The sequence below is a fragment of the Mobula birostris genome, chromosome 2 (genome assembly GCF_030028105.1).
Source record: "Mobula birostris isolate sMobBir1 chromosome 2, sMobBir1.hap1, whole genome shotgun sequence".
In the NCBI taxonomy this organism is placed as follows: Eukaryota; Metazoa; Chordata; class Chondrichthyes; order Myliobatiformes; family Myliobatidae; genus Mobula; species Mobula birostris.
The window spans coordinates 102,536,338-102,680,516 of record NC_092371.1 but is presented as its reverse complement, the minus strand read 5'-3'; the positions used below and the strand labels follow the sequence as shown (position 1 = coordinate 102,680,516).

Genomic DNA, 144,179 nt, shown 5'->3' with positions numbered 1-144,179 from the left:
GGAAGGATCCAAGGAGATCAACAGTTTCTGAGATACTCAAACCACCCTGTCTGGCACCAAAAATCATTCCATGGTCAAAGTCACTTAGATCACATGTCCTCCCCATTCTGGTGTTTGGTCTGAACAACAACTGAACCTCTTGACTATGTCTACATGCTTTTATGCATTGAGTTGCTGCCAAGTGATTGGCTGATGAGACATTTGGACTAACGAGCAGGCGTACAGGTGTATCTAATTAAGAGGCCACTGAGTGTAAACTTATGTTATGTTTAAAAAATACACATAACTTTCATTTAGCTGGGTAATTTTTAAAAAAAATATACATTGTGTATAAATTTTCTACAGCATCTCAGGTCAGTGATCTGCTGGCATTCTTCCAAAGCAATACAGTCTCATGGTGGCCTGACAATTTAGTTTATTTGTTAAACGTGTTGTCAGATTCAAAATAAGTTATTGAATGGAATTATTAGAGCAAAACAAAGAAAAACTCATGTGAACTGTCATAAAACAAGAAAAAAGAATCATAAATTACAAGTCACTGGAAGGGAACAATTTTGCTTATCATACACAGGTCCAATACATGAAGGGGCGCCACAGTATCGTAATGGTTTCTCAATGCTTTTACAGCTCGCGATGTCGAAGTTCCGAATTCAATTCTGGTGTCCTCTGTAAGGAATCTCCAAACATCCTCCCCATGGAATACGTGGGTCTCCTCCGGTTTCTTCCCACAGTCCAAAGGCATACTGGGTAGGTTAATTAGTCATTGTAAATTTTCCCATGATTAGGTTAGAGGTATATCGGGGTTGTTGGGGGTTGCTGGTGCAGCACAGCTCAAAGGGCCGAAAGGACCTCTTCTGCCTTTTATCTTTAAATAAATAGACCCGTATTTACCTGTGTGTATTTACTTTGAACGTTGAATTTTGTCAGTATCTGGGTGTTGTTTAATATACACCAGTCCATGGGCTGAAGTTACTCGTTTGTGTTTTATATTTAAAAGTAGACACATTAATGAATTATAAGAAAGAAATTTGCTAATTTTAATTATTTACTTTTTCATAGATCTTCAAAAGTGACTAAATCCTGAAGCATTTTTAGAAGTGCAATAAATGTTAATAATCATTTTCTGTTTGATGACTATTGGATAAATGTTTGTTTCACTCCATAAACATATTTATTTCTGCCATTATAATGTGGTCCTTTTGCAGTCCATTGCATTTATATTAAGGTGATTTTGCATAACATACATTAGACTATTTTCTCCCCTGGAACAAATTTCTATTAAAGTGATGGGAAGTAGCATCTGTTGTGCCTGAGGCTCAGACAGAGTTCCAGCTCTCCTGCTGTGCAAGTCTCCATTTGAATAAAGGACAACCCGGGTCTTATTCTAAACCATCGCAGCAGGGTAGACACATTCTGACCAGTACCCAGCTCTGTATCAGTAATACAGCCTCGGCAAACTTACATCCTTGTTCCAGTGCCTGACTTCAACTAAAAACCCTTCCCTGCATCGTCTACCAGGTGAAAGCTTACATTCAAAGAATCTTTATCTCCATTTTAAAAAAATGCCTGATAGAAAAGCTTCCTACTAGGAAGTGGAGCTAGGCCTAGTTATATTTATTTTCAACAGTTTCTTAAAAGCCCGGTAGATACATAAGAAACCCTCTCATTGAAATATCAGAAATAGAATTCCATAAAGAGAATGACTGTAGTCCTTGTTCAGGAATCAAGATTCAAGATTGTTTAATGTCATTTCCAACACTCAAGTTTAAAGGAGAACAAAATAATTGTTACTCCAGATACAATGCAGCACAAAAAAACCCACAAAAGATAAAAAGCACTATAATAACATAAAAATTCACAACAAATATAACTACATAGGATAGCTTATGTACACATTGATTGTATGCCAACAAAGTGACGTGGGGCTGTACACAAGGTGACTGACAGGAAATAATAAAGTAGTGGCGGAGTTAATGAGTGGAGGAGTTGATCAGACTTACTGCTGGGAGAAGGTGACTGTTGCCTCTATTTAAAAAATAATTTCCCCCTTGGAAGTGAAGCTAGGCATAATTATATTAATTTTGAACAGTTTGTTAAAATTCTGGTAGATAGAAGAGAATCCTTCCCATTGATATATCAGAAATAAAATCCATGAAGGAATTTACTTTGCCTTTGTTCCCCTGCATTTGTTCAGATATAGAATATCAGCTGATTTTGACCTATTTCAAAAAGGCATGGGGTTCAATTGGTTCCTTTAAAACTCCACAAAACGTTATGTATTTGCAAACTCAGTATTTTGTTTTGGTTAATCCATTTACTTTTTCTATGTATTATTAGGAGTGCAAAATATATTGCCCATTATTTATTGGTTTAAAGGTGCTGAATCACCTTTGAGAATTAGAGCTGTCTGTGTGCTGAGGCTACTCCATTTGTGTTGTAAGGAGGAGCATCTCAGGATTTTGACTCAGAAACAATGACAGACTGGTGAAATACTTTGAAGCTGGAATTGTGTGTGACCATGAGGGATTCCGATTTATCTTGTGTACTTTGTAACATACAGTGAAATTTGTCATTTGTGTTAACAGCTAACACAGCCAAAGGATGTTCTGGGGCAGCCCACAAGGGTCGCCACACCCATCAGTGCTGACATAGCAATCCCACACTGCTCTGCAAAATCAACACAAAGTATGACCACAAGCAGCAAAACAAGCCCCATTCCTCCCTCCCAGCAATACACACACACGGACAGTCTTCCAACTTCAGAATAAGCCTTCATTCTCCAGGCCTCAGCCAATGCTTTTCAACTTCTGGACTTCTACATAAGAACATAAGAAATCGGAGCAGGAGTAGGCCATCCGGACCATCGAGCCTGTCTCACCATTCAATCTGTCCGTAAACTCAGCTCCATCAACCTGCCTTTTCCCCATAACCCTTAATTCCCTTACTACGTAAAAACCTATCTAACTGCTCCTTAAATATATTTAGTGAAGAAGCCTCAACTGCTTCCCTGGGCAGAGAATTCCACAGATTCACTACTCTCTGGGAAAAACAGTTTCTCCTCATCTCCGTCCTAAATCTTCTCCCCTGAATCTTGAGGCAATGTCCCCTAGATCTAGTCTCACTTACCAATGGAAACAACTTTCCTACTTCCATGTTATCAATCCCTTTCAAAATTTTATATGTTTCTGTAAGATCCTCCCTCATTCTTCTGAATTCCAGAGAGTATAGTCCCAGGTGACTCAATCTCTCCTCATAGGTTAACCCCTTCATCCCTGGAATCAACCTGGTGAACTTCCTCTGAATTGCCTCCAAAGCCAGTATATCCTTCCTCAAGTATGGAGAACAGATCTCCAGGTAGTACTCCAGGTGCGGCCTCACCAGTACCCTGTATATTTGCAGCATGACCTCCCTGCTCTTGAATTCAATCCCCCAGCAATAAAGGCCAACATTCTGTTTGCCTTCTTAATAACCTGTTGTACCTGCACTTGCACTAGCCAGTGATGGGACCACGAACTCCAGGCTTGCCGACGTAGGAGACTGAGGGGAGGCTTGATAAAAACATACAAAATTATGACAGGTATAGTTTGGATAAATGTAAGCAGATTTCTTCCACTGAGGCTGGATGAGACTACAACCAGAGGTCATGGGTTAAGGGTGAAAAGTGAATATGAGGGGGAATTTCTTCACTCAGAGGGTTGTGAGAGTTTTGAATGGGCTGCTCGCAGAAGAGGTGGGTGCAGGTTTGATTTCAGCATTTAAGAAAAATTGGAATAGGTACATGAATGGGAGGTGGATAGAGGGCTAGTATCTGTGAGCAGGTCTATGGACCAAGGCAGAGTAATAGTTTGGCATGGACACGTAGATCAATGGGTCTGTTTCTATGCTGTAGTGGTCTATGGCTGCCCCTCGAGCCCCCTCTTGCCTCCCACTCACATGGACATCTGATCTTAGGATCCACTGACCTGGGGCAGCCCAGCATCCATGGATGTGCTTTGTCACCAGTCCACATCGTTGACCTGTGAGCACAGAGTCCAGGTCAAGACTCCAGATACCTTTTGTTCCCATGTCTACATCGCTCCTGACCAATTTGCTGAAGAAACCTAGGTGTTGGATTACAATGTATAATGGTTAACTTCTGTGCAGTTTACCAATTTATCCCAGCTTGTACTTCATAAAACAGCCTATATACAGGTAACTGTTTCCTAGTGGTCACAGTATGTATATGCAGTTCTTCAGTGTGGGCCCTAGCAGTTATAGTTCTGTCTCTTTCTGGAAGCTCTTGGTATTGTATTATTTGAATAGGGGCTGTTTGATTGGTTAACTCACATTTATGTATTTGATTGAAATGTTTCTTATCTATGGGGTATAAGAAGGACTGAACACATGGGCCCATCATCTTTACTCCTTCTTTCCTTCCCTTACTAGGCCTTTGCTTCTCCTCATTTCCAATTCTCTGCATTCTATTAACACTGAGTAAAGCCATAGTGAAGCAAAATGTGTTATACCTCTTTCTTGAATTCCAAGAGAACCTTGGATCAAAAACATCAAATTCCAACATGAATAAGTTACATTAGCATGTCTTGCAGATAGCACATTTGTATCGAATGTGCACCTGTGGTAGATGGGGATAATCCGTATCATGTTGGAAGTGGTCAATTAGATGTGCACCTCCTGCGTCTCACAAAATCACGTTTATCTGGTCCCTTTGTGTGTGTTTTAACATTGAGTAGCTGATATAAACGATCACACAAGCTTCACTAATAGTAAGGGATGACCATGACACCAGGAGACACTGCTGCATGGTTTTTAATGCTCAGATATTACTGGGTACATGTGCAGCTGTCAGTGGGGTATACGGATACTCATTCATAGTCTAGCATAGTAGTTGGTGCAATCATTTTACAGAACCAGCGAGCAAGATTCAATTCCCACCTCTGTCTGTAAGGAGTTTGTACTTTCTCTCCAAGACACAAGTTCCCTCTGAGTGCCTCCACGTTCCAAAGACATGCAGATTTGTAAGTTGTTTGCATGCGATGTGCGGCTAGTATGCTGGAGTAGCAGTTAGCATAACATCTAAAACTTTGACCATTTCAAAGGATTTGTCTTGGGCCCAGCCTGTAAGTGCAATAATGAAGAAAGCCAGGCAGTGCCTCTAGTTCCTTAGAGGTTTGTGAAGATTCTGCATGAACATCTAAAACTCTTACAAGCTTCTATCGATGTGCAGTGGAGAGTATGCTGAGTGGTCACATAATGGCCTAATATGAAAACACCAATGCTTTAGAACAGAAAATCCTGTAAAAGTTGGTGGTTACGGCCATCAACTATTGAGCGCATCTAAATGGAGAACTGTCTCAGGAAAGCAGCATCCATCATCAGTGACCCCCACCATCCGGGACATGCTCTCTTCTCACTGCTGCCATCAGGAAGAAAGTACAGGAGCCTCGGGGCCCACACAATCAGGTTTAGGAGCAATTATTACCCCTCAACCATCAGGCTCTTGAATCAGTAGGGATAACTTCACTCAGTTTCAGTTGCCCCATCACTGAACAGTTCCCACAACCTATGGACTCACTTTTAAGGACTCTTTATCTCGTCTTTTTGATATTTATTGCTTAATTATTATCATTTTTATTATTATTTCTTTTTTTTTGTATTTACACAATTTGTTGTCTTTTGCACATGAATTGTTTATCCGTTCTGTTTAGTGCGGTCTTTCATTGATCCTGTTATGGTTCTTGGATTTACTGTTTATTCCCCACAAGAAAATGAATCTCAGCATTGCACATGGTGACATGCATGTACGTTGATAATAAATTAACTTGGAACTTTGAACTTTGATTAGCAGCACCAGTGATCAAGGTGCAATTCTGACCGCTGTCTGTAATGAATTGGCTCATACAGACCAACCATGACCATGCGGGATTCCTCCGGGTGATCTGGTTTTCTCCCACATTCCAAAGATACACGGGTTAGGGTAGTGAGTTGTGGGCATGCTATGTTGGCGCCTGAAGCATGGCGATATCTGTGGGCTGTGTCAGTCACTGACGCAAGTAACACAGTTCACTGGATGTTTCAAAGTTTCGATATAAACGTGACAAATAGAGCTAATATTTCAGATCATTATCTTTGCACTCATGAGTACACATGCAGGCTCAGTTAGCCTCCCTCCTGGATTCTCATCTACATTTTTCTAGCTATGACCCATTTGCCATTTCTCAAGCTGCTTGCCACATTCCCAATCCACAATAGTCACTCTGCATCCCCACATCACCAACTCCCAGCTCTGGCAACACGCTCTGACTGTAGATAGGTGTGTGATGAAAGAAAAATGGAGGGTAATGCGGAAGGGAAGGGTTTAGAAAGATTAGAATGATTTGCTTTCTTGGTCACATGTACAACAAAGCATACAGTCAAATGCGTCATTGGCATCAATGATGTAGACAGCCCCCATGCTTTGCCAGGCTTCCGGCGGCAACATAGCATGCCCACAATTTGCTAACCCTATTCTGTACATGTTTGGACTGTGGGAGGAAACCTGAGCACCCAGAGGAAACACACAGAGTAACAGAGAGAACGTGCAATTTCCTTACAGACCGCGGCGGGAATTGGACGTGTACCTTCCGATCACTGGTGCTGTAACGTATTATGCTAATCGCGATCCTGCTGTGTTGACTCACAGCATGGAAACAGAACTGCAAAATGTAATTGTTTGCCGAGGATTAATGAAATAAATGTAAGGTTGAAGATTCAAGATTCAAGATCGCCTAATGTCATTTTTAGTACACAAGTGTAAAGGAGAACGAAATAATGAACAGAATTGGAGGGTGTGTCAGGGGCAACCAGATACGATGCAGCACAAAAACACACAAAAGACAAAGAACACAATAATAACAAAAACACAATAAATATAAATACATAAGTGAGTTTATATACATAGATAGATAGTGTGTCTATAAAGTGACACTAAGCACAGGAGTATCTGTACATAATGTGGCTCTGACAGGAAAGTCAAAATTCAAAGTAAAATTTATTATCAGAGTACATACACGTCACCACATACAATCCTGAGATTCTTTTTCGGTGGGTATACTTGGCAAATCTATAGAACAGTAACTGTAAACAGGATCAATAGACAAAAAACTGTGCAAACGCAGAAATAAATAAGTCAGTGCAGATAAAAAGCATGAAATATCAGGATAAAGAGTCCTTAAAATGAGACCATCAGTTGTGGGAGAAACAATAGTAGAATAAGTATAGCTGTCTCCTTTTATTTAAGAGCCTGATGGTTGAGGGGTAATAAGTGTTCTTGAACCTGGTGGTGCGAGTCCTGAGGCTCTTGTATCTGCTACCTGGTCACAACAGCCAGAAGAAAGCATAGCCTGGGTGGAGGGGGTCTTTGATGATGGATGCTGCTTTTCTACGTCAACATTTCATGTAGATGTGTTCAATGTTTGAGAGGGTTTTACCTGTGATGTACTGGGCCGAATCCACTACCTTTTGTAGGATTTTCTGCTCAAAGTCATTGGTGTTCCTATACCAGGCCATTTTGCAGCCAGTCAGCACACTTGCCACCACACATCTATAGAAGTTTGCCTAGGTTTTTGAAGTCATGCCAAATCTCCGCAGAATCCTGAGGAATTAGAGGTGCTGTCTTTACAATTATATTGATATGATGGGTCCAGGTCAGGTCCCCTGAGATAGTGACACCCAGGGATTTAAAGTTACTAACCCTCTCCATCTCTGGTCTTCCGATAATCACAGGCTCATTGATCTCTAGTTTCCCTCTCCTGAAGACTACAATCAGTTCCTTGGTGTTATTGATATTGAGTGAGATGTTATTGTTATTGCACCACTCAGCCAAATTTTCAATCTGCTTCCTGTATACTGATTCATCACTACCTTTCATATGGCCCACAACAGTGCTAACATCAGCAAACTTTGTTCTAAAGACATAGAAATTCTGTATTATTTGCTGCCCTAGTCAAAAGTTTGTGACTAAATTAACAGTATGTTCGGAAATTATATAATTACAGGAATCTCCAGCATTCTAGACTTTTGCCTAGTGAAAGGGTCATGTTAATCAGCACTATAGGAACTTACTGGAGGTTTTGTTGAATAAACATGAAATAAAATTTTGATAAAGATCAGCATATTACTTCCATGTGAATTTCCTTCCTTCATGCTTAAAATTGATAATATACATTCCTTGTGCTGCTAAACTCCCAAAAGCATCCAAGGAGTTCCAGGTCACTGACTCAGAGGAACAAAGCTCTCCAGTGGAAGAAGTTCCTTTGTTCTATCCATGTTCTACAACCTAAATAAATATTCCACATTCATTTTGAGTTAAAAAAACATTCAAAGTTCAAAGTAAATTTATTATTAAAGTACATATATCTCAACGTATGCTACCCTGAGATGCATTTTCTTGAGGCATTCACAAGTAAATGCGAAGAAACACAACAGAATCAATGAAAAACTATACACAACAAGACAGACAAACAAAATCCTTCCGCTCAGGGGCCTTTCTATTTCCCTCGTTCAAATTTTATTATTATTCTCACTCCGTTTTCATCTTTTAAATTGAATTAATGTCCTCAATCCAACAATTAATTGGCATATTTCTGTTTTCTATTAACACAAATTACTTGCTTTCTGATATTGCTAGGATGTGTCTATGCATTTGGTTGGTAGGTCGTTTTTTGCGAGCTGTGCCCTCTGCCTAGCTAATGACCAGACCTCAGATAGTCAGGATGCACAACTGCTCCTTCTTCCCTATCGTTCTCAACACAGGTACCCCTCAGGGTTATGTGCTGAGCCCAATGCTGTCGTCGTCGTCGTGGCTATCCCTCGAGGTCGAGGATGATGGTCTTTGTTCTGTATAGGGCGAAGATGCCTGTGCATGTATTTGTTTAACGTGTACTTGACGTTGCACTCCAAGAAGCACAGGATACTTCACAAATCAACCAACTGGTTCAATGGCATGGGAACCATGACGATTGGAGCTGATGGATTTGTTGCAGCCTTCATCCGCCTTCACAGCCATTGAGTTCGAAGTAACTTCATTCGCCTGTTCCTTCGTTAAGGTCTTGGTTGGATTATTCTTTGTCAGGGACCTCACCCTCGACCTTACCGCCATGGGTGACACTACCAGGAGCATAGCTCCAGGCAGCATCACCCTCGGGATCTCAGGACCACACAGTCTTTTCCACCGTGACAAGGTGACAATCCACAGAGAAGCCAATGCTGTACATTCTGCTCACTAATGACTGCACAGACAAACACCCAAGCAATCACAACCTCAAGTTCATCGACAGCATAAACGTGGTAGGGCTCATCATCGGCTACGATGGAGTAACAATTATTCCATTCTCCTTTACCCTTGGCATAAAGGAAGTGACATTAAACAATCTTGAACCTAAGATCCACACAGCAGACTTTCAACAAGATGGAATGAGTGCAGAGAAAATTTACAAGGATGTTGCCAGGACTTGAGGACCTGAGTTATAGGGAAAGGCTGAATAGGTTAGGACTTTACTCCCTGGAGTGCAGGAGAATGAGGGGAGATTTGATAGAGGTATACAAAATTATGAAGGGGATAAGTGCATGGAAGCTTTTTCCACTGAGGTAGTCCCAAATGTATTAGCTTCTATCATCACTCCAGGCAGACTTTTCAACGCACCCACCATTCTCTGAAAAAGGGATCTCTGCACCAACTCTTTAGCAACATATTTGTCTGTCATATCTTCCTATTCTTTCCCACTGGCACGAAGTGTAGGCAGCAATCCGGAAGTTACTACCCTTGAGGTCCTGCTTTTACTGTCTTCACCCTTCAGGATCTCACCGCTTTTCCTACCTATGTACTACGACTTCTGGCTGCTCACCCTCCTCCTTAAGAATGTCATAGAGTCAGAAAGTCATAGAACACTACAGCACAGAAACAGGCCCTTTGGCCCATCTAGTCTGTGCTGAAGCATTAATTTTCCGAGACCCATCGACCTGCACCCGGACCATAGCCCTACATACCCATTGCATCCTTGTACCTGCCCAAATCTCTCTTAAATATTGAAATCTAACCCACAACCATCATTTGTGCTGGCAGCTCATTCCACACTCTCACTACCCTCTGAGTGAAGAGGCTCCCCCTCATGTTCCCCTTAAACATTTCACCTTTCACCCTTAACCCATGACCGCTAGCTGTAGTCTCACCCAATTTCAGTGGAAACACCTTGCTTTCATTTGCCCTCTCTATACCGCTCGTAATTTTGTATACCCCTATCAAATCTCCCATCAATCTTCTATGTTCTAGAGAACAAAGTCCTAACCTATTCAATCTTTCCCTATAACTCAGGTCCTCAAGTCCTGGCAACATCCTTGTAATTTTCTCTGTGCTCTTTCAACCTTATTTACATCTTTCCTGTAGGTAAGTGACGAAAACAGCACACATTATGCCAAATTAGGCCTTACTGATGTCTTATGCAATTTCAATCTATCACCCCAATCCTGTACTCAATCCTGAGGCCAATGTGCCAAAAACTTTCTTTATGACCCTATCCAGTTGTGACACTACTTTCAAGTAATGATAGATCTGTATTTCCAGATCCCTCTGTTCTACCACACTCCTCAGTGCCCTACTGCACACTATGTAAGTCCTCCCCTGTTGACCATCCCAAAGTGCAACATTTCACACTTGTCTGCATAAGATATTATCTGTCATTTTTCAGCCCATTTTTCCATCTGGTCCATATCCCACTGCAAGCTTCGGCAGTCTTCCTCGTTATCCACTACACCCCCAGTCTTGGAGTCTTCGCAAATGTGCTGATCCAATCATCCAGATCACAGATATACGTACCAAACAACAACAGACCCAGCACTTATAACTGCAGCATAACATGGTTACAGGCCTCCAGTCAGCCACCCCTCCTTGTTTAATCTATCTCACTCTGTCATGTCTAAAACAATGGAACCCCCAGAATATGGAGCTGCCAGTCCAGCCCCACACACAAGCAAGTCTCACTAATGGCTATAATGTCATAATTCCATGTGCTGATCTATACCCTAAGCTCATCTGCCTTTCCTACGATACTCTTTGCATTGAAATATACGCAGCTCAGAACATTGGTCCCACCATACTCAACCTTTTGTTCCCTGCCTTTGTATGCATACTTAACAACATCTTTCTCAACAACCACTAAACTATCTGTTCTGACACTTTGGTTCCCATCTCTCTGCAACTCTAGTTTAACCACCCCCTGCACCCAACCCGCCCCCCCCCCAATGCAGCATTAGCAAACCTTCCTACTAAGGCATTATCCCCCCTCCCAGTTCTGTACAGGTCCCACTTTACCTGGAAGTGAGCCCAGTGATCCAAAAATCTGAAGCCCTCCCTCCTGCACCATCTCCTTAGCCATGTGTTAAATAGTATGATCTTCCTATTTCTGGCCTCACTAGCATGTGTCAAGGATAGCAATGCCGAGATCCTTCCATTTAATTAGCACCTAGCTCCCTGAACTCACTCTGCAGGACCTCATCATACATCTACCCATGTCATGGTTGCTGACTTGGACTACGAGCTCTGTCTGCTCACCCTGTCACTTAAGAATACTGTGGACTCTGTCTGAGATATCCCTGACCCTGGCACTCTGGAGGCTAAAAACCATCCAGGATTCTCGTTCTTATCCACAGAACCTCCTTTCTGTTCCCCTAATCAACAAATCCCCTATCACTACAGCTCGCCTCTTCTACCCGCCTTCTCTTTTGAGTCACAGTGGCAGACAGTGGCATTGACTTAACCACTGTGGCTTTCCTCTCAAGGTCATTTCCCCCAACAGTAACTTTTGCTGGGCTAATTCCTACAGAGGTACTCTACACTGGCCGCCTATCCACTTTCCCCCTCTTGCCAGTCACCCAGTTACCTGTGTCCTGCACCTTGGGTGTAACTACCTCCCTTGTCTTGTCTATCCTGAACGATCCGGAGTTTATCCAGTTCCTGCTTCAGCTCTTTAGCACAGTCTGTTAGAAGCTGCAGCTGGACGCACTTCTTGCATGTGTAGCTGTCAGGGACGTTGCAGGTCTCCCTGCCTTCCCACGTCCCGCAAGAAGAGCATTTCAGTATCCTGTCTGGCATATCCATGGCTCTAAATGTGCAAGAAGAAATAAAAAATAAATAACAAGAAAATAAACCTACCTGCAGTGTGCACCTCCCCTCACTGAAGCATCAATGAGCCAAAGCCTCAACTCCTTGCTCTAAACTGGCCTACTCGCACAAGAGCCACTCTGCTTAAACCTAATTTCTTTTTATTGGTCCTTATCAAGTACCTAATCATGCACAATCTAATGTCTGCTTGGGAAGTGTGGCACGCAAAAATTGTCGACTGCCCCCACTCACTTCTTTTAAACTCTCTCTCCCTCTACACAATCCGGTGCCTCCTCAGGACTGTGGCACACAAAAAAGTTGTGAACTTGATCTGAGGGGACTCTAACCCTGGAATCTGGGAGGTAACCTACACACGGGAGTCTCATTTTCATCAACAGAATCTCCTGAATCCCCAATCACCACCTCTCCACCTCCCTGCTCTCCTTCCCACCCCTTCCCTTCTGAAGCACAGAATCAGAGACCTGGTTGCTGTGACTTTCTCCTGATCACCCACCGCCTGCCCCCCCAGTAGTATCCAAAGCAGCACACTAATTATTCAGTGGAAAGGCTACGCGGGTACTGCCTAACCCCTTTCCCTCTCCTCACAGTCACCTAGCTATCTGCATCCTGCAACCTCAGTGTGACTACCTCCCTGTAAGTTCTATCAACCCCTCAGCCTCTGAATGATCCAGAGTTTATCACCTGTAACTCCAGTTCGTAATGTGGTCTGTACAAAGCTACAGTCAGATGCACATCTTGCTGGTGTAATCATTAGGAATACCAGATATCTCCCTGCCTTCCCACATCCTGTAAGAGAAGTCCATCACTGTCCTGCTTACCAGCAGCCAATGTTCCAATACACTGAAATAAAAACCTGTTCTTGGAAAAAAAAGATTTTTGCAAAGCATTAAACAATTGATTGTTAATTATATTAAATTGAAGATAAACGGGTTATTTTTTACAAATGCTGGAATGATTCAAGATTGTTTACTTCACCTGTGAGTCAGCTGGGGTGATATACTGCACTTCACCTGCTAGTCGGCTGGGGTGATATACTGCATCCGGTGCTCCCGATGTGGCCTTCTATGTATTGGCGAACTTCACCTGTGAGTCAGCTGGGGTGATATACTGCATCCGGTGCTCCTGATGTGGCCTTCTATATATTGGCGAGACCCAACGCAGACTGGGAGATCGTTTTGCTGAACACCTACGCTCTGTCCGCCAGAGAAAGCAGGATCTCCCAGTGGCCACACATTTTAATTCCACATCCCATTCCCATTCTGATATGTCTATCCATGGCCTCCTCTACTGTAAAGATGAAGCCACACTCAGGTTGGAGGAACAATTCCTTATATTCCGTCTGGGTAGCCTCCAACCTGATGGCATGAACATTGATTTCTCTAACTTCCACTAATGCCCCACCTCCCCCTCGTACCCCATCCATTATTTATTTATATACACACATTCTTTTTCTCTCTCTCCTTTTTCTCCCTCTGTCCCTCTGACTATACCCCTTGCCCATCCTCTGGGCTTTTCCTCCCCTCCCCCTTTTCCTTCTCCCTGGGCCTCCTGTCCCATGATCCTCTCATATCCCTTTTGCCAAACACCTGTCCAGCTCTTGGCTCCATCCCTCCTCCTCCTGTCTTCTCCTATCATTTTGGATCTCCCCCTCCCCTCCCACTTTCAAATCTCTTACTAGCTCTTCCTTCAGTTAGTCCTGACAAAGGGTCTCGGCCCGAAACGTCAACTGTACCTCTTCCTAGAGATGCTGCCTGGACTGCTGCGTTCACCAGCAACTTTGATATGTGTTGCAAGATTGTTTAGTGTTGTTTTCAGTACACAACTGTAAAGGAGAATTAAATAATTATTACTTTGGATCCGATGCAGCACAAAAAACACACTAAAATAAAGAACACAATAATAAAAAACACAATAAATGTAAGTCTATAAGATAGCTTATACATATAGATTGATTGCATGTCCACAAAGTGACGCTAGGCACAGGAATGTCTGTACATAAGGGACACAGCAGTGGCGTACAGCTAGCAGGACACTATTACAGCTCATGGCCTGGAATTTGGAGTTCAGTTCCTCCGCCATCTGTAAGGAGATTGTATGTTCTCCCCGTGACAGTGTGGGTTTCCTCTGGGTGCTCTGGTTTCCTCCTACAGTCCAAACATGTACCACTTAGGAGGTTAATTGGACATTGAAAGTTGTCCTGTGGTTAGTCTAGGGTTAAATAGGTGGGTTTCTGGGCTGGAAGAGCCAGTTCTGCACAGTATCTCTAAATAAGTAAGATGACTGACAGGAAATGATAAAGTAGTGGTGGTTGGGGGTATGGTGGGGTGGGTTAGTGGCTAGAGGTGTTGATCAGCCTTACTGCTTGGTGAAAGTAACGGTTCTTGAATCTGCTGGTCCTGAAGACCAGATCTGGAGGATTCAAGTATCCCAGAGCAGAACTTAAATTCCTGTTAGGGTTGCAAATGGCAGTATAACACTTCACATGTTTAATAACCTCTGAACGAAATCATAGAAATTCAACAGATTGGGCGTGGCAGATTCAGATTTATTTATCATGCAAGTGGAAATATACGCTGAATGCGTAATTTACATTAACAACCAACACATTATGGACGTGCTAGGGAAAGCCCGCAAGTGTCACCACACCTTCCTACAGTAGCATAGTACGTCCATCATGTTCGGCAGAACAACAAGAGCAACAAGAACAAGAAAATAAGGCAACCACAGCAAAACAAGCCCCTTTCCCACCCTCACACTCACAGACATCGGACTTTTGGCCTCCAGACAAGCCTCCCCAGGGGCTTTGACTTTCAGATCTTTACCTCTGGACTCACCGAAATCAATTGTTTATCCTCCTGCACCCATTACTGGTTTCTCAGATTTCATATTCCCTCTCTTTCTTCACTGCCCGCCTTCCTCCAGCTCCTGTGTAAGCAGGAGTTGTGGGTGAGAAGTTAACTTTAAAAGAAAATACCTTTTGCAGTTCGCCTCTCCCATCTTTGCTTAATGTGCTCTGCCTGGTTGATTAGTTGATACACAGGGAGGATGATATGCCCCTAAATCTCAGAAAACCCAAAGGACATTGCAATATTTTACACTAATTCATTTTGCTTCTTTGACAGTGCAGTTAAGATATATTCTTCAGGCAGTTAAGAAGCTTTCCTCTGTATTTACTCTGGACCCAATCTGCTAGAGCTCCTGCTGACACAGAGGTGAAGAATATTTCATTTCCCAGCGTACCTAACCCCTTAAGGTATACAAAATTGATTTAAAAATCTGCTTTTAAAATTATATTCAACAAGCTGTGAGCAATTTTTAAAATAAGCATGTCTTGCATTAAACATGTCTTTCAATTATATTTATATTACATTAATTTTGCCTTTCTTGTGTATTGGCTGTAATAAGAGAGAAAGAAGGGCTTGAGTTCCTCTCATTTAAAGTTAAGAAGCAAGTGTGTTGGATCTTGATCTTTGGATGACAGCAAAGTTGGTTATTTTGCCCTTGTGGCATGATTGTAAAATGCCTTGAATTTACAGTTAATCATCTCCTGGATCTCCTGGTCACTGCCCTCGAAGGTACCTTTGTATCTTCTGGCAGAAAAGCCAAGAATCTCTTCACAAGGGCTAATTATGATACACTTAAAGTCATTGTGGGGATCTCTGTTGTTTGGGAAATATCCCAGTTGTTTGAAAGGCACTGGGGTGATTAATACTTTATTTTTAGACTTTGAATCCTTCAACACTAGTTTTCTCATGCAACAGGTTTTCTGTTGTTGGGATTCATACATAGAGTGAAATGCATCGTCTGTGTTAGCAACCAGCTCACCTAAGTATTGCCACACACTCCAACACCAACACAGCATGCCCACAATGCTGAGCAGAACAACACAGAATGCAACAAGCAACAAAACAGCAGCAGCAAAAAAAGCCTCTTTCTTATCTTCCACCTGCCCACACGCAGAGATAGTTCTCTGGCTACGGGACAGGTCTCTCCCCTTCCAGTCTCGAGACTCCAGTCATTGCTCAAGCAATGAACCATCATTGTTTCGATGAAGCTGACAGAACTGATTAGGTCATGGCTGGTTCAGTGGTGATTAGCTCCTTTCACAGCTTTGGTGGTCCTTACAGTCCCAATGATTGATGGTGGTTCCAGAAGCCTTGGTTTTGTCCTTCTAAAGTAACAACTTCTTGGTTAAAAAAAGAACTATTTTCCAAGCATTTCAGCAAGAGGAAGAACTCCATTGAAATTAACTTCCCAATTCCTTCCATGGCAGTCATAAGGTTTCAGGGATTTGTGTCCTTTTTCTGTTCTGAATTGGACATCATCAAAGTGGATCCATTAGCATCATTTTGGGGCATCAACCAAAGATCATTCAAGGTTGAAAAATTCCTCTTTGGTCTCATCATTTCTGGAAAGGTCTTAATCATGCGATCAGTAAGATGTTCTCCTAAGAAGTTGTCCTTTGGTGGGTCCTCAGGTGGCTGTAGTGGGGAGATCCGGGATTCTCATATTCTGGTGCAGTGTGGGCAAGTGGGGGCTGTGGTTAGTGGTTGAGTCAATAGATGTCCTGAAGGTGCATCTATTGAGTGTAATGTCTTCCCAGTTTTTAGATGTAATGTTGAATTTCTTCAGGGTAATTTTGATGTTATTAAAATGTTTTCTTTGCCCATTAGGGTCTTACTGACCTTCCTTCTACTGGGAGTAAAGGATCTGTCTGGGGAGACATCAGTTAGTATCTGGATGACATGACCTATCCATTGGAGTTGGTGTTGCTTTATTGTGGTGGAGGTATTGTTCATGTTGGCCTCCTCCTGTGCACTGGTGTTAGTGTGTCTGTCCTTCCAACTGATCCTCAAAATCATTTTTATGGATCTTTGGTGGGACTGTTCCAAGATTTTCAGATGCCTACAGTACATGGCCCATGATTCAGCTCCATACAGTAATGGAGAGAGACTGAGCATTTAACAATTGACATCACGGATGTAACTGTCCTTCAGGCAGACAAGAAACTCTAATTAACCCTGTGGCTCAGATAAATGTTAAAGAGAAAAGAGTCCACTTGTTCTCTGTGTCAAACTCTTCCTTCAACTGGCATCAAAGATAAACTCATTAATTATTCTCCATAACATTAAGCACAATGACTGCCGCATATTTGTACTTAACAATTAGTCTGCTGAGGTGTAAGAGACTTCTCATTAAAGAGCTTTCACATGTCTTACACCCAGCAGCCACTTTATTAGGTACATCTGTACACCTGCACTCAGCAAGCAACTGATCAGCCAATCGTGGGGCAGCAACTCAATGCACAAAGCATGCAGTCATGGTCAAGAGGCTCAAACCAAATATCAGAATGGGGAAAGAAATATGATCTAAGTGACTTAGGCAGCGGAAGGATTGTTGGCGCCCGATGGGATGGTTTGAATATTTCAGAAATTGTTGATCACCTAGGATTCTCACACACAATAGTCCATAGAGTTTATAGATAGATTAGATTATGAGGACACTCAGTCCTCATTTATTGTCATTTAGTAATGCATGCATTAAGAAATGATGCAATGTTCCTCCAGTATGATATCACAGAAACACAAGACAGACCAAGACTAAAACTGACAAAAACCGACAAAAACTACGTAATTATAACATATAGTTAACAACAGTGCAAAGCAATAACTTAATTTGATAAAGAGCAGACCATGGGCACGGTTAAAAAAAAAGTCTCAAAGTCCCGATAGCCCCATCATCTCACGCAGACGATAGAAGGAAGAAACTCTCCCTGCCATGAACCTCCAGCACCGTAAACTTGCCGATACAGCACCCTGGAAGCACCCGACCACAGCCGACTCTGAGTCCATCCGAAAACTTTGAGGCTCCAACCAGCCCTCTGACACCGAGCACTGAGCACCATCTCTGCCGAGTGCTTCGACCCCGGCTCCAGCCACCAAGCAACAAGCAAGCCGAGGATTCGGGGCCTTCCCCTCCGGAGATTCTGGATCGCACAGTAGCAGTGGTAGTGAAACGGGCATTTCAGAAGTTTCACCAGTTGTTCCTCTGTGCTTCTCACTTCCGTCTCCATCAAATCAGGATTGTGCACGGCATCCTACTTGACAAATAACAGATATTCATCACTGGAGTGGCCACCGCGCGCTGCGTCGCATCGCCATCTTCTTTTTCGGCAAAAATGCCTTATTACTGAGAGAGGTCAGAGGAGAATGGCCAGACTGGTTCAAGCTGACAAGAAGGCAGCAGTAACTCAAATAACCGTGCATTACAGCAGTGGTGTGCAGAAGAGCATCACTGAATGCACTACTCATTGAACCTTGAAGTGGATGGGCTACAGCAGCAGAAGATCATGAACATACACTCAGTGGCCACTTTATTAGGTACAAGAGGTAACTAATAAAGCAGCCATTGAGTGTATATGAAAATAAGAATAAGATAGTGAATCCAACCACTAAGCTTGTTCCAGCACCACCCAGTTCAAACGTAAATGCAGTGTACTTAATTGTCTTCAGCTTTCTTGTCTCTATACCCTGCAATGCACTTTCCCAAATAATGTATTAATGCCAGGGATGAAATTTCCCTGTAATTATGTCTGAATAGCTTTTTGAGGAAGACAATTCCAAATTCCCCTGAGTTTTGTGTAAAAAAAACACTTTCTGGCATCATTCGTAAAGGACTGACGTTGAATTTTGAAGTTGCACTCCTGGTCCTGAAGCCTCCACCAGAGGGATTAATCTCTCCCTAACTCACCAACCAAACTTCTAATCATCCTTAGACCCCGATTAAATCTTTGCTTAGTCTTCAATATTCATCCTTACAAGCTATATTCAGTTTAACTCCGTTAACCCCGATATAATATTTGTCAGTCCCTTCTCTTGTCTAATTTAGGTGGCATCATTTTAAGGTAAAGGTATAAGGACTTTTTACACAGAGAGTGGTGGGTTTGTGAAATGAGCTGCCAGGAGGAGCAGCAGGGAAAGATACATTAGGGATATTTAAGAAACTCTTAGATAGGCGTGTAGATGATAGGAAAATGAAGGGCTATGTAGGTGAGTTAGGTTGATCTTAGGGAAGGTTAAAAGTTGGTGGAACATCAATCTTTCCATGTTCTATTGTCAAGGTTTTAACTTGTGCTGCATCTTCTCTAAGACCTCCAACTATCCTCTGGGACTTCACTGGCCAGAAGGAATCAGAGCATACCTGATATATGAATGAAAGGGTTATCAGGCAAGGAATGTTTAATGGCTCTGGGTCTATACTCGCTGGAATTCAGAAGGATGAGGGAGGGTCTCATTGTAACTTTTCAAATGTTGAAAGGTTTGGACAGAGTAACTGTGGAAAGAGTGTTTCCCATAGTGGGAGAGTCTAGGACAAGAGGGCAGAGTCTCAGGATAGAGGGGCTCCCTTTTAAAACGGAAATGCGGAGAAATTTCTTTAGCCAAAGGGTGGTGAATTTGTGGAGTTTGTTGCTACATGCAGCTGTGGAGGCTGTGTCTTTGGGTGTATTTAAGGCAGAGATAGATAGGTTCTTGATTGGACATGGCATCAAAGGTTACGGGGAGAAGAAGGCCGGGAACTGGGGTTGAGGAGGAGATAGAGAAAAAGGATCAGCCATGATTAAATGGCAGAGCAGACCCGATGGACCAGATGGCCTAATTCTGTTCCTATGTCTTATGGTCTTATAGCTTCTAACAGCTGGAGGATTCCTTCTATCAGCTGATAATACAGCCATTTGGAGATTAAATATACATTTGCTCTTTAGTGCATTCTTCTCCATGCTCCCTTTCATCCATTTAATGTGTTTATCTCAAATGCAAAGATAGCTGCTAAAACTGGTTGGAGGTATTCTGGTCTGCTATGATCCAGTTCATTGCAATGTTCCCTCTGTTCATGAAATCGATTAAGTGATCGCCAAGAACAAATACCTTTCTTCGTATTAGTTAAGTCAAAGTCAAAGTAAATATATTATTGAAGTACATATATGTCACCATATACAACCCCAAGATTCTTTTTCTTGTGGGCATTCACAGTAAGTACAAAGAAACACAGTAGAATCAATGAAAAATTGCTCAAAAGATAGACTAATGACAAATGTGCAAAAGACAACAAATAGTACAATTTCAAAAAGGGAAAAGCAAACAAAATAAAAATAATAAATAAATAAAGCAACAAATATCAAGAAAATGAGGTGAAGCGTCCTTGAAAGTGATTCCATTGGTTTTGGGAATAGTTCAGTAATGCGGTGAGTGAAGTTATCCTCTCTGGTTCACTACTCTGATAGTTGAAGGGTTATAACTGTTCCTGAACCTGGTGATGTGGGTACTGAGACTCCTGTACCTCCTTCCTGATGGCAGCAGCGAGAATAGAGCATGGCCTGGATGGTGCTGTTCCTTCATGAAGGATGCCTCTTTGACATGTTGTCCTATCTAGGCCACATCCTGGTAAGTCTCTCTGCGTTGTCTCTAAAGCTTCCACATCCTTCCAATAACAAGGCAACCAGAATTGAACACAATATGCCAAGTGGGACCTAACGAGGGTTTCATAGAGCTGTTACATTACCTCAGGACTCTGGTGAGCCATCCTACCTAGAGGGAGAATTTTCCGTCTTGTCTTTGTCAGTTTATTTATTTATTTAGAGATAGAGCGCAGAACAGGCCCTCCTGGTCCAACGAGCCACATTGCCCAGTAATCCACCTACTTAACTCCAGCTTAGTCACAGGACAATTTACAATGACCTACTATCCAGTATGTCTTTGGACTGTGGGAGGAAACAGGAACACCCAGAAGAAACCCACACACTTACGGGAAGGACAGCAAACTTCATATTGAAGACGCTGCAATTGAACTCGAAGCTCTGCCACCCCAAGCTGTACAGCAGCTCACCAACTGCTGTGCCAATGTGGCACCTCTTGTTTGATATAAAAAGTAGAGAAAAGGATAGACAAAAGCAAAGTGGTACTACGTAATTGACAACTAGCTCACTGGTTGATAATTGACAAAATGGGCCAAAGCGTAGTTGCAGGTTCGACCTACTAATAGAAGATGTTGCGTGACACAAAGACCCCCGAGGTGGAAGAACAATAATGAAGATCATATACATATCTGGGAAGAAGCTGAAATAGAAATTCAGTTGTATTGTAAACAAAATCCAAAGATCGATGCAGCCTGTGCCAAATTTGTGCTTCAGATATTTTCTCAGGTGATATTCTTCAAAAAACATTTCAAGGATAAAATATACAATCACGTGCCAGCTTAACTTGACAGAGAGAAGCAACATTGGCTGCAGGACGTCGTCAGAAAATCTCAGTGAATAATAATTGACCTCCTTTTATCACATTAAATGCTGACCCTGGGCGATTGGTGCAGTTTAAAATTTTAAAATTAATATTCAGAGCGCACTGTAAGGTTTATTTTAAAGCACAGACATCCCGTAGGATTTGGATTTGCGCTGGGTTAGAATCTGTCCCGGGATTCCAGAGTCAAATTATCCCTTCAAATTCTTGCCTGCCTGTGATCAGGAGAGCTGCTTTCAGTGAACCCTTTTCCCCGGTCTCCCGCTACCGTGTTCAGCAGGGAATGCAGCAGTTCAGTCTTTTCATTAACCTTTTACTCAGATCTTCCAAAGGTTAGATAGTCCAGCATTAATCTCAACCCGCAAGAGTAAAAATCAACTTTTTTATACCAAATCATAATATTCAGTACTGTAGCTGCAAAGAATACGTCGCTTTCGTCAACACTGCGTTTTGAGTTTTGATCTATTAAATTATATCATTGAGCAATTGGCCATACTGTTTTAAAAACAAATGTAATGTTTGAATCAGAATCGGAATCGGGTTTACTATTACTGTCATACAGTATGTTGTGAAATTTGTTGTTTTACGGCAGCAGCACAGTGCAAGACATAAAAATACTATAAATTACAATAAGAAATATTATATACATGCAATTAAATAAGTAGTGCAAAAAGCAAGCACAATGAGATAGTTCATTTGTAAAAATATAATTATTACCGAGCGATTGCAATGTTTTAATTCTGCTGTGTTTCTTAGTGGTTTCTCTGCAATTAATGCACAAACTATTTAAATAAGACATAATGAGAATGAAAGACCTATCCTAATTCATTGCTTCGACTGACAAGGCCATATTCAAAATAAAATTAGCATTTAAAATACTGGGACGGGAAGCCGAAAATGGGATAAGGCAGCGTGTTGTAGAATAGGATACAGTTTGCTGAGGAAGATGGTTAAACAACGCAGTCTCCAGTTAGTTTCTTTTATTCAAATTCGTCATTTCATTTCAAACCATGCAAAGAACTACAGCCGTGGATGGTAGAGAAACTACCTTATTTTTTCTTTAAAAAGGGACAACTTGTGAGTGTTAAGGGAAAGAGGCGTTCTGAAATCTTTACAAAATTAAAGTTCTATTTAATCACTGTTGTTACCTACCTAACGTTACAATTTCAATAAATGCAACATTGTCTTTAAACCTTTGCACCTGTGTGGCAGAATAAAAGACCGAAAACATGTTAAATGCAATTAACTATTAAATCTGCCAGACATCAAGATTCTGCTTAAAAATACATTTTGTTTTGTTATGGCAAAGGGAGTCCGAGAGAAAAGCAAGACCAAATTTCTCTTCAATGGCTTTGATGGATATGAAGGAGTTCTGTTGTGTTTCTGAATTCAAGCACGTGTGTAATTGTTATTTATTCATAGACCTGTGTATATCGATGAGTGATGTTGAATAAAACAAGGCCCAATATCAAATAGCTCAATTCTCCACGCCTGACACCAACTGCTCGCATTTGTTGAGCTCTGTCAACCATTTACCCCGGTAATGACTGGGAATTGTTAAACGGTACATTAATGAAGAATGAAAGATCCAGGTTGATCAGCTCTGGCGCACGCTTGCCTCCCCTCAGGCAAAGAGCCCAAGGCAGGAATTGCATTGAGGAGCAGTTGGCTGTCTGCTGCAGTGGAGGGTTATTTTACAGCGCATTTCATGCCAGGGTGCAGAGCAGTGCCTTCATCTGTGTCCATCAAGGGTGAATTACTTCATAAATTAGATGGCAATATCCTTTTTGTGGGACTTCTATTTTTCTATTTAGCCAGCCGTCTGCCAATTATCTTCTCTGGCAATTATAGAACATAGAGCATTACAACACAGCACAGCCCCTTTGGCCAACGAATTTGTGCCGACCTTTTAACCTACTCTAAGATCAATCTAACCCTCCCTCCCCCATAGCCTTCCATTTTTCTGTCACTTATGTGATGAACTAGGAGTCTGTAAAATGCTGCTAATGTATCTGTATCTACCACCATCCCTGCCAGCACATTTAATGCTGGCGGGAGGAGAAGATGGCGACGCGACCAATATCATTCCAGTGAAAATGATATCGTATCCGTTAAATAGGGGTCGTAGACAATTCTGATTTGATGAAGACAGATGTGAAAAGGCACAGAGGAACATCTGGAGAAATTTCCGAAATGCCTGGTTCGCTGCCGCTGTTACTGTGCGATCGAGAACCTCCAGAGGGAAGGCCCCAAAATCCCTGGCTTTGCCTGCTGCTGGCGACCGAGGCTGAGGTCAAAGCGTTCGGATAGAGATGGTGCTCAGTACTCGGTATCAGATGGCTGATCAGAGCTCGAAGTTTTCAGACACTCAGAGTCGGACTGTGGTCGGGCATGGCAGGGAGAGTTTTCTTCCTTCTCCCGTCTGCATGAGATGTGGGACTTTCGAGAGACTTTGAACTTTTTTACTGTGCCCACGTCCTGTTCTTCATCAAGTTACGGTATTGTTGCACTGTTGTAGCTATATGTTATAATTATGTGGTTTTTGTTAGTTTTTCAGTCTTGGTCTGTCCTGTGTTTCTGTGATATCACACCGGAGGAATATTGTATCATTTCTTAATGCATGCATTACTAAATGACAATAAAAGAGAACTGTGTGTCCTCATAATCTAATCTAAAAAAAATACACTCACTACTGTCTGTATAAAGTACTTACCTCTGACATTGCCCCTATACTTTCCTCCAACCATCTTAAAAGTGTGGCCTTTGTAATAGAACTTATAGTTAAAAACTACTGAGAAAGAAATGGTAATCTGTAACTTGGGCAATTTTGAATTATATGGTGTCAAAGGTAGATTTGTGGTTAGCACGACACCTTTACAGCTCGGAACATCGGAGTTCAGTGATCAATTTCCCCACGTATGTAACAAGTTGGTACGTTCTTCCCATGAATGCCTGAGTTTCCTCCAGGTGCTCCAGATTCCTCCCACAGTCCAAAAACGTACCGATTAGTAGGTTAATTGGCCATTGTAAGTCATCATATGATTAAACTAGGGCTACATAGATGGGTTGCTGAGTGGTGTGGCTCATTGGCCTTATTCCACGCTGTATCGCTAAATAAATAAATAATAAATAAAATAAAGAATCAGCCACTGCCACACGATCCTTAAATATGCATCAGGATAACTAGAATGTAATGGTAACCTAACAAAGCAGGTTGCTTTAATGAACATGGCTGACTATGCAACAAGCTAAGTACAGTGGATTGTGATTAATTGGGTCATTAGTTAATTGGGCAGCTGTTTGTTTGGGCCAACTCTTAATGAACAAAATCTAGTTGAGAAAATAGCCAGGATTCCCTTTGCTTATTTGGGACACTATGCTGCTTACCTGGGGCAGGAGACTGTTGCTGAACAGTTTCTAACTAGCGTGAGACGCGTGCACTTGCTTGGCCTTTATTCACTACATTATGCTTAGAGTGAACAGTTTTTAAGTGGCATCAGTTGCGTGTGCTTGTGTTCAAAATGCAGTGATCTTTGTCACACATATTTGGCAAGAAATAAGCAGTAAGACAATTTTGCTCGCTGTGGTTTCAAGCATTCAGGCTTGGTGATGCCAGGAACGCCTGGGAGAGAAAATGAAATGATTTCACTACATCAACAAGTTAGGGCCTATGAAGATTTTGAAGGTATCGACAATCATCTTGAATGTTACAAAGAAAGTGAAGACTTGGAGGATGCAATCATTGAAAGCATTATATGAAGTCAATCCATTATTTGCACTTGGTGCTGCACTGATTTTGTTCATTTACTGTCAAAAGAAGCTGCAGCGTACACTGGATGAATTGTTCCATCAATAATTATTAGGAACTAATACACCGTTTTATAGTGTTGTAGCGATTCAAGAACTACAAAAAATTTGAAGGTATTGGCAATCCTCTTGAGTGTTATAATGAAAATGAAGACTTGCAGGACACAATCATCAACAGCATTGTATGAAGGGCTGTCCAATATCTACATGCCTGTGCTTATTTTTTTCACTTACAGTCAATCAAAAGAATGCAACAGCGTAAGCTGAATTCCCGTGTGGATACCTATTAGGAACTAATACACAGTTTTATGGAACTGTAGTAGTATTGATAGTGTTCTAATTTGTTCTGTATTTCATTGAAATATATAAATTGTAGCTCAGTTAAGCGAAAGTTTGTCTTTTTATATATCTTTTAACTATTTCCATGAAACCTGCTAACTGGGGCAGCCTCTTAATTGGGCCAAAATGTGGTCCTGATGTGTCCCAATTAAGTGGAACTGACTGCATTAATTGACTGTTTGAGGTAACCACTCAGTCAAAGCTTGCTCTATTGCAATGGAAAGGACAAATCAAAGATGCACTCACCTGAATGCACATTACGAAGATGACCCATTGACCATCCACCAGTTCTGCTCTTGAACTGGGAAGAGAATATTCCTCTGTTTTCCATATTATTTGGCAGAATGCTTGCCAAATGTTCACCCACCCAAGGAAAATCAAGTGCAGTCATCAGTCAGAATGTGCAGAGTCAGGACATTGGGAATACAATCCTCAGGCAACATAGCGACTAGGCCAACTGAAGAGCCTTTTTTCACTTGCTGTGCACCATTACAATGCACCTCATGCCCACATCTCTACTCTACTTATCTGCACTCCTTTCAGATTTTGATAGATAATTATCTTCAATTCACAAGAATTATTCCAGAAATGAAAGGGCTAACCTATGAGAAGCATTTGATGGCTCTGGGCCTGTACTCGCTGGAGTCAGAAGAATGAGAGAGGAGCTCATTGAAACGTGTCAAGTTTTGAAAGGCCTGGATAGAGCTGATGTGGAGAAAATGTTTCCTATAGTAGAAGTGTCTAGGACTAGAGAGCATAGCCTCAGAATAGAAGGACGACAATTTTGAACAGAGATGGGGAGGAGTAATTTCTTTAGCCAGAAGGTAGTGAATCTGTGGAATTCATTGCCACAGGCAGCTGTGGAGGCCGTCATTGAGGATATTTAAAGTAGAGGTTGATAGGTTCTTGATTGATCAGGGTGCCAAAGGTTACAGGGAGAAGGCAGAAGATTGGGATTGAGAGGCTTAATAAATCAGCCATGATGGAATGGCAGAGCAGAGCTGATGGGATAAATGGCCTAATTCTGCTCCTATGTCTGATGGTCTAATTAGGGAAGATATCAAAGAGAACGTTAATTTTTAAATATTACTCATTTCAGTGTGTAGTCACGAGTAAGGGATATTTGTTGAGGTGATTGAGCGATCAGCGGAAGAAATTGATTAATTATCTCATCCTTCAGTTAGGCTGTATGTCCTCAGTTCAAACCTACTCCAGTATCTACAGCACTACTTAATATCGTACAGATGTAACCCACTCCGAGCAATATTCACAGTTTTAAGTAAAAGACAATTAAACAGGTGGAGATCCAGTCCTGTGTTTTTGCTACATTCATTCATTTTGGATTTATTTAGACATGCATATATCTAATTATATACCCATCCATTATTATTTATCTTAATAGTATTAATGAATACCCAGACAGCATGCAATTAAAGCAGGGGTTTTCAACCTAGGGTCTCTGGACCCCTCGCTTAATGGTATTGGCCCATGACATAAAAAAGGTTGGGATCTCCTGGAAAGGAGATATGAGAGGTAGGTTTTTTTGCATAGAGAGTATTGGGTGCCTGAATGTGCTGCCTGGGATAATGGCAGCATGCATGTGTTTCCTCCGGGTGCTCCAGTTTCCTCCCACAGTCAAAAGACAGGCTAGTTAGTAAGTTAGTTGGTCATTGTAAATTCTCCTGTGATTAGGTTGGGGTTAAGTCGGCTGTTCAGAATGTTGGAAGGGCCTATTCCATACTGTATCTCTAAATAAAATTAAAAAAAAGGTAATAATGTACCTGTGTAGTCCTTCAGTTCATTTTTGTTAGGACGCTCTCTGAATAGAAATCGTTTCTGTACAATGCAACAGATAGTATTGGATGTGTCCAGTAGTTCCAAAGAAAATCGGAAGAATTCAGTTCTCACATACAGGCAAGATTTAAGCTAATTTTTAACAGGTATTATTTCATTGATTTACAAGTATTTTAATCAAGGAGAAAGGATCAACTTTTCTTGCTATATACAGTACACATACAAGGGGTCTGTTGAAGGGTCTCGGCCCGAAACATCGAGTGTATTTTCTTCCATAGCTGCTGCCTGGCCTGCAGAGTTCCTCCAGGATTTTGTGTGTGTTGCTTGGATTTCCAGCATCTGCACATTTTCTCTTGCTTGCTGAGTTCCTTCAGCATTTTGTGCATGTTGCTCTGGATTTCCAGCTTCTGCAGAATCTCAAGTGTTGAATGCATGTATAAGTTTCCCCCGCTATCCGAAAGTAGAGCGTTCTTATGAAACCTTTTGTAAGCCAAAATGGCGTAAAGTGAAGAAGCAATTACCATTAATTCATATGGGGAAACATTTTTGAGCGTTCTCATATCCAAAAAATAACCTACCAAATCATGCCAAATAACACATAAAACCTAAAATAACACTAGCATATAGTAAAGGTATGAATGATATAATAAATACACAGCCAATATGAAGTATAAATAATGTATGTACAGTGTAGTTTCACTTACCAGAATCGGGAAGACAGCGAGCACACAGGAAGGTTGAGAGGTGGTGGTGGTGGTGGTGAGGGTGGTGATGATGGTGTGTTAGGCTGAGTGGTCGGATGTTGGGGTGGTGGGAGGTGCAGGAGACTGGGGTGCAGGAGAGAGAGGAAGAGGGTCATCTACTAACATCGCTTCGTCGTCTGAATCCATCAGGACAGGCAGGTCACTAACATCTACACCTTCTATGTCTGCCTGCCTTGATGTTGAAGGTCAAGGTTCGTCATCTGCTGTGGCTGATGTGGAAGGCTTGCTTGACTGCTTAGCCTCGCACATTTTTCTATCATACAGTTCTTTGTAAGCCCTCAAAACATCCTGCAAACCTACCCTAAACCTACGTGCCCTTTCAAAATTAAAGTCATACTTTTCTGCAATCATTGCAGCACAGTCAATCGTAGCGAAAATCTCATGCAAGTGCTTCATGTTCAGTTCCTGGACGACTTTCAAGATTCTTTCTCTCTGCATGTAAATAGTACAAATGGTGGAAGCAGGCAAGTTGAACGCACGCACAATGTCTTTATTTCATTCACCATGATTGAAACGCTTAATTACGTCCAGTTTTACGCAAAGTGTAACACCCTTACGAGCTCTCAAAGGCTTTTCAGATACTTAGGATATATCTTGCTAACGGATGCACAAAATAAATCGAGATAAAGCACAAATGCTTACAGACACAGTTCAAGGTTATGGCAGCTTGATGGTGAGTGTAGTTCCCGGCAAAGGAGCTTGGCGGCATCGCTCCCGCTGCTCGAGGTGCACGCTGCCTCTATAACAGCTCGCTGCAAAACAAATGCTGAACGCTATTTTTGTTTTTCACCTTGAATTGTCATTCAATGATTCAATTTAAAATTGAATATTAAAATTAAAAACTCAACAATTTAAAATTGTACCTTGTTACTATTTGACGAAGGAGGGATTGTCTAAAATGTTTCCTAATGTTGATCATTATTGTGATAGATGTAAAACTGAGACAGCTACACTAACACATATGTTTTGGTCCTGTTCTATACTGGAACAGTTCTGGAAGTCAATTTTTTCTACAATTTCTAAAGCACTTAAAATTAATTTACAACCTAACAAATTAACTGTGCTTTTTGGAATAATTCCTCAAAATATCCATGATATCTCTTTGTCTGACCAACATGTTATTGACCAACCAATTTGTTACATTGGTAGCTAGGAGGGCCATTTTGTTGAAGTGGAAGGATACATCAGCTCCCATTTTGTCACAATGGTTCTCTCAAGTGATGCTGTGTCTCAGATTGGAGAAAATTAGAAGTCGAACCTATGTTTGATTTTGAGAATAGATGGGGTTCATTTGCTCGTTACTATCCTTTGAGTTAATTGACAGATTTTCTCCACAATCTAATTGTAAATTTTGGGTGTTTTTTTCTTGCTGGCGGTTTGATGTTTATCTTTAGAAGCTTTTTGTATGACGCATGGCTCCGGGGTTGAACACCTAATGTGGTTTTTTATTCTCACTTTTTCTTGCTTAGTAGGGTTTTTTTTCTTTTTTTTTGTCACCAAAATTTTTGCAATCTTTAAAACAATGTAGTTTTTTCTTGAGACATTGTAAGTGTTGCCTACTTTGATGTACTGTTGTTAATTTTGGGTAATAATAATAATATAAAGATTTGAAAAGAAAGGAATTTGCTGTGGTTGGCACAGCACAAAAAGCAACAACATTCAACAATTATAAAGAGTAAAGAATTATATAAAGATAGAAGTTAAAGAGTGGATTCAGAATAAAATATGCATCTGTACCTAAATAGCAGGTTTTCATTAATGTCACTTCCATTAACAGTTTTATTTGTATTTTGGTAGTTCTTTTTTACATGGTGAATTGTTTTAAAATCTTTCACAAATGAGCAGCTGTTACTGACAGTAAAAGAGACCTCCTAGACTTGACTGAGGTGTAAATCTTCCTCTACTTTTATCATTGTCAAAGCTGTTCGGGGTATTCCAGAGGGGAATCCTTGGCAGTGTGCTGGCTGTGGTCTGGGAACCACTGATCCCTTGTTGCACATTACTGCCTGACTCCCAGGTTTAGAGGATCATTGAAATCATCCAAAGTAAGAGCAAGAAGTGTGGGCTGAGGCAATAAGACCGACATCTGGCTGGGAATCATAGAGTCACTCTGAGTACAGAGTTTCTTAAATATCCATAATGTATCTGCCTCTATAACCATCCCTGGCAGTGTATTCCATGTAATCACCACTCTGTGTAAAAAAAACTATCTCTGACATACCCCCCCCCCCGCCCCCCGATACACTTTCCTCCAATCACCTTTAAACTAGGACCCCTTGTATTAGCTATATCTGCCCCGGGAAAAAGTCTCTGGCCATCCATACAATCTATGCATCTTATCATCTTGTCCACCTCTGTCAAATTACCTTTCATCCTCCTTTGCTCCAAGGAGAAAAGCCCTAGATCGCTCAGCCTGTCCTCTAAGACACATTCTCCAATCTAGGCTGCATCTTAGTAAATCTCCTCAAAGTTCAAAGTTCAAAGTAAAGGTACGATCAAAGTACTGTACATACCGTTATGTGTCACTATATCCTACCATGAGATTCATTTCTTGCAGGTACTCACAGTAGAACAAATAAATACAATAGAATTTATGAAAAGCTGTGCATAATCAAAGAAGGGGAAACCACCAATGTGCAAAAGAGACAAACTGTGCAAATACAAAAAATGATAAATAAATAAAAGTAATACTGAGAACGTGAGATGTTGAGTATTTGAAAGAGTGTCTGTAGACTGTAGAATCACTTCAGAGTTGAGGTGAGTGAAGATACCCGTGCCAGTTCAGGAGCATGATGATCAAAGGCTCATCATGTTCTTTAACCTGGTAGTGTGAGACCCAAAGCCCCTGTACCTCCTTCCTGATGGTAGTAATGAGTAGGGTGCATGGCCTGAAGGTAGATGCCCCGATGATGGAGACTGCTCTCTGTGACAGTGCTCCTTGTAGATGTGCTCAATGGTGGGAAGCGCTTATCCTGTGATGGACTGGGCTGCATTCACCACTTTTTGTAGACTTTTCCATTCACAGCCATTGGTGTTTCCATACTAGTCTGGATACTGTCCGCTGTAGACGTTTGCCAAAGTTTTCGGTGACTGGCCAAACCTGTGCAAACTTCTAAGAAAGAGAGCTGCTGTGCCTTCTTTGCAATATCTGCAATGTCCTCGTTCTCTGCACCCTCTTTAAACCTTCCACATTGTTCATACAACATTGCATCCAATGCATTATTAGAAACATACATAGAAAATAGGTGCAGGAGTAGGCCATTCGGCCCTTCGAGCCTGCACCGCCATTTATTATGATCATGGCTGATCATCCAACTCAGAACCCCGCCCCAGCCTTCCCTCCATACCCCCGACCCCCGTAGCCACAAGGGCCATATCTAACTCCCTCTTAAATATAGCCAATGAACTGGCCTCAACTGTTTCCTGTGGCAGAGAATTCCACAGATTCACCACTCTCTGTGTGAAGAAGTTTTTCCTAATCTCGGTCCTAAAAGGCTTCCCCTTTATCCTCAAACTGTGGCCCCTCGTTCTGGACTTCCCCAACACCGGGAACAATCTTCCTGCATCTAGCCTGTCCAATCCCTTTAGGATCTTATACGTTTCAATCAGATCCCCCCTCAATCTTCTAAATTCCAACGAGTACAAGCCCAGTTCATCCAGTCTTTCTTCATATGAAAGTCCTGCCATCCCAGGAATCAATCTGGTGAACCTTCTTTGTACTCCCTCTATGGCAAGGATGTCTTTCCTCAGATTAGGGGACCAAAACTGCACACAATACTCCAGGTGTGGTCTCACCAAGGCCTTGTACAACTGCAGTAGTACCTCCCTGCTCCTGTACTCGAATCCTCTTGCTATAAATGCCAGCATACTATTCGCCTTCTTCACCGCCTGCTGTACCTGCATGCCCACTTTCAATGACTGGTGTATAATGACACCCAGGTCTCGTTGCACCTCCCCTTTTCCTAATCGGCCACCATTCAGATAATAATCTGTTTTCCTATTTTTGCCACCAAAGTGGATAACTTCACATTTATCCACATTAAATTGCATCTGCCATGAATTTGCCCACTCACCCAACCTATCCAAGTCACCCTGCATCCTCTTAGCATCCTCCTCACAGCTAACACTGCCACCCAGCTTCGTGTCATCCGCAAACTTGGAGATGCTGCATTTAATTCCCTCATCCAAGTCATTAATATATATTGTAAACAACTGAGGTCCCAGCACTGAGCCTTGCGGTACCCCATTAGTCACCGCCTGCCATTTTGAAAAGGTCCCGTTTATTCCCACTCTTTGCTTCCTGTCTGCTAACCAACTCTCCACCCACACCAATACCTTACCCGCAATACCGTGTGCTTTAAGTTTACACACTAATCTCCTGTGTGGGACCTTGTCAAAAGCCTTCTGAAAATCCAAATATACCACATCCACTGGTTCTCCCCATCCACTCTACTAGTTACATCCTCAAAAAATTCTATGAGATTCGTCAGACATGATTTTCCTTTCACAAATCCATGCTGACTTTGTCCGATCATTTCACCGCTTTCCAAATGTGCTGTTATCACATCCTTGATAACTGACTCCAGCAGTTTCCCCACCACCGACGTTAGGCTAACCGGTCTATAATTCCCCGGTTTCTCTCTCCCTCCTTTTTTAAAAAGTGGAGTTACATTAGCCACCCTCCAATCCTCAGGAACTAGTCCAGAATCTAATGAGTTTTGAAAAATTATCACTAATGCATCCACTAATTCTTGGGCTACTTCTTTAAGCACCCTGGGATGCAGACCATCTGGCCCTGGGGATTTATCTGCCTTCAATCCCTTCAATTTACCTAACACCACTTCCCTACTAACATGTATTTCTCTCAGTTCCTCCATCTCACTGGACCCTCTGTCCCCTACTATTTCTGGAAGATTATTTATGTCCTCCTTAGTGAAGACAGAACCAAAGTAATTATTCAATTGGTCTGCCATGTCCTTGGTCCCCATAATCAATTCACCTGTTTCTGTCTGCAGGGGACCTACATTTGTCTTTACCAGTCTTTTCCTTTTTACATATCTATAAAAGCTTTTACAGTCCGTTTTTATGTTCCCTGCCAGTTTTCTCTCATAATCTTTTTTCCCCTTCCTAATTAAGCCCTTTGTCCTCCTCTGCTGAACTCTGAATTTCTCCCAGTCCTCAGGTGATCCACTTTCTCTGGTTAATTTGTATGCTTCTTCTTTGGAATTGATACTATCCCTAATTTCTCTTGTCAGCCACGGGTGCACTACCTTCCTTGATTTATTCTTTTGCCAAACTGGGATGAACAATTGTTGTAGCTCATCCATGCAATCTTTAAATGCTTGCCATTGCATATCCACCGTCAATCCTTTAAGTGTCATTTGCCACTTTTACTTTTCTCCATAGTACTTTTTGTTTCTACCCTCACTTTATACCCCTCTGTCTCTCTGCACTGGTTTCCATCCCCCTGTAGTGAACTAACCTCCTCACGCCTAGCCTCTTTAATTTGATTCCCACCCCCCAACCATTCTAGTTTAAAGTCACCTCAGTAGCCCCTGCTAATCTCTCTGCCAGGATATTGGTCCCCCTAGGATTCAGGTGCAACCCGTCCTTTTTGTACAGGTCACGCCTGCGCCAAAAGAGGTCCCAATGATCCAAAAACTTGAATCCCTGCCCCCTGCTCCAATCCCTCAGCCACGCATTTATCCTCCACCTCATCGCATTCCTACTCTCACTGTCGCGTGGCACAGGCAGTAATCCCGAGAATACTACCTTTGCGGTCCTTTTTCTCAACTCCCTTCCTAGCTCCCTATATTCTCCTTTCAGGACCTCATCCTTTTTCCTACTTATGTCATTGGTACTTATATGTACCACGACCTCTGGCTCCTCACCCTCCCACTTCAGGATATCTTGGACACGATCAGAAATATCCCGGACCCTGGCACCAGGGAGGCAAACTACCATCCGGGTCTCTGGACTGCGTACACATTATTGTGTATGGTACTCCAGTAGTACAGTGTAAAAAAAAGTGACACCACTAAGAACTTGATCTCTTTTCTCTGTTGAAGGCATTACCTTGTTTTCCAAGGTAACTTCAATGAGGGTTTGCCTTTTCACTACAGAGCAGAAACTGTGAGGAGGTTTCATTAATTTGAATGTCATTCAACAATGAGCAATCGTCTGAGATTCTGTGCAGGAGACAGGAGAAATACCTATCATATGTCATGACTTAAATGCATAAGGTCCCCAAATGTGGAAGCACACACGGATTGAGGGATTTAGCAATGAACTACACTTGGACATAAAATTAACGAATGAGGGAGAAAAAAAAAAAGAGTTGAATTCAGAATCAGGTTTAATGTCACTTTCATATGTCGTGAAATTTGTTGTTTTGTGGCAGCAGTACATTGTAATGCATGATAATAAAAACTATAGATTCCAAAGAGATACAGCATGCATAAAATAAATAAAATTAAATTAAATTAAGTAAGTCGTGCAAGGAGTGGAAAAACATATTGAGGTAGTGTTCATGGGTTCAATATCCATTCAGAAGTCTGATGGCAGGGGCGAAGAAGCTGTTCTCTGAATTGTTGAGTGTGTGTCTTCTGGCTCCTGTACCTCCTCCCTTATGGTAGTAATGAGAGAGGAGCATGTCCTGTGTGATGGGGGTGCTTAATGAAGAATGAACACCTTTTTGAGGTATTGCCTTTTGAAGGTGTCCTGGATGTTGGAGACGCTAGCATCCATGATGGAGCTGGCTGAGTTTTCCACTTTCTTCGGCTTTTTCTGACACGCAGGAGCTTAAAAATGCAATGGCCTCTCCGTATCAAAGGGTGAACCAGTTAGAATTGCTCTCCATGGTACATCTGTAGAAATTTGCCAGTCTGTTTGGTGACTTACATTTCCTCAAACATCTATTGAAATATCACCCCTCTAATACCCTCTTTGTAATTGCATCAAAGAGGTGTTGGTGCGTGGCCAAGTCGTTAATGTGTTTGTCTAGTGATCTGAAGGTCACTAGTTCGAGCCTTGGTCAAGGCAGCGTGTTGTGTCCTTGAGCAAGGCACTTAATCACACATTGCTCTGCGACGACACTGCTGCCAGGCTGTATGAGTCCTAGTGCCCTTCCCTTGGACAACATCGGTGGCGTGGAGAGGGGAGACTTGCAGCATGGGTAACTACCAGTCTTCCATACAACCTTGCCCAGGCCTGTGCCCTGGAAACCTTCCAAGGTGCAAATCCATGGTCTCATGAGACTAACGGATGCCTATAAGAATAAGAATTGCATCAATATGTTGGCCCCAGGATAGATCCTCAGAGTTGTTGACACGCAGGAGCTTAAAAATGCTCACCTTTTCCACTTCTGATCCCTTGATGAGGACTGATGTGTGTTCCCTTGACTTTCCCTTCCTCAAGTCCACAATTAATTCTCTAGTCTTACTGATGCTGAGTGCAAGGTTGTTGTTGCGATGCCACTCAACCATCTCACTCTTGTACACCTTCTTATCACCGTCTGAAATTCTGCTAGCACTAGTTGTGTCATCGGCAAATGCACAGATGACATTTGAGCTGTGCCTAGCTATACAGTCATGGGTGTAGAGAGAGAAGAGCAGTGGGCTAAGCACACATCCTTGAGGTACAATAGTGTTGGTTGTCGGCGAGGAGGAGATGTTATTTCCGACCTACACAGACTGTGGTGTCCTGGTGAGGAAGTCAAAAGTCCAGTTGCAGAGAGAAGTACAGAGGCCCAGGTGTTGGATCTTGTTGATTAGAAATGAAGTTTTGATTGTGTTGAGCACTGAGCTATAGTCTATAAACAGTAGCCTGATGTAGGTATTGCTATTGTCCAGGCGAAACAAGGCCAATTGGAGAGCCAATGAGATTGCATCCACTGCAGACCTATTGTGGTGATAGACAAATTGCAGGGGGCCCAGGTCCTTGCATAGGTAGGGGTTGATTCTAGCAATGACTAGCTTCTGAGGCAGTTCATCACAGTAGATGTGAGTGCCACAGAGTGATGGTCACTGAGGCAGCTCACTCTCTTGTTCTTGGGCACTGGGATGACCGTTGCACTTTTGAAGCTGGTGGGAAACTCCAACTGCAGAGGTGAGAGATTGAAGGTGTCTTTCCAAACCCCTGCCAGCTGGTTGGCACAGATTTTCAGAGCCTGGTCAGATACACCGCCAGGTCCTGGCACCTTGCGAGGGTTCGCCCCCTTGAAAGATGTTCTGACTTCAGTCTTCAAGACACTAACCATAGGGTCAGCAGATGCTGTAGAGCTGACGCACATCTGATTCCGTCTCTAACCTCAATCAGAAAAGTTTTCTCGCCCTTAAGATAGTCATCTGTCAGTCATACCTGGACTTCTTGTGTACTCTGGATCACTGCTCTTGACCTGGAAGATGGTCATCTGACCCAGCAGATCTGGTCTGGTTCTATGCAACAGCATGTCAGTTAGTCCCATAACTTCTCCCTCACCTTGCATCCTTGCAGTTTTTGTTTTTTTTCCTTCAAGAAATTATTTATCATAAGACCATAAGACATAGGAGTGGAATCAGGCCACTCGGCCCATCGTGTCTGCTTCACCATTCCATCATGGCTGATTTATTATCCCTCTCAACCCCATTCTCCTGCTTTCTCCCCATAATCTTTGATGTCCTGACTAATTAGGAACCTATCAACCTCTGCTCTAAATATACCCAGTGACTTGGCCTCCACAACCATCTGTGGCAATGAATGCCACTGATTCACCATCCTCTGGTTAAAAAATGCCATATTAGAATCTGCCTCCACTCCCTACCTAGGGAATGGAATCCAGATTCCAATCTACCTGGCACTCTCAACAATCTGTACGCATTTCCCTTCTATGCCGGTCTGTGCGACGAGAAGGCTACAGAATCCACAGCCTCCCGCAACTTCCTGTCGTTGATCACACAGGTCTTAGACGACGGCAAGCGGGAGAGTCTGGATCAGCCACTGACCCTGGACGAGCTGAAAGGCTTCATCCGTTCCTTTGAGTCGAGTAAGACTCCCGGAAGCGACGGCTTACCGGCTGAGTTGTATCCGGCTCTGTGGAACTGGCTGGGCCCAGACCTGCTCGAAGTGTACAACGCTATGCTTCTGGCCGGCAGCATGTCAGAATCCATGGGGAAGGGCATCATCACCCTCATCTACAAGCAGAAGGGGGAAAGAGAGGACATTAGGAATTGGAGGCCAATCTCTCTCCTGAATGTGGATTACAAGATCCTGTCCAAGGCTATCGCCAACAGGGTCAAGTCTGCTCTGGGACAGGTGTCTGGCCAAACCTGTGCTGTATCAGGCAGGAAGATCTCAGACAGTCTCGCGCTGCTGAGGGACACCATCGCCTACGTGCAGGACAGGGGGGTGAACGCCTGCCTGGTCAGCTTGGACCGGGAGAAAGCCTTTGACAGGATATCACACACGTACTTGGTGGACGTGCTCTCCAAAATGGGATTTGGGGAAGGAATCAGGAATTGGATCAGACTTTTCTACACAGACGTCCGTAGTGCAGTCCAGGTCAACGGGTGGGAAACAAACAGCTTCCCCATCAGGTTTGGAGTCAGGCAGAGCTGCCCTCTCTCCCCTGTCTTGTTGTGTGCTGCATAGAGCCCTTTGATGAAGCCATCAGAAGGGATGAGGGCATAAGAGGGGTGATGCCACCAGGCAGTGGAGGGACAGTGAAAACCTCCCTGTACATGAACGATGTCACCGTCTTCTGCTCTGATCCGAGGTCAGTTCGCAGGCTGATCAGCATCTGCAAACAGTTTGAGCTAGCGTCGGGGACCAGGGTCAACTGCACGAAGACCGAAGCCATGCTCTTCGGCAATTGGCCCAACTGATCCAGTGTCCCCTTCACCATCAGGTCTGATCACGTGAAAGTGTTGGGGATGTGGTTCGGAGGGGCAGAGGCGTGCAACAAGAACTGGCAGGAGCAGACTGCCAAGGTGAAAAAGAAACTGGGACTGTGGGGAGGGCACTTCCTATCAATAACGGGCAAGAACCTGGTCATCAGGTGTGAGGTGCTCTCAGGGCTGCTGTACTTGGCACAGGTGTGGCCCATCCCCCACTCCTACAGCTCGGAAATCACCCGGGCTGTCTTCAGATTCATCTGGGGATCCAAGATGGAGCGGATGAGACGGACTGTCATGCACTAGTCCCTGGACAATGGGGGCAAGAACGTCCCCAATGTCACCCTCACCCTGATGGCCAGCTTCATGTGTGGCTGCATCAGATTGTGTATAGAACACAGATATGTGGGCACCAAGTACCACTATGTGCCCAGGTTCTACCTGTAGCCCTGGCTACGAAGGATGGGTCTGGCCCCACTCCCGCGCAAGGCCCCAGTCAGATGGTCGTTGCCACCATACCTGCCCTTCGTAGAAAAGTTCTTCCAGGTCAACTTCTTTGACCACAGGGCTATCAGGCAGTGGTTGGCATGTAATGTCCTGCAGGCACTGCAGGAGAAGGACGAGATGGGCACAGTGGGGTGGTTCCCTGAGCAGACCGTCCAGTTCATCTGGCAAAATGCCTCATCGCCAGATCGCACCAACAGGCACCAGGACCTCACCTGGCTGGCGGTAAGAGGGGCCCTCCCATCAGATCCCTCCTGTACGCCCGGAACATCGCCTCCACACCCCACTGCCCATTGCCCACGAGAGGACTGCAGTGAGGAGGAGTCTGTGACCCACCTCTTTGCACACTGTCAGTTCACGGAGAAGGTGTGGAGGAGGATGGACGGGCTAGTGTCATGTTTCATCCCCAGCAGCTGCATAACAGAGGACTCTCTGATCTACGGGCTGTTCCCGGGGACTCACATGGAGACCAACATCCGGTGCTGCTGGCAGATCATCAACTCGGTGAAAGACGCTCTTTGGTCAGCCCGAAACTTGATGATCTACCAGCACATGGAGATGTCCATGGGAGAATGCTGCTGACTGGCACATTCTTGGCTACAGGAGTACGTGCTGAGGGACGCGCTGAAACTCGGTGCAGCCACCGCAAGGGCCCGGTGGGGAAGGACCACGGTATAGGTCTCTTTACGGGCGGGAGTGGGAGGGGCCGGGTGGCAGGGTGTATACCCCTCAACAATAGTGAGTAAAGATGAACCAACAGAGTGCCACGTGGGTGGCTAAGAGTGTGGAAATGTATAGACTGTAATGGAAGCATCTGTAAAGGATTGAGAGTCATTGAGTGGTTTATTGTACATAATTTTATTTTTGAATGAAGTATATTTTGTTTAAAAAAACTGACACATTCCACTGTATGTTTCAATGTTTCAATATACATGTAACAAATAAAGATCATATTTAATAGGGCTATCTGGAGTTGAGGACTAGAGGGACCATGGTCTACAAGTTCAAGGATCTCTTTAGGTGATTTCACCGTTAGATAACGGAGGGATAAAATATACCGGATACATGGCTTCATTAGGCAGGGCACCAGATATAAGAGCAGGGATGTTATGAACACTTTTCCAAAGCATTAGACATGGAGAGGATGTTTCCTATAGTTGGAGAGCATCAGACCAGGGGGCACAGCTTCGGGTTAGAAGAACGTTTCAAAGGGGGCGTGGCCTGGGTGGTGGTGGTCCTGCTGATGGATGCTGCTTTCCTGCAACAGTGCTCCATGTAAATATGCTTAATGTTGGGGAGGATTTTATCTGTGCTGGACTGGGCCATATCCACTTTTTTTTTGTAGGATTTTCTATTCAAGGGTGTTAGAGTTTTCATCAGGCCATAATGAAACCAGTCAATAACTCTCTACAGCACATCTATAGAGATTTTCATAATTTTAGATATCATGCCGAATCTCCACAAACTTCTAAGGAAATGGAGGCGCTGCCGAGTTTTCTTCATAATTGCCCTTATAGGCTGGGACTAGGACAGATATTCTGAAATGGTAACACCAAGAAATTTAAAGTTGCTGACCCTTAATTTAACACCCAATGTACCATCTTCACCCAATACATGCCCTCCTCCAACTTCCCGTCATCCTCGGAAACACCTCTAGTTTTCTAGGCTTCTGCAGGGCTAAGCTCTTGGTCTCTGCAATAAACGTGAGAAAATCTGCAGATGCTGGAAATTCAAGCAACACACACAAAATGCTGGAGGAACTCAGCAGGCCAGGCAGCATCTATGGAAAAGAGTAAACAGTCAGTGTTTCAGGCTGAGACCCTTTATCAGGACTGGAGAAAAAAGAGAAGTAAGAAGGTGGGGGGAGGGGAGGAAGAAATACAAGGCGATAGGTGAAACTGGGAGGGGCTGAGAGCTATGACTTTGATTGGTGGAAGAGATAAAGGGCTAGAGAAGGGGAATCTGATAGGAGAGAGGACGGATGACCACGGAAGAAACGGAAGGGGGAGAAGAATCAAAGGGAGGTGATGGCCAAGTAAGGAGATAAGGTGAGAGAGGGAAATGGAAATGGGGAATAGTGAAGGACAGGGGGTGGGGGACATTACTGGAAGTTCAAGAAATCGATGTTCATGCCATCAGGTTGGAGGCTACCCACATGGAATACAAGGCGTTGCTCCTCCAACCTGAGTGTTGCCTCATTGCGGCAGTAGAGGAGGCCATTGACTGAAATGTCGGAATAGGAATGGGAATTGGAATTAAAATGGGTGGCCACTGGGAAATCCTATTTTTTCTGGAGGTCCCTCCAGCATTTTGTGTGCATTGTCTGTAATAAACTTCCTTTTTCCAGTTTATCCTGCCTCACAACTTCCTCTATATTCAAAGGGGTTATAAATAGGTTCTCCCTTTACTCATTTAATGAGAAAATAATTGGGCCAAATCAGAATCAGAATCAGGTTTATTATCACCAGCATATGTCATGAAATTTGTTAACTTAGCAGCAACAGTACAATGCAATATATAATATAGAAAAAGAAGGGGGGAAGAAAATAAATAAATAAATACAAATATTTGTAAATAAATAAATTACAGTATATGTATATTGAATAGATAAAAAATAGTGCAAAAACCTGAAATAAAATATATTAAAAAAGTGAGGTCGTGTTCATGGGTTCAATGTCCATTTAGGAATTGGATGGCAGAGGAGAAGAAGCTGTTCCTGAATCGCTGAGTGTGTTCCTTCAGGCTTCTGTACCTCTTTCCTGATGGTAACAGTGAGAAAAGGGGTATGCCCTGGGTGCTGGAGGTCCTTAATAATGGATGCTGCCTTTCTGAGACACCACTCTTTGAAGATGTCCTGGGTACTTTGTAGGCTGGCATCCAAGATAGAGAATAGGAAATAGAAGTCATAGAACATTACAACACTGAAACTTTGGACTGTCTAGTCCATGCTGAACAATTATTCTGCCCGGTCTCAGCTACTGGCACCTCGACCATAGCCCTCCATACCCTTCCCATTCATGTACCTATCCAAACTTCTTATTTGTTGAAATCTAGCCCACATCCAGCACTTCTGCTGGCAGTCCATTCCACACTCTCACCACTCTCTGAGTGAAGAAGTTCCCTTTAAACATTTCTCCTTTTACCCTTCACCCATGACCTCTAGTTGCAGTCCCACCCAACCTCAGTGGAGGAAAAAGTGCACTTGCACTTATGCTATCTATACCCCTCAAATTTTAGTACACCTCTATCATCCCTCTCAGTCTTTTACATTCCAAGGAATAAAGTGTTAACCTATCCAATCTTTCCTGATAACTCAGGTCCTCCAGTCCCGGCAACTTTCTTCTAGATTTTCTCTGTACTCTTTCAACCTTATTTACATCTTTCATGTAGGTAGGTGACCAAAACTGCACAGAATACTCCAAATTAGGCTTCAACAACGTCTTATGCAACTTCAACATAGCATCACATCTCTTGTGTTCAGTACTTCAATTTATGAAGGCCAATATGCCAAAAGCTTTCTTTACAACCCTACCTATCTGTGCTGCAACTTTCAATAAATTATGGACTCACCACCCTCTGAGTGAAGAAGTTATCTTTCATGTTCCCCTTAAATATTTCACCTTTCACTCTTAATCCATGACCTCTAGTTGTCTCATCAAAACTCAGTGGAAAAGAATGGCTTGCATTGACCCTATCTATGCCCCTTATAATCTTGTATACCTCTATCAAATCTCCCCTCATTCTCCTGCACTCCAGGGAATAAAGTTCTAACCTATTCAGTCTTTCCCTATAACTCAGGCCCTCAAGTCCTGGCAACGTCCTTGTAAAGTTTCTCTGCACATGTAGCCCCCTGGCCACCCTCAGGGTCGCTCGGCTCACTGTCGTCTAGGGAAACAGCCTCAGCCCCGCCAAACTGGGTAATTAGTTTGTGTGGATGCTTGTGTGATGTACCTCACCCTGCCCAAATAACAGACAATACACCAGATATGATTAAATGATTTACAGTTTATAGATATTACTGGAACTATATAATTAATAGAGAATAAAATATAAAAGGAAAATAAAAGGCACCACAGTTATCAAAGTTCAATCTCTTCGTGCACAAACAGTTGGAGCTCAAGACTCTTCTTCTTCACCCTGCGACCCCTCAGACCACCTCGACCAGCCGCCTGGGACCAACAACAGTGGTCAACCAGACGCTCCACACGAGTCCATCTCCGTCTCCTCGCCGAACACCCTCTCGGGGTCCAACCCCGTTAGCGGACATCACAGCACCGGGTCCATCCTCTGTCTCGATCTCCCGCCTCCTACCCCCAAACCCTGTGCATACAGTATCTTCAAATACACCAAAACCATAACAACTATCCCAATTGGTTCATAACATCTTCTTATCAGTAACGTGATTCAACAAGTGCTAGCGGGAAGAACTTTCTCAGTGTTTAACATAACAAAGAAGCATTCCTAAGTATAACATAACAAAGAAGCCATTTTAATTAGCCTCCGCAGTAACCTAAAAGACGAAACCCGTTTACACACATATTTAAACATATTGATATCTGTCCTGTATATAGATGCCTAGAACTCAAATAATACTCCAAATTAGGCCTCACCATTGTCTTACACAACTTCAACATAACATCTGTTGGATTGGACTTTATAATTGTTATTTTCATTGTAGTTTAATTTTCTTGAGCTTGTTAGTAATTTTATATAATTACCTATGTACACATAATCGTTCAGTGTATTCTAGTGATTGTTGACACCTTGGTATCCTCTGGAAATCCTCATTTCAGTGGCAAGTATCACGTTACTTGAGTAGTTTGTTTGTTATATGACGTAAGCGATCATGGTCTTTCCATGACCGTGATTGTTCTTGGCAAATCTTTCCACAGAAATGGTTTGCCATTGTCTTCTTCTGGGCAGTGTCTTCACAAGGCAGGTGATCCCAATCATTATCAATACTCTTCAGAGACCGTCTGCCCGGAAACCAGGAATTGTGATATGCACCAGTTGCTCACATGCCCATCCACCCATCCACCACCTGCTCCCATGGTTTCACGTGACCCTGATTGGTGGAGGGGAGGTGGTTGCTAAGCAGGATCTCCACACCGCCACCTGGATTTGAATACGGACTATCTTATTGGTTTATCCAACCAATCAAATTTGAATGGAATGTGTGCTATCAAGTCATCTAGTGTAAGAGAACCAGACCATGATGATTCATTCTCTTTTGTCTTCTTTCTTCCCCTGCCACGAGGCTTTGATTTTGCTCTCTGTTGCTAGAGGAAAACCTTTGTTCATGTAGCACTTAATTAACAATCATAAGCAACAGGTTTTATGCCTCATTCTTGACATCTGACGAAACTGTGATTGCAAAAACATCAGAATCCAACACATAAACACAAGAGATTCTGCAGATGTTGGAAATCCAGAGCACCACACACACACAAAAATGCTGGAGGAACTCAGCAGGTTAGGCAGCATCTATGGAAATGAATAAATAGTCGATGTTTCCAGCCAAGACCCTTCATCAGGACTAGGAAAGAAAGGGGGAAAATGCCAGAATAGAAAGGAGAAGGGGTGAAAAGAGGACAAGCTAGAAGGTGTTAGGTAAGGCCAGGTGGGTGGGAAAGGTAAAGAGCTGGAGAGGAAGGAATCAGACAGGAATGGACCATAGGAGAAAGGAGAAACAGAAGGAAGAGGGGCACCGCTGGGAGGTGATAGGCAAGTGAGAAATAGAACTAAGAGGCCAGAGTGAGGAATAGAATAAAAAGGAAGGTGGGGGGGGGGGGGTTGGGGGGGTAAAGAAAAAAATTACCAGGAGGAGAAATCGATGTTCATGGCAACGGATTGGAGGCCACCTAGATGAAATTTGAGATGTTGCTTTTCCATTCTAAGAGTGGACTTGTTGTGGCAGAAAAGGAGCCAACACATCAGATCTCCTATACTCAGTACTTAGTTTTATGAAGGCCAATGTGCCAAAAACTCTGTTTATGACCTTTTCTACCTGTGACACTACTTTCAAGGAATTTCTCAGTATCTCTTCCTTGAATTTCTCCCACTGCTCCAATACCAATTTATCTGTTTCAATCCAGGCAAGGCAAACCATATTCTGTGTCATTCCTCAACCACATAGAATTCTGTCATTAAATTGCAGCCTGATGCAAGTCTGAATTTTGCAGTTGTTTCTGCAAAGTTATTGTTCTCGTCTGCTAAATGTAATTTTAGCTTGTTCCATTTTGGGGTTCCCCCGTCACAATTGAATCTAATCATGCTAAACTGTTGAAATTAGCTCTGCCTTAAACAAGAGCCTATAGTGGAGAACACTCAAGGTCAAGTGTGAAATGTACTGTATGCCAGGATTTGTTTTTTGGAATAGGTGAGCAGTAACCCAGATTGGAATATTAATAGTCATTAGAGTTAAATCCGTTTACATCAGATCTGATCTTAATCTACCAAGTAACCACAGTGGCGAAGAGGTTAGCGCGACACTATTACACCTCGGAGAGTCAGAGTTCAGAGATCAATCCCAGTGTCCTCTTTTAGGAGTTTGGACATCCTCCCCAAGGAATGTGTGGATTTCCTCCGGATGCTCCGGTTTCCTCCCACAGTCCAAAGGCGTACCAGTTAGTAGGTTAATTTTTCATTGTAAATTGTCCTTTGATCAGGCTGGGGTTAAATCAATGGGTTGCTGGTGATACGGCGTGAATGCCCAGAAGGGTCTTTTCTGCACTGCATCTCTAAACGAATAGGATTTCAATCAAATTGATATCGAGATAAAATAATATACAGACTTTAGACATTTGTGTTTTGATTTGGAACAGTTGTGGGTGTGTAATAAATCAGAATTTAAAGCCATGACGATAATGCAGCTGGGGTGGGCTATTATTTTTCTCTGGCACAGAGCCAGACTACACTGCTGTTAGTTACAATGCACACAGGGCTCTGCACTTCTCTGTCAAAAAACACTTCGTACAGAAAACATGCCTTTGTGCTAATCCACAAACAGCAGTTTGTAGAACAGTTGTGTTATGCCTTTTAGTACTGGTATTCCTGTAATTGTTTGGTTTTCACACAAGTACAGAAGGGTGTCGTTATGCACTTGCTGGTGCTGGTTGTGAAAAACCTCTCCGACCTAATTCTATCTGCCAAAGCTGTCACAGTCCTTCACATTCTACTAATTACTTTTCTTCTTCTTCGTCTTCTGTGAAGGCAATAGACTGAAAACTGGTAGCTACTCAGTAGGCTGAATGCCCTTCAGTGTCATCAGGAAATATAGGAATGGAAAGGGTGCAGGGAGGTTCATGAGAATGATTCCAAACTGAAACATATGAGGAGTGCTTGCTGGATGAGGGAGATCTCATTGAAGCCTACTGAATGTTGAAAAGCCTGGATAGAGTGGATGTGGAGAGGATGTTTCCTATAGCGGTGGAGTCTAGGACCAGAGGGCACAGCCTCAGAATAGAAGGATGTCCATTTAGAACAGAGATGAGGACGAATTTCTTTAGGCCGTGGGTAGTGAATCTGTACAATTCATTGCCATGGACAGCAGTGGAAGCCAAGGTATTTAAAGCAGAGGTTGATATATTCTTAATTAACAAAGGTGTTAAAAGTCACAGAGACAATGGGATAGAGAGGGATAATAAATCAGCCATGATAAAATAGTGGAGCAGACTCAATAGACAAAATGGTCTACTCCTGCTCCAGTGTCTTTTAGTCTTTTGTAAACAAGGAATCATTTCCTTCTGTTCTGCTATACCTACTCAGATCCAAATTTCCCAGCAACACAGCAATAACATGCTGTTATCTGAACACGTGATCGAAGAGGCAGGGTACTGAAATGGAAGATCAGTCGTGATTGCTTGAATGATACATTGTAAGAGTATTCAACGCTCCCCTGGTCTGATAAAATGTACTCTTAGCTTCACAATCTACTTTGCTGTGATCTCCAGCTTTACTGACTATCTACACTGCACTTTCTCCGTAACTAGAACACTTTATTCTGCACTTTGTTATTATTTTACCTCCTGCTGATGGACTGTTTCTGCCATTCCACTCAGGGAGGAGGCTACCAGCATCAAGACCAGTATCACCAGGATCTAAAACAGTTACTTTCCCCAAGCAGTAAGGCTGATCAACACTTTCATCTACTAACACACCCCTCCACACCCCCAACCACCACTACTTTATCATTTCCTGTTGGTCACCTTACGTACAGACACTCCTGTGCCTAACGTCACTTTATGGACATACAATCAATCTATGTATATAAGCTATCTTATGTATTTACGTTTATTGTGTTCTTTATCTTACTGCATTTTTTGTGCTGCAGCAGATTCAGAGTAACAATTATTTTGTTGTCCTTTCCACTTGTGTACTGGAAATGACATTAAACAATCCTGACATCTTGAATCTTGAATCTGGAATCTACTACCAGACAAAACTTGTCTGCCGTAAGACAGGTTTTTCACTGTACCTCTGTACGTGTGACAATAATAAAGCAATTTACCAATTTAGAAACTAAAATGATTGACTCATCGACCCATAACTCATAGAGAGAGACAGCAAGGAAACAGGGACTGTGTTCACCAAATCCACGTTGGTCAGCCATTTGCAGATGGAAGCAGGTCCTTTGATGTTCCACAACGACCATCAACCACCTATTTAAAGTTCAGCTTCACTTGCCATGTGCCCATCAAAACACGTGGTGAAATGCATCGCTTGCATCAACAACCATCACAGTCCGAGGATGTGCTGGGGGCAGCCCGCAAGTGTCGACATACTTCCGGCGCAAAGATCCCATGCCCACAGCTCACTACCCAGGGTGTCTCTGGCCTGTGGGAGGAAGCTGGAGAACCTGAAGAAAATGTATGTGGTCTCATGGAGATCTGTAAGAAGTTTGTATATTCTCCCTATGACTGTGTGAGTTTCCTCCAGATACTCCAGTTTCTCCCACAGTCAATAGACCTACTGGCTAGTAGGTTAACTGCTCATTGTAAATAGTCCTGTGATTAGAGTAAGGTTAAGTCAGGGGTTGGTGGACAAAGCAGCTCGAAAGGCCAGTAGGGCCTATTCTGTGCTGCATCCCAATAAATAAATAAATAAATGTACAAACTCTTACAAACAGTGGCAGGAACTGAACCCCAGTCAATGGTGCTGTACAATATTGCACTAACCACCATGCTTCCACCTCCCCTTTTTTACTCTCCTCATTCCTGTTCCAGCTCCCATCATCCATCATCCTTCGTCAGGGGCCCCCACCATCCAGGACAAGCTCTTTTCTTGCTGCTGTCCTCAGGAAGAAAGTAGAAGGGCCTCAGGACTCACATCACCAGGTTCTCGACCAAAGGGGATAACTTCACTCAACTTCACACACCACCACCGAAATGTTCTCACAACCAATGGACTCACTTTCAAGGACTCTTCACCTCATGTTCTCGATATTCATTACATATTTATTAATTGTTATTATTTCTTTTTGTATTTGTGCAATTTGTTGTCTTTTGCACTCTGGTTGAACACCCTAGTTGGGTGTTCTTTCATTGTTTCTGTTATAGTTATTAATCTATAGATTTATTGATTATGCCCAGAAGAAAATGAATCTCAGTATTGTATATAGTGACATACAGTATATGTACTTTGATAATAAATTTACTTTACCATGTTTCAATATTAAAAATTGTCCCTGTGAACAGGGAATCAGCAATTCCTTTAAGCTGCAACCTCATTTTTCTGTCATTAGTTCTGCCTTTGCCTTCCTGGGCATTGGATCTTTCTCCTGAGACATCTCTGTCAGGAGGAAGATCCAAAGCCCAAGAACACAGTGGCCCAGCAAGCCTTCTAACCCCACCTGTAAGTATACTCCATCGCTTGGAAAATGTGTAAATTACTTGAGCAGTAAACAGCAAAGGATTAATCCCAATACATTACTAAATTGGAATATGTTTATGGTTTTCTTTCAGTCAAAAGACAGAAAAGTTAGATGGATGTATTTCTAATTAGCACTTCTTCAAACAAGAAACGTTTTACCATGACTTTTTTAACTAAAGACCTTAACATCAAATTAAAAATCACAGTCAGAATCAGGTTTAATATCATTGGTTTATGTCCTGAAATTTGTTGTTTTGCAGCAGCAGTACAGAGCAATACTTAATAATAAAAGACTATAAATTACAAGAAGTATATACTGTATATAAAAATAAATTGATAAGTGATGCAAAGAGAGAGGATAAATAAAACTGAGGTAGAGTACACAGGTTTAATGTCTTCTCAGAAGTCTGATGATGGAGGGAAAGAAGCTGTTCCTGAAATGTTGAGTGTGTGTCCTCAGGGTCCTGTACCTCCTCCTTAATGGTAGCAGTAGGAAGAGGGCATGTTCTGGGTGATGAGGGTCCTGAACGATAGAAGCTGCCTTTCTCAGGCATCGCCTTTTGAAAATGTCCGCATATCTGGGGAGGAGAGTGCTCATGATAGAGCTGGCTGAGCTAACAGCTTTCTGCAGCTTTTTATGATCTTGTGCCGCGGCCTCTCTGCACCAGACATATTTGAAAAGAATTCAGAGGCATGAACCCAGATATCAAAATAAACGGAGCTATCATTCCTTGCTGTCTGATCCTCTGCACCTGTTTCACGGGCATGTTGAGTTTCTTACTGACGCATCCTCACATCAGATTTGAGAGAGGTTCTTGGAGAGGGCAGGCAAGCACAAGGGAGCTAAATCTGTTGTCAGCAAACTTAACATTTTTTTTCATGAAGAATTCCAATGATACCTTAGAAGACGGCTGTCTAAATCATATATTTCTGAAGCTCCCTCAGCCAGTGATGTTGGATGCATCTTTATCCACTTTGTTGCCAGGAGCAGCACTTCCATAAAACAAAGGAGCAGAATTAGGCTATTCAGCCCATCAGTTTTCTCCGCCATTCAATCATGGCTGATTTATTATCCTTCTCAATTCCATTCTCCTATCTTCTTCTTTTAACCTTTGACACCCTAACTAAACAGGAACCTATTAATCTCCATATTAAATAGAGCCAATGACTTGGCCTCCACAACCATCTGTGCAAATGAATTCCACAAATTCATTGCCCTCTGGTTAAAGAAATTCCTCCTCATCTCTTTTCTAACTGGACATCTTTCTATTCTGAGGTTGTGCCCTCTGGTCCTAGACTCATTCAGTATAGGAAGCATCCTCTCCACATCCACTCTATTTAGGCCTTTCAGTCCAGGATGGAATGATTGCCTCAATACACCTTGGTGTCCAGTTTGTACCTATAAGATGTGTGGTATAAGCCATTTTTCTAGGTTGAGTTTTTTAAAACTGTGATTTTAAGTTAAAGTATACCTTTCGCTGCATCCATAATCAAGGACTCCCACCATCCAGGCCATGCTCTCTCCTCACTGCTGCTGTTGGGAAGGATGTACAGGAGCCTTGGGTCCTACACCACCAGTTATCACCCCTCAACCAGCAGGCTCTAGAACCAACGCGGATAACTTCACTGAGCTGATTCCGCAACCTACAAACTCACTTTCAAGGACTTTGCAAGTCATGTTTCAGTATTTTTTTATTATTTGCCCACTTTTGCCTTCTTTTGCATATTGGTTGTTTGTCCATCTTTGTTTATGCATTGTTCATTTTTGTAAATTCTACAGCTTTTCTTTATTTTTTGTGAGTGCCTGCAAGAAAATGAATCTCAAGACAACATACTTCAATAATAAATTTACTTTGACTTTGACTTTTTATTTACATGGGTGGATTAGAAAACAAGTAGAATTTCAAATGTTAGCATTGAAGCAACGTCTCTGGAGAGTTACATGAATGCAGCACCAGTTATTACCATGTTAGATTGGTGTTTGTATGCAAGGGTGATAGGAAGAAAAACAGTCAACTTTAGGCTATGTCACAACTGTAAGAAATCAGTTCCTATGCATAGAATATAGAACATAGAAATCTACAGCTCTTTACAGGCACTTCGGCCCACAATGTTGTGCCAACCATGTCTTTTAAGGGAGAAAAATCAAATTCAGGTCTAATGGTCCATTTTCCTTTTATTCTACCCACTTGATTGATTGTAACAGCCAGATATTATTTTGTTCTTCTCACTGGGAAGGATGCCCACCAACTATGGTATGAAAGTGGGAATATACAGTACTGTGCAAAAGTCTTAGCATGTGTAAAATGTTCTGTGAAACAAAGATGGGTACAAAAATAATGGAATGAAAAGTTCCTAAAATTTACCATAAAGAGCAGGAAACAGTAAAAAAACTAAATCAATTCAATATTTGGTGTGACTACCCTTTGCCTTTAAAAGTGCATCAATTCTCATAGGTGCACTGTTGTGCAGTTTTATACGAAAATCAGCTGGTAGGTTGTTCCAAACATCTTGCAGAACTTGCCCCAGTTCTTCTGCAGACACTGGCTGTTTCTCTTGCTTCTGCTCCCTAGGCAATCCCAGACAGCCCTGATGACGTTGAGGTCAAAGATAGTGTCCCTATGACTTTTGCACAGTACACTATGCCTGAGACTGTGTGTGGAACTCTTTGCCACAGACAACAGTGGAGGCCAATTCACTGGGGATATTTAAAATGGAGGTTGATAGGTTCTTGAATAGTAAGGATGTCAAAGGTTACAGATAGAAGGCAGGAGAAACAGCCACGATGGAAAGGCAGAGCAGACTCGATGAGCCAAGTGACCTAATTCTCCTTCTATGTCTTATGGTATTGCTGGTGGGTGAAGATGCTAACAGCTGATCTATTGACATATCATGACCTTTGTGTCCAAAACCATGAGACGTTTCCAATGGATTTAAACTTGTTTTAGAGCAATTAATATGTTTTCATTGCATTACTGATTGTACCAATGCAGTCGCCTGTAACCTCCTCTTATTATGTGATGCAGTAACATCATGAAAGGGTTACGGTAAGACCATACACCATAAGACATAGGAACAGAATCTGGCCGTTCGGCTCATCAATTCAGAGTTGTCATCTTGATGGATTATATGCATGTTACAGAATTTTCACTTGTTTGGTTTAGTTATTTATCAGAATTAATTTTCAATACATTTAAATGTTAAATCCCACTTTTTCTCACTGCAGACCTCATCCACCCAGTTGGCCAGAGCTGAGTTCGCATACTAGGTCACCGAGGTACGAGGCTGCCAGCTACCCTCACCTGGTTTAGCCCGCCTGTTGAAGCAGTGTACCGGGGCGTGGCCGCTGTCGCACGCAAACAGCTACTTGGAGCCATAGGTGAGAGCTGAGTGTCCATAGACGAACAAAACGTAGTAGACGTAAAAAGTTAATGTACAGAACTGAAATGACGTGACATTGAATAGAATCAGATTCAGTTTCCATGATTCAGCTAAAGAAGCAGATTTAGTCAGTAGAACTTTTCCAGATTCAAGTTTCAAGATTGTTTATTGTTATTCTCCAGTACACGAGTTTAAACAAAAACAAAGTGATTGTTACTCTGGATCCAATGCAGCATTAAAAAAACATAATAATATAGAGAACACAATAAAAACACAGTAAATATAACCATAAACACAATCCTATCAAACACAAACTTTTATATACATAGATTGATAGAAAGTACATGAAGGGACACTAGTTCAGGGATTCTAAACTCGACCACAGTATAAAAAAAAGACTACCAACTCCTGAACTAGGTGGATGTGGTTGTAGTGGTGGTGGACAATGGTGGGGTGGGCTAGTAGGCGGAGGTGTTGATCAGCTTGACGTCTTGGGGAAGTAACCCCATAATAATAAGCACATGGTTAGATATCTAAATAAATATTTAAATATTTAGATATCAATGTTGGAAATTGTATGGTTATGCACTTTGGCAAAAGAAATAAATGGGCAGACTATTATTTAAATAGGGAGAGAATTCAAAGTTCTGAGATGCAACAGGACTTGGGAGTCCTCGTACAGGATACCCTTAAGGTTAACCTCCAGGTTGAGTCGGTGGTGAAGAAGGCCAATGCAATGTTGGCATTCATTTCTAGAGGAATAGTGTATAGGAGCAGGGATGATGTTCAGGCTCTATAAGGCACTGGTGAGACCTCACTTGGAGTACTGTGGGCAGTTTTGGACTCCTTATTTAAGAAAGGATGTGCTGACGTTGGAGAGGGTACAGAGAAGATTCACTAGAATGATTCTGGGAATGAGAGGGTTAACATATGAGGAACGTTTGTCCACTCTTGGACTGTATTCCTTGGAGTTTAGAATAATGAGGGGAGCCCTCACAGAAACATTTTGAATGTTGAAAGGCATGGACAGAGTGGATGTGGCAAAGTTGTTTCCCATGATGGGGGAGTCTAGTACGAGAGGGCATGACTTGGGGCGCCCATTCAGAACAGAAATGTGAAGAAATTTTTTTAGCCAGAGGGTGGTGAATCTATGGAATTTGTTGCCACGGGCGGCAGTGGAGGCCAAGTCATTGGGTGTACTTAAGGCAGAGATTGATAGGTATCTGAGTAGCCAGGACATCAAAATTTATGGTGAGAAGGCGGGGGAGTGGGACTAAATGGGAGAATGGATCAGCTCATGATAAAATGGCGGAGCAGACTCGATGGGCCGAATGGCCAACTTCTGCTCCTTTGTCTTATGGTCTTAAATCACATACTTCAATGAAGAAAAAAAGGAAATATCAAAATTAGCTTCAGTAACCCACCGTTGGAGGTTGCATGGTGGAGATACTGAATTTCTCTACCAAAGGAGGTGTAAGGCACTCCTTCCCTCTGATAGCCTGCAGGTCACCCTTGGGCAAGGTGTGGCACCTGCTTAGCCTCCCCACCCAATCAGGATCAGGATCACATGAAGTCGTGGGAGCAGATGATGGATGGTCAGGTGAGCAGCTGGTGCAGATCAGAAGTCCTGGTTATGTGGCCACTGACGCCAGGCAAATAATCTCTGAAGAGTGTTGATAATGGCTGGGATCACCCGTCATGTGAAGACACTGCCCAGAAGAACACAATGGCAAATCACTTCTGTAGAAAGATTTGCCAAGAACAATCATGGTCATGGAAAGACTGTGATCGGTTACGTCATAAGGCACAACACATAACGAACAAACTATTCAAGTAACGTGATACTTGCCACTGAACTGAGAATTTCCAGTGGATACAAAGGCATCAACAATCAGTAAAAACTACTGAACAATTACACGTACATAGATAATTATATAAAAATACAAACAGGCTCAAGGAAGTTATTTACAATGAAAATAACAATTATAAAGTCAAATCCAACAGATGTTATGTTGAAGTTGTGTAAGACAATGGGGAGACCTAACATGGAGTATTGTTTGAGTTCTGGGCACCTATGTATAGGAAAGATATCAATATTTGAAAATATGTAGAGAAAAATTTACAAGGATGATGCCAGGACTTGAGGACCTGAGTTACAAGGAAAGGACAAATAGGTTAGAACTTTATCCCCTGGAGTGTAGGAGAAAGAGGGGAGATTTAATAGAGGTTTATAAGATTGTAAGGGGTATAGATAGGGTCAAAGTAAGCAGGGTTTTTTCTACTGATGTTGGATGAGACAAGTAGAGGCAATGGGTTAAGGGTGAAAGGAGAAATATTTAAGGGGAACATGAGGCAGAACTTCTTCACTCAGAGTGTGGTGGCAGTGTGGAATGACCTGTCAGTGGAAGTGATGGATGGAGGTTCGACTTCAACAGTTAAGAGAAGCTTGGATAGGTACATGGATGGGAGAGGTATGGAGGGCTATAGTCCTGGTGCAGGTCAATGGCATTAGGCAGATTTATTGTTCAGCATAGACTAGATAGCCCGAGGGGCCTGTTTCAGTGTTGTAATGTTCTATGGCTTCTATTTGGACCAATTATTTTCTCATTAAATGAGTAAGGCGACCTCCTATTTATAACCCCTTTGGATATAGAGGAAGGTGTGGGGCAGGATAAACTGAAACAAGGAAGTTTATTGCAGACAACACACACCAAGGCCAGAGTGACCTCCAGAAAAACCTGGATCTCCCAGTGGCCACCCATTTTAATTTCAATTCCCATTCCTATTCCAACATTTCAGTCCATGGCCTCCTCTACTGTGATGATGAGGCCACATTCAGGTTGGAGGAGCAACACCTTACATCCCGTCTGGGTAGCCTCCAACCTGATGGCATGAACATCAATTTCTTGAACTTCTGGTAATGACCTCCACCCCTCTCCTTCACTATTCCCCATTCCCATTTCCCTCTCTCACTTTATCTCCTTACCTGGCCATCTCCCCCTTCCATTTCTTCCATGGTCTTCTGTCCTCTCTCCTATCAGAATCCGCTTCTCCAGCCCTTTATCTCTTCCACCAATCAACGTCACAGCTCTCACTCCCTCCCAGTTTCACCTATCACCTACTACCTTGTATTTCTTCCTCCCCTCCCCCCCACCTTCTTACGCTGACTTCTCATCTTTTTTCTCCAGTCCTGATGAAGGGTCTCAGCCCGAAACATCGACTGTTCACTCTTTTCCATGGCACATAATGAATGAATGAACCCACTGATAGAGAGGGGACAAAATGAGGTTCGGTTTCTGCTCCTGATACCCATCCAATGACCTCTGTTAGGAACGTGTGTGACTAGTGAGAACTGAGCTGGCCTCAGCTGTGGCCTAACTTCATTGTTGAAAAGCCTGCCAGAGTTCACAGTTGAAAAAAAAATGATCAACAGTGTGAAGCCACGGGCTGCTGGGACTTTTGAAACTTCCCCACTTCAACTCTGGTGTACAGGGTTAAAGGGGTGGGGGGGAGCACAGTGGGAAACAAAACTATCGTAAGCAAACCATTGGAAAGTGAATCCCTAGACCAGAACCCAGCAATAGTTTATTGCCAGTAAACATTCCCACATATATTATTCCAGATTCTGGATTCAAGATTGTTTAATGTCATTTCCAGTACACAAGTGTAAAGGAGAATGAAATAATTGTTCCTCCAGATCTGATACAGCATGAAAAGAAACACAAGATAAACAACACAATAATAAAAACACAATCAATATATATATATATAAAATAACTTATATACATAGATTGATTGTACGTCCATAAAGTGGAGCTAGGCACAGGAATGTGACTCTGACAGGAAATGATGAAGTAGTGCTGGTTGGGGATGTGGAGGGGTGGGTTAGTGGGTGGAGGTGTTGCTCAGCCTTACTGCTCAGGGAAAGTAACTGGTCTAAAGTCTGGTCGTCCTGGGGTGGATGCTACGTAGCCTCCTCCCTGATGGGAGTCCATAAACAGGGAGTGTGGGATCCTTCATGATGTTGCTGTAATATTCAATGTATTCAATGGTGTCATTGGAAGGAACCTCTGTCTGCTCAGACTGCACCAATGAAGTATGTACATTGTTCAGAGTGGAAGTGGAATGGATATTCACGGTCTTGCTACCTAGTACAGCTCGTAGTGTCAATGCTCGGAGTTCAACTCCAGGGTCTTCTGTAAGAAGTCTCTATACATCCTCCCCGTGGAACAGGCGGGTTTTCCGCAGGTGCTCCAGTTTCAAAAATGTACCGCTTAGTAGGTTAATTGGTCATTGTAAGTTGTCCTGTGATTAGGATAGGGTTAAACCAAGGTTGTCGTGGATTGCTGGGTGGTGAGGCTCAAAGGGCTCGAAGGGCCTATTGTATCTCACCGCACTGTATCTCAATAATCTATCAAAAAATGAAATACTGTATATTGTGAATTCTCTAAAAGTATGCATCTGTTGTCTTAAATTTAATCACTATTATGCTCACTAATTGGACAATTACCCTCAAGAGTAATTATTGGGAACAGCTGATGGTAAATAAGCAGGTTGCAATGTGGAAATTTGTTTAAAGCATGTTGATTAGACAAAGTGGTTTTCCCTGCCTCTGATTCCTGACACCAGGACCCATACCGCCAGGTTCAGGAATAGTTACTACCGCTCAACTATCAAGCTCTTAAACCAGTGCGATAACTTCATTCAACATCACTTGCCCCGTCACTAAACTATGGATTCAATTTCAAGGGCTCTTCATCTCATGTTCTGGATATTTATTGCTTATTGATTAATGATTATTATTTCTTTGCTGTTCTCTGGTATTTGCACAGTATGTTGTCTTTTGCACATTGATTGTTTGTCTATCCTGTTGGGTGCAGTCTTTCACTGATTCTATTGTGTGTCTTGGACTTACTAAGTATGTTCACAAGAAACCGATTCTCAAGGTTGTATACGGTGATGTATATGCACTTTGATATGTTAACTTTGAACTTTGTACTTGGTCACATTTGAACTAAAGATTACAATGCCTGGCTGAGAACTCATGCTAAAAACTAACTGCATTTACCAGGAGTGTTGGTGTTTACAACAATGCATATACAACAGCTTTGAATATTGCAATGTGGTCATTAAGATATGGCCAGATTTTAGTGAAAGCGATAAATACCTCAAGACACAACTTTAACTAGTTACTTTTATTTATTTAGAGATACATTGTGGAACATACCCTTCAGGCCCAACTAGCCACTCCTCCCAGCAGCCCACCTATTTAACCCTAGCCAAATCACAGGAGAATTTATAATGACTGATTAACCGACTAATCGGTACGTCTTTGGACTGCGGGAGGACACCAGACCACCCAGAAAAAAGCCACGTGGTCATGGGAAGAACATACAAGCTCCTTACAGGCAGACCTGGAATTCAACTTTGAGTTCCAATGGCCCGAACTTTAATAGCATCATGCTAACTAATAGGAACTTTGGTGGCATTGTAAGAATATGTTTCAATTGACATTAGGAGGTAGGTGATGAGCCAATAATTGCAGGTGCCTACATAAATATTTTAATAGCAAAATGGGTAAAAAAAACATTGCTTTCATAACATCTGACTGCATTACAATTTTATATTGTTCTGGCCATATTTTATTCTAAAAGAAAATTGTAAATATAGCAAATATGAATTAAAGAAATTGCAGGAATTTTTTGGCAGGTTTTTTTTTTCACTGTTTCCCTCCTCATTTCCCAACAGCATTATCTCCTTTCCTGAGAATTATCCTCTTTGCTGTGGCCACCTTTTGGTTCCTCAGTGAAACAGATTGCTGTGCATTGCCAAAAGAAAAGAATATGTGAATTGATTGCACTCAGAAGGAAGTTGATTTCAAAAATTATATTCAGTTTTAGGGTGTTTGAAAAGGGATCTAATTGTCATGGAGTCATAGAACACTACAGCACAGAAACAGGCCCTTCGTCCCATCTAGTCCATGTTGAACCATTAACCTGCCTAGTCCCATCGACCTGCACCCAGACCATAGTCTTCCAAAACGCTCCCATTGATGTACATACCCAAATTTCAATAGGCTCATTCCACACTCTCACCACCCTCTGAATGAGGAAGTTCCCCCTCAGGCTCCCTTTAAATATTTCACCTTTCACCTTTAACCCATGACTTCTTGTTCGAGTCTCACCCAAACTCAGTGAAAAAATACTTGCTTGCATTTACCCCATCCATATTCGTCATAATTTTGTACACCCCTATCAAATCTCCCCTCATTCTTCTAAACCCTAGCCTATTCAATCTTTCCCTATAACTCAGGTACAGACAGGGAATGTAACTCATTAGGATCCTTGGTATGAAATGGCTGAGCTGTAGTAAGACATTATACTTGCATAATGGCCTTTGAATATGATAAAATTATTTACTACTTTTTTGATATTGATTTATTATTGTCACATGTACAAGATACAGAGAAAAGATTGTCATGCGTACTGACAGTTTTCCAGTCTTCCTGTAGTTTTCCAAGTCCCAGGACATTTGAAAAGTTGCAACCACTGCATCCACTAATGTTGATGTCATTTCTATTACCTGCCGAGTATCGAACGGCCTAGAAAGAGGATGTTTCCAATAGCGAGGAACACTAGGTCCAAAGGCACAGACTCAGATTACGAGAATGCTCCTTTAGAACAGAGATGAAGAGGAATTTCTTTAGCCAGAGGGTGGTGAATCTGTGGAATTTATTGCCACTGTCAGTTGTGGAGGCCAAATCATTCAATATATTTAAAACAGAGTTGATAAGTTCTTGATTATTAAGAGTGCCAAAGGTTACAGGGAGAAGACAGAAAAGTGGAGTTGAGAGGGAAAATAAATCACCCATGATTGAATGGCAGAGCAGACTCAGTGGACAGAATGACCTACTCCAGCTCCTGAGTCTTATGGTCTTATTATGATCCTAGAATGGTAACCATCAGGTCCTGGAGGCACCTTAGGCTTTTGATTGGTGAATACTAAATCTCTAGTGGTAGTGGGAACACTTATTCCCTTCTCTGTTGTTTTTCATGGAATTGATGGAAGGTTCATTGGATACTATGCCATAAAGACTGATGGAAAATATCTGCTGAAGCCCTGATGAAGGAAACATGGATGGCTATGTGGGAGGGAAGGGCAAACTTGTTTTTAGAATGGGTTAAAAGGTTGACACAACATTGTGGGCCGTAGGGCCTATACTGTACTGTGCTGTACTGTTCTATGTGCTCTGTCCTTTGCAAATCCTTTGTACTGAATTTTGAACCTCCATTATCTTTGGTCTAATTACTGTCTTTTTCCCTGTTATGTTTTCCCTGTCAAATGAATTTCCACCTTCACTTCCTCATTTCACCCTGCTTAGTTCTTTGTCCCATTAGAATTCTGATTTGGAGTACACTTTTATGAGGAGTTATGAATTATTTCTTAAACGTCTAAATGTCGAAAACTGCTTGTCTGCTGTCTTACTTGCTAATCTATTTTTCCCATTCCACTTTAGACAATCGTTCCTTTATAATTCCTCTTGTTTAAGTTTAACACAGTTGTTTCATACCCAAGTTTCCACTCTCAAGCTGAAAGCTAAAATTCTATCATACTATAATCACTATTTCCTAGGGGATCTTGCAGTCTGAAATCATTTATTCTACCTCTGTCTTGTTATAGATTATCACTTTCAAAATAGCCTATTCCCTGGCTTGGCTCCATAACAGATGGCTCCAGGTAACTATCGCATATGCACAATAGGTTCATTCTCCTGGCTATCATTTCTAATTTGATTATCCCAAGCACCCATTATTTCTTGACTTATACTCTTTCCTACAATGTGGTTGCTGGTTTGGTCTACACTCAGTGGCCACTTTATTAGGTACACCTGTACACTCGCTCATTAATGCAAATATCTAATCAGCCAATCACATGGCAGCAACTCAATGCATAAAAGCATGCAGACATGGTCAAGGGGTTCAGTTGTTGTTCAGATCAACCATCAGAAGGGGGAAGAAATGTGAAACTAGAAATGTGGGTGCCAGACAGGGTGGTTTGAGTATATCAGTAACTGCTGATCTCTTGGGATTTTCACACACAACAATCTCTAGAGTTTACAGAAAATGGTGTGAAAAACAAAAATAAAACACATCCGGTGAGCAGCAGTTCTGTGAGTGAAAATGCCTTGTCAATGACAGAGGTCAGAGGAGAATGGCCAGACTGGTTCAAGCTGACTGAAAGGTGACAGTAACTCAAAGAAGCACATGTTACAACAGTAGTGTGCAGAAAAGCATCTCTAAATGCACAATATATTGAACTTTGAAGTGGATAGGCAGAAGATTACAGAGTTCCTCTCCTGCAATTAATAAACTGGCCACTGGGTGTTAAAAGTTCAATGTTCAAAGTAAATTTATTATCAAAGTACATATATGTCGTCAGAAGCATTTTATGCGGGCATACACAGTAAGTGCAAGAAAAGCAATAGAAAGAAAGTCTGCAACCAAGAAGACGGAAAACAACCAATGTGTAAAGCGCAATAAAAAACTGTGCAAATACAGAAGAAATATAACAATAGAATAATAAGTAAATAAATGAACAATAAATATCAAGAAGATGGGATAAAGAATCCTCGAAAGTGAGCCTATAGGTTGTGGGAACAGTTCAGAGATGGGATAAGTGAAGTTGAGTGAAGTTAGCCCTCTGGTTCAAGACCCTGATAGTTGAGGGGTAGTAACTGTTCCTGAACTTGGTGGTGTAGGTCCTGAGGCTCCTGTACTTTCTTTGTGATGGCTGCAGTGTGAAGACAACATGGCCCGAATCATAATGGTCCTTGATAAAGAATGCTGCTTTCCTGCAACAACTCATTAGTGAGGAGGGCTTTACCCATGATGGGCCACATCCACTATTTTTTGTAGGATTTTCTTGTCAAGGGTTTTGGTGTTTCCATACCAGGCCATGATGCATCCAATTAATATACAGTACTCTCCGCCACACATCCATAGAGTTTGTCAGAGTTTTAGGTGTCAAGCTGAATCTCACAAACTTCAAAAGAAATAGAGGTGCCACCATGCCTTATTTATAATGACACTTACATGCTGGTTCCAGGACATGTCCTCCAAAATAATCACACCTAAGAATTTAAAGTCACTGACTCTCTCCAGCTCTGATCCCCCGATGAGGACTGGTTCGTGGACCTCTGGTTTCCTCCTCCTGAAGTCAATAATCAGCTGCTTAGTCTTGCTGACTTTGAGTGAGAGGTCACTGTTATGGCACCACTCAGACAGATTCGTCAGTACCTTTGATTCAGCCTATGACAGTAGTGTCAGCAGCAGACTTGAATATGGCATTGGGTTTGTACTTAGCCACACAGTCATAAGTATAAAGTTGAGTAGAACAGGGAGGTAAGCACACAGCCTTGTGGTGCACCCATGTTGATGGAGATTATGGAGGAGATTTTGTTGCCAATTTGAACTGACTGGGGTCTGCAAGTGAGGAAATTGAGGATCCACTTACACAAGGAGGTATTGAGGCCAAGGTCTTGAAACATTGATTAGTTTTGAGAAAATGATAGTATCGTATACTGAGCTGTCGTCGATGAAAAGCATTCTGATGCAGGCATCATCGGTGTCCAGATTTTCCAGGATTGAGCAAAGAGCCAGTGAAATGGAATTTGCTATGGAGCTGTTATGACAGTTGGCAAATTGGAGTGGATCCAAGTTGCTTCTCAGTTTGGAATTGATATGTTTCAACACCAACATCTCCAAGCACTTCATCACAGTGGATGTAAGTGCTCCTGGATGATAGTCTTGAGGCAGGTTGCCATGTTCTTTTTAGGCACCAGTATAATTAAAGCCTGCTTGAAACAGGTTGCTGAAGTGAGAGGTTAAAGATACCACAGACTGCTGAAGCTACAGGTTAAAAATATCGATGAACACTCCAGTCAATTATTCAGCACAGATCTTTAGCACTTGGCCGGATACTCTATCTGGGCTGAATGATTACCATCAGATTACCTTCCTGAAGGATGCTCTCACATCAGCCTGAAGAGACTGAAATCACAGACAGAGAGTTTGCGAAGATTCCTCTATGGTTTGATGGTCAAAGCAAGCACAGAAGGCATTGAGCTCATCTGGGAGCGAAGGCTTTCCATCACTTATATCCCTTGGTTTCACTTTGTAAGAGTTAATAGTGTTCGAGCCCTGCCACACCTGTCAAGCATCCTCCAGTGATTCAAGTTTGGCCACTTCCAAAGATCATACCTGGGCCTCTGGTATCTTCCTTGGTCACCAGACATGAACACCACTGACCTGGCCCTCAGCAGATTGTGGATCTCCTGGTTCATCCAGGACTTCTGTTTGTTGAAGACTCTGAATGATTTTGTTGGAACACACTTTACTATGACTGTTTTTATAAAGTCCATAACAACCGTGGTGAATTCATTCAGATCCACAGATCAGTCCTTGAACAGCCCAGTCTACTTGAAGCATACCTGTAGCAATCTCTGCCTCTTGTGACCACCTCTTTGTTATCCTTACCATGCATATGAGCATATATGCGTGTATATGAGCATCAATCATTTCTCACTACCATATTTACTAATCTCCAATCAGCAGAGCAGCCTCAGAATCATTTCTACCCCAGCTGGCCTGTCTAAAAGTCAAATATCCCTGAATATTGAGTTCCAAGTTTTGATTTCCTCCTAACCATGCCACTATAAGCAGGTAGATATAATCCTATCTGCTTATCTCTTTTTGTGCTTCTCAATTGTTTTTTTTTGGATAGATCACAAGACCATAAGACATTGGAGCAGAATTAAGCCACCTGGCCTGTCAAGTCTTCTCCGTTGTTTCATCATGACTGATTTATTATCCCCCTCAACCCCATTCTCCTGTATTCTACTTATGACCTTTGATGCCCTTACTAATCAAGAACCTATTAACCTCCACTTTAAATATAGCCAATGACTTGGCCTCCACAGCCATCTCGAGGTGGCATGCTAGCGCCGTGGTTAACACTGCACCAGTATCTGAGTTCAATTTCAGTCGCTGCCTGTAAGGAGTTTGTACGTTCTCCCCGTGACCGCGTGGGTTTCCTCTGAGTGCTCTGGTTTCCTCCTACATTCCAAAGGTGTACCGGTTGGCAGGTTATTTAGATTGTCTCCTGATTTAGCTAGGATTAAATCGGTGGTTGCTGGGTGGTGCAGCTTGAAGGGCTGGGAGGGCCTCTTCCACGCTGTATCTCAATAAGTAATTCCACAGATTACTACTACTTGCACTTACATATGGAGATCTTCATTTAGTCCTTTTGCCTGCTTTCCTTGCATTACCCACATCTACTTGTTTTGTCAAAACCAGTAACTCTCAATTTTCATTAACATGTTGCAATCATCCATTTTTTTAAAGTAAACTTTAATTAAGATTTTTTAAAGTGTTTTAATCACCATTTCTGAGTGATATCATGCTTATACCAGAAGACCATATGATATAGGACCAGAAAATATAGGAGCCCATTGAATCTACTCTACCATTCCATCATGGCTGATTTATTCTACCCACTCAACCACATTCTCAATGTACCCTTGTAGTAGACACGTGTGAGGCCTGCACCAAATATCCTAGCCTTTGGCTTGCTTTTCAACAAACTACATCAATGCTGTTTCCACTGGGAGGTGAGATTAGAAGTATTAGAAGTAGGGAACATAGCCTCAAGACTCAGGGGAAAAGATTTAGGGTGGAGATGAGGAGAAACTGCTCTTCCCAGAGAGTAGTAAATCCATGGGATCCTCTGCCCGGGGAACCAATAAATAAATATAAGACACAGTTAGGGAGATTTTGGCATAGCGGGGTAATTAAGGGTTATGGGAAAAATGCAGATAGGTGGACCTGAGTCTAAGGCAGATCAATCATGATCTTATTGAATGGCGGGATATGCTCAAAGGACCTGATGGCTGACTCCTGCTCCTGATTTCTATGTTTTTCATGGGTTTTATGTTCTTATGAATGCCATGGACAGGTTTAGAACTAGGAAATAATAATTTAAAAAATGGTTTTAAGACTATAAGACCATAAGAGATAGGAGCAGAATTAGACCATTTGGCCCATCGAGCCTTTTCTGCCATTTCATCATTGCTGATCTATTTACCTCTAAACACTATTCTCCTGCCCTTCCCATAACCTTTCACATCCTGACTAATCAAGAAACTATCAACTCCCACCTTAAGTGCACCCAGTGACCCAGCCTCCACAGCAGCCTGTGGCAGTGAATTCCACAGATTCACCACTTTCTGGCTAAAGAAATTCTGCCTTATCATCGTTCTAAATGCACATTCCTCTATTCTGGTGCTGTGCCCTCGGGTCTTAGACTACCCCCACCAAAGGACCCATTCTCTTCACATCCACACTTTCAACATTTTATAGGTTTTAATGAGATCCCCTCCCTTCCCCATTCTTCTAAGTTCCAGCGAGTACAGGCCCAAAGCCATCAAATGCTCCTCATATGATAAGACTTCCATTCCCAGAATCATTTTTGTAAACCTCCAATATTAGCACATTCTTTCGTAAATAAGGAGCCCAAAATTGCTCAAAAACTGTCTTATTAAAAACTGCGTAGGCACACAGGAGTTGAAAATTAAATTTAGCTCTGCTCTGTCTCTTTCCTACTTCAGATGCTGACTCTACTGGCACCCCTATTCTTGTGTAAAGAAAAACTGAGCTTGGTTAGCAACACAGAGTCAATTTAGCACCACTGTCCATGTTGAATTCTATCTCAATGATCTGAAACTTCAGATAATTTTAAGATTTCTGTACTTGCTTTTCACTTTTCAAACAAAATTAGATGTTTCTTCTGTCAATTCTGCTCGACAAGCATTGAGATGTTTGTAATTAGTGCCAGCGTGCTGCAATTCTATTTGGACAGGATTTATATCTACCATCAACAAGTTTTACATTTCTTATTGTCATCTATAGGATGTTTTATGTACTGCAATGTACTGCTGCCTCAAAAAACACAGGTTTCATACATAGGTCACAAGAAACCTAATTCTGATCCTGAATTCTTCCTTCAATCATTGTTTAGAAGCTAGCCCCATTGCAATGCAACTTCAGGGTATGAAAATGATAAGCATAATGCAAAATTAATAATTGATTTCTAGTCTGAGTGAGAGGTCATAAATGGGTGTAGGGAAATGGAAAATTTGTGATAATCCTATTTGCCAATGGAGATATGGTGTTCTCTTTCAACAATGGCAAAATAAAAATGGTATAGAATTAGTAAACAACCCTGATCCTCCAGAATTGATAACCATGATTTCCATCGTTTTTGCATTTACCATGAAAGATAAAATGAAGATCTCCATATCTGAAGAAAATTGATTCCATCGCTAAAAAGTGTTTAACATTGACACAAGAAATTCTGCAGAAGCTGGATATCCAAAGCAACACATACAAAATGCTGGAGGGACTCAGCAGATCAGGTAGCATCTATGGAAAAGAACAAACAGTCAATTTTGAGGGCAAGACCCTTCATCAGGACAGGACAGGTTGGGGAAAGGTGCCAGAATGAGAAGGTGGGTGGGAGGGGAAGGAAGGCAAGCTAGAAGGTGATTGGTCAAGTCACGTGGGTGGGGAAAGTAAAGGACTGGAGATGAAGGAATCTGACAGGAGAAGAGAGTGGACCATTGGAAAAAGGGAAGAAGGAAGGGACCCAGGGGAAGGTGATAGGGGAAGAGACAAGAGGTCAGTGGAGAATAGAAAAAGAGGGAACAGAGAGTGGGAAAAAAAGAGAAAGAATTTATAATTACCACAAGGAGAAAATGGGCATTTTCTTGCTCATTGTGAGACCAAATATGGACAAAGTAGAATCCATTGGATAAGAACTAGAAAAGACATTAGGGCCAACAGGATATGTGTTGTTGGAAGAACAATTCCCCTATCAGTAATCTTGAATCAATAAAAACCCACAATTCTAACGCGCTTAGAATGATCCAGATTCCTGACTAAGAGTTCACTGTCTCATAAACTGCGTGCCGATGGTCTTTGTTAGGTGTAATTTCAGGAATCATAGTAGCGTAGCAGTTAGCGTGACTTGATTAGACCTCAGAGCAACGGAGTTTAGAGTTTAATTCTGACGTCATCTGTAAGGAGTCTTTACATCCTTCTCATGGAATGTGTGGGTTTTCTCTGGGAGCTCAGGTTTCCTCCCGCAGGCCAAGGGCATACCAGTTAATAGGTTAATCAGTCATTGCAAATTGTCCTGTAATTAGGCTAGGGTGAAATCAGTGGGTTACTGGGCAGCACAACTCAAAGGGCTAGAAGAGCTTGTCCCATGGTGTATCTCTAAAGTAAAATAAAATACCAAAATACCTTAAAATTTGTCTGCTACCTGTTCAGCCAAATGCACTCATCAATGTCCAAGTTTTGATCATAATGCTTAATATGTACAATATGCACTCAGTGGCTACACTATTAGGCACACCTGCTCGTTAATACAAATTATCTAATCAGCCAATCATGTGGCAGCAACTCAGTGCATAAAAGCATGCAGACATGGTCAAGAGGTTCAGTAGTTGTTCAGACCAAACATCAGAATGGGGAAGAAATGTGAACTAAGTGACTTTGACTGTGGAATGATTGCTGGTGCCAGATAGGGTGGTTTGAGTACCTCAGAAACTGTTGATCTCCTGGGATTTTCACACACAAGAGTCTCCAGAGTTTACAGAAAATGGTATGAAAAACAAAAAAAAAAAAAAAATCCAATAATCCAACAAGCAGCAGTTCTGTGGGCAAAAATGCCTTGCTAATGAGAGAGGTCAGTGGAGAATGACCAGACTGGTTCAAGCTGACAGGAATGTGACAATAACTCAAATAACCACGTGTTACAACAGTGTTGTGGAGAAGAGCACCTCTGAATGCACAGCACATCAAACCTTGAAGTGGATAGGCTACGGCAGCTGAAGACCATGAGGTACAGGGGGTACCTAATAAAGTGGCCACTGAATTAAAAATTTATACACACTCCCCAAAGCTGAACTGTTCAAACGGGTCATCAAAACTGCCCAATGCATCACTGGCAGCAGCTTACCAATCATCAAGGACATATATACAGAAAGGGCCAGTAAGATCATAAAGGATCCCACCCACCCACCCTGCTGATGAACTGTTTGTCCCAATCCCATCAGGGAGGAGGTTACAGAGCATCCACGCCAGGACTCGTAGGCTCAAAAACAGTTACATTCCCCAAGCAGTAAAGCTGATCTACACCTCCACCCGCTAACTCCACCACTACTTCATTGTTTCTCAACAGTCTCCTTATTAATAACTTTAGGGACATACAAACAATCTAAGTGTATAACCTAACTTATGTATTTATATTTATTCAATGTCTTCTATTGTGTTCTTTATCTTTTGTGTATTTTTGTGCTGCATCGGATCTGGAGTAACATTATTTTGTTCTTATTTACACTTATGTACAGGAAATGACATTTAAGATCTTGAATCTTGAGTCTTTGCTTTGTGGACATTTCTGTAGCTTTTGCCTGATGCCTTTGGAAATCTCCCAGGGACAAATACACACTAAAGAATCATGGTTGCTCTTTATTGCTTTACTGAAAGAGAGAGAAAAGAACAGTACATTTTGGAAGAAAGGTTTATTATGTTCTCGTTTGTTTCTTGAAGACAGATCGGTTTTCATTCATACAACCAGTAGGTGGACAGACCTAGCAACAAAATCTGTCTGAAAAGTGAAGCAGCATCACATATAAACTGAATAAAATACAACAAAATCACAAGGTACTCAACTCTTTTTTTTCTCTCTTAAAATGAGACCACAACTGGACAATAAACAAGTTCTACCCATCACCTTTACAATGTGTCTAGTGAACAGAGATCAGATAGTGGACTACCTAGTGTCAAGCATTTTCAACCCACTCACAGAGGTATGGAATCATAGATAAATACCCCACTACTGGCTCACCATATTTACAATCCCATTAAATTAACATTAAATAAATATATACAAACATGGACAATGATAACCCACCCGCCCCCTCCAAGCTGAATCCCAGTGGGGACCCAGAGGAACTAGTGTTCCAAATTGTATATTTGGAAAATGTTGCGTTCAAATCAGGTTACCTAATTCTGGAGACAAAAAGGGTTTTATTATGTAGCATATGACAAGGATGGGAACAGTCCAAACCGTACAGCCTGTTTGTACACACTTTTAGCCTATGGGCTTAAGAGTTTGTGCTTATTTTTGACAAGGAGGGATTCCTTTTCGATGGATAAGAAACTTGTGACAATATTCATGTATTTGTCAACTTAAGTATTACGTTACTCTCTGGGGCATTTATATTTAAATAACTGAGATTACAATATGAATTGTTTAAAAATAAAATTGGTGCACATTTCGAATTTGTCATATTCCTTGACACTGAAATACACAGAATCCCATGTCTTTGCAAATTATACCACCTGGGGGGATAAAAACAGTTAAAAGACTTCCAGTGGAGAGTAAACAAACTTCAAGTACTGATTGGCAACACTTTCAATAGATTGTCAATTGCTGGCAGTAGATTGGCAGTTGGTTTGCAAAACTTTACCACTAATAACAAATCACCTTTCTTCCTGCATCGATATTAGCTGGATGAACACCCAACTCTTCAGTCTAAAATATTATACGTTCCAGTTACCCTCTGGTGGTTAAAAAGATCGTTTCTGGATTAATCTTTAGGTTTCGGATTGTGCCAAGTAAGTGCACTGTTTGTATCATGTTGAATGCTTTGTGGGGCTTCCCAGAAATATAAAGTGTGCAATATCATGTTTTGTTATTTAATGAGGCTCTGGGAGCACCCCAACCCTTCTCTCAGCTCCTGACCACCTTATATCTCCTGCATTCAAAAACACCTCAGTACATACCATTACAAACTGAGTTTTATATTTCATGTGGTAATCTGGGAGAACCGGGAAGGAGGCTGGCAACTGAGGTTTGCTTTCCCTTTGAGACAAATTTACCTTTTCCATATGGTGGACTTGTATGCTTCATTACTTAGAGACGAGTTTAAAGTTGACATGGGGTGCACGTGGTTGCAATACAAAAAATGATCTATTCTGTTTAAGTTATCATCCAATCATATCTTGAATGCATGTGGTGAGAAGAAGAACAAATGCATTTGTGTGTGTGTGTGTGTGTGTGTGTGTGCGCGTGGGTGAGAGAGAGAGAGAGAGAGAGCGCATGTATGAATGTAGATTTGTGTGTGGACTGTATATGTTTGTGTGTGTCTGCTTCTGGAGTGGGAGAGCAGAGAAAATTCAGATTCCGTATAAACACAAGAAATTCTGCAGATGCAAGAAATCTTAAGCAACAAACACAAAATGCTGGAGGAACTCAGCAGGTCAGGCAGCATCTATGGAAAGGAATAAATAACAGAGGGGGTCTCGGCCCGAAACATCAACTATTTATTCCGCTTTGTAGATGTTGCCTGACCCGTTGGGTTCCTCCGTCATTTTGTGTGTGTGACTCAGTTTCCACACGTTGGTTACATTTGCCTGGCTCAGCTCCACTGCATAAAATGAGTGCAGTCATACTGAACTGTCTGCTTAATCTGGAATCCCCATGCACTCGAAACATCGTGCCTGATTAATAAGACAGTTTTGATTTTCAAAATACATATCAGCACTGAGCTCAGAGCAACCAGAAAGATGCCATCAAAAGAGGAGTGAAAATCTAATCAAGTTACATAAAAAAAATCCACAACACACAAGCATAGGTTGGAATGTTTTAACCGAGATCTTTATAAGTTCTTGTTCCTCTGTTGTGGGGGATCCAAAGACCAGAGGGCACAGTAATAAATCAGCCATGATGGAATGGTGGAGCAGACTCGATGGGCTGAATGGCCTGATTCTTCTTCTTCTCCTATGCCTTATGTTCTTAAACATATATATATATAAAATCAAAAACTTTCCTGGCAATTGAAACTGGTGGACATTTGCCATTATCGTTCCTGGCAGCAGCAGCATAGCTGCCTTGATTTAACGAAATACATACAAAATGCTGGAGGAACTGAGCAGGTCAAGCAGCATCTATGGAGATTCTTCATCAGGACTCTGATCTGTTCTGATTCAGTAAAGATAAAATGGGCAAAGGACAGACATCCTACAAATTAATGCTGTTCATTTTAAACACCACAGAATTATAACTAAATCAGCAGAATGCAATAACTCTTGCCTTTTTATTCCCCCTGAAGGACTTTAATATTAGAAATAAACATTAGAAATAAACAAGATGATTGTGCGTTCGTCAAGACCATAAGACATAGTAGCAGATTTAGGCCATTTGGCCCTCTGAGTCTGTTCTGCCACTCCACCATGGCTGATTCATTATACCTCTCAACCCCATTCTCCTGCCTTCTCCCCGTAACCTTCGATGCCCTGACTAATCAAAAACCTATCAACCTGTGCATTAAACATACCCAATGACTTGGCCTCCACGACCATCTGTGGCAATGAATTTGACAGATTCACTATCCCCTGGCTAAAGAAATTGATGCTCATCTCTGTTCGAAAGGGATGTCTTGTGTGGTGAGGAGTGCCCTCTGGTCTTCGACTCCCCCACTATAGGAAACATCCTCTCCACAAATTAATGAGCAAGTAAATTCCTTTCACACCTGTGTCCACCCCACACTCCAACTTTCCCGCTAATGTATCTAATGAGCTCAGCCAGTTCTGGCATGGCTTTGTTAGTGTCGCCACAGGGAAAACACTCCAACCGCTATCTACCACCTGTGGACTCACCGAGCAGCACAGGTTTGGCTTGTGATAAGTCCTCCATTGAAGTGCATGGCCTGGGGCGGAAAAGTGGAAAACATATGAAAAGGAAGCCGCTTCTGAAAGGAGCACTGAATTCTATGTAACTTCTCACTGATTTACTTTATTTTAAATGGTTAATTTGATAGGAAGTTAAAATCATTAGAAATAATCAGGAAATGTTATTAACATAAGAGACTCTGCAGGTGCTGCCAATCGAGAGTCACACACACAAAGTTGCTGGAGGAACTCAGCAGGTCAGGCAGCATCTATGGAGGGGAATAAACAGATGATGTTTCTGGCCGAGACGCATCATTAGAAAATACTGTACAGACAATCACAGATACAAGATGGTGGGTGTTGGGGAGGGGTTTGCCACAGTAGTTGAGTGGTTAGCACGTTGCTTTACAGCGCTGGTGACCCAGGGTCAGTTCCTGCCACTGTCTGTAAGGAGTTTGCACGTTCTCCCCATGACTGTGTGGATTTCCACTGGCTGCTCTGGTTTCCTCCCACAGTCCAAAGACATACAGATTTGTAAGTTAAGTAGTCACATGGATGTAATTGGGCAGTACGGGCTTGTTATGCCAGAAGGGCCTGTCATTCTGCTGTTTCTCTAAAAATATGGTTTATTTGTTGAACACATGACCAATGACTCAATATTGACAATACACAGTATCTTCAATAGTTATAACCATCATATGGTTTAAGTTGTTGAACTTTACGATAATGCATCCAGTATCTAAATGGATAATTATTGTAAATACCTATGCAGGACAAATGTGCCCAGCTAGGATAGCAGAACTGAAAACTAGGATTAAAAAAAGACGATAAGATTACCTACAATACGTGTCACTTAACTGCTGCGTTAACTGTGGGGAACCTGATGTCTTCACTGCGCTCACCACCATTCCTCCTCCTAACCAACACACATGTTAAAGGGCAAAAGTTTAGGGGTAACATGAGGGGGAACTTCTTTCGGTGGGACTAGGTGAGAGTAAGAGTTCGGCACGGACTAGAAGGGCCGAGATGGCCTGTTTCCATGCTGTAATCGTTATATGGTTATATGTGTGTGCATACACACCAGCACGCCAGCACACTACAAGCATATAGTTTCCCTTAAATAGATTAATTTGTTAAGAACAAACTTCAGCGTTTGGAAGAAATGATTGAGGTGAAGTTACAATAAATTAAAATAGATGGGGAGAAATTTCAAATGTGTTCACAGAATAAGTACCTTCCTAGAGCACAAACAATAAACACAGTATTAAAAATGATTTTCAAGGAAGACACTGCTCCTTTAGTTTGGAGAGTCAGGAAGAATTTCATTTTTTTCCCAATGCTTACAGTACTGAGTTTCTTCCAATCTGCAAGAACTAATCTACTCTTTTAAACATAATTCTCAAATGATTTGCAGTGTGCAGTCTGTAAGTGGTGGCTGTACACTCACTTTTGTGAACTTCAGTTGTTCACACGATTTTTTGTGTACGCTGGGGGTTTGATGGTCTTTTCCTAATGGGTTCTATTGGGTTTCTTTGCTTTGTGGCTGCCTGTAAGGAGACAGATCTCAGGATTGTATGTTTATAGTGTACTTACAGTACTTTGACAGTAAATGTACTTTGAAATGGCTTGTTAGTCAAAAATAGGCCATTGTTTTAATGTTTGACTTAAAATGCCTGACTGATAGTTATGAGTGATCTTGAGATTTTAAATTTATTCCGAAAAAGCTATCATATATTGCTAGGGCAATATATTTAGGGATTGCACATTATGAAAAGAACATATTTTCGAAAGTGTTTCAATATCTGATCTTTTCCCTCCAAAACTGATAACAAGTTATTCTGGTCGCTTTCTACTGTGTGAATTTTCTTCATGACCTTAGACCTAATTTGCAGTACAGAGTCTTGCTGGCTGCTGGAAACTCACATCTATAACTCAATAGCATCCGTCCTCCAATGGATCACTGAGTGGAGTGAGTAAGATTGGTGAACTCTGTCTAAACTTTAAAGACTTTAAATACCAGCAAATTTCTACAGATGTACTATGAAGAAAATTCTGACTGGTTACATCACCGCCTGGTATGGAGGCACTAACAGGATTGGAAAAGGCTGCAAAGGATTGTAAACTCAGCCAGCTCCATTGTGATTCCAGTTTGAGGACTCCTTCAAAAGGCGATACATCAAAAGGACAGCATCCATCATTAAGGACCTCCACCACCCAGTACACGCTCTCTTCTCAATGAGGAGGTACAGGTGCCTGAGGGTACAAACTCAACATTATAGGAACAGCATCTTCCTCTCTGCCACCATATTCCTGAATGTTGCACGAACCAATGAACACTACCTCACCATTTTGTACTCTTTTTGCACTAATCCATTATTTTTGTATTTCCTTATTGTAACTTGTAAATTTTTATGTATTGCACAGTACTACTGCTGAAAACCAACAATTTTCATGACATATGTCAGTAACATTAATCCTGATTCTGATTCTGAACTCAAAGGAAGCAAATTGCTCAATATTTGAGGTCGAAAGTGCCCTCGGTTTGGGTAGAAATCTTGTTCATGCGCCTAGACTTTAAGTTGCGTGATCTGTGTCCTTTCGGAGATAAGGTCAATTTGTTAAAAGAAAGGTATATTCAAAGCAAGACCCAGCAAAATCGGAATAGGTTTTTAACGGGAGTTGCCTGATTTATTCTGTACTTAAATATGTAGCTGCTGCTAAATACAAAATGGTTATTGACAAGGCCGTCAAATTTGCTGATGTTATTGAGAGCACCAAAAATTAAAAGTTTGGTATCACAGGTAGGATTAGAGGGCACCTGCAATAACGAAAGGGTGGAAAAACTTGGCTTATTTTCTCTGGAGCAGCAGAGGCTGTGGGAAAAATGATAAGATTAAGAGAGGCATAGATAGAGTAGACTGAGAGTATCTTTTTCCCAGGGTTGAAATGTCCAATACCAGAGGGCATGCATTTAAGGTGAGAGGGGATAAGTTCAAAGGAGATGTGAGGGGCAAGTTTTTTTTTACAGAGAGAGAGGTGGGTGCCTGGAATGCATTGCCTTGGGTTGTGGTGGAGGCAGATACATTAGGGACCTTTAAGAGATGTTTAGATAGGCACATGAATGCAATAGAGATGGAAGGATTGGACATTGTGTAGGCAGGAAAGATTAGTTTAGTTGGCCATTTGATTACTAATTCAATTGGATCAGCACAAGGTTGTGGGCTGAAGGGCCTGTTCCTGTTCTATGTTACATGTTCGGGGTAAAACGAAGATGCCATATTAAGGGAAGACTTTGCGTTTATCTCAACCAATGCTGCCACTTCATTAACCTCTGTTGAATTCCAAGTTGTCCGTTTGAAACAAACTTGCTCTCTGGCTAACTGCACTCTTTGCCCCGTCCACCTTGAACTTAATTTGACAACTGCCATCCAAGGTGAAACATTATTTAGATAGTGCTCATGTTGTATGAAAGACGATGGCCACACCACAAACTGCAAGGTCGTATTTGGAGTTAAACATGTCTTATTGTCACAGTATGTTGGAATCTGAACTCTGCCATGCACGGTCCCAAGCCAGGCTGCGAGAGGAAGAGGGTTCGGCATGGGGCTAGCAACCCCATCCCATAAAAGTTCATCGCTACAGAAATGCCAACAGAAGCTCCATCCCTCAGAGAGGAAGGATCTTCAACAGGCTACACCTTGAAAGAGTGATAGCCTGGCCCAGGACAGAGGGCTCTGGTGAGATGCAGTTGGCAGCCTAAACCCCAGTAGTGGTGATGGGCATAAGAAGAAGAAGATATTGAAATCTGTGTGTGAATCATTACATCATGAGCTCTATATTAAAGTTAATGTTTCCAAATCAGGTGTGGAGATGGGTGGGATACTATTAAGCTTTCATGTTACCTGGTAGTCATTTTCTTTTTTTTTGGTGGAATGTTTCCATCCTCATATGATGCAGAACTGTGCACAAAAATAAGATCTGGAATGAACGTGGACCAAAGAATTTTTGATAATAAAAAAAAAATCAGTTTGCAGTCACCAGGGCGGATCTTGAAATCACCTGCCATTCTGACATAAAATGGAAGTTATAGTGTCGAAAAACTGGAAAAATACCAATAAAAATGCTCTTGAAGCCTTGCATCCAGGTCCGCATTGGTTGCAAACAGTTGACCCAGTGTTGCTCCTTTATGTGTGCGTCATTGTTTCCAAGTCAATAGAAGATTCTTTTTATATAAAGCTACACAAAATAAAAAGTTTGGAGGCATGTTTCTCATTTCCTGTTCTTTTCCTCCTTGTCTCCAGTTTTGGTGCCCGCCTCCCCTCCAGATGTGTGTCTATTTGGGTTGTTGTTTAAGAACATCTTGTCCAGTCCCTTTAATGCCTCCGTCAGGTAGTTCTGGACAGCCGTGAGAGCCGCGCAAATGGCAGGAGAGCCAAAACCATGCGTAATGAGGCTAAAGTGAGTCAAACAGCTTTGGATGCCTGGGTCCAGTATTGGGTTGGGCCTGGTGTTCCCCAAAGGACTTCTATCCTGCGCCAGCAGATCTGTGAATTCTTTGCAAAGTTGCCTGGGGGTTAAGAAAATAAGACAATGAATGTTGCCGTCAGATAACACAAATCAGATGTATGGAACAGCACATTATCCGGTTGCTATGGAAATTGGTTTAACCCCCCTGAACCCGCACATTGTGATTACCGAAGAGCCGACAGCATCGCATCGAATTCCAATCTATCTGAATTTCTATTTAAGATTTCCTTTGCTTATAATAGAACTACAATAGTGAAATAGTTCCGGATGTTTTTAATGGAATCTCATATGTTCTCAATTCCTATAATGACCCACGGATGTGAGTCTTTCTTTAATTTTCTTTTAAAGAAAAAAAATGAATGGAACAGTGCAAAACCTAAATATAGATTAATCTCATTGTTAAGGAATTCCGTTAAATGCACCACGAGTTCATGAAGGTGAAAGGGTTAAGGTTAGGTTACATGTTTAGTTCGCTGATTTTTCAAGCAATAACACATGTGAGGGTTAGAGGAATATTTTGCTCCTTAAGCGAGAAAAAAATCCACCTTAGAGATATGCTCAATCAGAAATCGTTAAAAATTACACAAACTTTAAAAAATAAAATCAGATGGAAAATTTTGTAAAAACAGAAGACAGAGTGAATGAAGTACCCTGGAAAGTTAATACTGAAAAGTGCCACATTCATGGGCTCTCAGCCACTTATGAACTTCATCCAAAGCCCAAAAATGTTGGGATGTTTGGTTCATTTTCATATCATTCCTTGCAAAGAAGCGGACAACATGCACCTCATGTACCTTGTCCATTACCCTTCAACCATCAAGCTCCTGAACCAGCACAGATAATCTCACTCACTTCGACCCTAAACTGATTCAATTGCCACACACCCACTTTCAAGGACTTGTTCTCAGTATTATTTATTTGCTTGTTTGTTTATTTATTTATTATTTTTATTTGCACAACTTGTCTTCTTTTGCACATTGGAGGTACTTAGGTTCCAGACCAGCTGGTTTAGGAACAACTTACCATGCAATTGTCAGGCTTCTGAACCAGTGTGGCTAACTTCTCTCACCTCAACACTGAACTTATTCCACAACCTGTAGACTTGCTTTCAAAGACTCTACAACTCATGCTCTCAGTATGTACAGATGTACTTATTTATCTATCTATCAATTTATTATTATTATTTTTGTCTTTGTCCATTTTGTCTTCTTTTGCATGATAGTTGTCAGCTTTTAATTGCGTGGAGTTTTTCATTAATTCTATAATATTTCTTTGTTCTACATTGAATGCCTGCAAGAAAATAAATCTCTGGGTAGTATATAGTGATAGATTTGAGTTCGATGAAAAGTTTGCTTTGAACTTTGAACTTAGTTTTCAGATTCTTTTTCAGGGGGAATATTATATTTATCTAATGAAGGCTTCATGGCCAACAGGATCTACAGACTGGTAGTTGACTTAGAGCAGTTTATTTAATTCAAGAAAGATGAAAGATTACCCTGTGAACTTGTCAGAAGTTGCTTTCCCAGATTGGAGTAAGGGGGAGGGAGAAGGGTAGAAAAACATGGTGTGGTCATCTTCAGCAGTATCTACCCTGATCTGTGGAAGTTCAATAATGAATTCAGTTTTTTTAAATGTTGTATGAGTATGTGTATTATTTATTTAGAGATACAGCACATGAACAGGCCATTCGGCCCAATGAGCCCATGCCACCCATTGCACCCATGTGACCAATTAACCTAACAACCTGTCCATCTTTGGAAAGTGGGAAGAAACCAGGGCACCTGGCGCAAACCCACACAGTCATGGAGAGAACATATAAACTTCTTACAAGCAGCAGCAGGAGTTGAACCTGAGTCACCGGCACTGTGAAACGATGCATGGACCATTACGCCATCGTGCTGCCCCATGGTTTAACTGATGTCTTCACAAGTGAAGATCATAAGACCATAAAACATAGGAGAAGAATTAGACTATTTGTCCCAATGAGCCAGCTCCACCATTCCATCGTGGCTGATTTATTCCTTCTCAACACCATTCTGCAGATTTGGCTCCACAACCTTTAATGCCCTGACTAATCACAAACATAAAAACCTCCACTTTAAATATATCTAATCACTTAGGCCTTCACAGCCGTCTGTGACAATGAATCCCACAGATTCACTACTCTCTCTCTCCCTTGTCTTTTCAGACCAGCAGAAATTCACCCCTGACCGTCCCCACGTCCCACCTTACTTGGAGCAAAAGGTGAGTTACTGCAAATCTAAAAAACACTTGATCTTTAACTATAAGTTGAGAGGTAATGCACCATTAAGCTGGATTGTAACCGCCGTAAAACAAGATACAGAACTATAAGTTGACTCTGCAAGCTGGGAGTCCATCGTTATGGTATAAATCTAGTCTAAGGCAAAAATGTCTGCAAAAACTTGTAATACAACACTGCTCTTGAACCAGAGGCATACAATTTGCTCTTATGACAAGCGGCCAAATTGTTGACGTATTAGATGGAAGTAAGTCGCGTCATTAAACAGACACGGTTTTAGGGAGGTAATTCACGAGAACGAATCTGGAAGTGAAAGGGTTAACGCAGGAGGCGCGTTTGATAGCTCTGTGCTTGTATTCGCTGGAGTTTAGAAGAATGGGGGGGGGGGAGGAGATGAATCTTATTGAAACCTATCGAATATTGAAAGGCCCCAATAGAGAAGGTAGGAGAATGCTTCCAATTGTGGGAGAATCTAGGAAAAGGACGACCACTTAGAACAGAGGTGAGGAGGATTTTTTTCAGCCGGGGGATAGTGAATCTGTGGGGTTCCTTCCCACAGACGGCTGTGAAGGCCAAGTCATTGCGTATATTTAAAGAGGTGGGTGATTGGTTCTTGATTAGTCAGGGTATCAAAGGTTACGGGAAGAAGGTAGGAGAATGGAGTTGAGAGGAATAACACATCAGTCATGACAGAAAGGCGTAGCAGACTCGATGGGCCGAATGGCCTAATTCTGCTCCTATATCAGATGGTCTAAGCTAGGGGTGCAACATCAGTAGTGGAGACATTTTTCCACCTATTTTCAGCCCAGATCAAAAAGCTCCCTATCTGGAGCCCAGAACGTTCAGTTTCAGTCCTAAATGAGAAATTAGTTCCCGTTCTTCCAGCATCTGTAATAAAATGCCGGACTTCACCTCCAGCTACTGAATAATTGCGACGTAACGGTGGTATACCTGACCTGGAAGTGATTATTATTCACGTTCAGTGTTGACTTGGAAATGTGTCCCGTTTCTCATCATTATCCCCAATTATCTTGACAAAGGCACAACTTCGTTGAAGCATTTCGTTTTTTTTCCCTGGAAGCAGCCGAATTGTAAGTTCAACATTCAACCGAAACATAAGGTCAGGAGATCGGGGAACCTCAGCAAAAAAAAATGTCGATAAACAAACATCCGGTTGGAATGAACGATTTTCCCATTATTTTTATTTATTGGAATGATCGACAAGGTGCCTAGGTTTTCATTAACAATCAATTCAATTTTCTATCTAATCGAGGTTTCTTCCTAGTGTCGTTGATTATCGTGACAGATCAGTCATTCTTTGCTAAATACATGTATGAACTTAGTTTTACAAGTGATCAGAGAGCAAAAGACCTGAGAGTAATTATAAACAGAAGAGATTCTGCAGATGTTGGAAATCCAGAGCAACACACACGAAATGTTGGAGGAACTCAGCAAGTCAGACAGTCGACGTTTCGGGCCTAGACCCTTTATCAGGACTGGAGAGAGATTATAGTTTTCCGGGGATCAACGCCATCCGCGCATTTTATCTGTTGCCACGGTAAATGCGATTTTCCTGAAAAAAATTTTCTTGGCCTTGTATGGCAATACAATTAACCGTTAAATGCGTGTATCTAAGTAATGCGTTTAATCAAAAGTCTAATTTTAATCGTTAATAAGAGAAAGGCGACGTAGCCGAAAATATTTCTAATCATCATTATCAGAATCATTGATAATTAGGTGTCTGTGGGAGTCGGTCCAAGCCTGAGCCAAACAAACCGCGACATTATATTTGAGCCTCCGTTGAAGGTTCTAAAATGTCGTCGTGGGCATCTTCGGAGCAAACCCGACGACAGAATAAAGGGTGCACTTCTCTTGAAAGAGGACGGCTATCTATCTGCGCGAAGAAAAGGGTGACCAGAATTAGAGCAACAACCAGATCGCGGTAAATAGTGGCCAATTCGGAATTCAAGAATAATGAAACATATCCTTAAACTGCATTTCGTCTTTACGTAATCGCGTCCATTTGGAGTTGCTCTGTATTCACCACGTGTGTGGTAGTGCATATAGTAGAGATGCATCGGAAATTGCTTTGGGAACATTCTAAACGCCTGTATTCATCACCCTTGTATTTTTTTTCTCTCTATGCAAAGTAGGAAGCGTCCACCGTGAAGGATTAATGGCAGGGAAGTCAAGCGCTTCTTGTCTTCAAAGAAAAAGAGTCGCCTGCAAGCAATTAAACTTCTGAGATTGTAATATCTTCTGACCCGGCGGAAAGAAACAATTAAATTCAAATCACGTCTCGCGAACATCTGGACAAATTTCAGCAAATGATTTTCCAGTTTTTTTTTATCTTTGGTGGGAATTGGGAGGATTTCCTTCGATAATATTAAAGACAGATACAGACGCATTTTTAAAATCGGTGCTGTGTTTTCGCCAGATCTAGTTGAAAATGCCTGAGTTAATTACAAGTTCGGATACTTCCTTCTTCTGGAGGGAAAAAATAAATTCCTCAGCTTGGAATGCCAAGTTAAATTAAAACGTGACTTGATTATCCAAATTAGTGTCGCTCGCCTTTTTTTAAAATACAAAGAATGATTTTATAAATTCTTTGTGGATGCAATGCCAATATTGAAACGACATTTTTCTGTAATGTGCCTACTTTTATCTGTGGACTGTAGCAATATGTTAATGCACTATTTGAAATGATCGGATATCACAGATTCTGAAGTCTTCAGTCAGGCAGGGGGTAATTTATGTTGATCCAATTTAAAACATGCCATCTAATTTCAAATATTACTTTATGTTCGTCTTATTATTATAAAGCATCCGCTATTTTAACTGGTATTTAGTGTTTTTTTTCTCTTAAGGGCAAGTAGAAGTAAATTAATGACTCACTTTGTGGCCAGTATCATGTTCTTTCTGGAGTGCAGCTCGTTGGGATCAGCGTGTTGCCTGTTCAGGTAGTCAGCGGCCGCTTTGGCGGGGAATTCCGTCTCACAAATATACCCAAAGTCCCGGGCTAAATGCACGGCCTCGCCTGCAAGACAAGACCCAAATGCTTAACCGACCGCTTTCACATAGAATCACGCGAGTTTGTGTGTAACTTTTAATACTATGTATGTCAATAAGGGCATTCGTGCTCGCTCGAGAGATACAGGGAAGGCAAATTCCCTCTTCTCATTGCTACCATCACGGAGGAGATTCAGGAGCCTGAAGGCACTCACTCAATGCTTTAGGAACAGAATCTTCCCTCCGCCATCAGATTCTGAATGGACAATGAGCCAACTCATGAACACTACCTCACTATTTTTGCTGTCTTTTTACACTATATATATAGCATAAATTAAATATATATATTAAATAAGTAGTACAAAAAGATATACGTATCATATAATTTATAGTTTTTTTTAGCATCGCACTGTACCGCTGCTGCAAACCAACAATTTCACGACAATTCAGTGATACTAAACCTGATTCTGATTTCTGCCTCGGAACATTAATGACGTCATTCAGCTCTTGTTTCTCTGCCAACCATAGTCGAGAGCCTTCGCTTTTCAATATACAATCCCTGCAACATTTCCCAATATTTTGTAATGCACACCCCCTTAGAGAGTCCAAAGCCGATTCTATGTGGGAATCAGGCTGGATTTAGAGGTTAACACGCTGCTTATAAGAAAAACTCTGACATGCACTAAATGCAACGCTCAAATGAGGCATAAATTTTACGTAATCACCCTTGGCGACTCTCCGAGAGAAGAAAGGCGTTATGGGGAAAGCAAATATTACTCGACTCATTGCATACTATGCAAATTCTTCCAAATTATAAAATTACAATATTATAATATTGAGAAAAGTAGGGGTGAGTCATGGCAGTTAAAGAGTTCGTTATTTACTTCGAGTGTGGATTTAACTTCGTTTAAGTATCTAAATAAAAGGCCTATTTATTGAAAATCGGTTGCTTGCTATACGGCCAGACAATGGAATAATTATCTCTAATGTGTGCGGAAGAGGGGAGGAAATAAATGAGACTGGGCACGTTGAAAGCGAAGCCAGTATTTGCACAACCTCCATTGCTTATATACATAAAGACGAATATTCAAGATGTAAGATTGTTTAATGTAATTTCCAGTGCACAAGTGTAAAGGAGAACGGAACAATTATTACTCCGGATCCAAAAAAAAAGAAAAAGAACACAATAATAAAAAACATATATATACATAAAATAGATTATTAGCTTAGATTAATTGTCCCAGATTTAAATCGGATTTTTATCTTAGGTTTTGCAGATAAGCTCAGAGCCCAGACAAACACATACAAAAGCTGGCTGCCGAGAAAACAGTAAGTGACCAATAGCTACCGAGTAGCAACAAACCTTGCAGGAATGTAGGACGTTATTTCTAAACGTTAAAATCATTTGACGACCTTACAAAATATTAGAATTTTTATTGCTTTTTAGACCAGCATTGAGTTATTAGGCAGGACGCTAGCTAGGAAATGTCGAGTTCCAGTTTAACACGGGGGATTGTCATGTGTATATCATGATGGTTCAGTTTTAAGTCATTGCTGCAAAGAATTTAAACAAAATGATCAGTGGCGTGTATAATGCAAAAAAAAAACGATTGATCTAAAGCGGTTAGCCATGATATATTTATTCTTGAGAAAATAAATAAATACTGGAATAAAGGGCGCTTATTGCAGAAATCTGTCGTGAAAATTTATGTACTGCAATGTACTGGTTCCGTAAAAGAACAAATTTCGCGACATACTGTGTGCCAGTCATTTTAAACCTGATACTGATTCAGGCTCTCAATCTCGGAGTTTCCATTGGGGTGATAATTGCCGTAACAACAACCTGCAAAAGTTTAAACTGTGCATTGACAATTATTCTGGTTGTCATATGAAATCAAGAGAATGATTATAAAGTACCCTTTACATTCCCCACGGTGTATCACTGTGCATGTGTCTGAATGAAAGGTGCGTTTAGGTTAGAATTTATCCTCTATTGCTCATACTCAGAAATAATAAGAATTTTTCTATATTTCTCATAGCTGGTGAATTACTAAATAAATGTAATAAATATGATTTATTATTCGTATTTAAACTCGTATATAAACGACATTACCAAAAGTAACAAAATAATAGCAATTGTATTTAATAACCTTTAATACAAGGATCCAAATACTTTAGTATTGAACAATGCACTATGAAAAGTGAGTCATGTTCAAACATCATTTAAGAGAAATTTGGTTAAGTACATGAATGGATGGGCGGGTATGGAGAGCTATGCAGATCGATGGGACGAGGGAGATTAATAGTTCGGCAGGGACTAGATGGGCCGAAAGTCCTGTTTCTGTGCTGTGGTGTTCTAACCAGGAACGGCTAAAGACTAAATTGTCACGAGAACAATTACATTGCCGAAAAGTGCCATGTGTTTTTCCGACTCACCATAAACGTATATGTATGGAGGAAAGTGCAAGAGAAGGGGAGGTTTTAAAATACAGTTTAAATAGCATAAAGCAGCTGGAAAATACCTATTCCCTATATAGCTATTGTGAGTGTGTATGTGTGTTTATTGAGAACACCCTGCAGGGAGTTCCATGCCATCAACGTTCCCGCCTGATGCTGATGTTTGCGAGAGCAGCGAAGGCCGGGTAACGCTACAAAGCCAAGCTCTGGAGGGATTCAAGTAGATAATGCTTCACCCCTCCAGCACTAAATCTTTTCAAAGTACTTTGCAAGCGATAGCTTAGACGCCGCACATGAAATTAACATTAGCATTAAAGAATTCAACCAGATACTGTACCGCTAATGAGCAATCTAATTATTTTCTGTCTTTTTAAACAATTTACCACTAATAGGGGTGTTACCATTGAAATGCAATATTCACGAAGGGTAACTTCACAACTTCTATTACATTCCCCGCACCCCAATGTATAAAATAAAACCATGAAGAGATCTGAAGAACATCAAAATTAAATAATTGTAAGTGTGACCCAGGTAGGGAAGATAATAGTTTATAGACATAAGCATCAGTGGCAGATGGGTGAAGGAGAAAAAAGTGAGCAGTGAACAGGAAATAAATAATGTGAATATGTTAGTGTCCCACATAACTGTGTGACAAACGATCGAGTCGATTTACCTTTCAGCAATATCACGGACAATTTCGGTTCATTAATGAAGAATGCATATAATCCTCGAAACTGTACTTAGAATCGTAGAGCGCTACTGGCCATTCGGCCCATCTGATGGGTGCCGAACTATTATTTTGTCAGGTCACATTGACCTGCACCTGAATCACAGCCCACCACACTCCTTCCATCCAGGTAACTATCCAAAGCCCTCTGAAATGTTGCATTCGAATCGACATCCAGCACCCGCTGGCAGATCGTTCCACACTCTCACAGTGTCATGTCTAAGAAACTACATAAAATATGTTCCAATAACAAAATGTTCCGTACGTTTGTCGAAAATTTAATGGCGTATAGCATTAGAAATTAAGTATCTGCAGCATCGTATACATACAAGCGAAAGTTATTATATTAAACGTGTTTTGGGCATTATGCCATTGAAAACGTATTTTAAATTCTCTCACTATTCCTTTTTTTCCAGTCGTGTACGTATATTGCAGGTCATCCTGTGTTCAATGGATGTCTGCCTGCCTGTGATTCAGATAGAGTGATTATGAATTAGAAGTAACAGGTCCACACTGTGTACAAAACACCTCCTTGACAGTGCACAGAAACAGCTGGAGATCAATAGATGTGTGTGTGTGTTTGTGTGTGTGTGTGCGTGTGTGTGTTTGTGTGTGTGTGTGTGTGTGTGTGTGTGAGAGAGTGTGTGGTGTGTATGTGTGTGTATGTGCATGTGAGTGTTTGTCTGTGTATGTGTATGTGAGTGTGTGCGTGTGAGTGTGTGTGTGCGTGTGGTGTGTGTGTGAACATATGTGAGTGTGGTGTGTGTGTGTGTGTGTGTGTGTGTGTGTGTGTGTGTGTGTCTGTGTGTGTGTGTGTGTGTGTGTGTGTGTGTGTGTGTGTGTGTGTCTGTGTGCGTGAGAGAGAGCCCAGGCGTATTTGTTTGGTTGGTAACTAACTTAATGAAAATGTTGTTACATATGGAAATGTGAATACAATTATAAATTATTCATGAAGGTAAGCCAAGAGTCCTTACGGCTATGGGATAAATGCATTTATAATATTTAGTGTTATTATTTATGCACAAAGTACATTGGTACGTTAATTACATAATTAATGTCATTTCTCTTGAAAGTTCAAAGAAAATGGAGAATATTCGTGAAATTAGAATAATTTTGACAGTGTGGTCAGCAGTTTTTTGATCTGCTTTTACCACAATGAACGGCTACACCGTCAAGCACGACGGAATACGACGTAATGGCATCGAATCTCGTCAAGGTGATAGATTCCGAAAATTCAACACTCAAAATTTAACGTTGTTTAATGTCATTTCCAGTCCACACGTATAAAGGGGAACGAAATAATTTTCACTCCCGATGCAGCACAAAAGAACCCAATAATATAAAGAACACAATAATAAAAAAGAAAATAAATATAAATACGTAAAATAGCTTGTATACCTAGATTGATTTTATGTCTACAAAGTGACGCTAGGCACAGGAGTGGTGACTGACAGGAAATGATAAAGTAGTGGTGGTTGACGGTGTGAAGGATTATACAGACTGTATATATATATATATATATATATATATATATATATATATATGTATAACTATATTGTCAGATAGACCCCTTGTCTTCACTTCCTTCTTCCTACCAAGTTTTTAGGCAAGGTGTTCAACGCATTGAGATGATTGTGGATTTAAAGCACCAATATAATCAACAGAGCTCCCCCAAATCCTTACCTTCTACCAGTGAGGTTAGTAAAGTGACGTTCGCTGCTTTACGCCTGCCTGCGGGTAAATTTAATCCGATCTTCTCAAGCTTTTCTCTTAACGACCTTCCACCATTTTTCGATTTGGCTCTGAAACCGACAAACGAGGCATTTTTAAACGGTGACATATCCGAGTATGGGAGAGGGCGGGGGAATGGGGCTAGAGTTTATCTTCTTCCATATGAAAATATAATATTTATTATTCTATCTAAAAACATCATAAACCCATTTTCCACAAGGTTCCAACGAAAGTTTATTAAATTGTTTATGTTCTCTAGGCGTAGATAGAGTGGATGTGGAGAAAATATTTCCTATGGTGGGGGTGTCTGGAACCAGAAGGCACAACCTCACAATAGAGGGATGTCCATTTAGAACAGTAACAACGAAGAATTTCTTTAGCCAGAGGGTATTGAATCTGTGGAATTCAGTACCACAGCCGGCTGGGGAGGCCAAGTCACTGGGTATACTGAAAGCGGAAGTTGCTGGGCTCTTGGTTAGTCAGGGCGTCAAGATTACAGGGAGAAGGCGGGAGAAAGGGGTTCAGATGGATAATAAATCAGCCATGATGGATTCGCGGAACGGACTCGATAGGGTGAATAGCCTAATTCTGCCCCTATGTTTTATGGTGTAATGGTCTTATGGTCTTAAAGATGAAAGTATCTCATCGCATTCATATTAATTTGGATGCATATGTACCCCATAATCGAGGCGAGAGGTCCCATGGTAAACGAAAGCCTAGAATTATGACATCATCCATTATGACGTCAACCGCGCACGGCATTTTGCCCCCATATTTATAACTCTGAAAAAGATTAATTCTTGTTGAACTTGGGAGAGAATTTGTACGAGGCGCAGGTATATAGTTGGGAGTGAAAGCCCATTATCCCGTCCACCACAGATACCACCATGGAGCACATCTACATGGAGCGCTGTGGCAGGAAAGCAGCATCCATCATCAAGGACCCCCACCAGTCAGGCCATACTCTCTTCTCGCTGCTGCCATCAGGAAGAAGACGCAGGAGCCTCAGGACCCACACCACCAGGTTCAGGTTAATAGTTAATACCCCTCAACTATCAGGCTCTTGAACCAAAGGGGATATCTTCACTCGGCCCATCACTGAACTGTTCCCACAACTTATGGGCTCATTTTCAAGGGCTCTTCGTCTAATATTCGCTATTTTGCTTATTTACCGATTATTGATGTGGCATTGACCTCCAGTGCGTTCAACACCATCCGCCCTGCTCTTCTGGGGGAGAAGCTGACAGCGATGCAGGTGGATGCTTCCCTGCTATCACGGATTCTTGATTACCTGACTGGCAGACCACAGTACGTGTGCTTGCAACACTGTGTGTCTGACAGAGTGATCAGCAGCACTGGGGCTCCACAGGGGACTGTCTTGTCTCCCTTTCTCTTCACCATTTACACCTCGGACTTCAACTACTGCACAGAGTCTTGTCATCTTCAGAAGTTTTCGGATGACTCTGCCATAGTTGGATGCATCAGCAAGGGAGATGAGGCCGAGTACAGGGCTACGGTAGGAAACTTTGTCGCATGGTCTGAGCAGAATTATCTGCAGCTTAATGTGAAAAAGACTAAGGAGCTGGTGGTAGACCTGAGGAGAGCTAAGGTACTGGTGACCCCTGTTTCCATCCAGGGGGTCAGTGTGGACATGGTGGAGGATTACAAATACCTGGGGTTACGAAATGACAATAAACTGGACTGGTCAAAGAACACTGAGGCTGTCTACAAGAAGGGTCAGAGCCGTCTCTATTTCCTGAGGAGACTGAGGTCCTTTAGCATCTGCTGGACGATGCTGAGGATGTTCTACGAGTCTGTGGTGGCCAGTGCTATCATGTTTGTTGTTCTGTGCTGGGGCAGCAGGCTGAGGGTGGCAGACAGCAACAGAATCAACAAACTCATTCGTAAGGCCAGTGATGTGGGGATGGAACTGGACTCTCTGACGGTGGTGTCCGAAAAGAGGGTGCTGTCTAAGTTGCATGCCATCTTGGTCAATGTCTCCCTTCCACTACATAATGTACTGGGTGGGCACAGGAGTACATTCAGCCAGAGACTCATTCCACCGAGATGCAGCACTGAGCGTCATAGGAAGTCATTCCTGCCTGTGGCCATCAAACTTTACAACTCCTCCCTCGGTGGGTCAGACATCCTGAACCAATAGGCTGGTCCTGGACATTTCATATTTTACTGACATAATTTACATAGTACTATTTAACTATTTATGGTTCTATTACTATTTATTATTTATGGAGCAACTGTAACGAAAACCAATTTCCCCCAGGATTAATAAAGTATGACTATAAATATGACTATTATTATTTTGTTTTGTTTTTTTCTTTTGGATTCTCAAAGTTTCTTGTCTTTCGCACATTGCTTGTTTGACCGTCTTGTCGTGTGCGATTTTTCATTTAGTCTATAGTGTTTCTTTATATTCACTGTATTTACTGACATTGCCCGCAAGTAAATTAATCTCAGGGTAGTACATGGTAATATTTATGTACTTCTGTTAATAAATTTACTTTGAACTTTGGCCATCTCCATCCTTCTTAATATGGCGCCGCGGCAGTTATTACAGCATGACATTACAAACTGGGCGTGGGGAGACGACCTGAGATATAAACATTAAGTGGCGGGCCCCAGCGATAGATGTAGTTCCAAGTATTACTCAGCGCAGCGGCTGAGAACGCAATCTATGCGGACGAGTTATGATAAAACTATGAGCCAATAGACAAGCAAGAATGCGATCGTCATCCATTCTTGCCTACCCACTGGCTTCCATGTTTGTGGTTTAATGGTTATTAATATGCTTTGAATTCCCGCGAGACAAAATCACAGAAGGATGGATAGAGAAATATTAATTGAAAGATTGCACTGTGGAGAAGCAATCTGTGAGATTCGCTTATGGCTGTAAGTGTAGATGAATGGATGGATGGATGGGACAACTGTTAGGAGTACAGTCAATGACATACAATGCACTTTACAATATAACTATGGTCGTATTATATTGTTCAAATAGTTTCCATCAGGCTCTTGAACCAGAGGGGATAACTTCACTAAACTTCATTCAACATCACTGAACTGTTCCCACAAGCTATGGATTCACTTTCAAAGACCTTTCATCTCACGTTCTCGATAATGATTGCTTATTTATTTATTTATTATTATTATTATTATCTTTTGTATTTGCATACATTATTGACTTTTGCACGTTGGCTGTTTGTGCGACCTGTTATGCTCGATTTTTCATTGATCCCATCGTGGTTATTTGTTTTTACTCTGATTATCCAGAAGAAAATGGATCTCGAGATTGCATTCGGTGATATATATGTACTTTGACAACAGATTTACAATAAACTTTGAACTGTGTTTGGAAGGGTTCGTTTTCTACGTATAGGACCTACCTTCTCAGCACTCCCCCCAACAATGACGCGTTCAGGCATTCTGGTGGGGACAGGCGCCTTTGGACTTCCCCCACAGTCACCTTGTACTTGGACGTGGAACTGAGAAGGGACAAGCGCCCCGGCACCGAGCAGAACACTTCGTTGTGGTTAGCAATTCCACCGAGCAGATTGTCTTTGTTCATCATCAAGGATGTGATATTCTTCTGAGGGAGTGGGACTGAAAGAAAGAAGACATAGTGACACAAGTCAGTGCTGCAGTACTGTAGGTGGGGGTATGAGTCGCAGCGGAACGCAAGCATGGGTTGAAGCTCAGGCCGAAGACACGCTGTTACACATCATGTCAAGATCGTTTCCATTGCAGCACTGTGTTTCAGCAAACAGATAGATCTATTGTTTAACTTGGTCTCTGCACAGAAAAGCAATGGTAAATGATAAAGTAACCGTGTTCTGGCCTCCAGAGGTGTAGCTCATTTTGGATGAACACCACTGTTTTCATATAATTTCCTGCGCGGGTTAATTGTGATCCAATTTGAAGCGCATGGTGGAAAGACATTCATCTCCATTCACTATTTGCCCTTGAAACAGCAATATCTTTTCACAAGAAAGATCTCATTAAAAACCCCGAAGAAAGCCTCTGTCTCGGGTGATTTTTGTGAAGTTGTTTAACTCGCTGCATGGATGAGTAGGTACTGCGAAGGCAGTAGAAACTGTATTCGTAACAAATCCAAAGGCTGAAAATCTATTTAGCTGTGTATATGGGAAAATAGCGCCCTCACCTTTAAATATAAAAAGGCAACACATACAAAATGCTGGAGGACCACAGCAGGTCAGGCAGCATCTATGGAGCGCACTAAAATAAAAGGGAACTACTTTTGAGGGTAAACCACTAGCTTTTAATGCCAGGGCTTGGTGGCTTCCAATTAAATTTGAATGGGGAACAAAACTGTGAAGCAATTATAGAAATTTTAAACAAAATCTCATTTCGTTTAAATTTTAAACAAGTGTCTCGGTTGTGAAACAAATGCTAATAACTCACTAAATGTCTTCTAAATAGCAATGGGACTGAAAACAAGCACTGTAGTTTAAACTTCCTCCTTAAATTCATTGGCACTGATGGCTGCAGAGGCCAGGTCATTGAGTATATTTATTGATTCTTAGGCTAATAAGCTCAAACTTAGTAAGAGCATCAGAGTTTACCGGGAGAAGGCAGGGGAACGGGGTTGAGAGGGATAGTAAATCAGTCATGATGGAACGGCATATCAGACTCGATGGGCCCAACGGCCTTGTCCTTCTCCAATGTCTCAGGGGTTAAAAGTGTTCTGGTCAGAGTGTTCTGCGGCTGCCTGTGGAGGGCCAAGAATGTAAGAGCGAATTCATATCCTGGGCAGGTTATTAATAAATTAGAATTTTATAAAATTATTTGTGTTTTGTGCAAAAAATTTATGGTATAAAAATTTTAAAAAGCTGTTGGCGTTTTGATTAACGTATCTACACTCGGTTCCTTTTTGTTGGTTTAATAACATTAAACAGAACTGAAACAGCAACCCAAATGGAGTATGAAAGAGACATACAGAATTATGAGGGGTATAGGTAGGGTGAATGCAAGCAGGCTTTTTCCGCTGAGGTTACGTGAGACCACAACTAGAAGTCATGGGTTAAGAGTGAAAGGTGAAATGTTTAAGGGGAACATGGTGGGGGGGGGGTCTTCACTCAGAGGGCGGTGAGAGTGTGGAATGAGCAGGCAGTTCAAGTGGTGGATGCGGGTTCAATTTCACCATTTAAGAGAAATTTGGATAGGCACATGGATAGTAGGGATATGGAAGGCTATGGTCCCAGTGCAGGTCGATGGGAGAAAGCAGTATAAGTGGTTTGACACGGACTAGATGGGCTGAGATTTGTGCTTCAGTGCTGTACTATTCTATTACTCTATGACTCTAAATGATTGTTTGAACTGGCAACATAAGAGGATTGTATACTGTTTGAAAAATACGATTACTGTTAGCTGCATTGATAGAAACCTTGACATATGTTGACATTCCACGCAAATTGTTTTCATATCTTGGAAATTACCCAATTCAGAACAGATAAAGGAGAAAATGCCGAAGATCTTAACATTGCTTTAAGTCACCTAAGAAGTTATGTCTGCTACCGATGCGCAATGAAAAGCCAACACGATCTCACAAGTGGCTGCTAATGGATAATCGTCTCAAAATCATATGGCAGGCTGTAGTATTACGTGTTCAGGGACGCACTGAAGTTTGGTGTAGGGGTCAGATTGAGGCGAAGCCCATGTAGAAGTCTCTCGGCGAGTGGATGTTTATACGGTCCAAGGAGACCAAATGAGTGCCAGTGGCACTTAGACAGGTAACACTGCAACTACACATAACCGATAACACCTATAGACTGAATGACGCCGTGAATGCAAAGAACCCTATGTTTTTGTTCTGTATTTCGTATATATCTTCACGAAGAACGTTTATAACAAAAAAAATGAAAAGAAGATAGACTCCTTACGGCTGTACACCTGCCAATTTTCGGGATAGACGGTTATTGAGCAACAATAGTCATTGGTCAAGCAATAGTAATTAATATTAAAGGACGATTTGACTTTAGCCACCAAATTATAAAAAGATTTCCATAGTTTTAATTGGTGATTTCATTTTGCAAATGTACCAAATTAATTTTGTCTCTACTGCCCCGCAATCTAAGTGATGCGTATAACCTCGATTTTCCAAATTAAGGAAATGCGCCTTTTGTCCAAAATATGTTTACATCGAAAATTAGCTTAATTTATCTAACGAATAGACAGTGAAAACATAGTAGATAGTGCCAGCTGTGGCTATAGGCTTCCACTGCACCTAACGATTTATTTAAAGAAATCCCTGTTATAAACCATCCCCCGCCCCCCAACCAAACATTAGATTCAAGTAATCACGATTAGTTTCGGTGACATCAAGGACATATATCTAGAAAGGTGCTGGAAAAGGGCCAGTTACATCATGAAGGATCCCATCTGCCCTGGTCATGGACTCTTTGCCCCATTCCCATCAGGAAAGAGGTTACATAACATTCACGTCAAGACCTCCAGACTCAAAAACAGTTACTGTTTCCCCAAGCCGTAGGGGTGATCAGCACCTCCACCCGCTAACCCACCTCACCACACCCCCACCACCAGTACTTGACCATTTCCTGTCAGTTACCATATGTACAGATACTCCTGTCACTTTATGGACATACAAACAATCCATGTATATAAGCTAACTTATGTATTTATATTTATTGTGTTTTATTATTATTGTCTTCTTTATCTTATTGTGTTTATTTTTGTTGCATCAGATCTGGAATAACAATTGTTTCGTTCTCCTTTACACTCGTGTACTCGAAATGACATCACACAATCTTAAACCTTGAATCTTGTCAGACGTCCCTTTCTCGCTCTTTCCTTTTAAGGACATGCCTGGCGAGATTGCATTGAAGAATTCTTACATCCCAGCAGTAAAAAGCAAGTGTACGCAAATCCACAGTGTCAGGGGAAACGTCACTGTGATGTCATAGCAATTCAGCTTGTTCACGTTGGAAGGTTCAGTAGTACCTTACTGTGCATTTCTCCATAAACGACCAGATTAGGTATTGAGACCATTCCATAGAATTAGATAGTTTAAATCAAAAGATTTCAAAAAAAAAGTTAGTTCTAATTACTGATCTAACTTCCATCATGATATTTGCCTCATGATTCAGCAAAATTTATAAGGATTTTGCCACGACTTGAGGACCTGAGTTATAGGCAAATATTGAATAGATTGACACGACACGTGATGATGATAAATAGGTTAGGACTTTATTCTCTAGACTAGCGCGTGGAAGAGGGAGGGGAGATCTAACAGAGGTATACAAAATTATGAAGAGTACAGATAGGGTAAATGCAAGCAGGCTTTTTTTTCCTTTGAGGTTGGGTGCGACTAGAACTAAAGGTCATGTGTTAAGGGTGAAAGATGAAATGTTTAAGGGGAACGTCTTTCACCTCACCCTGAGTAAAGACATTCCCCTTAAACATTTCATCTTTGAGCATGGAACGAGCTGCCAGCGAAGTGGTAGATATGGGTTTGATTTAAACATTTAAGCGACATTTGGATAGGTACATGAATGGAAGCTGTATGGAGGGCAATGGCCCGGGTGCAGGTCAGTGAGACAAGGCAAGTTAATAGTTCGACATGGACTAGATGGGTCGAAGAACCTACTTCTGTGCTGTAGTGATCTATGATTCCATGACTCTTCTGAAATGCTTTAAACTGAGGCCTGAATTGAGAACAGTGAACCCACACTGTTCTGACGTTTAGCTACATCAATGCTTCATACCTCAACTAACGTCACTTCAAAGTAGCTTTATTATCAAAGTACATGTATGTCACCATATCCAGCCCTGTGATTCGTTTTCTTGCGGGCACTCACAGTAAAACCAAGAAACGTGATAATATCAGCGAAACACTGTCCCCAACAAGACGACAAACAACCAATGGGCATGAGACAGCAAGCTGTGCAAATACAGAAGAAAAAAATAATTTAAGTAAATAAATAAGAAATATATATCGAGAATAAGAGATGAAAGATCTTTGAAAACGAATCCAAAACGAAACAACTGTGGGAACAGTTCATTAATAGGGCAAGTGAAGTTATTCCCCCCTCGTAAGGGGTAACTACTGCTCCTGCGGTGCGGGGTGGTGGTAATAACGATGCTAAGAATTCTCCTGTGAATACATTCTCCCATGCTTGGTCGACAGATCAATTTTCACGTCAGGTAAAGTATTTTTTTTCGCTAGTAAATTCCACCCTTTCAAACAGATAATAAGAGCTTTGATGAAACACAGCTGGACTGGAGCACCACGTCTGTTTCCAAATAACGTCGAATTGTAGGTTGTGAGGCAAAATTAATAATCCCTTAGTTCAAATTAAATCTATTTGTTTTTGCTTCTCTTTTGAAATCAATGCTATTGCCTGCGTTTGCATAGCGTCAAAGTGACCATAAGACTGTAAGATATCGGAGCAGAATTGGGCCATTCTGCTCGGCCGTTCTATCATGGCGGACTTGTTATCCCTCTCGAACCCGTTCTCCTGCCTTCTCCCCGTAACCTTTGACGCTCAAATTATTAATCAAGACCTATCAACCTCCGCTTTAAATATACTCAATGACTTGGCCTTCATATCTGTCTGTGGCAATGAATTGCACAGATTAACTGCAGTCTGGCCAAATAATTTCCTCCTCAACTTTATTCCAAAGGGATGTCGTTGTATTTTGAGTCTGGTCCCCACTAAAGGAAATATTTTCTCCACGTCCACTTCTAGGCCCTTCAATATTCGAAAGGCTTCAATGAGATCCCCCCCCCCCTCCCCCCAGGTGATCTAAGTCTATTACTTCAGAAAATAAGGAAACGCATGATTCCTGTTCAGATATTTGTCAACGGCTGCTTTTAACTAGGGAGCATGTACAATCGACAATATTAAAATGGTAGGCAGGTTAACGAATTACCTACGACTGCATTTTCGGTGTGAGTTGTTACTATCACTGATCCATATTAAAAAGAAATACTTTAAATGAACTGTTCAGTTAATAGATATTTATTGTTAAATTGCACTCATTACCATTCGATTACAGTATTACAATGATGTACGGGCTTACATCCACTCACTTGCCAAAGGTCGCCATAATGAATTAACTTTCGTTCATTCTCCCGCGGACACATGAAAAGCAGGATAAACATCTCGTCAGTGAACCTCGGCACAGGAAGTCAGCCTAATTAAACACCACTTGGTTGTTTTCTTTGTGTGTGGGGGGCAAAATGAAGGAAAACTTAATGTGATGAAGTTTCTTTAAAGTTTTTACGTGTAAATCATATGCTTTTTGGCAATTGGTCGAAAATGATTCGAAAATACAAAACATGTTTATTTTATGCAATGTTATAAGATCATTAGACCATAAGACAAAAGATCAAAATTAGGCCAATCGGCCCATCGAGTCTGCTCTGCCATTCCATCGTGGCTGATTTATTATCCCTCTCAAACCCAATCTCCTGCCTTCTCCCGGTAACCTTAGACGTCCTGACTAATCAAGAACCTATCAAACCCTGCTTTAAATATACCCAATGACTTGGCCTCCACGCCGTCGGTGGCAATGAATTCCACAGATTCGCCACCCTCTGGTTAAAGAAATTCCTCCTCACCTCTATTCTAAAGGAACGTCGCTTTATTCCGAGCTGTGGCCTCTGGTTCTGGACACTAGGAAACGTCCTCTCCAGAACTTAAAGACCATAAATTATATCACAACTTTTTCTGACCAACACAAGTTTGGCTGCAATGTGCTTAAACCAACATAAAACAGACATGCTGGTGAATATGAATATTCTGGCTGTACTGGATCGGCAGGCATTTTTAAATCTGTCAAATGTTTTCGATATACATTCAAACCAAGTGCAGTGCACAGTCCTTGTAACTTAAGATCTCCGCAGTCATTTTAACAGATTACCTACTAAAGCCAACTCTTTAATATTACCTTTTACACATATGCGTGGTAGCGTGAGTGCTCCCGGTTGGTTATACTGGTATTAAAAGGAAAAAGAATCGCACATGTTCAATCATTTCTCACAGATATACAAGGCTGTGGGTTTTAAGGGTGACTTAGCTCTGAATTACAATATTCTTAAAAACCTGACAATCTGCGGAAATAAAATTGGCTGGTAAATATCCTCACATCAGGTACATTTATGCGGATGTTGACAGGTTCTTGATTAGTGAGGGCACCAAAGTGTACAGGGAGAAGGCAAGATAATTGCACTGATAATAAATCAGACATGATAGAATGGCGGAGCAGACTCGATGGACCGAATGGCCCGATTCTGCTCCTACGTCTTATGACTAAAGAACTATAATAGCAGTAATCTCCCTGATTCTTTATTTATTATAATTCTTTGGACAATTATTAAAACAATAAACATACAGGTAATACATTGTCAATTTACGAATACCCTCGCCTAATGAGTAACATACTGAAATGAACCACGAATGTTTTCAATCATATTTATTAGTCTTGTAATACCACTTTGCTAATTTAGTTTTAGAATATCTCTAAGGCACATTGTCACGTTAATTTCTCTTACAGATCATCAATATGGAAAAATAATACTTGCTTCATTTGTTAATAATTATGAACAGATTGTGCTTTGAAACCTAATTCGACAACATACTTGGTAGCGTTCAAACGACTGGAAGAATCTCAAACCAATGGACCTTGACCAAAACGCAGCTTGAGGCCCCCAGTTCCTTACGTGTTCAGAATGTTCAGCCTGCACTCACTCCTTCAGTATCATTCCGTAATGCAATGTGTAAATATGTTGCAAGTGTATATGCAATCGTTACGGAGTTAATGTAATAACAATAATAACCACGAATGACTGAACATTTAACGCAGCTAAGGCGCGAATTTAACCAACACATTTCTAAACTGACTACTTTATCATTTCCTGTCAGTTACCTTAAGCACAGTCACTCCTGTGCCTAGCGTCAGTTTATGGACATAAAATCAGCCTGTGTATATACGTTCTCTTATGTATTTACATTTATTGTGTTTTTATATTATTTTTCAATCTTACTGTGTTTCTTGTGTGCTGTATCGGATCTGGAGTAAATATTTTTTTCGTTCTGCTTTACTCTTGTGTATTGGGATTGACAACTAACAATCTTGAATCTTGAATCTTGACTGAAAGTTTAGTGAAGCGAAGGCGCGAATTTAACCCAAACATTCCCGAACTGCAAGCGACACAATATACAGTGACGGTCGCTTTTATTCAATAGCAATCCTGATTAAGACATCTCGGTTTACCCAGCTTCGGGGGGTAGGTATCTAGAATTGTTCTAGATATTGGGATTGCACGGAGCATGGGGATTTCCAGGAATGGGCAAGCTACTGATGTAGCTAGAAGTAACATAGATGAGATTTAAGATTCAAGATTGTTTAATGTCATTTCCAGTACACAAAGGAGAACGAAATAATTGTTGCTCTGGATCCGTTGCAGCGCGCGCGCGCACACACACACACACACACACACAATAAACAACACAACAATAAAAGCACAATAAATATAAATACATAAGATAGCTTATATACATAGATTGATTGTTTTTCCATAAAGTGGCGCTAGGCACAGGAGTAGCTGTACATACCGTGATTCTGACAGGAAATGATAAAGTAGTGGTGGTTAGGGGTGTGGAGGGGTGGGGTAGTGAGTTGAGGTGTTGCTCAGCCTTACTGTTTTAGAAACGAACTTTTTTTGAGTCTGGGGGCCCTAGCGTAGAAATTACATAGCCTTCTCGCTGATAGGAGTGGGACAAAGAGTCAGTGAGTAGAGAGGCTGGGTTCCTTCATGACGGATTCTTCAGGAGGATTTAAAATAAACTTTTAAGGGAAGGGTCCTCTCAGTTTTGAACAAAAACGCAGTGCGTATTTTAAATGCAACAGATCTACGTATGATACAACATTCTGTATTAGAAGCACTCCCAGCCCCCTGACCTTTAGACCAAGTTTAAGATCATTTCGCAAAATTCCCATTCAGTGTGGGAATTCTAGCATCCACCTAGATTTCAAGTATAAACGTTTTTAACAAACTATTGTTGTCAGCACTGCATACCCTGTTTTCCCTCGACTTCAATCAATTAAAATCGCACAACGCTCCCATTATCTGTGTATTGATTGTTCATTGGCCAGACACTGCAGATCATATTCACATCTCTCTGTCGATCCGTATTAGTAGAAAAACACATTTTAAGCACCGTCCATTATCTCCACATTGAAATCAAGAGTGTGTTTTAATGTTAGCTGTAATGTCTCTGCCCAGACAGAAGCTACGGTCCCTGAGTACTATATTAATAGCTCAACAGGGGCTAATACGGAAAATTAGACTTAAACGAGCTCTAGAGATCCCTAAATGAAAGCGTCATTTATCACGCTGGCTACTTTAACTCTCCTCGTTTGCTCTCTCTTCTGGGACCAACTCATTTCCTGTTAAGTAAATTACCTTAAAAACTGCCAGGCAGCTATTCCCACACAAAATACGGCACAATGACTCTTGACCATCTCGTTAACCCCACTTTGGAAACGGAGCTGTTCTACATTTTACAATTAAGTATTAGCAGCACCCTGTTCTCGCTTGGCTAGCACTTTATTTAATTCCAAAAGAATGAAGTCACATATATTTTTCCTGCAACGAAATCTCCCTGATGTGAATCAGAATCAGGTTTAATATCGCCGACATATGTCCTGAAAGTTGTTGTTTTGCGGCAGCAGTACATTATAATATAGAAAAATAAAACTGAATTACAATAAGAAGTACATACTGTATATATAAAAAACAAATAGTGCAGAAAGAGAGGGAAAATACTGAGGTAGTGTTCATGGGTTCATTGTCCATTCAGAAATCTGATGGTGGAAGGGAACATTCTTTTCCTGAAATGTTTAATGTGTGTCTTCAGCCTCCCGCACCTCCTCCTTGATGGTGGCAGTGAGAAGAGTGCATGTCCTGGGAGATGGGGTCCATAATGATGGATGCTGCATTCTTGAGGAATCGACTTTTGAAGTTGTCCTCGGTGCTGGGGAGGCAAGTGCCCATGTTGGAGCTGGAAGAATTTACCACTTTCTACATCTTTCGCTGATCCCGTGTAGTGGCCCCTCCATACCATACAGCATACAGTTAGAATGCTCTCCAGGGTACATTTGTACAAATTTGTGAGTGTCTTTGGTGACATACCAATTCTACTCAAACTCCTAATGAAATATAACCACTGCTTTTGTAATTGCATCAATATGTTGGGCCCTTTATTAAACAAGTTTACAAAGATGCTAAATGGGAACAGTACTGTATAACAAACAATAAATATTAAACAAATAGGTAAATTAATTTCCAATGTAGACATATTAAAAATCTGTGTTAAAGAACCACAATAACAACAATGATGAGATTCCATTTCTGGTATTAAAGTTCTCTAAAGATGGTTATTTTACAGTTGACCAATATCAACAACAGCTTTTTTCAATTAATTATTGAGGTAGTATTTCTATTTTTATCTAGGCAAGTATTTTGGTTTAGGTAATTGATAATTATTATGTAACCTACTATGGAGCTGAGCAATTAGTCATTTCCAAATGTTTGACACTACAAGATTCAAGATTGAAGATCCAAAATTGTTTAATATCATTTCCCATGCACATATGTAAAGGAGAATCAGATAAAGAAAATAATAATAAACACACAATAAATATAAATACATAGAATAGCTTATATGCATAGATTCATACTGGAGAGTTTGTACATAAGGTGACTCTGACTGGAAATGATAAAGTAGTGGTGGTTGGGGTATAGTGGGGTGGATTAGTCAGTGGAGGTGTTGGTCAGCCTTACTGCTTGGGGAAAATAGCTGTGTTTGAGTCTGGTCATCTTGGCTTGGGTGCTAGCAGCCTCCTCCCTGGTGGGAGTGGGACAAACAGTCCATGAACAGGGTGGGTGCAATCCTTTATGTTGTTACTGGCTGTTTTCTGGCACCTTTCTGTATATACATTCTCGAAGGCAGGTAGGCTAGTGTTGGTGATGCATTGGACAGTTTTGACTACCCACTGAAGAACCTTCGTGTCCACTGCAGTGCAGTTTCCATACATGAAAACTGATGGAGTCAAATTACCTCCATTATTAAGATGAAATAGCTATATATTTCCTTGTGCAGTCAAAATACAATAGGATCATTTTCTACTTCATTGGTGCAGTCTTTCTCACAACCAAACTTCATAGATTTTGGGCACAGCATTGTGGGCAAAGGGCCTGTTTCTATGCTACATTGTTCTATTCTCCATGTGAGTAAATGTCCCAGAATACTCCGTGCAACTTTAAAGATGGTCACCATTAATGCAATGCTATCCCCAGAATGGGACCGATGTAGCCTTGACCATTATGTAAAGGTTCCATGCTTTCTCTCCAAATGTAGATGTACACATTTAGGGAAAAGGCACTTAGCAGGCTGGCCTTCATCATTAAAGGAGATGGAACATTGCACTGCAATGACTTATGTTTTATTTATTTATTTATTTATTTAATGATCCAGCACGGAACAGGTCCTTCTGGCATAAAGAGCTGCACCCCAATGAACCACACCACCCCTGTAAAACCAGTCTGATGACAGGACAATTTACAATGACCAATTAGCCTACTAAGCGCTATATCTTTGGACCGTGGGAGGAAGCCAGAGCACCTGGAGGAAACCCACACAGTTGCGGGAAGAACGTACAAACCCGTTACAGATAGCACCGGAATTGAACCCCAAAATCTGCAATTGCGCCGCACTATTGGCTACGCCACTGAGTCATTGGTGAGGCTGCACGTAGAGTACTGTACAGGTTGTTCTGGTCACATTGCTGCAGGGAAAGATGAAGTTAAAGTAGAAAGAGTGCAGAAGAGATGTTGCCAGAACTAGAGGACCTGAGTTATAGGGAGAGATTGGCCGGGCTAGGTCTTTATTTCTAGGAGCATAGGAGAATGAAGGAAAATCATATGGAAATGTTTCAAGCTACGAGAAGCATGAATAAAGTGGATAGTAAAAGTTGTTTCTTCAGGGTATGGGAACACTATGGTCGTTGGTTTAGGATGAGAAAGGAACGATTTAAAAGGAACCTGTATGTAGAAGGCTGTGAGAATATGGAATGAGTGTCTGAAGGAAGGGGTTAAGGGGACTATAAGAGTATCATTTCAATTAGCCCTTGAGTAGGTACATGGAAGATCAGGGTTGAAATGGATAGAACATGGGAAACTGAGACTACCTGGGTGGGCACTGTAGTCAGCGTGGACTCATTGCGTCAAAAGGCCTGCATCCGCCCTGTATCGCTCCATGATATACTGTGGACATGTCATATAACAAGATTCTTTCATGTCATTTTCAGAACAGCATTGTAAAGGAAAATAAAATAGTTTTTACTCTGGATCTGATGAGGCACAGAGGGCACAGTAAGATATATAAAAACAATAAATAAAAATACATAAAATAACATATACATAGATGATTGTCTGTCCATAAAGTGATGCTAGGCACAGGAATGTCTGTACATAAGGTGACTGACAGGAAATGATAAAGTAGTGGTGGTTGGGGGTGTGGTGGGTGGGTTAGTGGTTGTGGGGGGGTAAGTTAGTAAGTAGAGCTATTGAGAAGCCTTACTGCTTGGCGAAAGTAACTATCTTTGAGTCTGGTGGTCCTGACGTGGCCTCCTCCCTGATGAAATTGGGACAAACAGTCCACAGCAGGGTGGGTGGGATCCTTCTTGATGTTGCTGGCCATTTTATGGCAACACGAGAATCAGCAGCATCAGACTGCAAAGTGTGCGGCAACATTCATGGGATCAATACATTGACAATGAACACACACTAGTTCATTCTTCTTAAACTTGTTCTTTTCTGTTTCTTTTTTCCATCTGTTTGTGTGTCATTTTTCATTGATTCGATCGTATTTCTTTGTTCTACTGTGAATGCCCAGAAGAAAATGAAACTCAGGGTCGTATATGGTTAACATAAATGAGGGAGCTATTGTGTATCTGAATATTAACATGACAGCAACTATGATGGAATGAAAATTTGCCCTTTAACAATGAGAAGTGAAAAATATATATTCTAACCATGCTTAAAATGAAGAGTCGTCAAATTTATCTGAACAGGAAAAACAACTTAGTCATTATAAGTGTTTCCTTGTACATGTTGGTGCATATGAACACATAGCACCTACTAGAATGTGCAGTGCCCATAAATAAGCATTTGAACCTTCATATTGTGACACAACATTTGCTAAGACACTACTGCAAACTTTAGCCCATTTCTAACAATAGTTCCAGCGAAGATGCTTTATTCCCTTTGAGCTATGAAAAATTGCAGACACTTGCACTTTATATCTGATTACAGAACTTTTCCATGTCTTGATTTTTTAAGCATTTAATTTACAAACTCTGCTGAGCATTCAACTCTAGAGTGGCTTGCGGATTGGAAAATGACTCCACACACAGTGAGAACTTTACATATAAAAACACATATTATCAGCCCCAGACCTGTAAAATTATCATATACTGAAGGTCATGAGGCAAATTGCTATTTTTTCAACCATTATGGCTCTCTTTTGTTCAGCTTCGTTTTCGCAAGCCTATCACCCCTAATGTGGCATAGGCCATTGACAGAAGCTCACCAGAATCCTCTATCCTGTGCTCGGGTGTAGCCCAACATATGTCTTCGAGGTGAAGATCCTTCTTCTCCCAGGGATGAGGTCTTTAGAACTTCTGTTGACATTTCTGTAGCACAGTTATTTTTTTTTTACGAGACTGGCATTGATAGCCCCATGTCCAACCCTACTCCTTTCGTAGCCAGCTCTTATTTTGGCCTCAAAACTAAAACTTAGTGTGTTGTGTCATGATTTATGATATTACCCCTGGACCTTTGGTGAATCAACAAAATAGAGTCATAGAGAAGTACAGCACAGAAATAGGCCCTTCCGACCATCTAGTCCATGCCAAAGCCATTTAAACTGCCTGCTACCATCAACCTACACTATGATCATAGCTCCCCATACCCCTACCACCCATGTACCTATCCAAACTTCTCTTAAACATTGAAATTGTGCTTGCATGCACCACTTGTGCTGGCAGCTTATTCCACACTCTCATAAGCCTTTCAGTGAAGAAGTGTCCCCTCATGCTCCCCTTAAACATTTTACCCTTCACCCTTAACCCACGATCTCTAATTATAGTCCCACCCAACCTCAGTGGAAAAAAACATGTTTGCATTGACCCTATCTATAATACCCCTCATAATTTTGTATACCTCTATCAAATCTCCTCTCAGACTTCTGTGTTTTAAAGAATACAGTCCTAACCTATTCAATCTTTCCTTATAAGTCAGGTCCTCCAGACCCAGCAACATCCTTGAAAATTTTCTCTGTACTCTTTCAACTTTGTTTACATCTTTCCTGTAGGTAGGTCACCAAAACTGCACACAATACTCCAAATTAGGCCTCATCAATGTCTTACACAACTTCAGCATAACATCCCATCTTCTGCACACAACATATTGATTTATGAAGGCCAATGTGCCAAAAGCTTTCTTTACAACCCTATCTACATGTGATACCACTTTTAACAATTTATGGACCTATTTTCCCAGAGTACTTTGTTCTACCACACACCTCAGTGCCCTGCTGTTCACTGTGTAGGACCTACCCTGCTTGGTCCTACCGAAGTGCTAAACCTCACATTTGTCTGCATTACATTCCATTCCCCCCTTTTCAGCCCATTTTTCCAGCTGATGCAGCTCTATCTGCAAGCCTTCCTCACTGTCCACTACACTCCCAGTTTTGGTGTCATTCTTATATTTGCTCATCCAGATCATTGATATGGATGACTAACAACAAAAGACCCAACACTGATCCCTGCAGCATACCACTAGTCAACACAGGCCCCCAGAGAGGCAACCCTCTACTACCACTCTCTAGCTTCTCCCACAAAGCCAACATCTAATCCAATATACTACCTTATTGCGAATGCCAAGCAACTGAACATTCTTAACCAGACTCTCATGTGAGACTTTGTCAAATACCTTACTAGAGTCCACGTAGACAACATTCACTGCCTTGCCTTCATCAGCTTCTCTGGTAACATCCTCAAAAAGCTCTATAAAATTGGTTAGACATGACCTACCACTCACAATGCCATGCTGATTATCCTTAATTAGTCCATGTCAATTTAAATATTTATATATTCAGTCCCTTAGAATACCTTCCGATAACTTTCCCACAACTGATCTCAGACTCATTAGTCTATAATTTCCTGGTTTCTGTTTAGAGCCTTTTTTCTTTCTTTCTTTCTTTTCATATCTTTTTATTATTATTATTGTCCAAAATTAACAAGAGTACATTGAAGTAGGCAACACTTACAATGTCTCAAGAAAAAAAAACATTGTTTCAAAGATTGAAAAAATTTTGGTGACAAAAAGAAGAAAAAAAACCCTACTAAGCAAGAAAAAGTGAGGAAAAAAAAAACCATTAGGTGTTCAACCCCGGAGCCCTGCGTCATACAAAAAGCTTCTAAAAGAAAATCAAACCGTCAGCAAGAAAAAAAAATATACTAAAAATTTACAATTAGATTGTGGAAGAAGAGCCTTTTTTAAACAGCGAACAACATTAGCTATCCTGAAATCCTCTGGTACCTCTCCTGTTGCAAAGGATGTTTTAAATATCTCTGCTAGGGCCCCGGCAATTTCTGCACTTGCCTCCCATAGAGTCCGAAGGAACAACTTGTCAGGCCCTGGGGATTTATCAAGGTAGAAAACACCTCCTCCTCTGTAATCTATAGAGGGTCTATGAATTTGATGCCACTTTGCCTCACTTCTATAGACTCTGTATCCATCTCCTGAGTAAATACAGATGCAGCGAATTCATTTAAGATCTTCTGCATCTGTTTTTGGCTCCATACATGGATTACCGTTCTGGTCTCCCAGAAGACCAATTTTGTCCCTTGCAATCCTTTTGCTTTTAACATATTTGTAGAATCCCTTAGGATTCTCCTTCACCTTTTCTGCTACAACAACTTCAAACCTTCTTTTAGCCTCGCAAACAACAGGAATTCTGCAGATGCTGGAAATTCAAGCCACTTTGATGTGCGTTCCTTTTTTAGCCTTCCTGGTTTCTTTCTTAAGAGTTACCTTGCATTTCTTGTACTTCATAAGCACCTCATTTGTTCCTATTTGCCTATATCTGCTATGCTCTTCCTTTTTTTCTCTTAACCAGGGCCTGAATATCTCTTGACATCCAAGGTTCCCTACTTGTTATCTTTACAACAATCTAAAAATTCTCATCCTCCTTGTCAAATTCATTTCTGTCCAGCTCCTTCATGTTCTCTGTAATCTTCTCCAGCCCCATGATATTTTGCAATATTAGTGCAGTCGGCCCTGTGTATCTGCGGGTTTCGCTTCTGCGGATTCAACCAACTGTGGATCGAAAATACTTGAAAAAAATATTCCAGCAAGTTCCAAAAAGCAAAATTTGAATTTGCCGCGCGCTGAGCACTATGCTGAATCCACGCGAATGAAGTGATGTGTAGGCATACCCTGCTATAGCCTCCCATCATTTCACAGATCCTCAGTCTCTCTCCAGCACTCGTTTGAGCATTGTTCGCCTTCTGTCTCGTTCGTTTGCTACTTGTGTTGTGAGTGAGCGGAAGGAGTTTAAGGCTAGTAAGGGATGGCTGGCTAACTATGTAAAGTGCTACAGCCTCAAGAACTTAAATATCACGGGAGAATCAACATCAGCTGATGTCGAGGCATCATCAGCGTTCCCGGAAGAGCTATGATGGTTGCGTCTGTACTGAACATGTACAGACTTTTTTTTCTTGTCATTATTCCCTAAACAATACAGTATAACAACTATTTACATAGTATTTACATTGTATTTGGTATTATAAGTAATCTAGAGATGATTTAAAGTATACGTGAGGATGTGCGTAGGGTATATGCAAATACTACGCCATTTTATATAAGGGACTTGAGCATCCACTGATTTTGGTATCTGTGGAGGGTCCTGGAACCAATCCCCCATGGGTACCAAGGGACGACTGTATTCTTCCTATAATCATCTCTTAATGATTCTCAAATCCACCGTCTTCTGGACTTTGTTTAGCCCTTCAGATGCCAAAGCCCGTAGTTTTGAAAATCCCTCCCTGCGTATTTCAGCTTCCTCAACTCTATTCTCTTTTTCAAGTCGCTCTTTATAATGTACTCAATGCATGAGGTTAGATCTTCGAACTTCAAACCTCTCCATATATGTAGTGATATGTTGTGCGTTATATTCTTCTGTAGTACTGAGACATTTTGTTAATTCGAAGGCAGTATAAAAATACATGATATTGCTGCTACAAAGTATTATAATACACTGACTATAATGATAGAACATAAAACATAAAACATTACAGCACAGAACAGGTCCACACAGTTGGATTAGCTATCTTCCCAATGAAGAGCAATGAAAGAAAACTAAATTTACAGACAGCACAGTTCCATAAAAACAAGGCTGTAATGTTAAGACTTTATAAGGCAATGGTGAGGTCTCACTTTGAACACTGTGAGTAGTTTTGGGCCCCTTATCTAAAAAAGGATGTGCTGACATTTGTGAGGGTTCAGAGGGGGTTTACGAGAATGATTCCGGGGATGTAATGTTTGTTGAACGAGGAACGCTTGATGGCTTTGGGCCTCTACTCACTGGAATTCAGAAGAATGAGGGGGGATCTCATTGAAGCCTATCAAAATGTTGGAAGGCTGCGATGGAGTGGATGCAGAGGGAATGCTTCCTATGATTGTGATGTCTAGGACCAAAAGGCACAGCCTCAGAATAGAGGGGCATCCATTTAGAACAGAGATGAGGGGGTATTTCTTAACCCAGAGGGTGGTGAATCTGTGGAATTTGTTGCTACAGGTGGCTGTCGAGGCCATGTCATGGGATATATTTAAGGCAGAGGGTGATAAATTCTTTATTAGTCAGGGCATGAAAGGCTATGGGGAGAAGGCTGGAGACTGGGACTGAGAGGGAAATGCATCAGCCATGGTGACATGGTGGAGCAAATGGCCTAATTCTAATCCTATATCTTATGGTCTTTGGAGACAGTAAGATAGTGCAAAGAACATAGAGCATAGAACAGTACAGTACAGTACAGACCCATTGGCCTACGATCAAGTGCCAAACTTTTAACCTGTTGTAAGGTCAATGAAACCCTTCCCTCCTAAATAACCCTTCAATTTTCTATCATCCATATACCATGAACAATGCCACACTACTATTTTTTATTTTGTTTTGCTCTTTTTGAACAACTTATTAATTTGATTTTATATACATTATATATTTCTTATTGTAATTTGTAGTTTTTTTTATTATTATGTATTATAATGTACTGTTGCTGCAAAACAACAAATTTCATAATGTATGCCACTGTTATTAAACCTGATTCAGGTTCTGATTCTAATATTGATTCTGAGGTAAGAGTTTTATATGCTTTAACATCTTACAGATCTTCATATTTGAATGGCTTTTGCGAGAGCAATCCATAAACTATTCACTCTGAGTCCATTCTCCATAGCTATATATGTTGCTGTGCTTTGACTGTTTATCTGTGTTTTTTTTTCTGAAAATATATAATGGATTCTGTCTCAAAAACTTCCAAAGACTGAACATTCCATGTTCCATGAATCTTCCATATAAGAAAATTTACCTATGCACTCCTCATTCTACAAATGATTTGTTATTAACAGTTGCCTTCCAGTAGAATCAATCTTTCCTATTCACTCAATAAATTAGTTCAAGTAAATTTTTCATCTTCGCTTAATCCAGTGAAAGTAAGTTATTTTGACAAAGTCCTTGAGAGGCTTGACTGGCAACTGCAATTCTGAAAGAATTTTAGCAAAATGAAGAGGTGCCATATATCTGTACCACATTGTTTTCACGAGATTTTTGTGGAGCTTCTAATGAACCACTTGGAAATGCATAACGCCAGTGCCCCATCTCACCTCTCCAATATTTTGAGTTCCTTGATGAAAGTAGTTTCCATCCCGGATTCCCGGGAAATCCATATAAACATACTATTGATATTTCCATATTGCAAACGGGAAACTACACATTGTATTCTAACAGAGACCTAATAAATGTTTATACAAACTTATCACTCCTTTATTCTGTATTGTGTGCCTTATTTTAGAGAGGGGACAAGGCAAGTTTACCAGAATGGTGCCTGGACCTGACAGTATGCCTTCTGAGGATAGGTTGAGCAAGCTGGGGCTTTTGCCTTTGGAGCAAAGGAGGATGAGAGGTGACTTGATAAGAGGTGTACAAGATGATGAGAGCCATAGATAGTGTGCACAGCCAGAGACATGTCCCCAGGGTGGAATACAAGGGACACCATCTTGAGGTGTTGGAGGAAAGTATAAGAAGATGTCAGAGGAAAGTATTTTGCACAGAGGGTGGTGGGCGTGTGGAACGCGCTACCAGGGGTGGTGGTGGAGGCAAATACATGAGGGGCATTTAACGAATTCTTAGATAGGCACATGGATGATGGAAAAATGGAGGGCTATGTAGGAAGGAAGGGTTAGATTCTTAGAATAGGTTAAAAAATTGTGGGCTGAAGGGCCTGTACTGTGCTGTAATGTTCTAAGATCTATGTTCTATTATATTGAGGCCCTTCTGGCTTAAATAACAGTATCGGCAATTGCAGAGGATTGCGTCTGAGAACTCCACATCTCTTCTTTTGACTGCATGTATTCTTTTTGTGTTTGTCCTCTCATTATGCAGTACTTCATATGTATTTCTTCTGACATCTGTCTGCCATTCTGTTCAATATCTGTCCGCTTTTCTTATCAACTATCTTTGTTTCTGCTGCCAAATCTCCTACTTACATGTTGCCCGCAAGCTCTGAATTGAACAGTGGGAGTCTTACACGATTTCAATGTGAAAATAGATGCTTTGGAGGCAGCACACACATAAAATGCAGGAGGAACTCAGTAAGTCAGGCAGCATCTATGGAGAGGAGTAAACAGTTGATGTTTTAGGTTGAGACTCTTCATCAAGATTGGATAGGAAGGGGGCAGGGGCTAGAATAAGAAGATAGGGGAATGGAAGGTATATGAATTGGCAGGTGATAGGTGAGAGCTGCCCAGGAGGAAGGTGAGGTTGATAGGGAAAAGGGGATGATGTAAGAAGCTGGGAAGAGATCAGTGGAAAGGGCTGAAGAAGGAATATGATTTCTCCCACCTATCACTTGCCAGCTTTTTCACGCCCCCCCCCCCCCCACACTCACCCACCTTCCCCCTCATTCGGTCTCACCTATCACCTGCCAGCTGGCATTCCTCCCCACCATATTATTCTGGCCTCTCCCCCTTCCTGATGAAAGGCCTCATCCTGAAAATGTGTTGCTCTCCATAGATATTGCCTGATCTGCTGAATTCCTCCAGCATTTTGTGTGTGCTGCTCCGGATTTTCAGCATCTGCAGAATCCCTTGTGTTTATGCTTTGGCGGCGCATTATGGGATTAATCTTCAGCTCACTGCACAGATATTGGGTGAGTGCCGGCTTTAGGGATTAAGGGTGCTCGCCAAACATGGATCATTAGTATTTTGCGTTTGCTCATGCTGAGCAGCCATTTCCAGAACTCCTGGGTAACTTGCCTTCCTTCTGCAGATCAGGCGCAGGCACAGTCTCACTGAAGCTCTGCTGGCACGAGCAAAGCCATGGTAGCACAATGGCTTGTGCAGCACTTTGCAGCCCCAGCAATCCGGGTTCAATCCCACCGCTGCCCGTAAGGAGTTCCTCTGTTCTACTGATGCCTGCACAGGTTTCCTACCGAATTCCAAAGACATAGAGACCATAAAACCATAAAACGTAGGAGCAGAATTAGGCCATTTAGCCCATCAAGTCTGCTCTGTAAAGATTAGGCTGCAGATCAGGGTTAGTAGATAGTGTGCATGTTATGTTGACGCTGGAAGCGTGGCGACACTTGCATGCTGCCCCCAGTTAACGCAAAAGGTGCATTTCACTGTATCATTCAATGTTTCTATGTACTTGTGGCAAATAAAGCTAGTCTGTAATCTTTAATTTAATCAAACCTAGCAGGTGAAGGAAAATGCATTTTCATTGAAGCCAGAGAAAAACTGGGTGTCCGGTGTGTAGACATACTGGGAGAGGCTGAGGTATCAAAGAACTACGGTGTAGAGATGATTCTGTCTTGTCCTTGGTTTTTGGTCTGTCCAGCAGAAAGAAAATAGCAAGGCCTCTTCTGCTGAGACGGTGGGACTGAAATGACCAAGTGTCAGGGAGCATTTGCAAATACCTGAACACAAGTCTACAAAACGTAGTGAACGCAGCCCAGTCTATCAGAGGCAAAACCGTCCCTACCACAGAAGATATCTACACTGAGCTCTGCCCCAAAAACGCAGTATCTATCATCAAAGATCCCCACCATCCTGGCCAAGTCCTCTCCTCTTTACTACCCTCCAGCAGGAGGTACAGGAGCCTTAGGTCCCAAACCACGAGGTTCAGGAACAGTTATCATCCTCCAACCATCAGGCTCTTGAACTGGGTGGATAATTTCACTAACTTCAACTCTGAACTGATTTCACAACCTACAGACTCACTTTCAAGGACTCTTTACAATTCGGGTTCTCAGAATTAATTTTTATCTGCACAGCTTGTCTTATCTGCACATTGCTTGCCTGTCACCCTTTGTCTGTTTCTGTACATGTTTTCATAGTGCTCTACTTTATTTGTTCATTTTTCCCGTAAATGTCTGCATGAAAATAAATCACAAGGTATTATGCGGTGTCATATAGACACTTTGACAACAAATGTACTTTGAAAACTGAACTTTGATGTGACCAGAACAACAAAGAGAAAGAAATAGTCAAGAGTATATTTGTGGACTGTATCACATATTGTAATTTATTACGATTGGGAGATGGACTGGAGACGATAGCTTCAACAAGGTTTGCAGGAATGGTTTGGGAGCAGGACTGAAACTAGAAGGCCCAGTATGGTGGGGGTACGGCACAGACAACTGGTGGAAAAGATAATGAAGATGGGCAAGAGAACAAAACTTTTAAGTGGATGGAAAGAGGAAAGAGAGCATAGGTGGAATTATTAGAAATAATAAGAGTGCTAAAGCATGTAGCAAAATCAAAAAGAATGTAGCAGAATCAAACTGGCTTTAATGGTGATTTTCATTTCCACAGATATTGAAATGAGCAATTCACACTTAGACCATAAGACCAGAAGACATGGGAGCAGAATTAGGCCATTTGCTCCATCATGGCTGACTTATTATCCCTCTCAACCTCATTCTCCTGCCTTCTCCCTGTAACCTTTGATGCCCTGATTAATCAAGAACATATTAACACCTGCTTTAAATATAACCAATTACTTGGCCTGCACAGACATCTCTGACAATGAATTCCACAGATTCACCAACCTCTGGCTAAAGAAATTTTTTCTCATCTCTGTTCTAAATCGGCATCCCTCAATTCCAACACAGTAACCCTTTAGGCGTAGACTACCCCACTATTGGAAACATACACTCCACCTCCACTCTAAAAAAACCTTTCAATATTCAATAGGTTCCAATAAGATTCCTCCTCTCTCCCCCCCCCCATACTCCTGCGACTGCATGGCCAGTGCCATCAAATGCACCTCACAGTCTAACCCGTTCATTCCTAGGATTATTCTTGTGAACCTCCTCTGGACCCTCTCCAATGTCAGCACATCCTTTCTTAGATGAGGGGCCCAAAACTGCCCACAATACTCCAAAGTGCGGTCTGACCAATGCCTCATAGAGTCTCGGCATTACATCTTTGTTTTTTCTATTCTATTCCTCTCAAAAGGAATGCTAACATTACATTTTGCCTTCCTTACCTCTGAATCAACCTGTAAGTTAACCTTTAGGGAACCCTGCATGAGAACTCCCAAGTCCTTTTGCACAACTGATTTTTGAATTTTCTCCCCATTTAGAAAACAGTCTACACCTTTATTCCTTCTACCCAAAGTGCCTGACCACACACTTCCCTGCACTGTATTCCATTTGCCACTTTCCCCTTTCCCCCACTCTGTCTAAGTCCTTCTGCAGACACCCTGCTTCCTCAACACTACCTGCCCCTCCACCAACCTTCATATCATCCACAAACTTGGCCATAAAGCCATCAATTCCTTCATCCAAATCATTGACATATAACATGAAAAGAAACGGTCCCAACAGCAACCGCAGTGACACAGCACTGTAGGGTAATGTAATGTGTGGCAGATGAAAATTATCGTTCATAATAGAAACTTTTCCACATAATTGACGAACACTGTCGTTGAGTTGTTGTGTTCACTTTAAGAAACGGTGTCTGACGTAATGACATCAGTGTAAGGCGACCGCTTTTAATTTGTTGTAACGGAAGTAAAGGGCCGCAGCTCTTGCTAAGCACATAAAACAACTGTCACGTTTTATTCAGAAAATTCTACACCACTAGTCATGGGCAGCCAAATAGAAAAGGCCCCCCTTATTCCCACTCTTTACCTCCTGCAAATCAGCCAATCTTCTGTCCATGCTTGTATCATTCCTGTAATACCATGAGCTCTTTTCTTGTTAAGCAGCCTCATGTGCGACATCTTGTCAAAGGCCTTCTGAAAGTCCAAGCGACCAGTATCCACTTACTCTCCTTTGTCTATTGTGCCTGTTATTTCCTCAAAGAATTCCAACAGATTTGTCAGGCAAGATTTCCCTACTGAAAACCACGCTGACTTAGGCCTATTTTATCATGTGCCTCCAAGTACCCCAAAACCTCATCTCTAATAATAGACTCCAACATATTTCCAATCACTGAAATCAGGCTAACTGGCCTATAATTTATTTCTTCTGCCTCCCTCCCTTCTGTAGGAGTAGAGTGACATTTGCAATTTTCTTGTCCTCTGGAACCGTTCCAGAATCTAGTGATTCTTGAAAGGTCATTACTAGTACCCCCGCAGTCTCTTCAACTGCCTCTTTCATAACACTGTGGTATAGTCCATCTGGTCCAGGTGACCTATCTACCTTCAGACATTTCAATGTCCCATGCACCTTCTCCTTAATAATAATGACACTTACTTTTGCCCCCCTGACACTCTCATATTTCAGGCATTCTACTAATGCCTTCCACAGTGAATACTGATGCAAATACTTATTCATTTCAACTACCATTATTATTAAGTTCAACCACCATTTCTTTGTCCCCCATCACTACTCCTTCCGCATCATTTTCCACTGGCCCGATATCCACTCTCGTTTCCCTTTTACTCTTTATGTATCTGAAAAAAACTTTTTGTATCCTCTCTTACATTATTGGCTCACTTACGTTCATATTTTATATTTTCTCTCTATATAACTTTTTTAGTTGCCTTATGGTAGTTTTTAAAAGCTTCCCAATCCTCTAACTTCCTATTATTTTTTGCTCTATTATATACACTTTCTTTTGCTTTTATGCTGCCTTCACCTTCCCTTGTCATCCGCGGTTGTCTGATCCTTCCTTGAGAGTACGTCATCTTGGATTGTATTTTTCCTGGACCTTTCAAATTTCCCCCAGAAACTCCAACCATTGCTGTTCTGCTGTCATCCCTGCTCGTGTTCCCTTCCATTCAACTTTAGCCAGCACCCCTCTCATATCCCTGTAATTCTCTTTACTCCACTGCAATAATGATACATCCAATTTTAGCTTCTCCTCAAACTGCAGGGTGAATCCTGTCATATTATGATCACTGCCTCTTAAGGGTTCCTTTACCTTATGCTTCCTAATCAAATCTGAGTCATTACATAGCACTCAATCCAGAATTGCCATTCCCCTAGTGGGCTCAACCCCAAGCTGCTTTAAAAAGCCATCTCATTGGCATTTACAAAATCGCTCACTTGGGGTCCAGCACCACCCTGATTTTCCCAATCACCTGCATATTGAAATTCCCCATGATTATCATAACATTGCCCTTTTTACTTGCCTTTTCTATTTCCCATTGTAATTTGTAGCCCACATCCTGGCTTCTGTTCAGAGGCCTGTATAAATTCCCATTCAGGATCTTTTCACCCTTGCAGTTTCTTAACTCTACCCACAAGGATTCTACATTTTCCAACCTTATGTCACCTCTTTCTAAGGATTTGATTTCATTTTTTACTATCAGAGCCACCCCAACCCCTCTGCCTACCTGCCTATGCTTTTGATACAATGTATATCCCTGGGTATTAAGCTACCAACTATGATCTTTTCGCCACAACTCAGTGATGCCCACAACGGCATACCTGTCAATCCCTAACCGCACCACAAGATCATCTACCTTATTCCATATAGAGCATGCAACGAAATATAATACCATCAGGCCTGTATCAGTCACCCTTTTTTTATTTTGGCCCCCTGTTACACTTCAACTCATCCCACTGACTATAATTTTTGCCCTGTCATCTGCCTGTCCTTCCTCACAGTCTCACTACACACTGCATCTATTTGTATACCAGTTTCCCATCGTCAGCCCATTCAGAAACTGTTCTATAGAATTGACAAACACCATTCCCCCGGCCCCCAGCTCCATTCCCCCAGCCAAATTAGTTTAAAACCTCCCCAATGGCTCTAACAAACCTGCCTGCAAGGATATTGGTCTCCCAAGGGTTCAGGTGTAACCGTCCCTTTTGAACAGGTCAGAAGAAATCCCAATGGTTCATAAATGTTAAGCCCTGCTCCCTGCATCAGTTCCTCTGGCACACATATATCTGCCAAATCATCCTATACTTACCCCCACTGGCATGTAGCACAGGTAGTAATCCAGGGTTACCTACCCTGGAGGCCCTGCTTTTCAGCTTTCTGCCTAACTTTCTACGTTCTCTCTTCAGTACCTCCTCCCTTTTCCAACTTATATCATGGGTAACAATATGTGCCATGATTTCCAGTTGTCTACACTTCCCCTTTTGAATGCCGTGGATGCAGTCTGAGACATCCCTGACCCTGGCACTCTGGAGGCAACATACCATCTGGCTGTCTCCTTCATGTCCACAGAATCTGCCGTATGGACACCCCTATCCCTACTATCTTCTTGCCCCTTCCCTTCTGGGCCACATAGCCAGACTCAGTACCAGAGACCCAGTTGCTGCTGATGTTATTGTTTGGCAGTGGAAAAGACCATTAGGGTTAAGTATGAAGGTAGTACATGATGGAAGATTATTTAAGAAGTGGTAAATGCTAAATGGACATGTTATGGGTGGAAATGAGGATATGAAAATTGTAAGTTTCGTGCAGACTCCCTGTCAGCAGAGACAAAGTTCAGAATATACAAATGCAGGGAGTTGACAGACATGTCGAGAATTAAAGCAATACACATCAAAGTTGCTGGTGAACACAGCAGGCCAGGCAGCATCTCTAGGAAGAGGTACAGTTGACGTTTCGGGCCGAGACCCTTCGTCAGGACTAACTGAAGGAAGAGTTAGTAAGAGATTTGAAAGTGGGAGGGGGAGGGGGAGATCCAATCACCTGTCCAGCTCTTGGCTCCATCCCTCCCCCTCCTGTCTTCTCCTATCATTTTGGATTTTCCCCTCCCCCTCCCACTTTCAAATCTCTTACTAGCTCTTCCTTCAGTTAGTCCTGACGAAGGGTCTTGGCCCGAAACATCGACTGTACCTCTTCCTAGAGATGCTGCCTGGCCTGCTGCATTCACCAGCAACTTTGATGTGTGTTGCTTGAATTTCTAGCATCTGCAGTATTCCTCGTGTGTGTGGGTGTGTGGGTGTGTGGGTGTGTGTGTGTGTGTGTGTGTGTGTGTGTGTGTGTGTGTGTGTGTGTGTGCGTGTGTCGCAGAATTAATGTAGTTTTAATGGGTGATATTCAATTCCATAGATATTAGAGATTAGAAAATCACATATAAATTTGTTTACTGCAATGTAATCACATTATATAAAAACATAAACTGAAAACAGGTGGAAGAAGCTGTGCGTCCAGATTACAATATACAGAGACTGGAAGCCAGAAAACTACCTTCAGGAGGAAGATGCTGCACTATTGGATCTATTGTAAATTTCCTTGCTTGCATCGGAAATGTTTTGATTTTTTCAAAACATTCAGAGCCATTTTCAGCGAGAAAATGTACTATGATTGTCTTGTTGTCATGTCTTGTGTTTCTGTGATATCATTCTGGAGGAACATTGTATCATTTCTTCATGCATGCATTACTAAATGACAATAAAAGAGGACTGAGTGTCCTCATAATCTAATCTAATCTAAGATGACCTTCAAAAACAAATTGTAAAGGCTTATAAAATTTATACATGTGTTACAATCACAGTACGTTAGGGGAAATTAGTAGACAGGACCATATTCGGCCACTTGTAAATCAGTAACAGTGATGCGGTAGATGAAAGTGCAGAAATAATTGGCATTGAGTATTATTTTGTGTGAAAGGTTCAGGAGAATGTTCCTCACTATGGGATCAGCAGTGGAAAGCGTGAGCAGTTACAAGTTCTTGGGTATGAATATGTCTGAAGATCAGTCCTGGGCCCAACATATTTGGAACATTTTACTCAGTTATGGTCACCTCATCATACGAAGGATGTGGAAGATTTAGAGAGGGTGCAGAGACTTACCAGGATGCTGCCTAGGTTAGAGAACGTGTCTTATGAGGATAGGTGGAGTGAGCTAGGGCTTCTCTCTTTGGAGTGGAGGATGTGAAGTGACTTGGTAGAGGTGTACAAGATGATAAGAGGCATAGGTCAAGTGGACAGCCAGAGACTTTTTCCCAGGACCAAAATGGCTAATACCAGGGAACATACTTTAAAAGTGATTGGAGGAGGGATGCCAGAGATAAGCTGTTTGCACAAAGAGTAGTGAGAGTGTAGAATGCGCTGCCAGTGATGGTGGTAGAGGCAGATACATTATGGGCAATTAAGACATTCTTTGGTAGGCACATAGATGACAGGAAAATGGAGGGCTATGTAGGAGGGAAGGATGAGATTGATCTTAGAGTAGGTTAAAAGGTTGGCACAACATTGTGGGCCAAAGGACCTGTGTGCTCTACTGTAGTGTCTTATGTTCTAGGTCCTGCATTCTATGATCTATGTTTCATGTTCCATGTTCAATGTTCTATGATCTATGTTTTATGTTAACTCATCAACCTGAAGCAATAACTTTGTTTCTCTCTCCAGTGGTTTTATCCATCCTGCTTTACAACATCTTGTGCTTTCATTAAAGTAATTTTAAACTAGGATGGGACTTTAAAAATACATTAGAGAAAATAAGAATAGCAAATAAAATAATGACATTAAAGAGAGAACCAGATAGTTTCCATCACTGGGATTCAAAGGCACGAGTGGAATATATTGAGGATGAGGATGTATATATGCAAAATTAAATAGGTAGCACAGAAAGAAAGCTAAAAAGAAAAAAATAGTGAGGTTCTATACATTGGGTTCATTGTCCATTGAGAAGTCTGATGGCGGAGGGGAAGAAGCTGTTCCTGAAACATTGAGTGGTCTCTTCAGCCTCCTGTACCTGCAATGAGAAGAGGGCATGTCCTGGGAGACGGGGGTCCTTAGTGATGAATGCCTTTTGTAGACGTCCTCAATGGTGAGGAGGCCAGTGCCGATAGTTGTGATTGCAACTTTCTGCAGCTTTTTCCAATCCTGTGCAGTGGCCCCTCCATAGCAGATCGTATGCAAACAGTTAAAATGCTTTCAATGGCTCATCTGTAGAAAATTGCTAGTGCCTTTCGTAACATATCAAGTATCCTCAAACTCCTAATGAAATACAGTCACTGTTGTACCTTCTTTATAATTACATCAATACTGTATGTTGGGCCTGATGAATCTTCAGAGATGTTCAGGGAACTATGGATGAGTTTGATGACATAACTTTTGTTGAATCCATTATTAACGATGAAGTGAATCAACACCTTGAAAACTGTAAGCCAGGCTGAATTTGTAAACAGCAAGTCATGCCTGGTGAATGTGATTAAAATTTTTAAAAGGCAACTAAAGTAGTGGATAAGGGAGTTTGTTTCTAGAAGACATTTTTGGGAGTACATAAATCAGACTGTCAACTAAAGATGAAATGAATGCAAATGTTTGGCCTACTCCAGAAAATGGTGTGCGTTAGGAGACAAAAAGACGTGATAGAAGGAGAGGATTCTAATTTGCAGCATACAACTAGTAGCGTATTTGGGCTTTATATTAGGGCTTCAAGAACAGACTCCTTTTATGAGCAACGTAACTGATGAGAGAGAAAGCCATATATCCAAGATGTCCAATTATATATAGAAGAGTAGCTTTATAAATAGTGTGTAAGAAAGCATTAGTTGAAAGGACCAAATTTTGGCAACTGCATTTCAAACCGAACAAATTTGAAGTCATCCACTTTGATCCTAAACATGATATGATCGTCTCCAATAAATGATGAAAATCTAGAGGAAATGGGTTGCCCAAAGGCATTCATTTCCCTATATATGGCAAGGAGCCGTGCAGGAGTGAGACAGATCTGCTGGCTGAGTGGTGTTGCAACAACAATCTTGTACTCAGCATCAGAGAGACCTAGGGACTGATTATGGACTTCATGAACAGGCATTCAGGAGAAGACTGGCCAGTCCTCATTGGAAAGAGTGAGCACCTTCAGATTCCTGGGTGTCAACATCTCAGAGGATCTAGTACATTGAAGAAGGCACACCAGCGGCTATAATTTATTAAGAGGTTGAGGAAAATTGGTGTGTCACCAAAGACTCTTGCAAATTTCTACAGATGTACAGTGGAGATCATTCTGACTGGTTGCGTCACAACCGGGTATGGAGGCTCCAGTGCATGGGATCACAAGAGGCTGCAGAGGGACGTAGATGCACTAGCTTCATGACAGGCACAACACTCCATGCCAATGAGGACATTTTCAAAAGGAACTGACTCAAGAAAGTGGCATATATCACGAAGGCCCCTCACCATCTGGGACATGCCCTCTTCTTGTCACCGCCATCGGGGAGGAGGTGTAGAGTATGAAGCACACAAGAGTTGTTTTAGGAACAGCTTCTTCAAACTGTCCAAGAGGTCATGAACACTAACTCACTATTTATATTTTGCAATTCTAACGATTTCTTTTTGTATCATATTGTCATTTTTATGTCTTGTACTGTTGCCAAAAAACAACAAATTTCACAATGTATCAGTATTAACGAACATGATTCTGATTCTGATATATTGACATAAAGCCAAAAGCAATCATGATTTTCAAACCATAAGACCATGATATATAGGAGCAGAATTAGGCCATTTGTCCCATCAAGTCTGCTGTGCTATTCCATCGTGGCTAATTTAGTATCCTTCTCAAACCTATTCTCCTGCCTTCTCCACATAACCTTTGACACCCTGACTAATCAAGAACCTATCATCCCCCGCTTTAAATATACCCAATGATTTGGCCTCCACAACCGTTTGTGGCAATGAATTCCACAGATTCACCACCCTCTGGCTAAAGAAATTCTTTCACATCTCTGTTGTAAAGGGTTGTCCTTCTATTTTGACACCATGCCCTCCGGTCCTATGCTCCCCACTATAGGAAACATCCTCTCCACATCTACTCTATCTAGGCGTTTCAATATTCAACATATTTCAATGAGATCCCCCTCATTCTTAGTAAGAAGCCTGAAGAATACAAGGCTGGTTATACAAAGGGTTGAGTATGGCTGAACAAAGCTTTGGTTAGGTTACACCTAATGAAATGTGAACAGATCTGTCTAGCACACATAAAGAAGAAAATATTAGCTTTAGAGAAAATGTAGCGTAGACTTACAAGTTACACCTGAGCTCCGAAGTCATAATTATAAAGAAAGCTTAGAATTTTAGGTTCACCTTCTCTGGAATGTAGAAATTTAAGAAGTGACCTAATCAGTTTCAAATTGTCTTTTTAAACCAATAGAGTACTTAAACCAAATCTCATTCCACTGTCTGTCCGCTTTCAGAGTGGGAAGCATTTTTATAAATCTCATTCCGTTGGCTGACTGTTCTCAGACTGAGAAGCATTTTTATAAATCTCATTCTGCTGTCTGACTGTTCTCAGATTGAGAAGCATTTTTATAAATCTCATTCCGTTGGCTGACTGTTCTCAGACTGAGAAGCTTTTATATAAATCTCATTCCACTGTCTGGCTGCTCTTAGCGTGGGAAGCATTTTTATAAAAATCAGAACCAGCTATCTTTGGAGTGAAGTTTGAAAATACTGTACTTCTGCATGCAAAATGTTACAGTTCTCTTCTCCAAATGGTACAGATGCTAGGTTTTCTGTTACTTTCAAATCCACCATGATACAAACATATTCACATTCATGATAGGCACAGACATATGCAGACATATCAGAAAAGGGCAAGTGACATCACGAAGGAGTCCCTCCACCCTGCTCATGGACTGTTTGTCCCACGCTTATCAGAGAGGAGGCTATGTAGCATCCACATCTGGACCCACCAGACTCAAAAACAGTTACTTTCTCCAAGCCGTAAGGCTGATCAACACCTCCACCCACTAACCCACCCCTCCACACCCCCAACCAACACTATTTTATCATTTCCTGTCAGAGTGGCCTTACGTACAGACACTCCTGTGCCCAGCATCACTATAAGGACATACAATCAATGTATGTATATAAGCTACCTTATGTATTTATATTTATTGTGTTTTTTAATATTGTGTTCTTTATCTTAGTGTGCTTATTATATGCTGCATCGGATCTGATAACAATAATTTCATTCTTCTTTACACTTGTGTACAGGAAGTGACATTAAACAATCTTGAATCTTGAATGAAGAAGTTTGAAACAGGATGGCCATTGAATACCAAATGCACGATCCACATCCCTAATAATCTTGAATCTTGAATCTTAGTTAAAGATGGTAAGTAACATGTTCTATTTCTTATGTTCTTATGTAATATGGGCAAAGGCAATTCTGTCATCACTTAACCATAATCCTACTGAATACCGAAATGGACTTGAGGTGCCACGTGACGCAATCCTTTTTGTCAGTCATTTTGACCAAGCACTTTTTCCATGTAGAAAATGTATTACCACCTTATCACCTGAAGACAGGCTCAACCTTACATTTTCCCCATTTCCATGATTATTGCCTTTTTACAGATTGAGAATAAAAGCATTCCCCTCTCTGTAGTACATCCACTTCAGCTTGTTTCCAGCATTTTCTGAAAATGAATAAACAGTCAAAATTTTGCACTGAGACCCTTCATCAGTACTGACTAGTCCTGACTGAGGGTCTTGTCCGAAGACATCAACTGTTTATTCCCCTCCGTGGATGCTGTCTGAAGTGCTGAGTTCCTCCAGCGTTTTGTGTGTGTTGCTCTAGATTTCCAGCATCTGCTGAATCCCTTGAATCCAGCATTTTCTACCACCCTGCTTCATGTCAAATCTTTTTTTTTTATTTTTGAGCTATCTTTCTACATTCTCTTATATTATTGTATTCCATGCTACTGGACCCTGGCCTCGATCTGTCAAGGACTGTGTGGAGGCTGCCTGTGCATCATCCTCTTCACGTTAAACAAAGTCACAGACAGTTATTCCGAATCAGAATCAGGTTTATTATCACAGGCTATGTTGTGAAATTTGTTGTTTAGTGGCAGCAGCACAGTGCAATACATAATAATAATATAACTATAAATTACAATAATAATTGTGTAAAATATAAATTAAATAAGTAGTGCAAAAAGAGAGAAAAAACTGAGGTAGTGTTCATGAGTTGGTTCATTAATCTGTTCAGAGATCTGATGGCAGAGGGAAAGAAGCCATTCCTGAAAGGTTGAGTTTGTGCCTTCAGGCTTCTGTACCTCCCTTTTGATAGCAACAGTGGCAAGTTCTGGATGTTGAGGGTCTTTTATGATGTGCTGCAATTTGGAGGCATCCTCAATGCTGGGGAGGCTCCAATAATGGATCACCCCTTCGGAGAACATTACACCCGGCTCTACTGCTACTAATGCTATATTATTGGTCTTTATTGTTCCCATTCAACAAGCCTCTTCCATACAAATGGAATACATTCCAAAAGTCCATGCTTGCAGAGGAGATTCATCAGGATGCTCCATGAGATGGAGTGTTTCAGTTATGAGGAGAGACTGCAGAATGGAGAAGCAGGCCATTTTCCCTGGAGTGGACGAGGTTAAGTGGAGACATGATTACGGTTTACGCAGTAGTGAAGGCTGCAGGAAACCTTTTCACATGTCAGAGATAAATAAAACCAGCAGTTAGAGATGCAGGGTTAGGGATAAATGTTTCAAAGGGGATCCATCATTAAGGACCCTCATCACCCAGGATATGCCCACTTCCCATTGCGACCATTGAGGAGGAGGTACAGGATCCTGAATGTTTTAGGAACAGCTTCGTCCCCTCGGCCATCAGGTTTCTGAATCTGTGTTTTTTGTTCCAATTTTGCACTACCTATTTAATTTAATTTTATGTATATTTCTTTTTGTCATTTATAGTTGTTTATTATTATGTAATGCAATGTGTTGGCCACAAGGCCAAGTGGTTAAGGCATTCGTCTGGTGATCTGAAGGTCGCTAGTTCGAGCCTCAGCTGTGGCAGCATGTTTGTGTCCTTGAGCAAGGCACTTAACCACACATTGCTCTAGTGTCTGTGCGAGGAGTGGCCCCCCACACAGACTTCCAATCTGCGCCTTGTAAGGCATGAAAATGCCCGACGCAGGCCTCTTGCGGTCTGAGTCGATGTTTCCTCCCTCTCCAATGCAACGTACTGCTGCTGCAAAACAACAAATTTCATGACATATGCTAGTGATATCAAACCTGATTCTGATCTGAGGGCAAAGATTTCTTTTTGATACCTGGAATACACTTGAGTATTTTGATGAGCATTTGAGTCACCGAGGTTTAGAAGCCTTTCAGCGAAATAGCAGAAGATGGGTTAATACAGATGGGTTCCCAGATGGTTGGTGTGGATGTGAATAACCTATCTCCACAACGTGTGATTCCATGGCTTTATGATTCTACTCACTTTATCTATCTAATCTCCAGCAAAATGGCCATCAAACACAACCTGCCTTTCACAAGCTGGTGCTGATTGAACTCAGCCCATTACTTTCTTACACTTGTCTTAATAGTGAAGGTTCAAGATTGTTTAATGTCATTTCCAGCACACAAGTGTAAAGGAGACAAAATAAGAGCTGGGGTTCTCAGAGAAGAACTTCCAACCTTTGTAGTTAGAACAGCCATTTGTCTACTCCTCTGTCTGTTGATGCAAATTGGACATTCCATTGAAAATTTATGAACTCCATGCCATTTATTCCCAGAAGTTAATAACAGAAGTCAATTTCTAATCTGCCTTAATTTTCCCAGGTGAATTTCTGTGCTATCCATTCCAAGACATTTAAAAATAATTCACTGTTTATATTTATGCCACTTCCTAGTGTTTCAACATTTGTTTTCATCTTACGCAGCTCTCATCGTATTGGGCCCCACTTTGTGTTCTATATCCAGTGTCATTGTTAGCTTTCATTTTGGAGATTCAGATTAAGGTTTGGGGGTTCCTTTTAGGGTGTGGAATTTTGCTCCCCCTCTCTCTCCCTCTTCTCTCTCTCTCACTCTCTCTGTCTCTTCCTCTCCCTCACCCTGTCACTCTCTCCCTCCCTCTCCTTCACCTACTCCCTTTCCCACTCCCACTCCCTCTCTCTTCCCTTATCCCTCTTCCTCTGATTCCCTCTCCTTCACCCCCTATATCTCACTGTTTCCCTCTCTATCCTCTCTCTTTCTCTTCCTCTCTCTCTCTCTCTCCCCCTCACTCTTTCTTTTCTTCCTCTCTCTCTCGCTTCCTCTATCATTTAGAATTTCTTTAGCAGAGGATGGTGAATCTGTGAAATTCATTGCTACAGACAGTGGAGGGAAAGTCAAAGCAGAGGCTGACTGGTTCTTGAATAGTAAGTGCATCAAATATCATGGAGACGGGAAAAGAAAGGGATTGAGAGGGAGGGATTGGCAGAGCAGACTCAATCAGCTGAATGGCCTAATTTTGCTCCTATGTTTTGGTCTTAAAGTCTATCTCTCTCTTTCCATACTTGGAGCAATGACAGATCCTGCAGACTTGTTCCCTAATTCCAGGTTTCTATGAAGATTTACGAATACCTCTAATTTAGTGCAAGAATTCCACTTACTCATGTCCCCTTTCTGAGTGGTTCATGGAACTTTTCCCCTATCTGCTAAATAAAAGTGGACCTAACACCGTGAAGGACAGTCCTACCAAGCATAGGATTTAACTCATTCTTATTGATCAGAAACTGCACATTTCTACATGGATTATTAATGGTTATTGTTAAGTTTACATGGCAGAGTAACTTTCCAGGAAAGTCGATAACATAATTAAGCAGAGCCTTTATAAGACTGACTGGAGGCACCTTAGGGAAACCATGTTTACCCAAATACCCATCATCTTAATGTTGTCCAAGCCTGAAATATAAACGATTTAATACTGTGTCCTGTGTAAATCTTGAATTGCATGCATTTCAAGATTTACACAGATTTGCGCAGATTCAAGATTTGCGTTTATCTTTTAGTCCCTTTGTTTTTACAGGATTACAGTATTACAGTCCATTTCAGGAAGTTAAGATGTAGGAGCAGAATTAGGCCATTCAGACCATTGAGTCTGCTCTGCCATTCCATTACAGCTGATTCACTATCCCACTCAAACCCATTCTCCTGCCTTCTCTCCCTAACCTTTTATGCCATGACTAATCAAAAACACATCAACCTCTGCTTTAAATATGCCACGTGACTTGGCCTCTAAAGGCATCTTTGGCAATGAATTCCACAGATAAAGCAGCCTCTGGCTAAAGAAATTCCTCTTTGTCTCTGTTCAAAATGGACATCTCTCTACTCTGAGAATGTGATTCATCTAGGCAACGTTTTTTATTACAGACACAGTTACGATGGGCTGAATGGACTCCACCCATGTCCTAAATTTCTGGGATTCTATGGTAGGAGTTCCAAAACTCTATCATGTGTATGTATCTATGAAGCTAACTATACCCCAGAATGTTGTTTTGCCAATGTTTACTCATCGTAACATGTACTATTAAATCTGAATGAGGAAGGCAGTGATATCCACTGCACCCCCCCCCCACCATATAGAAGAAGGAAAGTGTTTAACCAATTACTTATTCATGCAGAAAATAATTTATCTCTCCACATGACACAGATTTTAAGACTTTAAGACCATAACAGCATAAGACATAAGAGTAGGATCAGACCTTTCAGCCCATCGAGTCTGCTCCACTATTCCATGATGTATTATGATTCTCTACGCCTAACTCCTGCCTTCTCCCCACAACTTTCGATGCCCCTGACCTACTAACTTCTGCTTTAACTATACTCAATGACTTAGCCTCCACGACTGTCCGTGGCAATGAATTCTACAGATTCACCACCCGCTGGCTAAAAAAATACCTCCTCACCTCTGCAGTGATGTAAAACTAGAGGGCAAAATAATCTAAATCTGTCACATTTCATTGTCAAGTGAGGAGTTTAACAAAATAGGTTCTGTCTTTCCAAAATTGAGAACTTTTTGAACTACTTATTAATTGAATTTATATTTGTTTTATTTCAATTTATAGTTTTTCTTATGTATTGCAGTGGACTGCTGCTGCAAAAAAAAACACAAATCATGATATATGCCAGTGATATTAAACCTGGTTCTGATACTGATTCTTTCTCAGAAATGCTTATTGTGCCCAGGGGACAGATTTCTGAATGGACAATGAACCCATGTACACTACCTCACTGTTGTTTTGCCATTTGTGTTCTCTTTTGCACCACTTATTTAATTTAATTTGTACATCATGTCTATTTCTTATTGTAGTTTATAGATTTTATTGCTTTTATTACAGTATTTCATGAGGTATGACATTGTACTGCTGCCGCAAAACAGCACATTTCACCACCACCTGATTCTGATTCTAATTCTCTTTCAGGAAAACTATTTTATCCATGGAGTAGATTCTGAAGTGCAGAGTACCGCAGTGAGGATTAGGGCATTTTGCAATCATTTTGTTCACCCCCAAACTGTAGTTGCTCCGAGGCCTTTATCCCCCGGCAAGCTCGTCTTCCTCCCAATATATAAACGCAAGAAGGGCGAATGAAGTTGTTTCACCCGTCTTGTAATTCTGTTCTGAAAAGCTATTTTTGGTTAAGGACATTGTTTTTAACGAAAACGGTTACAAAATGTGTCAAAGGGGGAAATTATCTGACTGGTAATGACCTGTACTTCTAAAGAAAGTTGATGGTATAAGGAAAGATAACTCTGGAAGAACTTAGTAGCAGTAATAACTCGCAGCTGTCGTTGTGTCGTTACTTATCTGCATCAGTTATGTTGGGATATAGATCGCTATTTCTTTTCTGAAAAATTAGAGTCAGACTTTAGGCTGGAAGATACGCATTAAATAAATCTTTTTTAAAAAAATCTGCTTCAGAGCTGGGCAGTTGTAATCAAAGCTTTTAACAAATATTCTTTCGAGAAAGGGGAGGAAGGAACTTTCTCTCCCTGTTGGAATGGTGATTTTAACCCCTGTTACTATAAACTACCTCACTATTTTGTTTTTCTTTTTTTTTTGCTCTCTTTTTGCACTATTTATTTCATTTATATATACTATGAGTATTGTGTTGTTGTAATTTATAGATTTTTATTATTATGCAGTGCGAGATCCTGTTGCCGCAAAGCAACACATTTCACGACATATGCCAGATATATTAAACCTGATTCTGATTCTAATTCCGTTTCTGAAGCGTTTATCTAGAATTGTCAACGAGCTGAAATACGAAATCACTCAGCTGGATTCAAAAGCATATTTCTAATCTAAAGTCGCAAAATATTGCAGATCGGTGGCCCGTCGCAGTTTTACAATGTGGTATCTTCTCTGAACACTTGCAACAAGCGTTTGTCTAAATGTTGTCCGCGAAAAAAAATCCATCACAGCAAATTCAAGATAAGGGGAAATTCCAGTCAACACGTTGCCTAGAAAGGAATGCGCGCAAGCGGAGATGATCTGGTGTCTCTCTATATTCACCTGGTGACGTGCCAGCTGAGATCAAACCACCTCTGTCCCTTTTGGTTGTGTGTGTGTGTGTTTAACCTGTTGACGGAGATTGGAGGCGGCTGATCGGTCAGACGTGGAAAAAAAATAGAAAGTTGGCCCGTGCACGGTTCACGGGGCTTCCATTGAGAGAGAAAGGTGCAGCGAATGTCAGAACTATCACAACACATTAGCGCAAGTTGCCACACACGGACTCCGAGACAACATCAAAACGGGAGGGGCGAGCAATCGGAAGATTATTCTGTTTGCAACCTTGTGCAGAAAATCAGCCTGGCAGATTTCAAACACCAGTATGGGAAAAAAAAACATTAGAATAGAACTTAAACTCCATCGTGAATGTAACCAAGAATAACCTATGTCCAGTGTTGTCTTACACAGAAAAAAACGCCGGCAGAGAGAAAAAAAAGTACCATGTGGAGATAGTGATACCATCAAAGGCGACATAGTCATGGACAGAAATTTGACAAGAGAATGAAACAAAACAGATAACCATCATACCGCACCCATTCCCACTTCAAATACAGCCAGCGCTGCATAACACAACCAACAATCTCCAAATTGCACCTTACAACTGGACAAGTTGATGCTTTCGTGCCAAACGTGAACTTCAGTCATTTGGTGACAATATTGTGAATGTAGCAGCAAGGTCACCTGCAGTTTTGTTCAATCAGGGCTAGACACATGAGCAAATGATTTTTTTCCTTCATAAAGACCAATATTACCACATGGCATAGAGTGGCAAACTCATTTTAAACATTGTTTCCCATTACATCTCCCCTCCACCCCTCGACCATCAGGCCCTTCAGACCAAGGAGAAAACTTCATTTAACTTCATTCACCCCAACACTGAACTGTTCACACAGCCAAAGACTCTTTGCCTCGTGTTCTCGATATTTATTGCTTACTTATTTATTATTTTATTTTTTCTCTTTTCGCATTTGCATAGTTTGTTGTCATTGGCACATTGGTTGCTTGTCAGTCTAGATGTGCGAGGTCTTCCATTAATTCTAATCTGTTTATTAATATTTGCTGTGAATGTCCACAAGTAAATCTTAGGGTTGTATATGGTGCCATAAATGAACGTTGATGATAAATACACTTTGAACATTGAACCATAGAATGAATTTTTTTTTGGATAGCCAACCAATATCACGTTTCATTCAACTTTATTCTATCTTTTTTTTGATTGGTGTGAAAAGATTTGTTTTAGTCATCCGGATTTTCAACTAATCTTTATTTCAGAAAATAATCAGCAAGGGGTAATTACTGATGGAAACTAAAATAATCGAGACTAATGGATGTTTTTCTTCACCTCCCTGCCTGCCTATTCCTCCAATTCACGGTGTTGCTCTTACTTAACCTTCCATGGATCTAACCGTCCAGCCGCCAATTCATCCATCAGCCATTCATCCATCCAAACCTATGTTCACAGATTTCACTTCTAAACCGAAGTTAATTCATAATTTGAAATTATTATTGAAACAATTTTACCATGCTCTAAATCGCTGTTTCAGTTTTGTAAATTAATTATAAAATTCCTAACCAACGTTTATAACTTAACACAACTTCACCTGCCCCATCACTGAACTGTTCCCACAACCTATGGACTCACTTTCAAGGACTTTTCATCTCATGCTCTCCATACGTGTTGCTTATTTGTTTATTGTAATTATATTTTCTCTTTCTTTTTGTATTTGCCTAGTTTGTCCGTCTTGTCTGGCTTTCATTGATACTATTGTGTTTCTTGTATTTACTGTGATTGTCCACAACTAAATGAGTCTCAATAGCGAAATATATGGTAATAAATTTACTTTGAACTGAGAATATTATTATAATACCCGTAAACAGCTAAGTGTTGGCTCATTAAGAAACATGCCTCAAAAATTTAGAAATGTCACATTGGTTACCTATTCTTAATTCCTTCTTGAAAATAGATGCAGCACTTGAGTTAAAATTAAATGAAACATCATATTGGTTGGATATCCATGAAATACCTGCTTCATTTCTTGGTAATATAATTGTTAAAAAAAACTTAGGTTTAAAATCGTGCAAGGGGGAGACATGAGCACATCAGCAGGTTGTTCTATGGTACCCTGAAGCAACTAGCTACAATTTCTGTTTATGCCACACCACCCTGGACCCAGCGGGGGGACAAAAATGAACTGATATTATGTGTACTAAAGAAAGTCAGTATTTCATTTTTGGCAAATCAAGACATGAGTGTTCTTTTTTTTATCAATAAACATAGATACAATTAGCCAATCTAAAAAGTGGTACTGCTGCAATGGTTCTGAAATCAATTATTTCAATAGACAGTGTCGCTATAAGGTTACAGACATACAGCAAAGAAGGTTCATTGTACATGGTTAGGGGAATACACAACAGAGACGAAGCAACTTAACCGTGCATTTTAATTCGTTTTTATATTCCATACCCTTTTTAATGACGGATTGGTCCAATAAACTCATGCCAGTCGTAGCCGTGTCATCCAAAGCCTGTTAATATATAAAAAAGGTCATATCACTATTCAAATTGACTTGATATTAAACAGTCATGTATATAAATCAAGCCGAACCGAAATCGACTATCTGTTATTTCCATTTATATTACCTGTTCGAGGGTTTATTATTCTAAGAAGGAATTACCAGAGGAAATCAAATTCGCCAAAATTACATATTATCAAAAAATAAGCTGCCTAACATCTGGGACCCGACTGCCTTTTTTTTTGTCATGGCGGAGAACAAACGCAGGGACAAAAACATATATTTGTTTAAAATGTACAGCTAAGTAATCGAATTTAACAATTCTTCCCGAAGGCGCATTTATCGTTATATGTAACTGTGTAAATATGTATGTAATATCACCTATATATTTCATGTATGATATAATGATGCATATTTTCACCTTACATGCTCAATATAATAGCGCATGAGATATGAGATGGATGTATATCTCAGTTTATGCAATTATATAATAGTGTTATTAGTAAACAGACCGCCATTTTGCCAGCGCAAATATTATTAACTAAACGAGTAACCAATTAAAATGTTAATTCGGTATTGAAGTGAATATATGATGGGAGATGTATGATATTTTCGGTTTACTTCAACAGGAGCACAAATTAGTACAACATTTATTAGACAATGAACTCTAAGTAGATCATGCGGAGTAAAGCACCCGTATCCTTGCTTTGAATTAGTTTCTGCAGAAATTCACTCATCTAGAGACTCGAGTCTGGAAATGACTTTATGCTATATTGACCCATTTAGAACAAGGCAGACAGAATCTTGCCACATCTTTAATTAAATCGTGATCGTGCAACTGCTACAGCCTATTATGTCTTCTTGTGTTCAGATGCGTGCGATAATCTGACCCTTAGCGTCAGACGGTTAATACCATACGACACGCACGATTATTTCTTAAATGATTAGCTTTGTTTCTGTTTTGGTTATTTACATCTACGTTGGTTAAACAAAATAAGTAATATGTAACCCTCCGAGCATTTAACTCTTGTAGGCCCTTTAGATAATCATAGATGCGTCATATAATTGTTTTTTTTTTAAATCCAAGGTTTTACATGGATAGGAATTTTGGAACGTATTCCGGGCTTGCGTTGGAGCGATAAAGGACAACTTCATCTCCTACGATTCTCTACAAATAGAAGCCCAGATTGATAATCTCCTTCACCTGCCCTCATCATAAGAGAACAAGCAAAATGCACAGGAGTTTAAGAACTTGGGGAGAAGATGTAATTCCTCACGAAAATGTTGAAATATTTTAGGAAAGCCCTGTCTTGTCATTTTGCTGATGTTTTCAAACTCCCCACAAAGATTTTGTTTTACTGACTTTCCCTCTAATAGTGAAATCACCTTGCTATACCATTCAAAAATATACTGTGGGTATAATTGGTCTAGGTAGGGTCTTTAATATCTAATCTGCAAACATAACCAGGAAAAAATATTTATTTATTTGAGACATACAGCACGGAAGAGGCCCTTCCGGTCCTTCGATGCCCCACTGCCCAGCAACGCCTCGATTTAACCCTAGCCTAATCACCGGACAATTTACAATGACCAACCGGTTGTGGTCACGATTGCTCCAGGATTTCTAATATCTAAACTGCAAACATAACCAGAAACAGTATTTTAGATAGTATTTGATTTCCAACACACAGTTAAGCCCAGTGCATAGGAGATATTATTATATACTTGACCGAACAACGTTAATAGAGCGTGGCAACATCCACGTGTCCCCCAGACACGTGCTGTTATCTCTTATAGACGATGGGCAATGGGATGATAGCACATAACGTGAAAAGAAATATCACGGCATCGAATTCAACCTAGTTCGAGTCATTAACTTCAGCGTTTAATAGATTGAACAGTGAATTACCGTGCATGCATTCAATCAATAATATTTTATCACTTAAGATGCGCATATTTCCTTCGGGCAATAATTTTAGAAAAAATGTTTTGAGATGAGCTTTAGATCAGCGAAATTTTCAGGAGAAGTTTGTGTAGCTAATGAGAAAGGTCTTCTTTGATTTTCTACCTAATTATCACCGCCTGCTGGGTTTTTGTAGAGGATATTCACACAGCATGTTGGCAGTTAATAGTCACAGAGAGTATCATAAAGATTTAATTAGAAATGCACGCGGAAATGAGGGAACAACTAACTCACACTTTTAATTACCAGACTCTTTGCTTTAAAGGGTTGCGAACAGCGGGATTTTTAACAAATTGCAAAAGGAAACGCGTGCACGTTTACAAACAGTTTACTCAACGTATCCCCCTTGAATTTCGCCGAAGTTTTATTGTTTGCTCTTCTCTTTACGCCGTGACTGCAGCGGCGCCCTCTCTACATTTCAAATCACGCGCTTTTCCAATTAAAAGAGCTAGGATCGAATCGTTGAAGTCGAAGCGGCCGAATTGCTAGCTGGTGCGTTACTATCTTGCATCTCCAAATAGACAGTCTCTGATGTATATTCGATTTAGAAACAAGGTCGTTCATAGCCACTTTGTGGGTGTGGCAGAAGGAAAGGAAGTTTTGCAATGATTATCCTACAATACTTCTCCTTTGACATATACGAGTGTTTTCACACATTTAATTTTTAACAATCGCACTCAAAAGATAATTGGCAGATCAGCGTTTTTGAACTACGCTCCAAAACTGTGGAACTCAATATCTAAAGTTATAAGGGAGGCAGACTCAGTTCACACTTTTAAACGCCAGCTCAAAAGCTGTTGAATAACCTACCTTTTAGCTAACATAATTTTATCTTTTATTTTCATGTTTACACCTTAATCCCATTGTAAAGCACTTTGAAATTTGAACAAGTTATTATCATTATTTTGTGTATTTTTTTGTCTTAGTCCAAGCTGGTAAAACCTAAGGTTCAGGCATAGCCAAGCACACTCATTTGTCAATTGCTAGGGTCTTCTGGACTGTTCTGGTGGTGTTTAGTATTGCGGCTTTCTGAAGGTTTACATAGATATTGCTGTGTTGGCCTGATTGATGCTATTGTGTAGTGACTTTGGGATGGTATCAAAATATTATTATTATATTTATTATTACTATTAAATGACGATTTAAAATCTCTCTTCTGAAATTTAGGGCATTGGCCTGCGGGGCTGCAAAAAGTTATTTATTTGTGTAAGTCCACGAGTGACACAAGAAAAGAGTCGTCGTTGTTCAAAAAACAACACTAGGTATCATAGTTAAGCCGGCTATTGTAATGAAAACGAGTACCAGCGCAGATAAAAAGGTTTGGCATCGTTTACCAACCTGGATCACATCCCGGCAGATATAATCTGTACTACGCGAGTGTCGCGGGAGTTACACTTTCCGCGGCTGCATGCAATGAAGAGACGTATCTACGTCTTTTTAGGCCATGGAGGATTTGTAATATACATTCTTCATCATGGCGTGAAGCCTCTTAGAAACGCGCTGTATTATTTTAACACCAGCGTGGAGTCAATACTGTTTGTGGGCGTGTAAAAAGTGGGGCAAGGAAATGATTCAATGAACTGTCTCAGACCGTAGGGGAACAATGAGATCCCGTCAGCTGGCTGCGCCCGATGAAAGAACTTCATAGATCAAAGTTCATTTATATATATATATGAAACTGGCGCTCACCCTGATGATTGTTATTGTGCTTATCTGTCCATACTATCCTACCAGTCATTTTAAAATCACGGCAATAATTATTATCCTCAAAAAGCAGCATCTTTCACTCAGGACCCCCATTACCGAGGACATGCCCTCTTCTCGTTGCTAACATCAAGGAGGGGGTAGAGGTCCGGGAGCCTGCACACACTCACTCAGCGTCTCTGGAACAGCTTGTTTCCCTCCCCCATTAGAATTCCGAATAGAGAATGAACACGGCCTCGCTATTTCTGTTCTCTCTTTGCGCTACTTTTTAAATATAATTTATGTATTTTTATTGTAACTTTAGCTTTTTATTATGTATTACAGTGTACTGTTGCCGCAAAACAACAAATTTCACGACATATGCCAGTGATGTTAAACCTGATTCAGATTCTGAATTTGTCATTGATAAAATACATTCATCCCTGCCAATAAACGTCTGATGCTATAAGGAAAAAGATGGTTATTGAAAAAGACCCTCTGCTGAATTAGAGCGGAGTTGATCTTAAGGCCGAAATGCATCGTTAGGGATCATCGTAAATGAACCACGAAACCATCAATCACTAAACTCCCCTTTCTCCTCCTGGGTAAAAAAATCTATTCGCCGAATTATGATTAATTCTGACAGATTTTAGTGTTGTTTTCATTTTCAATTAACCAAATAATCCAAGGTTTGAAGGAGTTACAAGTATCTGGGATAAAATCGTTGTAACCTAAATATCTTAACTCTGTCAACAAACGGTGACAACCTTCATCTTTGATCTTTAATCCAATTTTTAATTTACAAAACACTGATGTTTGCATATTTGACTTTCACGGAGGGGGTTATATTTCGTCATTCCTTTCACTTGGCATCCTTCCCGCCACAAATAGTGACGGAAATCAAAACAGCCATTGTATCCGGTAAAAAAAAAATTCGAGGAGTCTGCACAACTTTCCTCAAGACTCAAACATTAGAGGGCCGTAAGGTATTTCCTCCATATTTTCTTTCTTACATTCATCATGCAGTGGTAATAGAAAATATGTTTTGATGTTATTCAGTAACCCACATAAACTCTGTCATATAAATACCACGGCTCAATCTAGTTCTTTGAGGATGGCTAAGGAGCAATTTGTCATCATTCTCTTGATTAACACCCCGTTTATTTTAAACGTGTGAAATGTAGCGAAATGATGAGAAATTGAATTTTATTTAATTTTTTGGTAATTTGGGCGGACAGGAACCAATGAAGTAGACTGTATCGTTCTGGGGAGATTGTGTGTGTGTGTGTGTGTGTGTGCATGCGCGCGCGCGCACGTGCGCGCCAGAGAGAAATAGGAAGGGGAGAGTGTAAGTTTGATGTGTTTCTATGTGTGTGTGTGAGAGAGGGAGAGGGGGAAGTGTATGTGTGGTGCGTGTGTGTATGCATATGAGTGTGAGGGAGTGTTTGTGTCGTGTGTATGTGCGCGTGTGTGTGTGTGTGTGTGTGTGTGTGTGTGTGTGTGTGTTTTATGTCTGTGTGTATGTGGAAGGTGGTAACGGGGGTGGGTGTGTAGTGGCGAATCTGTGGTGTAGTGGAGAGGGAGGGTGACGTGAGGGATGTTGGCTTGAAGAATATAATGGTTCAGACAGGTAAACTATTTAACAGTGAACATATTTTTTACATCCGAGTTTAGAATGCATGCAAGCAAACAAAAGACAAGCATTTCACTGGCCATAGAAAGGTTCGAAACAGTCATGAAAACGTGCTTTCGTTTTTAAAAGCCTCTATAGTCAGTCACAATAGTCTCGTCGGATTTCCCATTTCCATTGTTCCAATTTTACACTTTAATGACAAATGATGCTTAGGTTAATCAAATGCAAATTATTTAAAAGAAAACTCTCAGAATAAACATCATACCTGTGCTTCTAACGCATCAGACGGAAATATTTGCTACAATCATTTAAATGCCATCGATTATACTGCTTCAAATGTGTTAATAAATACTCTCTCGTTATGTCGCTAAACGTTCAATATGACTCGCGTATTATTAACATGTTAAATGATATTAGCTCGGATTTACGATGCATCGTCAAATATTATTAAAGTGAAATCTAAATCGAAATGAATGGACCAATTAGAAGTACGATTAATTTATTGAACATTTATGCCAAACTAAACATATTTTCAAAAGAAATCTCATTTTGCAGCTGTCACTTCGTAGTTGTTTTCAGCTTAATTTTGTCAAAATCAAGAAAGTCGCTCAGGGAAAAAATTCAAGTAGGGTAGTGTAAATTGCGTAAATACTCTATAATATTTCCCCCTTTTAATTCTCTTTCCGAGCAGCTGCCTACACATTAAAAAAAAGAAACAGTACGCGTAAACAATCTAAAGCTTTCTGTTAAGAGGCATTCCTGCCGCTATCAGCTGCACCATGGTATTTTTGTGCTGACATTATCCACAATTAGCTCCTATAATTACCCACTATATTTCCGTTCTATTTGCTGTGATTTAGGTAATGGTAAACCAAACGGTATTCCAAAATGCATCGCGTTTTCTGTGGAATCCCTCTGGTTTTTTTCTGATTCGCAACACTGTGTCCAAAATACGAACCGTGGCGTGGTTCAGGAACCTGACCATTTCAATTCAATGAGGATGATCGAATCCCGCGTTTGGTCGTGTTAAGAAGCATATAATTCTCGTAAAAAATAAAAGGGCTTTTCTCTTATTTTTTACAGGCCATTCACTGAGGGTCAAAGTATACTCCACGAAATAGAGTTAACGTTTCAACGAGGAAGTTATTAGAGTTAGTTTCTTCTAGCAGTTGGACTGTTAAGGCAATTGTCTGTAATATATTCATTTCCGAACAATTTCGGACTTTAAAACCAATATTTAATTCAAGTGAACGTATAAAATGTGAATTGCCGCTCTATTCAGGCTGGGTACAATCTCTCGGATTGCTTCTGGAATACTGAATACATTTTTTACTGAAATTATATATTCAAGAGATAAATCGATTTTGGCATCTATAGTGAATTATATTACTAGTTCTCCGAAACTCAGTGCATATACAGCTGAACATCATCTTAGGTTCAAAAGGAATCGCATTAAAATGTTGATGACAAATATTTATACATGTATCACGGTGGCATTATCCGATTACATCTATGGCTGACGCCCTTAGTCATGAAGTGGAATCGCAAAACAATATGGTAAGTATAGAAAGGGTACTGAGACATTAATGCTGTCCCAACTTGTAGGTATAATTTTAAATTTGCTGAAATAATTGTAACTGTGTCAAAATACTCATGCTTGTCACAACAACAGTGGACGAATAAATAAACGCACGTTTAAATGATAGTCTGTTTCTGTGTTTAAAGTGACTCGGTCTAAGCCTGGGCTGCTGCTACGTAGTTCCCCCCGCTGAAAAGCATTGTCAAGCACGCGTACAAAACATTCACGGGGAAGACAGCAACATGAAAAGTGATCTTTGTGGCTATCAACAAATCCACAGCATCGCCTCATTTGTTCAGGCGGTAGCAACTACCAAGCGAACGAGCTGTGGAGGGACAGATGTCCAGAACGACCTGGAATTTGTCCCCTGTGAACCTTTGGAAGCAATAATATTTTTGCATAAATCAGCGCAGCATTCAGTAGAGTTAATTTTGCCGTTTCAGTTTATAAAAATATTGAATGAAACTAGAAATAAAATCCCAAGTGCCAGCTACAAGACCGTGGTTAAGGCTGATGCCGATAAATAATCGAAACACTTGGTAAAATAATATTTTATATTTCGATCATTTGCAATCTAATTGACTGAAATAAATTAACTTCCTTGAAAAGGAAGGAAGACTTATTTACTGAGTTACCCTGGGATTAAAATCTGCAACATTTAATCACAAGTCCAGGCCATTAACGCAACAGATAAACTATGATCTAATATGAAAGTGATCCAAAAACCTAAACATCCAAGCCAATTTAAAGGTCCGTACGATGCTACTGCGATTTGTAAACTGTCGTTGGTCAACAGACATGATTCACAGAGGTATTTAAACTAACACTTACTAACTTCAAATTAATAATTCAATGTGCACAGTCCTCCTCATTGTTAAATTCGCCTGAATGATGCAAGACGGCATGCAGACAATCGTTTAGAGAACGCAGAGTGGCGGACCACAGCGGCCATATTTGTTTAAGAGATTGTACTTTTCCCTCCAAAACTATGTATTGCTTTGAAATGAGTTTTCTTAAATGAATTAAGAAGAGCACAGTCTCCATTTGTTTCTACAGTAATGGTATGTTTCAATCCAGGTTCACTAGTAACATCTGAAACTATCCCCAATGCCTGGCAACCATTCACACACAAACCGGCAATTCACCGAGCACACACGCCACAGTTCAGGACACTAGTTTAATAAGCAGGTTTTCTTGGAATATGTACTGATTTTCAAGGTCATCAACTTAGTAATTTTCTAACTGTTAATTTACACACTTTCCATAATTCCCAAACTCCACATTTGTACAAACATATAAATATTGCCGATGAAGTAGCATCTATTAAATATATCATAAGATAATTCTTACAACAACCGTGCGTTGCCGTTCCCCGAATGCACCCCTTAATTACTATTAATCTGGAGGAAATCCAGTAGTTCTTACTTTGTGTGGTCCTTTCTACACCTCACCTGTGACGGCACAACTTGTGAAGTTTTCTAATTTCACACAGTCTCGAAACCTGCATCTGATCTCATCTCATCTAATTGCAGAACGACTATTTTATTGCATTTATTTATCTATGAAATTGATTCACTAAAATAAATGGAGATAGCAATTGAAATGGATTGGATGCACTAAATCGTTTCACGCACATCAGAAGATAATGTTAGAAAGCACCATCACTCATTATTATCCAATATGATTTCCTCTCTGGGGGGCAGTTTTGATAAGCGCTTTTGTGGCCGACAGTGTATGTATTTAACAAGAATCAGGTTCTATACCAACAGAACAGAGAACAGTGTAAGCACAAGACCAGGTCCTTCGGCCCACAACATTGTGCCAATCCAAATAAATTAGTGATCAAATGGCCAACTAAACGAATCCCTTCTGCCTACACAATGCCCATATCTTGCCATTTTCCACGCATCCATGTGACTATCTTAACGTCCCTTAAAGGTTCCTAATGTATCCATCTGTCTCTACCACCACCACAGGCAGTGCATTCCAGGCACCCACAACCCTGCGTGTAAAATAACTTGCCCCCTGCATCTCCTTTGAAATTTCCCCCTTTCTCCTTAAATGCATGCCCTCTGGTATTAGACATTGCAACCCTTGGAAAAAGATGCTGTCTGTCAACTCTATCTATGCCTCTCATAACCTTATAAGCCTCTATCAGATCTCCCCTCAGCCTTTTAATAGTTTCAAGATACGTATAGTTTGCCAAAAGATAAATGATAATTTGCAACTTATACTCAGCTAAGTGGACCATCTTCCCACAGAACTGAGAATTAGATTATGTTGCAAATATCGAAGAAACAAGCTGTGACAATGAATCTCTCGTTTAGATAAAACAAACTCTTAAAGGAATTTTAGACGGACCTATTGTTACAATGCTTGTACCTGAACACAAAGTAACACAAAGACCTACTGCTGTAATATTACATTACAAGTATCACTTTACTATCGAGACCAATGACTTTTGCAACTTTGCAATGGAAGCGACGTTCAAAACTGCATTTGAATTGGAATGCCTTTCTTATATAAGGACACTCACCTGGATGTCTTCCATGCCTTGGTGGCTGATACTGTGCAGAGACAGACTATCTCCCATCCCCGACTCCAGTCCATGAGCAGAATGGACGAGAACGTCTGGCCGCCGCACGCCGGGGTAATCCCGGCGAGGGTCCAGCCCTGTGATCTGGGGCAAGACCCGGGGCTGGTGTAGTAGACTGGGCTCGGCACCCACGTCTTGCCGCTGTCTTTGCTGCCAGGGGTGTTGCTGAGGTTGGTGAAGAGCGTTCAGGGAGTAAGGGTCGTTGACGTGCGTGTACGGATCCTGGCTCTGGTGGTATGGGAGAGGTTGGTACGGAGGAGGGAAGTATGGCGGTTGAAAGTCCGACGTCGGGGTGTGAGAAAGCGGTGGAGCGGTTGAATAGTGTCCCTGGGAGACCGACCCGAGTTGGGACAGCCTCGAACTGTGACTGTTAACTCCATCGTGTCGGTCCTGCGAAAAAGAAATGGCAGGGCTTAGTCCAAACATTGTGAATTTATGATGCATCCCCTATGCACCAAAACAAACAAAATAGTAAGTGTAAAACGGCACAATATATGATCCAACAGAGGGGGAGAAAACCCTTAAATATTGTCTAATTAGCTCCGCCATAGACAGTCCCAAGCCCGGCTGCAAAAGAAGGAAGGCTGGGTGTGGGGTTAGCAACCCCATCCCGTAAAAACCCAGAGCTACAGAAACGCCCACGGAAGCTCTGAAGTGCTCATCCCTGCGAGAGCAGGGTGTTCCTGCACCTCAAAGGACTGAAAGACTGGACCAGTGCAGGAGGCTCTGGCGAGCTGCTGTCGTCGGCCTGTGCCCCGGTAGGGAGGATTGGCTGAAGTAGAAGGAAACATTCTCTAATTGTTTTAGAAAGGATAAAATTATCAACGAAGTAGGCATCTTTGTCTGTATGTTGTTATTTTTCATTGATTTTATTGCGTTTCTTTGTATTTACTGTTAATGCCCGCAAGACAATGAATTTCAGGGTTGTATATGGTGACATATAGGTACTTCGATAATAAATGTAGTTTGGACTTTGAACGTTCTAGCGCCAAACTGAACAGAGCACGTGGAACGCATTAAAATGTTAAAAGTGGTAACAACGAAAAACGTAAACAGCAACACAGGGAAGAAAATAATCTTGAAGACCTAACAGGCTTTTAAATAATTTCTTAATATCATATCTGCAATTTTAGATGTCACTTCTTACGTTCAATTGGAATTGTGCATTTAATATAAGGAAACCGAGTTTGATGGATTTATCACATCAGATCCAAAACAAATCTTTAAATATAAATATGATAAAGTCGTGCGATGCAGGGAGGCGCCGCTTGGATAACCCATATAGGGGTTAATGGATGGGAGTATAATACTCCTCTAAACGTTATTACAATTAATATGAAATAATGTGAAATGGAGGTTCGTCACAACCCCAATACACCAACAACCCTCCTCCCCCCCACACACATGTGCCACATGTAACTTCAGAGAGAATTAATACGAAGGCATCAGTGGATTTTAACACGCTCGAAATGTTAAAAATAGTAACAAATTAAGGCGTTGTGGGCAGGAAACGCGAACTTACGAAAATCAGCGATGGCGAATAATGGGGCTGTATTTAGCAATCGCCTCGATTAGAACAGAAGTAAACAGCCAGGGTTCGAAGTCGAATGTTAAGTACACTTAAGAACATATTTACCCGAAACTGAACCTCAACTCGCCAAAAGCGATGAAGCGCGGTTGAAAGTTTTGGCCAAGTGACGCGTCCATTTAAACCCGATTAGATAAACAATGCAAACAGGAGAGAGGGAGCCTCCAATTACGGAGTGAATTACAAAGCCACCGGCGTTTTGGGGCGGAATGGGAATGTAGCGAACACTGATCAGACTCACCATAGCTGTGTAAGTGTGGACCAACATCTGTGGCAAATCTGATCACGGACCGTCAACAGAAGAGAAGAGAGAGTGCAAGAAGAGACGCCCGATTGCCCGAAGTATCTCCAACGCTATAGCCATCAAAATTGCTCAAAAAAGGGGCGAACGCTGTGGATTTTTGAAGTCCGGCTTCACGACCAGTGTTCCCCTCTCCAAGGCAGGATGCTGACTATTTACATCCGTCTCTGCCCTCTACGCCGCCTCATAATAATTCATATTCATGACTATTAATATTACACGAATACTTAAAGGAAGAATAGTGGCAAATCGAGCGTGAAGCAGCCAGCCAGCGCTCCCCGACTATTGTAAATGACGTTCATTCAGACGAGAATTACCAGATGTAATCAGGCAAGGGGTGGGGAAGGGGGGAGGGTGGGGGAGGGTGTGGTGGTGGTGGGTGTTACTAGTGACACCGTGGCCAGACTTTTTTTTGGGGAGGAAGGGGGGAACAAAGTTTTGCCGAAATTTAGCCAGGCATCTGAAGGAGCGTAGTTAAGTAGTCCAGTCAGATCCGGCAAATGGGCTATCTTAAAGAAACAGAACCCTCGTCTCAGCTTCGTTTTAAACTCTGAGTGTCCCGCGACCTTTTCAACACAGCCCAACCTTTCAGGGAGGCTGTACGTAAATGCCTTCTGTAGCCATTCGCCTTGCGAATATTAAGGTTTTTTTTACACACACTCTATAAAGACTAACAAGTAACAGCGCAATTTTTACAACGTCCTGGTTACGTAACTTATACCGGAAGAATTTCGTTTTCCGCATCGATGGGGCCAGAAACAAGTGCACTGATCGGGAGTAACACATTCAAAATGCTGGAGGAACTCAGCAGATCAGGCAGTATCTATGGAGAGGTATAAACAGTCGATGTTTCGATCCGAGACCTTTCTCACGACTGGAAATGAAAGGAAAGAAGCCGGGATCTTTTTTTTTTATCGGGGCGTTAATACGTTTAAAGCATCAGATATCATGAGCTGAATATGGAGGGGGACGCAGATTGTATAATGTTGTTATCTCATATATAAAAAAGTTCACTTGTTAAAGTCAAACGTGTAAAAGAAATGTGCGACATTCGGGAGTTTCAGCCCTGACAAGATCGAAACCACCTTGTCGCTTCGACAACATGAAGTTGATCTTACCGGAGATTCACTTAAACTACCTTTCGCATCTTGAATATTTCACATGTCACGTGGTACTGCCAAGAATATTATGCGGTGAAACAGGTTAAAAGAAAACCAACCTTTTCTAGCTTGAGAGACCATAAAGATTGTGATGCTAAATTCCCTGGATCTGATCTTTTTTAAAAAAAATAGTTCGTGTTCTAAATATAAGATCATCTGCACGGAATGTAGAAGATTCACAACCAACGTGTGAGCGGGAGAACGCCAGGCATTTTGCAAATTGTTTCTATGGAAGAATCTACCGCCAAAAGCTTTCTTTGTTATCGAAGGCGTTACAAATCTAGTCCTCACGCTCCCTAACTTATTTTTAATAAAGTCTTCCTTTTCTGCCGCCAGCTGTAAAACATTTACAAGGGTTTCCGCAGAGATCCTTGAAGTTTGCAGAACTGATGCAAGCAGGCGGGGGTGGGGGGCTGGGTCGGGTAGTTGTGTGTGTGTGTGTGTGTGTGTGTGTGTGTGTGTGTGTGTGTGTAGGGGGTGGGGGCGTGATGCTGCGCGCTACTTGTTCCGGGTTATTGTCGAACCCGTTGGACTGGATTGTCCGCTCGTTCTGATTAAAAACTCAGCCCGTTCATATGACATCAGTTGCCTCGACCCGTTCCTCCAAAACCAGCGAGTTTGAATAACAGACCTAACAAAAAGAAAGTTCCAAATGTTCACCGATACTGAGTCTAAAATGTTTGAGTGAGCCCCGTGAGCGTCCAGATTAACCGGTGTTCACTCACTGACCACTGGTGTTGTGCATTTCGGACAAATCGCGAAGTTTTAATCTGAATTTTAACTTGGTGTTTCAAAGCAACCACAGCCGAGAGTGGATTCTATATTTTAACCGAATTCAGTTGATAGCTGATAGTTGTTAGTTGATAGCTTATCTTTGCCAACACGAAAAGCTAGGTCAAAAATAACTGTTATTTAAATAAATTAAATCATTGCTGATGATAAAAGTGTTAGATTACGTTCAAGGCTAAGCTGCTTAAATGCATTTGGCAATCTAATTATGTATGAATCATTAAATAGTTTCGACATTTTAAGTATACAGCGTTAAACAAATCAGGAAATATGGTCTTATCCTCACATGCTCTTGATAATTAAAACGTTTGCATATAAAATTACGCATTTGCCGACGGTCTTTTGTATGCTTGATTAAAAGAAACCACGAGAGTGAAACAGTTCCGTGTCCACGACAGATTGAAATTAAACCAGACCTTCAAAGATTCTACCCAGAAGCTGGCGGGATCTTTTGAAGAAGGGATAGAGTTGGGGAATAAGCGATGAAGTTAAACTGATTTATGATTTCTTGTATTGTAATTCTGAAACAAATGCTTTGGATTTTGCCAGCGTTCGTTTGATAATTAGCCTGGCGAGTGCCTTGAGAGCAGAGACATTTGCGGCTCTATAGAGGGCGGCTACCCGCCGGGCCGATCTAAAAGGGTCTGAAAGTGGAACGTTGGCAGTAATTCATCAGCCTCTATAAGCCATTTTCTGGCCTCTTTATGTATTGTTACCCTGTTCGTTTAATTCAACAGACCGCTCCGGGAACATATTATAAAATCTTTTCCCAAACGCGTGCTATTTGCGTTAACTTTTAGTCAGTGCCAGCTCTGTATAAAACCAATGACCTTTTCTCGTTCCTCTTTCACAACGGCAATCTTGGGACTGCTGATTCTAAGCACAGCGGACTCCAGTCTCTCCTTCTCCCTCCTGTACGCCCGCTCTACTCTATGCACACCGTTTTTCTCCGATTCTTTCCGCCGATTCAACTCTGCCAATGCGAAAACGTGCGAACTACAACTTTTTAAAACATTAACCGGCTTCTCGAATTACCCGCTTGCTGAATGTGACCTCTCGCAATTCCTAGCCTGACACCGTCTCACTTCACCAGCTTTGGGCAACAGCGGTGAATGCGCACGACCTGTATCTAAAAATATTCTTTACAGTCTCGGCGCAATTGCATTATAATAACGGCTCGGCACGGGAAGATAACCACAGTTTTGAAATTGTCTTTCCAGAAGCAATGCAGACGCGCTAAACTAAATAGGTGTTAAGAAACCGCCGCCTTAACGAAAACCCCACAACAAAGCTGTCACAAAAAGTCCAGTCACAAACAGGACTCAACATATACAAGATGTGTTCTCCAATATTGGGTGGAATGCAACATTCAGAACAACCCACACAAAATGCTGGAGGAACTTAGTAGGTCAGGCAGCATCTTACGGAGAGGAATAAACAGTCGACGTTTCGGGCCGAGACCCTTCATCGGGACTGGAAGGGAAGGGAGATGATAGAGTAAAATCAGAAATTATTTTGGTTAGCAGACGTGAATCGGACATTTCAGAAAGACACAAATCTGACGTTAAATGTTTCATATGTCGAAGGCAGAAAATAGCCAGGTTTACGTTCGAACACCCAAGAAAGTCTCTTACACCCGATGAATCCGCTCCATTATAAAACACAAACGATTTCCGTCTTTGCTCACCTCGTAGATGTCTTCGTATTTGACATTTTCCACGAGTTTCCAGAGCATGTTTGCAGTCTGGTCTTTACAAGATGAGTGCATTCATGTGAAGAGCAGCTGTCCGCTTTCTCTCTCTCTCTCTCTCTCTCTCTCTCTCTCTCTCTCTCTCTCTCTCTCTCTCTCTCCCTCCCTCCCACTTCTCTCTCTCTCTCTCTCTCTCTCTCGCTCCCTCTTCCACTCTCCCCCTCTTTCCCCCTCTCCACTGATAAGTCTTCACCGAGGGAAAAAAGAGCTCAAGCCGACGTGAATCGCCGTAGCTCCCTGAAATGGCAACAGTTCTACCCCGGCACTACTCCGGCACAT

General features: G+C 41.3%; 1 protein-coding gene across 2 annotated transcripts; it reads right to left on the bottom strand.

The window, feature by feature from the left end:
* Positions 1–67,396: 67,396 nt before the first annotated feature.
* Positions 67,397–143,918, bottom strand: tfap2b (transcription factor AP-2 beta). Of its 2 annotated transcripts, none has more exons than XM_072245841.1 (7): positions 143,838–143,918; positions 138,253–138,702; positions 128,810–128,870; positions 88,685–88,901; positions 85,236–85,354; positions 80,255–80,396; positions 67,397–75,139 (listed from the first exon to the last, which is right to left on the bottom strand). In XM_072245841.1, exons 1-7 carry the CDS (start codon positions 143,916–143,918, stop codon positions 74,842–74,844), a joined length of 1,368 nt encoding a protein of 455 aa, XP_072101942.1. In that variant the 3' UTR covers positions 67,397–74,841. The 2 variants fall into 2 exon arrangements, with proteins under 2 accessions (XP_072101942.1, XP_072101944.1); XM_072245843.1 differs by lacking the exon at positions 143,838–143,918 and adding an exon at positions 140,142–140,780.
* Positions 143,919–144,179: the final 261 nt, after the last annotated feature.

Bases quoted from the DNA above. Each gene is read 5' to 3' on its own strand.
- tfap2b (XM_072245841.1), bottom strand. From the start codon at position 143,918: ATGCACTCATCTTGTAAAGACCAGACTGCAAACATGCTCTGGAAACTC. The intron at 128,871-138,252 runs GTGAGTGTCCTT...ATATATTAACAG, and splicing joins AAGGCATGGAAGACATCCAG to GCTTTGGATGACACGGCTAC. The intron at 85,355-88,684 runs GTAGGTCCTATA...TGTCGGTTTCAG, and splicing joins TTGGGGGGAGTGCTGAGAAG to AGCCAAATCGAAAAATGGTG.